At 56.1% G+C, this 139,370-nt stretch overlaps 1 protein-coding gene across 1 annotated transcript; it reads left to right on the plus strand.

Annotated features, from left to right (window-relative positions):
- Window positions 1-2,402: 2,402 nt before the first annotated feature.
- On the plus strand, window positions 2,403-117,589 carry RXRA (retinoid X receptor alpha). Its single transcript, XM_075170687.1, has 10 exons — window positions 2,403-2,716; window positions 80,100-80,365; window positions 85,343-85,493; window positions 86,413-86,592; window positions 99,539-99,708; window positions 105,394-105,523; window positions 110,013-110,145; window positions 111,278-111,369; window positions 113,034-113,139; window positions 116,869-117,589. Exons 1-10 carry the CDS (start codon window positions 2,689-2,691, stop codon window positions 117,014-117,016), a joined length of 1,404 nt encoding a protein of 467 aa, XP_075026788.1. The 5' UTR covers window positions 2,403-2,688; the 3' UTR covers window positions 117,017-117,589.
- Window positions 117,590-139,370: the final 21,781 nt, after the last annotated feature.

The raw sequence follows: 139,370 nt of genomic DNA on the forward strand, positions 1-139,370 counted from the left end.
GAAAGAGAAGGTTTGTAACATCACAGAAATATCCTTGCTACCTTCTGGCATCTTCAAGAGACTGGAAATGTGGGACTGAATCCAGCTGTCTTCTCTGGGGCAAAATTCCTTTGGCTTCTGTGGGAGGTTTTACCCAAATAAGGACTGCAGGATCAGACCTGTTATTGTCACTGCAATTAACATTTAGATCCACATCTAACACGAACTGTTAGAGGCTGGTTAGGGAGAAATTTAATTTGCTCTAAACAGCTTGATGGGAGAGGAGCGTGAAATGTCCTAGTTATGGTAATTTCATGTGTTAGAGCCTACAAAGGTGGATTTTCAGCCCTGGGTCTAATAACCCTGATATCTGCTGCAGCCATCAACCTAAGCGTGCTTTGGGATCCTGAGGTTTAGGGCCAGATCCACACCTGTGCTCAGTGGCAGGGTAAGCCATTTACACCGGCTGGCAGGCTATCTGATCACCATGGACATGCTCGAAGCCGTAAAGGCCCACACTCGGCTGATGACTCAAATGGCATTCGTGTGGTACAGGCAGGTGAGAGCCTGGGTCTGCCCGGCGAGGCACGGAGGAGCATTGCCCCCAGATGTGTTTTCCCTTATCAGACACAAGGATGAGCTTTAGTTTCTGTATCAAGAAACTGATTTCTACCTTTTTGCTGCTGGGGTTTGTACGCAGGTATCCATGAGATTTATGATTTTTGCCCTGTCGACCCACTCTTAGAGGCTTTGGACCTGCTTTTTTCTAACAACCCTCAACTTTCTTTTATATCCTTATGTATTTCCTTTTTTTCCTTTTCTCCCAGGAGTTAATGTAACTCAGCCATAAAAACTGACTTGGAGATGAAACTTGGCATTTAAGGTCCCAGCCCGGGAGCAAATGAAGTTACCAGTTATAAACACACACCAAAATCTGTTTGGACATGCTGAAATTACAGGAGCAGAGGATAAAAAGGATCCAAGACGTTTTATTTTGTTTTAACTTCTGCAGCTCTGTGTGTCAGTTTGCAGCCACTTGCCTGATGCAAGATGGGTCCTCTTGGTGTTTTTCTTCTCCTTGTTATAATTAAAGCTGATGAATTGCAATGCATCTCTCACTGTGCTGGGGAAGAGGCGGGGGTCCCGAGCTGGTCTGCACCAGGATCCTGTAGGGTTGCCAGCTGCGTACCCCTCATTTAACTGCCTGCGTGTGGGTCTGCCCAGAAGGAAAGGCAGGGTCTATGCCCTGGCAGACACGCACAGAAGAGCAGGCAAGAGTTGTAAGAGAAATCAGGTATCAGGGCCTCTCCTGTGTGGCTTTAGATATTACAGTGATAGGTGAGAGAGACCAATAAGTGCATGCAGGTGATAGACAGGGATATGGCAATGAAAGATAGATAAGAGGCTTCATTTTTATAGGAGGAGGTGCTAGATTGCCAATTAAAGAATAAATCATGGCAGATAAGAGGCTCGGAAGTGCTCCATGGCCGGATCTGCCACACAGCGAGATGAGGGTTGGTGGTGGCAGCGCACCCATGTGTGCATGTTCTAAACCGGGATGGTGACGGGTCCCCTGGCTCTGCCAGCTACCCCCTGGTTTCCCCCAACCTCACTTGCTGCAGGAGAGCTGGGCTCTGCGTTGGGAGTTACCTGTGCCAGCAGAAACCCCCAGCAGTGTCATTTCAGGCTTCCTGCGTGACCCTGTCGCTCCCCACTGCACGTGAGCAGCTGCAGCCGTGGACTGAGCCTGTTTGTTATGCATGTTATGACCATCAAGAGTGAGGGTCGATGTGATGTTTAATATGCTTCATGCATAGTAGAGTTGCTTTGGTCCATCAAGTCACTAATACACATTCTTACAAGGCTGTGTATCATTTATTAAATCTGGAGGCATGTCAGGGAGGGTGGGGACCAGGGCCCTGGCTGCCCTGGGAAGCAGCCAGCGGTGCTGGTGGGGTGGTACGCGCGGTGCTGAGGAGATGAGAGTTTGCAGATGAACCGCACAGGCACAGAGAGTTATTTGTCGTGCCTCATTTACGGGAAACGAAATAAATTGTGCTTTGAACGCCGGCCGCCGTGTGACAAACCCCGGGAACAGGGCTGAGGGTCTCCCTGGCTGCTCTGAGGCTGGGGTCAGCTGAGATTGCTCAGCATCACTCGAACAGTCACCTCCCCCCGAGGGCGCCACCGCAGCACTCCGCACCCCCCCCCTTTTTTTTTTTTTTTTTTTAAATTCCCCCCCCCCCTCCCCTTTCCCCATCACTTTAAAAAAAAAAACCCAACATTACTGTTATTCTTTCCCCCGACCCCGGCGGGGCCGGGCGCGGGGCGGCGCTGCGCGGCGGGGCGGGCGGTCGCGGCGGGGCGGTGGCGGTGGCGGTCGCGGCGCTCGCTCCCCCCTGCGCGGGCCCCGGCGCGGAGCCGATCGCGCCCAGCGGAGCCGAGCGGCGGAGTTACATTGTTGGGAGTTTGCAACAACTCCGCGGCCTCGACTGCGCGCCCGGCGCTGCGCGGGGCCGCCGGTGCGGGGCTGCAGCCTTCCCCGCCTCCTCCTCTTCCTCCGCCTCCTCCGCCCCTTGGGCTTCCCCCCCCCCTCCTCTTTCCCCCTTTCGCTTTGATTTCGCTCTCCTCCCCTCTGCGCGCCCTGTGTGTGTGTGTTTTTCGCCGCCGATCTTCACCAAGCCCCTTGGCATGAGTTAAGCACCAGCTATGGACACCAAACACTTCCTGCCACTGGGTGAGTTTTGTTCCGAAAAAGATTCTCCATTCCTACGGCGGGGCGGAGGGGGTGGTGGTGGTGGTGGTTAAATAAAATAAAATAAGCGCCCGACCTGCCCCCTTCTCCGCTTCCCCTTCCAGCTGCCGGGGAGGCAGCGGGCGGGGGATGCGCTGCGCCCCTTACCCGGGGAGGGCAGGCAGCCCGGCGGGGAGAGTTGGTGCCAGCGCCGGGGAAAGTGCCGGGCGGGCCTGCCCCGTGGCCGCCGCTCCGTCTGCCTTATTTTAGTTATTATTTTTTGGTGGGGTTTTTTTTGTGTGTGTGTGTTTTTTGTTTTTTTTTGTTTTTTTTTTTTTTTTTTTGCGAGGCGCAGCGCGGGGGGCGGCGGGCCCCGGGCGGGGAGCCCAGCTGAGCCGGGCCCAGCCGAGCCGGGCAAGCGGCCGGCGGCGCAAGCGGTATTTTCAAACGGGGCAGCGGGCACCCGGGCTCGACCGGGAGAGCCCCCTCCCTGCCCGGGGTTAGTCCTGCAGGAGGGCTTGGCAGCTCGCAGCCTTTGCTTCCCCCTCTTGCTTTTCTCTCTCGGTTTCTTTTTTTTTTTTTTTTTTCCCTTCCCTTTTCTCCCTCTCCGCCTCTCCCCGCCGGCACTGGGGCGCGCAGCCGGGCAGGGGAGGCAGGGCGCCCGCGGGGACCCCCGTCCTGCGCCCGCACCGGCCCCTCCGCTCGCATCGTCCCTCGCTGGCGGCTCTCAGAAGCCGGCACGCTTGGGACCCTCCTGCCTTTTTTTTCTTTCCTCCTTCTCTTCTTATTAGTTACGTTTTAAAACCTATTTCCAGCTGGAGTTTGCCATCGTTTCGGTGACTGAGTCAAGTCCTGGCTTGTAAGGGCGAATGCCTCCTTGCGTCTCGGTTTCAGGAGAAGTGATATTGCAGAGCTCAGTGTTCAGGGTGGGGGGAAGAAAAGTTTTAGTGAAGTAGTCCGGCGCCAAGTCCAGGCGAGGGGGAAGAGGGACGAATCCTGCCATCTCTGCCACCACTCAGCGTGGCGGCTCGTGGGCTCCCAGCCTCCGGCCGAGCAAGCCCACAGCCAGTGAGAACATCCAGTCCGGCTTCCCTGCGCTTTAAATCTGTGCTCAACCTCTGCTAGCCTGTGGTGGTGTGTTTCGTTTCTTTCTGGTTTTTTTGTTTGTTTGTTTTTGTTTAAGAATTGCAATTTTAGTTGTTCCTTTCTAAGAGCGGAATAAATATAAACACCATCACAAGGTCCCCAGCTAGCCCTGCCCCTCGGGAGGGTTTCCAGGACTGCTGTGGTCAGGGAGAGCTGGCCCCCCGGGCTGGCAGGTCTTCAGCTGGCATCTACTTTCCCCCAAAATCATGGTTTCACAGTGCCCTCGTTGATTTGGCTGTGAGGTGGGAAATGCAGCTGGGTTGACTTGCCCAGAGTTGCTGTTTGGGCTAAAAGCATCTCACCTGCAGCGTCCCCCGGGTGCGGGTCCTGCTTTCAAAGTCAAGCCCACTCCTTTTGGGTGGATGAAATGCAGGTGTCGGGGATCATCGCAAACACACCCACCGAAGCAGAAAGCGCCTATCTTTTGCCACACAAAAGTGGTTTAATCTCAGAGGTGGCCGTTTTAAGTATTTACGTTTCCTTTGATGCTCTTGTGGAAGATGGTCCAAACCTCTGTTGAGAGGGGCAGGATCTGGCCCCTATGTATATACTTGCATTTTCTTTCAGACCTGAGCTTTCCTGTTACGCTGTAGATGCTAAATAATATGTTGTGTTATTAGTCATGTTGACTTTGACGGGGGAGGAGAGGGAAGCGTGTGTCACCTTGCTGCTGGCTCGGGTAAAGATTTTCACACTGGTGCAAATGAAAAACAACTGATTTATCTGCTCATTTATAAATGTATGTGTGCGTACGGCGGGGAGAGGGTGGGTCTTTGCAACATGCTGTTCAGCACACCGGGAGCTGAAAAAGTGGAAAAACAAGGCAGCCACCCCAGGACAGCGGTGCTGGTGGGGGTCATAACTTTGCATCGCTGACTTAGGAGAAAATTCAGCTGCCTGTGGGAGCTGTTTAGGGTGCGTGGTCTGGGTTTGTGTCTGCTGCAGAAGCGACTCCTAAACTTTATCCACTGGGCTTTGGTCACCGATTACTGGAAAAATCAGCTTTGGTTGTAAGGGCAATGGGTTCTGCAGGTTTTGGAGGAGGAGATCTCAGTCCCGCTCTGAGCACTGGAGGCAGGTTGAGCCTGAAGGCGTGAGCGGTTTGTAAGAGCGAGGGGAGCCTCGAGGAGTGCGAGCAGAGAGCTTCCCAGTGAAACCAGCGCGGAGCTGGGGAGCCACGGGGCCTTGGTGCTTTTTGGAGGTGGGATGGTCCAAAACCCACCGCATCCCGACTTTGCAGAGTGCCAGGGTGTTTCGCCAACCCCATCCCATGTCATGGTTGGGAGCTGGCATTTGCAAGCTGCGGGGAAAAAAATAGCGAAGCCTGTGGAGTTTGTTTCCCTGCATACCAGTATGGGCCTGAGCTGGAGAACTGGGGGCCAAAATCAGGCTCTATTACTGTGTGGCCCCACCAAAATTTCAACTCAGTTTGGCCTAAAAAGGATAACCCAGCGGAGGTTCCTGGCCAAGTCCTGCCCATGGTTAGACTCGGATAACCCCGCTGATGTCATGGGTGGAAGCGTGGCCAGCGCTGGGCACTTCTAATAGTAGTATCTCATTTTCCTGCTCGTCTCAGGAGCTGCTGGCAGATGCCAGGCAGAGGCTCCCTGCGAGGACGGCACGTCCCTGGGCATCTCCCGGGCTGGATGCTGTCGCCCTGCGGCTCCGTCTGCTATCCGGCTCCCAGGACAACCTGCAGCCTGATGGCAGGGTCTGTGGGCAGCGGCAGCGGGGCTGCCTGCGCCTGCCCCGTGTCTGCCTGCGTGCAGCCTTCTGCATGGCGCAGGTACCACCACAGCCCTGCCTGAGGCTCATAAACACCTCGGGGTCCTGCAGATGCTGCCGAGGAAGCTGTCTGGGGCTACAGATCTCTCTTTACTAGGTTTTGAATGATCGGGGATGTCTTGCTTTTGTTCCTCTGGGGGGGGCTGTGTTGTGCCGAGTCTCCAGGAGGAGGAAAATCAAGAAAAAGCTGTCACGCAAGTGCTTGCGAGGCTGGGGGGATCCACATCTCCAGCCTGGTGGGATGCACGTGCTGAGGCCAGGCTTTGCACGGGGCCAGGTTGGGAACTGATGTGCAAACCAAGGACGGCGGTTCTTTGGGGAGCTGCTTGTTCCCAAGGCTCTGACCATTGCAATCCTTTTTATTGCTTCATTTTCTTCTTTGCTTATTCCCCTAAGAAGGTGGTAGCTCCTGGGGAGCAAAAGGGCAATGGTGAGTTTGGGGAGCCCTCCCTGGAGGCTCAGCCTTATGGGGGGAAGAAACAGTTAATGGGTGTCCGAGGCCGGTGCTTCCCTCCCGGAGGTCAGTTCACCGGGTTGCAACCTCTGCGAGTCCGTCTTCCCAGCCGCATGGCCGTGCCAGGGACGGCTGCAGCTGCTCAGGATGCGGGGTGAGAACTGGCCGTGCACGGCCCTGCCGAGGCCGGAGCGGGAACGCCTCTGAGGAAAACAGCAAAACAACCCCCCGTGTCTGGCCAGGGGGGAGCGTGGGGGCTGCTTCGGGTGGAGGAGAGCATTGGAGTGGGAACATCCATGAGACATCTTCATCCCGCATCCCCCGGCCTTGCCATCGGGCACGTGGCCGGGATGAGCCTGGATGCTGTGCAAAACCCAAGGCAGATTGGTGGAAGCCCACGTCTGGGTTGAGACCTTAGCACGATCCTCAATTCTGCTTCTTTTAGCTTCAAAAATTTACAGCTTCCTCCATAGGGAGGAAAAATTATGAAAGATGCAGAAAGTATCACAGCTTGTCTGGGCATCCCTGTGAGGAGGAGGAATCCTCTGCCCCACATCTGGAAGATGCTGGCCGGCTCCGTGGGGCTGCGGGTGCAGCACTGGAGAGGGGCCTAGGAGCAAGAGAGAAAGTCGGAGACCATGTCCTGGTCTCTCTTGCTGAAGCATAGCGTAGGGCTCGACCTCTCCCAATTGACAGATGCAAAACAAGCCGGGAAGGAATTTTTGCCTAGTTCAGAATCTGGGCTGTGACAGTTAAATAAATCCTCTGAGGGTCCCCGAGTTTACTCCACGTCGTCCTGCTGTGTTGGAGAGAGCGTTTGTGTTTCTCGTATTTAGGGCATTTTATTTATTTAAAAGAGAGCGGGGGAGAAAGCCACAGAATTTTAGTTATTCATTGCAAATATTATTACTGGCGTTTTGCTCCTGTTGAAAAAAAAATCAAGGGGGGAATCAAAACATTTCACTGGAAAATACACCCTGGCTTCGTCCCACCCACATCTTAAAGACGAAAATAAATATTTATTAAGAAACGGGTTAAAAACCTTTTTGTTGGAGTATTGTTTTCTGGGAGCGGGGTGGATTCCCATATGGCAGAGCCCTGCCACCCAGCTGAATTTTTTTTTGGGTGGTTTTTTTTTTTTTTTTTTAGGATAGTTAAGAAAACAAACAAACAGCGGAGCCGTGGGCGCCGCGGGGCAGGGGCTTGGGCTTTGGGATGTTCTTTGGTCCTGCCTTTTGCACAGAGTGCTCCTTCCTACGAGCATCCCGGTGCCTTTTGGGGGGGACCGTGTGTGAGCAGGGTATTCCCCCGAGGCTCTCAGCTGCCTGAAATCACCGAATCATTCTTGCTATAAATATCCCACGACCCTGCTGCGGGAGGCGGTGAGACAGCAAGAGGCGGTGGCCCTTGGGAAAGGGTTTAACCGAGGGTGGTGGTGATGGAGCGGGGATGCCGGGGGGGTCCCTGCCCGTGGCCGGGCTCCTCTCCGCTGAGCTGGGCTGCCGGTGGTAACCAAAGCCGGGGACACCTCAAATCACTGCCGGCGAGGTGCTGGGTATTGCAGGGACCTTCCCTGGGAGCTCGGTAACCTAATTGGGCTCTAATTAATCCTGTTCTCTGGCTCCGATCCCCAGCGCGTCTCCCCATCATCACCTCCCTTCGCGGGCGAAGGAACTGGGTCTCTCCTCCCTCCGGCCCGCGGTGCGCAGGGATGCTCGGCAGAGCCAGCACGCTGCGGGTGCAGGATCCAACCCCGCAGTTCCATAATTGCTTCCTAAAAGGCCCAGGTGGGCTCTCAAAGTCAGTATAGCTACAAAGCAATCGGGGAGGCAGCCTGGGTGGTTTTATTTTAATTGATTTTGTCAGGAGTTGCTGTATTTTATTACATTTAAAGACTAGACTCTGGAATAACTTTGAACGTTTGACACGCACACAAAAAGCAGCTTTCTGACATTTTCCTCTTTGCTTGTCTTTTATTTTATTTCTCCCCTCTCCTCCTCCTCAAAGGAAAGCGTGTGCCTGGAGGGAGGACGGAGGAGGAGGGAGGAGTGGTTGTGTCTCTCCAAAGGCTGCTCGAACATCAAGGCAGCGCAAAGCAGACGAAATAATACTGCAAATAAGGATTTAAAAAACCCTACGGAAGGATCCCCACACATGCCAGCCAGCTCAAACTGCTAGAAGATTTTCAGACAGAAGCAATTTAGCCTGGGAAAACGCTCTATTGTTGAGATGGAAACTGGCTGTGAGAACTTGCCTTTTCTGACAACGTTTTGCTTAGGCAAAGCAAAGCAAAGCAAAGTCAGGGGAACAACCTGAGTTTTGATTTAGAGAAGACGGAGCATTTCAAAATGGAGGGTGTTTTCTGAGATAAACAGGGAACAATTCCCTTGCGAGAGAGGGAAGAAAGGGTTCAAATTAAGCCCAAATGCAGCTCCCCTCCTTTGAAATTTTGTTTAACATGGAGTTAAAAAATAATCCTGTTCAAACAGACCACTCGTAAGCATAAAATGGTTGTTGGTTTGCGTTGTGTTTTTTTTTTTTTCTTTTATTGTGATCTACCATAAAAGTTTCAAGGTTGCACCTTGGGGCTGTAATTCTGATCGCAGCCCTGTTTGTGCCAGCTCCTGCCTCTGCGCATCAGAGGGGACGGATCTTGCCTTGAAAACTCATCGTCTGCCCAGATGAGACAGATACAGGGTGGGAAACTGAGGCACGCGGGTGCGTCTGAGCACCGGCGAAGCTGGGAACGGGGCCCGGAGCGAGGGCGTGGGGCGGTTGTGAAACCTCGGCTGGGTCGGTGGCTTCCAGCCCCGCAGAGCAGATCCGTCTGGGATCTGAGCTCCGCAGGGCTCCCGTGGGCTTTCGAGGGTCCCAGCTCCTGGTAGCCAAAAAAACCCCAAGCTGCTTTTTGGCCTGGGAGCAAAGAAAAGCTCGCAGATGGGGTTTGTGTGTAAGCCGGGTGCTCTCAAACCAGAGGGCAAGGAAGAAACACCCTAAATATTTGTTTTATTAAGCACCGGGGGCAGGACTTGCATCCCCTTTCTGCTCTAGTGGAAGATGGTTCCTCTCGCTGTAGGCATTGCTCCTTCTTTCAAGCCCTGGGGGATATTTTTTTTTTTTTTTTGGATTAATCTCTTGGTTTTTCTGGGCCCCGAGCAGAGGTTGGTGGTGTATTTGGGTTTGGGTCTTGTCTGAGCCGTAACTCTTTCCCTGGATTGCATCGGATGCGAGATCACTGCGGAGCGAAGAGATAAAAGGTGCAATACTGGTATTTGTGACCAATAAAATGTTAATGGGATTCCCATCTGGTTGTTACTTTTCATGGTCTCCTCTTTTGTGGAGTTTTGGCTTTCTTCGGCTTTTACAGACTTTAAAAATAAAGACAAAATAAGGGGAGAGGGAGCTGAGGGCAGCCCTGGAGCCCCCGGGGTTTACAGCCCCCTCAGCTCATGGAGCAAATCCTTTGTGCTGGGGCTGCCAGCAGCGGATTAGGGAGGGATGCCCCGTCTAGTTTCAGCTGGCTGGGCGGCGCTGGGCGCGAAGGCAAAAACATTTGATTATTGTTTTTCCATTTTTGGCCGACGAGTAAGTGCTGGAAAGTTTGGGGTTTTTTTTTCTTTTTTTTTTTTTTTGCTGTGAACTCTGTGGGCTGCTGCAAGACAATTTTGTTGTGGGCAGCGCGTCTCCTACGTGCCCATTACGGAGTCGAAATGAGGCAATGGCAGCGGTGAAGCAAGAGCGGAAGGAGAAACGCGGGAGAGGGGGTGCGCTTCCAGCCGAGATCTGCCCGGAGATGCAGAGGTGACAAAGCAGGGAGACCGGGTTAGGCTCTGCCGGCTTGGCACGGGGTGCGACGGAGGAGGCTTGCTCCGAGCGGGTGAGATGGTGAGCGATGGCAGAGGCACGAAGGGGCGTAGAGAGGAGCGGGGTCAGAGGGAGGCAGGAGCAGACCCGGGGGCGTTGCGTGGAGCTGGGGAAGCTGTTTTGGCTGCCGCTGGGGGGGCGAGGGATGGGGGAGAGCTGCTCACCAGCGCTGTGGCTTCCTTGCCCTGCACCGTGGGGAGCAGCAGGCTCTCCCTGAAGACCCATGTGCAGGTGGGGGCAGTTGCAAAAGGGGGGAAAAAAGAAAGAGGGACCCCCTTCCCCCACTGGTCATCTTGCCAGACCATGCTGGGCTCCCCTTCTGCCCCCACCTCCTCTTTTTGCCGCCCCATTTTTACGAGATGAGTGACTTTAGCAGGGCCCGGCGGCGGCAGATAACGGCGTATCGGCGGCAGGTTGTGCCGGAGATGCTTGCCCATGTCATGGTGGGGAGATGCGCGGTCCTGTGTTTCTTCGCATCGGCGCTGGGACTGTTTCTGGAGACCCCCTTGTACCCCACAGCTGCCCCGACCCACACCCGTGGGGCTGCTGCAACCCGGGGGGGGGCTTAGCAGGGGGCCAGGGGTGTGGGGTAAAAGCAGGGTCCCTACGAGGGCACCCGAACCCTGCGAGGGACCAGGCAACTTTAGCAAGTTGAAAACCTCTGTCTGGGAGCTCTGCAGCTGCATGGCCAGCCCTCCCTTTTGACCTGCACTTGTTCAAGTGTGACTTTCAATTGATCATAAAAATCCAGCGTGATTCACAGCGCTTCTGCCCTCCAGCCTGCCGGGCTCCGTCTCTCCGCACTCACTTAGCGTGAGAGCAAATTGCCCTCCAGTTCATCCTCGTTCTTAATGGGGAGCCGTTGCTTTCTGGGTCTGCTCCCCCCCATGCCCTCCTTGAATTATAATACATTAGAGATGGTGGCTTAGCATTTTAATTTAATTTTCTCTCTTTTTTTTTTTTTTTTTATTTGTTAAGAAAACCCATTTCAATGCAAGCTCCCAAACGTCAGGGTGGGGAGGGAGGGAGGTGCAGCTCCCGGCTCCATCCCAGCGCAGACCCCGTGTGCGTGCGTGTGCGTGTGGCTCACAGACAGTGAAATTGCACCCTAGAGTTATAAAGCAATTGTCTAGCTCAGCAGCAGAATGAGCATGAAATGGTGCAGAAAGCAACTAAATAAAATTGGGTAAGGCAGATGCATGAAAATAATGACATCTCTATACCGTAGTCAGGCGCGCTCGCTCTTTCTCGCACACGCAGATAAACTTTTATAACAGACTTTGCATTTATTTTCCCAAGAAACTCTTCTGAAATGGAGATGTGTGTTAGTGCGGCGTGAGCCTCCGCATCCCTTCTCCCCTGTTCCTGGGGCCGTCGTGCCGTGCATCGCTGCCCCTCTCCTCCCCTGCCGCTCTCCCTGTCACCCTTTTCCCTTTTTTTGTTTTCAGAGCAGGATTTTTATGCTCAGCCAAACACTGAAACGATAACCTTTGCAACTTCATTTCCCTTCGGCTGCGGCGGCCGTGCCGTGCCGGGGGAGCGCCGCAAGCGGGTGGCTCTCGGGCGTGACCTGCCACGTCCCGTGCAAATTGGATGAAGCGACGCTCTCCTGGCTTGCGCTCGCTTTGGGGTTTTCTCCGTTTTTTTTCCTCCCTGGATGGTGGCAGCTGTAAGGACGGGACTGTGTGGGCTGTTGCGTGGAGCTTTAGGACATGAGAGCGGGGATGCAAAAGCCGGGTCAGTGCACCGGCTGTGTCCCCGCACCTCTCCTCCCTGGTGATGGCTGGTGGCCCCGGGGCCACCTGCTCCCACCCTCTGCATTTATCCGGCTGCACAGGTTAAAAATGCCCCAAATTGGAGGCCTGGAGAATTGAACTTAACTGCCATTCTTCCCCAAACACCCACCCTGGTGCTTCCCCTGGGCTCTGTGCCGCTGTCCCTGCTGCCTTTGGCCTCCGCAGAGGCACGTTCCCCCCGTCCGCTCCTGGGAAGCCAATACATTTCCCGACACGGTCTGGTGTTTCGCTCCTCTCGCGCCAGGATCCCTGCGAGGCTGGGAACAAGCTGCTAATCTTCCCACCCAAGAGGCCCTTTAGGTGACATTAAGGCTGTGTCCCCGCCGCTCTCGTGCCCTCCTGCCTCCGAAGGCGTCACCAGGCACCGCTCCACGTGCTCGCGGTGCTGGGGATGCCCTTTCTCAATGGGGCGCTGCCTGCTGCATCCCAACCGGGATGGCTCATCCCGGGGACGGGGAGCGGGTGGCAGCAGTTGGGCTCCCCCAGCCTCCCCAGTCTGCTGCTCCCCTGTTCGGAGGGCTCAGGACTGAACTGGTCATGGATCCTTTCCCTCTCTGCAAGGAAAACTAAGTCCATCTTTGTGCTGCTGGGGTTGCTGCGCCGGAGCCGGGGGCTCGCCACCCAGTGCCTTTGCAGCAAAACCTCCATCTCTGATTTTCCTTTGCTGGGACATGTCCCAGGGGTCCCAGATTAGCTGCTCCAGTGCTTTGCCCACAGCCTTCCCATCACACGCAGACCGGCGCGGATCCCACGGGTGGCTGGGAGCTGCGTGTTGGCTGCGCAGCCCGGAAGCACAGCACGGCACCGGGCCCAGCAGCGCAGGACACGTGCATGTTCCCCTCCTCGCTGCCTCCAAAAACCTGGCTCCTCTGGAGCGAGGCAGAGGAGGAGGCTTCCCTGCAGAGATTGCTCTGGCTCTGGGCAGATGGAAGCCGAGGCCCTGCCAGCATTTTTGCTGGTGAGGAGCCACAGCACCGGAGTGGAGAGCAGGGAAGTGCACGCATGCAAAAATCGGTGTGAAGGCATAAATCAAGCCGAGAGTGAAAGGTTAAAGAAATCCAGAGGAAGCGGAGTGATGTGCGTGATAGAAAGGGGTTTCCTGTACCTACACAGGCCACCCAGGCTCCCTTCCTGTCAGGGTAAACCTGCTAAAGCCGAAACTTTCTGCACCCCTAAGCAAATCGTGGTCTGCTGGATGGGCACGTTGTGAGCAAGCCGTGCCAGTTAATACTTTGCACTTACAGTGTGCTCTTTCCGAATTTCTGCGGTGGTATTTATAGGATGCCCAGGCAGCTCCAGGGGAGCACCGCAACCGTCCGACCCCGTGGCGGGGAGCAGGAGCAGAGCTGCGGGAGGGCAGGGTGCGATGACCCGTGCTGGAAGCTGTGCTGCTGTGGTGCAGCCCTAAATCCCCATCCTCTCCACTGCCATCCTTGCTGGGCTGGTTTTCTGCAGGTGAGCGGTGCGGGCCGGCTGCCCTGTGCCTCTCATCAGGGACCGGACATCAGAGGTGGCTCTGAGAAGAGTTAAGACTCCTGGGACAATTACCTGCAGGTCCCCATTTAAGCACTTAGGAAGGCTTAGCTGTGATCCCTACCCGAGATAGCCTGGCCCCAGGCCAGCTGATACCTATTGTTTGCAAATGTCGGAGACTTTATCTAAACAGTGGTTCAGAGCCGGGGCTTGCTGGGAGCAGGAGTCCCAGATGTGCTGGGGGGGCTCTGCTGCCGGGTGGCTGACGCTGTGCAGGGACTTGCTCCTGAGATATCTTAGCGAGGCAGCACCCCAAATTACACCCTGGCAGCAGGTTTCTCTGCTGCTTATAGGGTTGGGAGACACAGATTTAGTTTGTTAGGGTTTTTGCCTGTGGTGCGAGTTGTATTTTGGTAGCGGTGCTGCCATGCCCTGCAGCTCCGGGGCTTTGCCTTGCAGCTCCGGTACAGCTCTGCCTCGGGGTTTTGCCCTCTCTGGGAGGAAAAAGCCAGCAGTTCCCTTATGGCAAGTCGTTCCCTCTTCGTGCCTCTCCTGTGGGGCAGGTTTAAGCTGTGGAAATCAGAGGCCATCGGTCACCGCGGGCTTTGTTTAGCTTGGGTGCTCGGTTTTCTCATCTTTGTTGTTTTTCCACCTGCGCTGCTATCGCCGAGGGGTGTTCGGCACCGCTCCCCGCGGGCACCCAGGCGCTCTGGTCGGCTGGGTGTTATGCCATGGGAGGCTGGGCGGGCATGGAAAACCATGTCTGACTTCTCCAGCAAGGTTTCACGGCCTCTAGGTGTGTGCAGGAAATGTTGCAGGGCAGGGATTTCTTGCAGCAAGCCCTGGGTGGCAGATAACAGCGCGGTTCCCGTCTAAGGCCCCCACCTACGCGAGTGGGGAGGCTCCACCTCTCCCTGCGCCTTCCCAAAACCCCGCGGCAGTGCAGGGGATGCGGGGCTGATCCGGGCACCCTCCCAGTTCCCTGTTTTGGAGCAGTGGCATCTGCCCCTGGACGCTACCCTGGCCGCCATGAGATGCAGCCCACCCTGGGGCTGCTGCTTGCTGTAGCTCAGCTGCATCCCGGGAGCGGCAGCCGGCATCGGGGGAGCCCAAAAGCTCTTCTCGGGGGTGCATGAGCAGGCGAGCCCCAGGATACGGCCCGGGCAGCGGTGGCGTGGAGGGTGAAGCTCATCCCGGCTCATCCCCAAGAGCAGAGGGATGCTCCCAGTCCTGCCCGAAATGTGGGGACCCCAAACCAGCCCTTTGGAAGGAGGAGAGCGCATGTCGGGGCAGAAAAGTGCCTGTGCTGGGTTGGGGTGCGGGTTGGGGTCCTCGCCGCCCATGCCGGGTGGGAAAGGGGCGAGCGTGGGGCTGGCGGTGCGTGCCGGGCGCGGGGAGGTGCCCGCGGGGCGGGAGCAGCCGGTCCTGCCAGTTCTCCCCCGTGCAGGGATGGGTGCTGGGAAGTCCCCCCAGCTGCAGTCGAGGCCGGGGTGAGGGCTGCTCCCGGGTCCCTCTCTGCCACCGGTTCCCCGGGTGGCCTTGTGCAAGTCACCCGGGGTGGGCGTCCCTCGGCTCCCAGCTGGGTGACGGGGTGACGCTCTTCCTTGGCTGGTCCTGATGGCTCCATTGCAAATCTTTGGGAGCAGAGACTCTGTGCTGGGGAAGGCACCCAGAAAGCCTGGCCCTGGCTGGGAGTAAAAGCTTGCTTTGCATGGGAAGGGAAGGCGAAGCCAGCGTGCTCCCTAATTGAATGCACCTTCACAAATTAATAAGGTAGAAGTGACTCTACCGAAAAAAGAAACCCCAGTGCATTGGCCTGTCCCTGTAATTGTCAGTGTGGGAATTGTGGGCACACGAGGACTTGCAAGCGCATGATTAAATCTGCAGCCTTGTTTCAAAAGCGGAGGGAATGAGCCTCCCAATGCTGCCCGGCCCCGCGCCGGGGCTGGGGGTTGTGGGCGACCCTTTGGCAGAGGAGCCTTTGCCAGGGCGGTCCGGCTGGCGCGGACCCCACGAGCACCAGTGGGATCAGCAGCTCGGCATTGATTTCATCGGACGGGTTCAAGATCGCGTCAGCTTAGCTAAGGACCGAGATTGACCCGCGGTGATTTGCTGACTTTATTATTAAGATGATGATGTGGCTGGGCTGGGGGAGAGGGAGCTTGTTGTTCCCGTCTCTGCATGGTGGGATGGCTTGGGGCAGGACTGACACCTTTTCCAAATTTTCACTGTATCTTATGCTGTGAAGAGGTAAAATCCTGACGGTACCTTGAAGGAGCGTTAGGAGAAGGACTCTCCATCCCAGCTCTTGGCCCTGTCAGTAGCTGCAGAAGAGGAATGTTATAAGGAGCTATTCATCATTGCAATTATTTTATTAAGAGTACACAGTGTGCTTGGGAGCTGGAAGAGATGGAGCTTTGGGATGTTTTCAGCATTATAAATACTGGTTGGTTACATCACCCAGCTTTTAAAAAATGGTATGTGTAGTCCTGGTGAAAGAGGATTTGCAGACAACCTTGGAGAGGAGAGCTGGGTGTCTGTTCCCAGCGGGGAGGGCAGCACGGCTTCTGTCCTTGCATCTCCCTCGGGACCAATGGGGAGAGAAATCTCTGGGCTCTGCCGCTGCACAAAATCCCTGGGGGGAATTTATGCCCGGGTGCCCGGTGTGGGCTGGAGATGGGTGAAACGGGCTCCTGGGGGGCAGCCGAATCATCATCACAGGCGGTGGGTTAGCTCCTCAGGCAGAAACACGGAGCCCCGTAGCGTACCACTGCTCCCCGCTCTGCAAACGCTCCAAATAACTTCATGCTACCAAAACCCAAAATGCTGCTCTGAGGCCTGTTCTGCAGTTTTCTGTCCTGTGTGGGGCCCTGCGTGTTTTGCAGGGGCTGCCCGCCTCGGTGGCACCCCATCCTGCTGCGGCAGCGGCGGGTCCCACGGCAAGCTGGCACCTCCGTGTGCGTTATCGCAGCCGTGCTCCGGGGCTAAAGTCCACGATGGGAAAGTGCCCGGTGGACTTTTAACTGGAGTCCTCAGGAGAGTCCAGCTTAGAAACCTTTAACTGTTTCGTGGCGATCTCCGCTGGAAAACAAAGAGAGAATCGGGGAGAGGGTGGGCTGCCCGCCCGGGGTCCGGTCCCTGCAGTGGGGACTCGCTGTGCCGGGGAGGCGATGGGGACCGTGCCGGCGGGCGCTGGCGTCGTCACTGCATGTGCCCACCCCTCTGCTGGCTTTGCTGTCATACCCTCAGCTCTCGGCCCGGCTGTGCCATGTAGTATGGGCCCCCCAAAACCCAGCTCTGGGCATGTAGAGGCTGCACCAGGGTCACGGGACTGTCCTGCTTAGGACACATCTCAGCGTGCGTCCCTGCCCTCCTCCCTTTGCTCTCCCTCCTGCTGCGTGGCCTGAAAAGATGAACCCTGTTTGCTGGGGAGGGGGTGGGCATTGCTCTGCAGCATCCATATCAATGGGACGCTGCATCTGAAGGTTGAAAGGAGACTTGGCTGCTGCTTTTTTTGCGGTCCCGTATGCTGGCTTTGCCTCCTGCTTCAGGCACCTGGGTGCCCGGGGGGGTTTATTCCAGCGTCTTCATCCTGATTCCTCTTGCCCTTTTCCTTGCTTTCATTTTGCATTTTGTTTTTTTCCCCTGCAAGTTGTGAGTCTTGTTTGCTCTGGGTGGGTCTGCAGGCTCCGAGCAGGTCCCCGCTGCCGGCCCAGGGCTCGAGCAGTGCCTGTGGGTGGGAAGGCTTTCCCCTTGACTCCAGCAAAACCAAACAGCCGCCCTCTCTGCGTCACAGGGTGATCGATCCGTCTGCAGCGGGGACGGGGAGAGGGCGTGCTCCCCCAAAGGGCCAGGGGCTTTGCAGGGGGGAAGATTTGTGCAAGCAGAGGCAACGCAGGATTTGTGCCCGTTGAGACCAGCTCAGCGTGGGACGGCATCGCTGGCAGTCCCCGGAGGCACAGCTTTGCAGGGGAGCGGGAAGGCTCCCCGTGTGCCACGAGCCGTGCCCTCAGTGGAAGTGATTCCCGGGTGAGAAATTCCCACTGTGGAAGCCTTTATTACCGGGCAGAGCTAGGTTTGTTTTGTTTATCATCCATTTACTTGGCTTTGGAGGCATGCCCAGATTTCTCCAATTTTGTGTGTGTGGATGTGTGATTTATTAGGATTCAGGGTTTTTTTTCTGGTTTAATTTCACTTCCTCAAACTGACAGGCCGTTTGAACAAACTTCTTTTGGATGATTTCCTCTATAGTTTTAAAGGGACGCCTGAAAATAAAGAGAAAATGTTGCAACATGGTTGACAATTAAAAAGACACCCGGTCTGCCGCTGTGACAAACCTCAGCCCTGATTTCGGTAATGGAGAAGAGCTCAGAGGGTGAAAAAACAACATGATTTCACTTTTGGGTACTTAGAGCTTTTGACAGCACTTCAGGGATCACTGGCTTTACTTGTTTTGCTGTAGAGCCGATCGTGCCGCGATCCCGTGCACACTTAGGCATATTCTTAGCTTTCTGCATGCGAGTGGTCCATTAAAATAGCTGTGCGTGTCTAAAGCTTTGCCAGCTCCAAGCTTTGGTTTCCTCTCTTTGGCTTGATCTGTTCCGCAGTAGTCAGGAAGGGAGGGGGGGGCGGGAATCCATTTAAGAAACACTGGAAAATGTAATTGCAGCCTCCAGAGAATGGGGAGCAGGTAGGCAAGGGCAGAGCACCTGTAGCTGCCGTGAGCTGGGTTTGCTGCGTTTGTTCTGCCGGGGTTTTTACAAGCTGGGATTTCGCAACGGCGACGTGGCTTTCGAAATAACTAAGACAGGGTTTTGCCTGGGCGTTCTCCGGGGTTCGGCGCCGGGCGCGTTGCTGGCGATGCAGCCCGCGGCGCCGGGAGGTGGTGGGGAGCCCCGGCGGCGTCGGGGCGATGCTCGGGTGCTGCCCGGGCGCGGGCAGGGACCTGGGGAGCCGCTCCGTCCATCGCGCTCACGGTGCCTGTCAGCAGAGAGATTGAGATGAAGGAAAACTTCCTTTCCCCCTGTCCAAGCTATAAAAGCATGAGAGAGAGAGAGAAAGATTTCCCCCAGGGATCAGCGGTGATAAAAAGCCTCTCTTTTGAAAAGCAATGAGAGAAAAGGAGTGTGTCTAATCCTCCCGGAGAAGAAAGGGAGAACATCCCTCTGCCGCGAGCCGTGCGGGGGCCGGAGGGTCGCCGGTGTGGACGCAGCGACCCGGTGCTCCTGTCCAGCCGAATCCTGCCTGGCGCTGGCTGATGCAGAGGAAGGGCCAGATCCTCTGTGCAGGAGCAGAGATGCTTTTTATTGCACAGGATCCGAGTGGGTGGGCTTGGAGGAGCTCCTGGGAGCCAGCCTGCGGGTCTCTGTAGGGCTGGGGGCTGGCTGTGCTGCGGTGCAGGGTGCAGGCAGCAGTGTGGGGCTGCTGGGGGCTGGGGAGATGCTGCTGGCTCTGTTGCCATCCCCACGTTGCTCAATCTTTGCAGAAGAGCCTCGCTGGCACCCGGCGGGGGAGAGGCATGCACAGATTTTTCTTTCCCCTTTTACCCTTTACCCGGGGCTGGAGAAGGCTGGAAAGGGGAGATGCAGCCCCGAGCGAGGAGGGACGCTTGTCCCCGGGGCGAGTATCCAAGGGACTACCACAGCTCTTGATGGTTTTTTCCCGGTGGTACGGGGGCGTGCAGCTGGCCTGGCTGGCTGTGTCTGCAGCCGTCTTTCCTCTCCTGGTACAACCATGTCACCATTTCCTCGGTGACAACCTGCAGTGTCCAGGCATGACACAAGAGCTGCTCCGTCACCCCGTCAGCCATGGGGCGGTGGCAGCTCGGCCGCTGGTCCCGTGCTCGCAAGTCTGAGCTGAGGCCGCCCGGTTGTCTTTATTGCTGTTGTGGTTGATGATTTATTTTGAGCAGCATCCACCCTGTCTCGTGATTTGATTAAAAAATAAAGCAAACAGCAGTGCAGGCGGGGGGGTCCCTTCCCTCAGCCCCCACGGGGTTCCCAGCCCGTGCCTGAGCCGTGCGGACCGGGGACAGGGTTTAGCAGAAGAACGTGCTGGGGATGGAGGGTAAAGGCAAATGGCAGTGTCACGGTGGAATGACCTGTCCGGGCAGGAGAGCGGCTTGGCTGGGGACGGAGAGGTGGGCATTGGGGCGGGAGGCCTCCGCACGCCGGGTCGCACGCACCCGAGCGGGGCAAGGGGCGACTGCCCCGCTCCTGGGGACCCACTGCCCCTCTCATCAGTGGGGTTGAGGATCCTTTCATAGAATGTAGAGATTCATCTGCTTGTGAACAATTATCTGTGTCTCCTTGAACTGAATAATGATAATCCACAGCCAGGAAAGTCCTCATTATACTGGGATTAATGAGTTTATGTTTAAAAAAAACAACCACCCAAAACCACCACCCTGCAAAGGAAGATCCTTCAGCAAGAAACGGGTGATGAGGTGGTGGTGCCATGGAGCTCTTGCCACAGCCCCGCTGCTGCTTCGGCGGCTGGGGATGAAAATAAAGCTGAGATCAGGGCTTGCGAACTGCACAGCCTGGCAGGCAGCGGCGTGGGCTGCATCCCGGGGACGCGCGCCGGGCTTCCCCAGCAGCCTCGCCTCGGGATGTGCTCGCTGTGCTTCTAGGTAAGGATTTTGGAGAGACCGTTAGCGTTTTGCTGTCGGAGAAATGTGCTTCAGCACAGAGCATCCTTTTGTGTGCTGGGAGCCTCTGAGGCATTAGATGGTGCCTGTCATGTCGTGGTGTCACCTACTGTCCGTCCGCTCGTCTTGGCAACAGCGGGAAACTGGGGCTGAGATTTTTGAAGATCATCCTCGGATGTTACAGCCAACAGCTTCGGTGCCGGGATTTTATGCCCTGGCCCTTGGGGAGGGCTTTGGCAGAGCCCACTGCCCTCTGCTTCTGTATGGAGGGAGCAAATGAGTCATGAACCCCTCGCAGAGAAAGGGGAGCAGGAAATTAGCTCATGGCTCTTGTGAAAGAGAGAAGCCGACTTGATACCTATAATTAAAGGGGGTGTCAAGGAATGAAGTGCAAATTCCGCAGTGGGCATCTCACCGGGAGGGAGAGCGGCGCCCGCCAGCTGACCCGAAAGCAGCAGCTCCTCCCCGGCCGGGGGCTGTGGAGGGGCCGGTGCCGGGTCTGCGAGGGCCAGGCGTGAGCCCCCTGCTCCCGTCCCTCCCGGCAGCAAGGAGCTGGTGCAGATGGCAAGGCCACATGTGTCCTGTCCCCATCCTGTCCCCATCCTGTCCCCATCCTGCTGCCCCAGCCAGCATGAAGGAACCGGCCGCGGGGAGCTGCGGGAACAGTGCCCAGTGGGGTCGGCGGATCTGTCCCAGGCAAAAAACTCCTGGGGAGCACGTGGGGCTTGTCAGGAAGGCGAGGGGTCCCTGGGCACGGGGAGAGGCAGCGGTAGAGCGCGAGGCGAGGCGGGGGCTCGGGGTGCCTGCTTTGGGAATTGCAGGCAACCAAGAGCAGGAGCAGGACGTGGAGGCAGCATCCGTGATGGTGCGGTGGGGTGGGATGGCCTTGAGGGGAGACCCGGGTCCTCACCGGGGTGGGAGGAGGCACTTGGGGACCCATCCTGCTGCGGTGCAGCACTGTCTCTGTGTCACCTCGAGGGCCTCGTTCCCCTAAAGTGCTTGTGTTGCCCCCCAGCACGCCTCTGAGGGGAAGGGAAACTGAGGCACGGGGGTAATGTTGTGTGTTTGTTTTGCCTGAGCGCTGAGCAGGCTCCAGGCTCTTGCACCGGTCCCTTCTTTTCCGGACGCTCCTACCTGCGAACGCTGGGCTGGTGCCAGGAGCACGCAGCGAGCGGTGGGGTCCCTCCGGCCGTCCCCCGGCTTGGTCCCCGCGGCTGCGAGCGCCTTCCCAGCAAATGTCAAATCTGCTGAGCAGACGGAAAAAAGAAAGAAAGAAAAAAAAAAACACACACAACCCAACAAACCACCCCAACCCAATAATACAAGGAAGAAATGCTGGTGTGTCCTGGGTGGATTAGTTGAGACTCCTCGGCGGATTCCTCCGAAGGGAGGTGCTCGCGCTGGAAGCCGGCCACCAGCCGGGCCTGCCGCATTTTTCCTGGATTCTCTTACCATTTGGGGACTGAACTTTTGTCTGAAAAATATGTATTTTTAACTTGGTTGTGTCTGAAGCTTGTCTCGGCTTCGGGCTGCTCGGCTTTCTGCTGGCCCAGCATGCGCTGAGGTGGATGCGCTGGGAGGTGAGGGCCAAATCCTCCATCCTGGCCCGGCCCGGGAGGAGGAGGCGAGAGAAGGAAAGGTTCGTTCTGACGCAAAAAAAATAATTTCAGAGGTTGCCTCCTGCTTGGCCCCATTGCCCGACATACACAGCAGGAGCATGGAGCAACGGCGCTGGTATGTCCGAGGACAAAAGCAGCAGTGATGGAGACATCGGTGAGAAAATCTGGTGTGAAGATAGTTAGGGGAAAAAAAGAAAAGGGGATAAATATCTCAGAAAGGCTTGTAGCCCCCAACACGCAGGACTGACGGACCCAGATACACGATTGCCTTGGAAACAGCCATTGAAGTGTGCGATATTTCTGTCTCCAGGTGCTTGTTTCCCTCCCAGCTGCGGAGCGGTCGCAGGGCACCGGCACCGCTGGCCTCTGCGTGCCGCCCGGGCGGGCTGCCCGGCCACTGGCACGGTGCTGGGCTCCCGGGGAGCCCGAGCTGCTCCTGCACCTAAGCCTGGCTCAGCGATAACGTGGCCGCTGAGGATTGCACTGAGCTCACAGCTCCTCGGGGCAGGGATGAGGCCGGCGAGGTGCGGCGGGTCCTTTGTTTATTGTAGGGTTGCCGGACGCAGCGTGGCTCTGCGGGGCTGCTAGTTTGCTTCCCCCGCTCGGGGACGGAGCTTGCCCAAGCCAGCAGGACAATCCGGGCTATGTTTTCCTAATTAAAACAAATAAAACAAACCCATACCCGGTGTTATTTACAATATGTGCTCTGGAAGAGTTGAGTTGAACACTGTTTCCTCGCCGAGTTTTTCCCTTTGTCGCTCACACACGAGTTTGTTGTTGTTGGCTGCTCCGGAGGCCGCGGTCTCGCGTGCCGGGCTGCTGCCGGCCCCGCAGTGGGCTGCCCGGGGAGCCGGCGTGGGGTGGCCGGGGCTGGGCTCTCCCTGCCGCGCTTAGTGCGGGTTTTGCTCCGTGGCACATGTGGGTTTGTTCCCGGAAAGCCGGTTAAGAAGGGCGGCTGTGCGGGGCGGTGACTGGGGTGCTTTTGCGAAGTGAAGAGATGCTGCTGCTCGTGGGACTTGCCGCTGGGACGGCAGGGATCTCTTTGGGGTGAAATAAAACGCTGGGGTTTCCTGCAGAGGGCTAGCAGGGCATGGCAGGTGACTTTCCAGCAGAGACCAGCCTCACTTGCTGGTCGTTGCCTGCAGCATTTGTCCCCGAGGGGCTGCACTGTGGTCCAGCAGCATCTCTCCTGCGCGGGGTCCGAGACCTGGAAGTGCCGCAGCATCAGGCAGGACGGGCAGGGGTTGTGGTTTCAGGTGTTGCAGCTCTGGCTCCCGGCTCCCACCCAGTGCTGGGAGCAGACATTGCCCTGAGGATGGAGAGGCGAGATCTGGTCCCAGGCCACGGCGCTGGCTGCAGGGATGCGGCTGCAGCAGTCGGGTGCTGCGGTGACCGGGCAGAGTTGGCGTGGTCTCAGGTGATGCTGGCTGCTCCCCCAGGGAGGGACATCACTTACTGGGGAGGGGGAGATGGCCGCGGGTGCATGCACACAGGGAGAGGGCATGGATGTCCGCGCTCACCGTGTTGGCAGGTTTCCATCCTGCTGCTTTCTCGCGGGCACCAGCCTGGCTGGGGACGCTGCGGGGAGGGACACGTGCTGGGCACGGGACGTCACGGGGTGCAGGCAGACACGTTCGTATGGGAAGCATATGGCAGGTAATCCAGTGCCAGATGGGTATTTGCTTCCATTTCCCCAGCTCCTGCACACGCAGGCGGGCAGCGCTCAGCGGTGTGGCCAGACCCCCACGGGGGACAGCCCCGAAGCCTCCCCCGGGAGCACGGCGCGGGAGGGCTGGGCCGGGTGCCGGTGGCACGGCTCGCCGGCCTTGTGCAGCCGTGCAGAAATGCCCTGCAGAGCGCAGGCAGCGCCGCTCGGGCACCAGTGCAGTGAGCTGTGCACGGGCTCTGCACGCACAGAGCCGGCTGAGCGCACCCGCCTCCGCCTAGCGGGGCACGGCTTAAAGCTGGGCTTAGGAGGTCAAAATCTAGCTAATGAGTTAATGGCAATTAACTCCAGGGCACTTTACAAATATTAACTAATTGTTTTGCTATGAGCAAGGTCCGTACAATTACCCCACCTTATAGACTGAGGCACTGAGGTGTAGAGGAGCCGTGCACCCACAGTTGAGGTGCATTAGCATCAGGGCTGCGACTAAAGCCGGGGGCTAATTCTGCTCCTGTTGACATGGTGAACAGTTACCCTGGGGTTTCGGGCATGGCAGGGTCAGATCCCAAAGTAGGTTCTTACCCACTTTTCTGGGGAAGCAAACTGCACCCCGTGGACTTTGGAGCCTGAGCATCTCTCTGCCTGCTCCATCCCCGTGTGCATTTTAGGGGGAGGCAGCCGTAGCCGTGATGCTCTCGGTAACCACCCCCCCCGCAGGCAATCTTGTGTCTGTTGGCTTTTTACTGTGGTCCCCAGAAGCAGCAGCATCTGAGCGGGGTCTGCGGCACGCGCAGCGCGGTGCAGGTTTTGCAGAGGGAGAGGGGCCCTCCGAGCACGCGGGGTGTGAGTAGGTGGGCAGCAGGGTTCGTGCAGGTACAGCGAATTTTAAATCCCTCTCGACGGAATGGTTTGGCCCTTGTGTGCTTACTGTTTGTTTGTTTATTTACTTTTTTTGGTGGCCTGAGAAGTTTGTAAAAGTGCTGCAAACAGCAACTTATTTTGTTGGCTGTTTGGGGAGAGAGGGGATTAAATCTCAGAGGCCCATTGTGCGAGCAGAGCTAATTTTAGACCTCTGATCTTAAAATAGAAGAAAGAAAAGAAAAAAAAAAAAAAAAGAGGCTTTTTCCCCTGGGCCAAGGGGAAACAGGCTGCCGGCGTCGGCTGACCACCTGCAAGGTGGCCCCAAGGAAGGGATGCGGCTGCCGCCGGCCAAAGTCAACACGGGAGGTGGCCAGGGCTGCTCCTGGCTGGCAGCAGCCACCACCGGGAAAGGGCACGGCAGAGAGCGGCGTGGGGACGAGGCGAGGATTAACCCCCTGGTCTAATGGCACCCGGCGGCGCTGCAGGGACAGGGGGAGGTTGCGGTGCTGGATGCGTGCTGGGGACCCACGGCCGTGCTGAGCAAGGGGCTGGTTGCAGCAACCCACCCCAATGGCTCGGGGCTGGCCCAGCTCCTGCTGGGGAGCGGTTCCTGGCCAGGCCAGGCGGGTCTCGTGTCCGCAGACCCCCGCGGCCGTGACACTGGGCACAGGAGGTGACCCGGGCTCTACCTTGGCATCCTTCCCCCCTGACATGGAAAAGGCAGCAGAGAAGTGTCCCTGCGATGGGCCGGCTCCGCAGAGGCTGGATCCCATTTTGTGGTGGGGCTCGTCATCCTGCGAGCAAATATTCTGGCTATATTAAAATGCTTGGGATTTTCTAGCGAATTGAAGCTCTCCGAGCAGTGCCAAGAACAATTCAGCAGCCTCCAAAAACAGCTTTCCCTGAGGATTATTTGTTCCTCTTGCCAGAAGGATTGATGAGAACTGGTAGATTCAGGTGACTCAGCCCAGCGTGACCTGATGGTCTCATCCCAGGCGGGCTGGCGCTTGCTCCCGCTGCCGAGCCGGGACCGTGCCGTGCCGTGCCGTGGGGTCCCCGCTCTCCGTGCAGCCCCGGGAGGAAGCTCAGCAGAGGCTGACAGCTTGCAGGGCATCTCGAAAACATCCCGTGAGCTTGTCAGCACTTTGTAATCTCCTTTCTCCCTTCTCCCCAGGAAACCTCTTGCAAAGGTGTTGACAAACTCAGAGGACGCTGCGGCCGAGCCGCTGTGCGAGGTTATGCCGAGCCGCGGCGCAGGAGCAGCGTGCGGTCGGCTCGGTCCCCCCCGAGCGCCCACCAAACCCTCCTGCTGCTGCCAGAGCCTCTTCTCGCCTGCGGGAGCCTGGCTGGCTCGGAGGGGATGGAAACCTGCTGCTAAGGACAGAGCAGGAATAATTTTGGCTGTTACCTTAATAACAAAACCAGCGAACTCTGCGAGCTGCCTTTTAAAACCGCCAGAAGTAGCAAAAATGCAAGGCATGTGTTTAGGTAGAGCTTCAGTCTCTGGGTGTTTTTGGAGGAAAAAAAAAATATACACAAGGCTGTTTTCTTTTGGTTAAAACCTCTTTTGTGATTTCCCCCCCCTTTTGGATAGCTCTCTAACTTTCAACAGCTCACGCAGTAGGTGGACGTTTGTGCTTGGAGATGTTTCTCCATATGCTTCCCATAGCTCCGCTCATAGGTTTTGCACATGGGATGCAAGAGAGAGGTAGGCTGCTTTAATATCATATGATAGTATGAAATTAGCTCCATTTTACATAAATTGAGACACCCAAGCACTCTTAGGCCTGGGTAGGGCTTGCTGGGGGTTTCTGTCCTCCTTCCCCTCTGCCCAGGGTGGGAGGCAGAGACCCCGGGGCCGGGCGGGAGCAGGAGCGCACATCTCTGCACGCACGGCTATTTTCTCCCGTAATCCTTTGCCTGCAGAGGGTGAATTCCAACCCGCGGTGGGAATTTAGGTCAAAGGTGCTTTTAGTTCAGAGGAATATGATCAAATTAGGGCCTTTTCTGTTTGCCTGTGTGGTGTGTTTTTTTTTTTTTTTTAAAAGGGACTTGCGTAGGCAGGGCTGCGAGGAGAGCTTGGCAGATAGATGGTCAGATTCTGACCATCCTTAAATCAGGACAGCGCTGCCTTTGCCTGCAGCAGGGCTGGGATTTCAGCTGGAAAGGTCAGAATTAGTCCAGAGTTGGTCTTCGGCTGGGGATGCGTTTCTGGCCCTGCCTGGAAGGGTGCAGCCGGCAGAGCCTGCGGCATCCCCTGCAAGTCCTCGCCGGGGGGGGGTGGCTCAGGGACTTCCCTGGCCTGGGGGTTGGAGGGATTAAAATCTTATCCCTTGGGAAAAGAGACGGCATCTCGCTGGTTGTGAGCTGGGAGGTTTCCACTCGATGTCCCTGCGGTCCTGGGGAACGGGGGAGCCTGTTCCTGCTCCTCCATTGCCCCAGATCCACCGGGAAGAGCTGGCAGGGTGCTCCCCCACCCAGTGTCACCCACGCTCCGAGTGGGATCCCATGGGAGCTTCCTCTGGTCCTGCTTGTGCCGTGGCTGCCCTTCGGGTCGGGGTGGGCTTGGTGAGGCGCCGGGCTCTGCAGAGGGTGCTGAGCCCTTTGCGGGATGGATGCGCCAGCCCAAAGGCACTTACTCCTGGAGCAGGAGGCGGCGGCTGGGAAGCGGAGGGAGGGATGGACGTGTGATTTGAAAACGAGCTGCTGTGCGCTCCTCTGTGCCTCTCCCAGCGAGTGTCCCTGTTTCATGACACCCCCTTGCTTTGACGTTGATCCAATGAACCAGCCATTACTGTAATTTCCAGCCAGCGTGGGCTTCTGGTCCCCTCTGCAGCTGCTCCATCGCCGCGCTTGAGGCAGCATCGCGCTGGCTGCGCTCTCGGCCGGGCAGAAACAGCCGCGAGTGGAGAGGAGGCGCAGGGAAATCCGGCCTTCCGCTAGCGGCAGGCTTGAGGAGCAGGGAGGAGGACAGTAATTAGGTTTGTGGTTAAGCGCCTCATCCGCTGGGACCTCTTTGCTGAGAGGAGATGTCCGTACTCATGCCAAAAATCAGCTGTCGCGATGCTGGGGTGTTAATCTGCTCCGGTCCGTCTCTGCAGGATGGGAGCATCCCTGCAGCCGTCGTCCTTTCTGCAGCGTGGGGGGGATGCGGGGATGCTCGAGACGTGCCAGGGCACCCGGTGCTGCAATGGCTCTGCTAGCTCGGTGCCACCCCTTTGAAAGCATCGGAGCTGAGCCGACAGAGCGGAGAGGAAAACGTCTCTCTGCTGCTCAGACCTCCGGGCCGGCTAATAATAACCTTCCCCCGGGCCGCGTTCATTCATGAATGTTTGCAAAGTGCCTGCAGGTTTTGGAGGCAGGCGCTGCGCGCGTGGGCTCGCTCCCCAGGAGCCCAGCCATCACCCGCTCGGGGAGCGTGGCCCGTGGGGATGGCACCCACTGAGTCGTGGGGGGCTGAGCCCGGTGGGGCTGCCGTGGCCGTGGGGCTGAGCCTGCCCGCTGCAGCAGCTCTGCCCGGGACCGCGCTGGATCCCGTTGCCGTCCTGCCCAAACCACGCGCAGAGCTCGCTTGTGGGCGAGAGCAGGGGAAGAAGGGGCAGGTACATGGCAGGTTCTCTCTGTAAATAGCCTAAAAAAGAAGCTTTTATGAAGAAATACATTAGTTGTCGTCTGCTGTCTTAGCCGAGCTACCGCAGCCTCTTAAAAACTGTTTGTTTTCATCCCTGACATTAATGCAAGGTCTAAAATAAGAGCTGCAATTTCCAGACACTTTTGCTATTAGTGATAGGCAGGAGTTAACCATTCAAGCTTAAATTAATTGTGCTGTGGTGTGGGTTTTTTTTTTTTATTGATGCATAATGTATGATGAGAAAAAGTGAAAAAATAATTAAAGTCTGAAGAGCGCTGCATGGATTCATTCATTATGAAATCTGGGTCAGCAGCCGGAGAAGGAAAACAAGGAGGGGGGGCTGCTGGAGTGGAAAAACAGGACTTCAGAAGCACTGCAGGCATCGGAGGAATTCACGAAAGGCCCTTTTCAGGCAGCCTGGGAAATCCGAAGTTGCATCGCAGCTGCCCCCCGAGGAGGAGCGGGGCGAGCGGGGCTCCGCACCTCGCTTGCGAGGGAATTCCCTCTCCCGTCTCTGCTTGTGGCTTCTCTTTCAGACGTAGGGGTGGGGGCAGGTGCCGCCGTGCTGAGCCAGCAGATCCGCGGGGAGGTGACCGAGGGGAGAGCCCGGAGAGGTGGAAAGGGCTGTGCTGGGTGTTTGCAAAGCTGGGGCTCAACAGCAGCGTGTTTCCAAAAGGCTCTCTGTGCCGTGACTGTCCCCGTGCTGTGACCGTCCCCGTGCTGCCAGCATCCCTGTGCCATGAGCATTCATCCCCGTGCCACGAGCTGGTGCAACCGGGAGCTTTCTGCTCCTGGTGCATTGGGCACCTGGCAGGAGGGCTCAGTGCAGGGCTCGCGAGCGGGCAGCCGGGCTCTGGGGACAGGCAGAAATGAGACTGTGGCCGTACCCGGCTCGGTGCCCGCTTTGCTCACTGGACCGTGCCGAGGGGCAGGCAGCTGGCGGGCGCCCTGCCTGCGCTAACCAGCCATGCGCGCACCCAGAAAACCTCAGGTCGATGTAGCGGTGTGCAAGACTCCAAGCAGTGGAGTTTGGAGCGCTGCAGTGATCGGTTTGCAGACAGCGGCAGGGATCGGAGGTTGGACACCGTGGAGGTGGTGGGGAGGCACGGGCTCCGCTCGCTCGCTGGGGCTGCCGCCCGCCCTCCTGCACGGCCATGGGCAAGTCGCTCGGTTCTCGGTCCTTGTCTAGGACACAGCTAATTGAATTGCAAAGAGCATGGTTGAAACTTGGAGTCTTCCCCGTTGGCAGGAAGCACAGAGGTTTCAAACTGTGCTTTTGTCCTGACTTAGGACAAAAATATAGCACTTTTGGAATTTAATCGCAAAATGGAAATTCCCCTCCTTCCTCTTGCTCCATCCACAGGAAATACGGTCCAAATTGATCGAACTTTGCAAACAGTCAGCATTCATCCTTGGGAAATACTTTCATCATAGGAGCATTCATCCTTGAGAAATAATTTTCTGACCCAGTCAGGTTAAGTGCTCTTCAGCGCAAGGACTCTCTGTCCCGGTCCCCAGCAGAACGGGGATGTGATCCCAGTGGGAGCTTTTGGGCTTTCCCTTCAAGCAAATATTAATTCTAGCAGTCATAGGAGAACCTTCCTCTTGTTTTACCCCACTAAATAGCCACATCAGCGTAGAGGTATTTACCACAAACCTAGATTCACGCACACACGCAGCTACTCCCGGGGAAGCCCTCTGGTCTCGCTGGTGCACACGCACATTTTTATCTTTCTCTGAAGATACATTTCCTGCTCTCTCGCAGATCTACTTGTATCGTGTGGAGACCATAAATAAATTGATGTTGAATTCAGATGCTTGTATTGTAGCAGCGAGGATGATATAATCTTGCACGCAGCAGACATGGCAGAATGGGATGGGTTTAAGGATGGATATAAATGAGTATTGATCGCCCGGCTGCTGCGGTGCATACGGATCTGCCTTTCCCTCCCAATGAACTTCCCGGGGCAGACCCAGCTCCGTGCGAGGGCTGTGGCGGTTGCACGAGTGGGAGGACCTGTCCTTGCAGAGAAGAGCAGCAGGTTGGAGCTGGGGGGGGGGTCCCTCCAGGGTCCGGATCAGTGGGGCTGGCTGCCTTGGTGTGTCCAGGGATGCGCCATGCCGGGGGCTGCCGCCGTTTGCCTTTGTGGTCCTCCTTCCCCGGTAGTGGCATCGCAGGCTGTCACGCCTTCTCTCGAGGTATCTGGTTTCTCTCCCCTCCTGCAAAGGCCGTCCTGATTTATTTCCAGGCTATGCAAAAGGGATGCTGTGGGGTGGGCAGTGCTGGGAAGAAACGGTTAAACCGGAGATGCCGGGATGTTTTCCCACACGGTGAATGGTGGGGGAACACAGAACACGTATTGAATCGGAGGGAAGTAATAACGCTTCTAATTTTCCTGTGTGATTTAATAAAAATGTAAATTGACTTCGGGTGGATGACTCACTATGGAGGGTGGTGTCGATCAAGATTAATTGGTGGCTGCGCGAAACCAGTTCGGCTTTGTTCCTTCTCCTCAAAGGCAACCGGAATGGCTCAGTGGTGATGGTGAGGCGGTGGCCCGGCCCCGGGACTGCCAGATACCCCTGCCAGATACCCCTGCCAGATACCCACTGAGCCCCTCAGCCTGTTTGGCCCCCGTGTTTTGGGGCAGGGCACGGGGGGGTGTCGGGCAGGCAATACCTTGTGGCTTTATCCAGTGTCGGTGGATGTCTCCCACTGGGACCGCGAGCCCCCAGAGCGGGTGCTGGTGCCAGCTGGGAGGCAGGTCTCTGCTCAGGACTCGCTGCCGCAGGAGCTTGGGGCAGGATTTGGCCCCATAGCAGGAGGGTCTTCCATCCGCTCGCTCCTGCCGGGGCGAGCGAAAGCGTGCCAGGACGCTGCACTCTGACCCCGGTTCAGCTCTGGACACTAATGGATTACAAATAACAATAATAAATTACAGGAGATGGGATAATCTACCTACTGTAATGTTGTATTACCATGACTGTTAGTTATATATTAATGTATAATTGTATTACATTAGCTACATATGCATAAACCTCATGCTTCAGGGCCTCAGCCAGCCTTTAACTCTCTGTGGTTCACAGAGAAACTTCAGCCAGGGCTGGCTATCCCACGCACCACCGCCGGCATCGGTGGTGCCCTCTGCCAAGGCATCTCCCGTGTTTTTGCAGCCCGGTGCTGCTGACGAGATGAAAGCATCGCTGCTGCCTTGCTGCCCAGCCCTCCCGGGGGTACCTACACCCCCATCTCCCCGAAACGCAGAGAGATGCGGTCCCGAGAGCAGGAGCAGGGATGCAAAGGGTGCTGGGCGTAAGGGATCTGTACGTTTTGCGACGGCAGGTCAGGGAGAAGGGGAAAATAAAGCCCCCTGCAGCCCCCTTTCATCCCTGGCCCCGTTTAGCTTCAGCTTCACACCTGAGCGGCGTGAGGGAGGGCTGCGGCGTGCGGTGCCGTGATTGCTCCCCAGCAGATACTCGGCGTGACCAAGACCCAGTTCTGTCGAAAGTAATGAAGTGCGAGCCCTTCCCTTCAGTTATTTTTAATGCGCTGAACCCTGCAACGGTTCTGCTCAGGCTCTGGTAAATCTGAGCGAGCTACCTTTTGTTTGCAGAGCCTCCCCCTGCGCTGCTGGATTGCTCCTCTCGGGGTAAATTACTCGTTAGGTTGTGAGGCTGGACGGACTCTGCTGTGTTTGTTTTGGGGCTGTCCCTGCTCTGATTAGCGTGAGTGCAGACGCTTTCCCCTGGACTGTGAATGGGATTGAGGGTCAGGGGATCCGGATCGGTGCCTGTGCCGGAGCTGATGCACGGGGCAGCCGGGGACAAGGGGCTTTGTCCCACCGGGAGGGGTTTCCTGCTGCAGAGGATGGTCTGGGGGCTCTGTCCTTGCCCTGCCAGGGGACAGCCTGGCTTTTAAGAGCTCCAGCCCCACTTGCTCTGCTTTTCCTGGGAATATTGACGTGCTCTTCACCGGTCCCATCCTCTGCCGAGCGGAGCCTGCGGGCTGCCAGCCTGCAGGATGGGCAGTGTGGCATGGGGAGGGATGGGAGATGGGAATTTCTGCCCTGCTCCCCCTCCTGTCCCGGCACAGCCCTCCCTGCCAGCCTGCCTTTAATTTTTGATCCTTCTCTCCCCTCTTCTCCTGAGAGCGCGAGAAGCAGAGGCAGGAAACGCAGCCTGCTGCCAGATGGCTAGAAATGTAGCATCTGTAATACTTCATCAGAAGAAATTACAGCCGAATCGCTCTCCCTGATTAAACAGCCTGTCCAGATCCTCTGCGAGCCAGCTGGACAGTCTCACCCTCTCACGACAGGAGGGGAAGCGACGGGAGCTGGGGACAGGGGGCGGAGGGTGGCAGGGGGATGCTTGGATGGGGAAGGGGTTGGACCGAACGCTCCTGCAGCAGGGTGTGCATCCCTTGGGCATGCTGTCACCTCCCTGGGCACGTCCTGCGTGGTGCCAGCTCCTGCCCTTCGCTTTACCGTGGGTGTCCGTGGGGTGTGGAGGTGAGCATCCCTCCCTCGGAGAGCAACGGAGAAGGAGGAGCGGAGGAGTTGATGTTTCCCCTCCCTTGTTGGTTTTCCAAATCTTTTCCCTGTTAAAAAACTAACACAGCAATGCCAACCCGCCCCGCGGGCTAATGACATTTTGCTTTTGGAAGTTGTTGTTGTGGAAAGGCAGAGTGTGAGGGACACAGCGGACACCCGCGGCTGGGTGTAGCATCACCCCCGGCCTCCCAGCTCACCCATGGCCAGGGGTGCTGTAAAAGCACCTGCAAAAAGGAGACAAGCAGCGATGTTTGGCAAGAAGGGAAACTGAGGCAGGGGGGTGGGCTGTCTCTAAGATCTGAAAGGTCATCTGAAAAGCTAGCGAGAGGCCGATCCAGAGGTTAAGGCTCTGAGCAACCTGTCCTCTGGCTCACCCTACCCTCGTGCTTGTACTGAGCGCGGTGGCCAAAGCACGGTGCTACTGGTTTCAATGGACTTGGCGTACGGACGACTTTTCTATGAGTTCACTCTGTCTGGCTGGTGAAACGCAGGCGTGGACTAATGCCACTAAATTCCACTAATGTTGGTGGAAAAAAATCTTGTGCTGGCATGAGTGGGGACTGGTTTCCCAGGCTGCTGTGTGCCGGGGGGCGAGTGGCCGTGCGGGGTGGGGGAGAAGGGGACACGCTGCCCTGCAGAGGAATTTGCATCCATGTGTACAAAGCCATTTTCTTCCCTGATTTGCTGCCCCGGTACTTGAAGTGGTGACCAGTTTTTTTCCTAAAAGAAAACCAGGAGTAATCTGTGCTCTTAAATGTGTGGAATTAGCTGTAGGCTGTAGGAGGTTTGTGTATGAAACACCTTAAATAGCGGGAGAGAGGTGTTGAGCATCTGCGTGTGAGAGGGAGAGATGCGGCGTCTGAACGTGGCCTGATACGGGGTGCTTTGGGCCGGTGCCTGAGCCGTGCCGCATCCCCGTGCCGCATCCCCGTGCCTCCCTGTCAAGCCTCCAGGGACCCAGCCAGCCAGTGCTGGCACCCACCGCGGGCACGGATGTGCTCAGCCCCAGTCACCCCTCTGCCCTCGGTAGGGAAGAAATGCCTGGCCCTAGAAAGGCACCAAAAAAGCAAGTTTTTCCACGCAAACCCAGCAGGGTTTAGCCAAAAGGATGCAGGTGGAGCAGTGACTTGAGCAGGGCTTGGGGTCGCCCGGGGCTCGGTGCGGCTCCCGGATCTCGGGAATCGTTGCGGCCATGGGATCCTGCATGGAGGAGGATGGAGAAGCAGCTTCCCTGGGTGGTGAAGCCTTCCTCCCGCAGCAACCTCGCGGGGGTCTGGGCTGGAGGAGGGGAACCGTACACCTGGAGAAACATTATCCCTTTCCTCTCCCGTAAATATTTCACAAGCAGATTAAAAATTTAAGCCAAAATGAGCCCTGCCATCGGAAGAAACCGGCTCAGTTTCAAGTTCTGTTTAAGTATTTTTCTTTATAATGTAGCTGTGTCAATTAGAAAATGACATTGCTATTTAAAATGCTGTTCCGTAGCCCTCTTTAATTAAGGCAGCGATATAATACCAATCTGCTCTCATTAATGAATTTTTAACAATCAAAATGAGAGCTGAATGACGCACAGTTGGGTTTTCAGCGCGGGTGTTTTCTCCCGGTGCCTCCGACAGCGGAGTTAAAGGAGCAGCGGCTGGCACGGGCAGTGCTGCCACGCGGGAGGAAGGCTGCTCTTCCTCGGGCGGGCTCGGCACCGGGCTGAGCGGCTGGAGAAGCATCTCAGAAGCCGTGTAGTGGGGATCGAAGGGCTTCAGCCTTCCAGGAGCATCAGAGAGCCGTAGTAGAGGGAAAAAGTGCTTCTGAGGCTGATGGGTGGCTTTGTGTGACTTGCATGGGAGCATCGTGAAAAAGCAAAGACACGTGGTAAAGTCTTGCAGGAGCCTGAGCTTGATCACAGTTTACTCCTCATCCCTCCCCGCCGGGCAGTCCCGAGCAGTAACACGGCTGAAACGAGGGATGTGAATGTGGTTGTGAGCCGAGGCCACTTCGAGGGTTGCATCCTGCCTGGTGCAGCGTGTCCTCGCTGCTCGGACTCGCCTGGCATCTTTGGAGCATCCCCTGGCCCAGTGTCCCCCGGAGATCCTGCAACGCTGCCGTTTTGCTGCGGCAGCAAAGCGTGCGATGCAGCGCCAGGGTGCATGGTTTTCCAACCCAAAATAAATACCTAATTGCAGCCTTCTTTCCCGTGAAGTGTTTCTTTTTTTGTTTTGACAAGGCAGGGCAGATTAAAAGATGCTCCCGCGCTGGCGCTCGTGCTAATTGTCTCCCATTGTTTGAGCAGGAAGCCTTTTTTCTGTGGTGGTTATTATCTGTGTTTGCTGGAGGAGCTCTCTCCCCTGGTTCTTCCTTCGAGGAGGCAAAACAAAAACAGGAATTTCTTTGAATAATAAAAAAATTAGCCAGGCGTGAAAAGCTTAAGTGCAATCATTTCCGTGGCCTGTTTTGATTTGAGTTGATATGATTTGTTTGCTCTCTTATCCTTCCTCCCCCTTTCCTCTTCGGCATCCACTCTTTGCCTTGTCCTTTCCCTGACGAACAAATGTGGTATTTTAGGAGCAGCATCCCTGGTGTACCTGCTGTTGGAGCAGGGTGGCTGCAGGCTGGAGAGCAGCGTCTGTCCCGTGCTCCAGCCCGGCGGCTGGGCGGATTCAGCCCTGGCTGGGCTGGGGTGCAGGTGCAATGGGGGTTGCTGCAAGTCCCTTCCTTCTCCCGGTGTCCCCCTGCTCGCCGGTGATGCTCCTGGGGACTGCGCAGCCTTGGACCCAGAGGAGCCACGCATGCGGCAAAGTTTGCTTTATCATAGTGCTAAAAGTTTTGCTTCAAAATAGTTTTGTATTGAGCTGAAGCGACCAGCCCGGAGGGGCTCCCCCCACCTCCCTCGCCTGCAAGAGTCGGGCGAGTGGGTTTGCGAGAGAGTCGGGCGAGTGGGTTGTGGTTTCCTGGCTGGGTTTTTGTTGCCATAGGGAAGAGAATCGAAGCCTGGAAACCATCTTGTGGGTGAAGGGAGGAAGTGTTAATGTCTAGGAAAACAGAGAGAAAATAGCAGCGGCAGCAGCACGCTGTCGTCCAAGCCCCGGCGCGAGTCGGTGCAAATCCTCCCAGCAGATGGGAAAGGCTGACGGGGTCGTGTTTGCCCTTCTTGGCATACGTGTGCCCAGGCACCGCTGGCACGCCGGGCTGCTGGCCAGCGTGGGCAGTGGCCACGGCCCCGGGGAGTGGGGCAGCCATCCCGAGAGCTCCTGCTCCGTTCCCTTCTTGCAGGGCCGGGAGGGAGAAGAATGTATTCATAGTGAAAAAAAGCAAAAAAAAAAGGAATATATTCTCTGAGGTTTTCAAGAGGAGGAGAGAGAAGCAAAGGCGGCTTTGAGCTTTTGCCCAGGAATAGCCAGAGATCTGCTTGGAGGCTTACATCCCACTGTCGATAATTTTGGAGCTGAATCATCTGCGTTTTTGCTGCTCCTGAGACAGCGTCAGGAATAAGCGTCCCCAGGGTGTCAGAGGCACATTTTTGAGTTTACAATGGACCTGATTAAGAAAAACATTCCAAATGGCATCTAATGCCGACATCCTTGAAGTCTGGACTCTTGTTGCTCATCTCCAATTCAGACACCTCCTAGAGACGTGCGTGGCCGTGGTTGTTTTTGCAGATAGAGAGATGAGTTAGATGAGCGTGTTCCTCCTCGCTCACTTGTGTGCAAACGCTCTGTGATCTCCGGGCCGGGCGAGCAGCGGCACTGACGGGCTTTGGTGCGGGGCCGTGTCCGTGAGCCGTGCAGAGCTGCGGGGTGGGGTCCCCCCTTTTGCAGGGTCTCCCCCTGCTCTGGCAGGCACAGCCAAGCTCGTGCTGCTGGGCACCGCGGGAGAACCGGCTTTTCCTGGGGCTGTGTGTGCCTCGAGCCCAAGGGTTGACTTCCATCGCCCTACATCACCCTAAATGGCAGGAGGTTTGGTTTCCACACTCCACCTTGCACCTCCCGGCACGAGGTCCCATGGGATGCAGCAGTGGGGGGGATGCGCAGCCGGAGCGGTTGGAGCCAGCCCTGGGCACGCTCTGGACCGTGGGATGATTAAAGCCCATGTGCAAATTGCTGAGGGAGGGGAGGTGGAGCAGTGGGGTGGTGCAGTCTGGGGGGGCTCTGCTTCAGCCTGTGAAGCGTCTGTGGCCCCGATGATGCTGGGGCTGTCGGGGGGCCGGGGAGGGCTCGGGTGGGTGCCGACCCAGGTTCAGCACAGTGCAGGGAGCAGGTGGAGCGTGTGGCCGGCTGTATCGCCAGCCCCTTTGGCCACCATCAGCCCTGCTCAGGTGTTCGGTCAGTTTGACCCCAAGCCAGCACGGGGAGGTCAGGCAGCGGTCGCCCGAACCGTGGCTTCGCAGGGCTGCTACCCCTGTGCCCCCCCCGCTGCCACCGCAGCAGCGAGGGGCAGGTGTGCCCAGCCGGGGCTTTCCCCGCGGCGGCCGTTTCGAAGCAGCCATCAGAGCCGGTTAACGTAAGCTTGTGCACAAGCCAGCCCGGTACTCGGGGTGCCGGGGTCCGACCTGCCCGGCGGCACCCGTCGCTGCCCGGCTGAGCACCTGCCTGGAGACGGGGCAGCACGGGGACGGCTTAACCCGTCCTTCGCTGGGCGGCGACGCCGGGCGCCGCGGCTGCTGCGTGCGTGCTTCGGGGATGGCGAAGCCCTGCGAGCGCTTCGTGACTCATTGCTTGCATAAAAGACGAAGCAGGAGGAGAGGGGGGATCGCCGTGCTGCTCCTCGGGGAGCTGAGCTGATGCAAGGCTGGCCGGCGCTGCAAAAAGCAGAGTCCTGGCTGCTCCCCAACAGGCACGGGGGAACAGATTTCTCCGAGGAAAGAAATGCCTTTTGTCACCCAGACTGGTATCAGGCATTCGCTATAGGGCCTCCTCTGTCGCATCGGGTACTTCCGAAGCGGCTCCGCAGTCTGTTATTGCTCCTGATCTGCAGCGAGGGGGTGCGGGCGGCTGCGGGGTCGGGAGCCTCTGAGCGTGCTGCTCCTGGATGTGGGGAAGGGAGTGAAAATTAAATCAGGGGGACCTGTGAGAGCGCAAATTGCTTCTTAAGGGGACCCTGGAGGAAAGCTCCCAGGGCTCTCCTGCATCACAAGGGTTCTGCAGCGCACAGCCCGTCGGCAGGGAAGCAGGACTGGTGTCCCCAAGGTGCCACCGCCGCCACCAACCCTCCTGGGTGGGCAGAAAGCTCGCTGCTTTGTCACCTGTTTGTAAGCCAGGCTGCCAGGTCATTTCCCATGTCACGGGACACGCCAGCTCATCACTGGGATTGTCACTGGGTTTGCACCAGGGCGTGGGAACTTCCTAATGCCGGGGATTTCGGGGTGGCTGCGGCTTTGCTGCAGGGACCGAGGCAGCGCTCCCCGACTGAGCCGGCGCAACACCTGCCCCATTTGTGTGCCCCACACAAACCCGTTTTCTCCTTCTCTCCCCTGTGACGGGAAGACAACTTTCCTATCTGGAAAGTCCCTTTTTTCCCTCTCACGCTTATTTACTGTCACTGCAGCTCTCGCCCTGCAAGCGGCAGCGGCACTTGGGGATCTTGGAAGGACCTTGCTCAGCCAGAGGAGCAAGGAGGAGCCGTGCCTCGTGTAGCCGGGCTCTCCTGCTGCTCCCCATCCTCCTACCCTGCCTCTGAGCCGGGCAGTCAGGCTGGCCCTCGGTGCAGCCACCCTGGCGCTCGGGCTGCCATCGTCCTACACCGGCACTCCGGCTCCCCCTCCGTCCTCTTGCACCTGCTCTCTCCCGGCCAACAAGTATAATTAACGTACTAATTAGGGTGTCTGTGCCACGTCCTTGGGAAGGCGCCTTGGCTCCTCGGTGCTAATGGAGCCGCTGTCACAACAAACGCCGCGGCACATGTGCTGCCCGTGCACCGAGCCCGGCCGGCCGCTGCAGGGCTTCAGCCGGGCAGGACCAGCACCCCCGGCCCTCTCCTGCCCGCCCCAGGGTACGGGAGCTGCTCCCAGCAGCGTCCTCTGTCCCCGTCCCCCGTGGCCCCAGGGGAACGGAGCAGGGCCAGCGCTGCCTCGCTGCGTGGTCCCGACTGCAACCCACCCAGCAGGACAGACCCACACTCCTGCCTTCACCCCTTGTCTGTGGGTAGAGCTGAGCTAAGGGGTGGATTTTAATGTATTTTATATTATTTAATATATTTTAATAGTAAATTTTCTGGTAAGTGGTGCTTTGGAAGTTCAGACACGGTTTGTGAAGTCTGGCTGGATTCAGTGAATAGTTTGATCTCCCAAAAGAGGACTGCAGTATTTTTAATACTTCTTCCTTTTCTGATCAACCTTCCCCTTCAAAATACCATTTTCCTTGTAAAAATAGACCTGCGCTGGCCAAACAGCCCCCAGATGAGAGACGGCGCTTGCTTTGAGCTCGGAAGGAGCATTGCAGCTGGACAACAAAAACATTTTTCCTGCTTCTTTGGGCTATTGGAAAACCTGGAGGTTTGGGGCTTTGCTTTAACCCCATCGTTTCCGTGTGCTCGCCTTTCCCGGCCCCTCTTCGCCGCCTGCGGAAAGCCGGGAAGCGAGGACCCACCTCCGGGTTGCCGATGCCGTACATGACGCCATTTGCCTGCACGGCGCTTTCTGTGTCTGAGCAGCACGTTCCTGTGTTGTCATCAAACAGAAGACAGGATAATTAAATTTTCCCAGCAAAATGTTACCGTCTCCACGCCGCGGCGGGCCTGGCTATGGCCCGTTGCCAGTCGCACATGCCTCGCTGCTGATGGAAGGTGTGAAAAGCACCGGGGAGGAGGCCGGGGTGGTGATTAGGGGGGGTTTATATGGATATTTGTCATCCCTCGGAAGGAGGGGCACCAGCGGGCTGTGGGAGCTGGAGGCGGCGACGGCAATGGTGCCGCGGAGGGGTCTCGAGTGCCGCCACCAGTAATTCCCATCCTTTAAGCTGCTTGAGAGCAGCAGGGGCTGCTCGAGGGCTCTGGGTGTGGATAATCGAGATATTCTTGTCATTAAGCCTCTCAAGTGTTGCAGGTCTTAAAAAGGGCCCCGGCTGTTGGGTCCATCGACTGCTGGGTCGGAGGGGGCTGGGACTGTCGGGGCATTATCGGGGCTGTTGTGACATTATTGGGGCTGGGGGCACTGGGGCTGGCTTGCCCTGGCAGCAAGAAGAGGCTCAGGAAAAAATGCCCGTGGGTATGTGGTATGGGTGGGTGCAGCTTTGGCGGCTGCTGGCACCCTCCGGCAGCGGAGCAGCTGGCAGGGAAATGCTCCCAGCGCTGGGGATCCAGCCCAGCACGGTGGCTGCGCAGCCCTTCGGGGAGCGGCGGGGCCCGTTGCCTCGTCCCATTGCTGCCTGGCTCTCCTGCCAGCCCTGGTCCCCTTCTGGGATGGCGTGATGCTCCCTCCCTGGTGCAGGACAGGGCTAATTAATGAAATGGCTGTAACAAGCTCATGGCAACCTCATGTAAAGGCAGAATGCATTTATGCTGTTTGCCACCCTTCCTCGTCTGCTTGCTTCTCTCCTCTCCTCCTCCTCCAGCCTCTGCCACCCCAGGTCCTCAGATCCATCAGTGTTATTGCTTTGCCTTCAGCTATAACCCTGCTAGTTGACTTCCAAGAGCTGGCTCTCCCCGGCCATTGTCACCCCTTCCCTCCCCTCCCCTGAAATATTAACGCCACAAATCACAAGCGACAGCCGCTCGGCTGGAGCCCCCGTCGCTCACGCGCCGGCTGGGAGGAGGTGTCAGAGGAGGGGTGGGACACGCCGTGGGTTTGTGCTTCTCCTCGGGGGCTGTGTTCACTCCCAGGTCAGAGGGGAGAGGGTGAACCCCGTGCCTAAAGATGGGGAAGCAGGGAGGCAGAGCATCAGGACCGGGGCTGATGGTGCCCAGCCCAGGGATGCGGGCTCCTTCCCGTCCCTCCTTGTGTCCCACCCTCTGTCCCTGGACATGTGGTTTTCCTCTCCCCCATCCCCCTCCTCTGCAAACCCCACGCGAGCCTCGAGTCGCGGAGCCGGGCTGGGAGGGAGCCGTGTCCCCCTCGGAGCACGCTGGTGGGCGGCGGCGGGGCACCGAGGCAGTGCATTTGCGTTACTCCTCTTGCGTTCGGTAGATGACGGGGTCGCTCACGTGAGGACGAGCTAGGAACGGCAGATGTAAAGGAGATTACGGGCGGCTTTTTTGCACGCGTGTGTGCACGCACGCAGCCAGGTGGGCAGGGTCGCGGACCGCAAGGCATGCATGGGCGTTGCACCCTCTCTTTGCAGAGTGAAGGCAGGACCAAGTGGGAAGGCAGAGGAGAGATGCGGGCACGGCGCTGGCCTGTCCGCAGCGGGTCGGGGGGGCAGCTGCAGCCGCCCAGGGGTGGGTTTTGCACTGGGGGGAAAGGGCAGTGCTGTAACGTGGGTGAGTCTTTGGCAATTGTTCAGCCCTGGTAGGATCCCTCCATGCCTCAGTTTCCCCCAGCAATGAAACAGGAATGGGATGGCTGTGGCTGGCTGGAAGGGTTGCTGCCCATGCTGGGTGCATCCCCGTGCACTGAACCATCCCGAATCACACCCCGCTGTGGCAAACAGCATCCCTGTTCCTTCCATTGCACCGGGATTGCCAGAGCCCCACGCTTTCCCTGGTGAGAGGTGGGAGAGCAGGAGCAGACGGACCTCGTTTGTTTTTCGCAGTGGAAATGACAGCAGGGAAGGGGAGAGGTGGGACCCGGCGGTACCAGCAGTGCTGTTCGGGGTAAATATAGACGTGGGTTTGCTTTTCTCTCGTGTTCCCCCAACAGTGCATTTACAGGGTTTATTTGTGCGTGGAGAGAGCTCTGCTCAAGCCGACCCCAGGACAGACTTTGGGAAGGGATGTCCCAGTGCAGGCAGGGCCGGCGGAGCGGGCATGTGGCAGTCGCTGCTGCCCGCGGGGCGGCCGGCTCCGCCGCCGGAGACGACCTTCCCTCTCCGCTGACCTTCATGCCCATCAGCATCAGCTTTGCTGCCGTTCGACATCTCGGGATGCCGGCGGTGGCAGCGGCTGGGGTGCGAGGCCGGGCTGGCGTTCCCGCGGGAGGCTGCTGGGGCACGGGGGGCTCGGCCAGCGTGAGGGGTTTTACGGGCAGAGCCGGAGGGAGGTGGGGTGGGTGCACTCGCCTGTGTAATTCAAGGACTTCGGCTCGCTAACAGAGGTTAAAAGGGGAGCGGTATGATCTGTTGGGAAAATCATTAATGGTAACCTCTGCCGCTGGCACTGCTCATTAGCCTCCCCCCCGCCCTGCCACCCCGGTGCACCCACCCGCTTCCCCAAGCAGGGGGGGGGGCAAGCGGGTGGCTGATGCTGGAGCAGCCGTTCCCCGTGGCCTGTCCCTTAAGGAAATGCAGATGTAACGGGTGTGGAAAATACGTTTGGGTTGGGCGTCCCCGGAGCAGCTGGGGAGGTCTCAGCGGTGGGTGTTGCTCGCCCCGGGGGAGGGTGCTGCTACGCCTCGCGGTGACGGGGAGCAGGCGCTGGGTCTGTGCACGGGGCAGGTTGTAGGTGTCAACGTGACGGTCCCTGGATGCATGGGGTGGGAAGCGCAGGGGTGGCCGGCAGGAGCTGCTCCCTCTTCCCAGGCTGCTTCCTGGGGGCTCCCCGCTGGCTTGGCTCCAGATCTCCAAATGGCTCCCGGGAGATGTTTTGGTATTACCGACTGTGGTGAAAGCTGCAGCCCCTGCATGGTCACCAAGGGGACATTTTGGGAGACAACAGGGGGATTTGCCTTCTTTAGCCTATTCCATCTTGACTTTCTGCCACGACGGGGGGCAGGCTGGGGGGAGTGCTGCAGAAATGCCCGTCCTCTCGGAGCACGCAGGAGACCCTCAGCCATCACCCAGGTGTCACCGGAGGAGTTTTGGACCGGAGCACCGCCAGCTGCTCGTCTGGAAGGGCCCCGAAGCATCCCTTGAGCTGAAACGTGCCCCATCCCTTGAGCCATCCCATTCCCGCAGATGCCTGGGGATTATTAGCAATGCCGTAAGGAAACGGGTGGCAAAAAAGCAATGCTGAGGTCTCCCCAGTGCTGCACCCAAGGTCTGTGCCTTCCTGCACGCTGCCTGAAGTGACACCCCCTTTTTTTTTGGAAACATTTAATACCAAGCTGCTGGACCAATGCCTCAACTCCCCATCAGCTGGATTACAAATGGGAATAGCTGTCAGCCCGTTTGGGATACCCCAATTTCTGTGGTCTGCCAACGTGGAGGCATTTGCAGGGCTCCCGGTTGAACTCATTGGTGCTTCGCTGCCGCAGTCTCTGCCCCGCGTTGGCCGTGCCTGCGCCAGCCCCGTCTCTGCCCCGTGTGCCAGCCGAGCCGAACCCCTGAGTGATGCTCCAAGAAACCCTCCCAATTCTTGGTTGTTCTTCTCTTGGGCCTGCTCCAAAGCCCATCGACGGCCCTGGAAGCTGTTCTCAGATGGCTCCGTCTGAGAAAAGAAAGTGTTGAAAAACCACAGGAAACGCTGTTTTTCCGAGATATCTGCATCGGCCAGAAATGGGAAGAAAAGCCTGATTTTGGATGAAAGGCCAGTTTTCTTGTCCTGGGCTTCAGCTCTCGGAAGTTCGTTTCACCCAGGAACCGGCCAGAGTTTGGGCACAAAATGGGTGCAAGTGGCCCGAGGGAGCGGCTCGGCATGGCCGCGGGTGCCACCGTGCCTGTGCCCTGGCAGCGGCACCCTCCTGGGGCGCGGGAGGAAAAGGGGCTGAGTTTTGTTCTGCCAGCTGAAACCTTGGCTTGGGCACCTGTGTGTCGGCTGCAGCAACCGTGGGGGTCCCCAGGTGTCACGGTGGCACAGAGAGGCAGATTTTGGCTATTGGGGACCCGGTGCACCCTGGAGCACCCCGGGGTGGCAGTCCCGGTGAACAGGGCAGCCAGCTCAGGGTGCACCGGGGGCCCCCACACTTGTTCGCTGCAGCCAGGCCAGGGCTTTGTTTTGCAAAACCGACTGTGATTTGGGTTTTTTTGCATGCGAGCGCTGATATCCTGGGGCATGGCTGACTTGGAGGCAAATTTCCTGACTTTGGCCTCATCTCTGGTTTCGGGTCCTTTTTTTCGCTCACAGCAAACATCCGTTTTAACCCGCTGCAAGTCCATTATCGCCAGCTTAACTGGACTCCCGTCAGGACCGGCTGTGCAAATACACGGGCAGCGGAGGAAGCAGCTCTGTGCTGCAGATCCCTGCCGGGAGCAGTGGCTGTGCAGGCTTCGTGCTCCTGCCCGGCGGCTTCCCAAGATTGCTGCGGTCGGGACGGCTTGGCGTGCTGGGGAGAGTTACCCCCCTTGCACAGGGCACCCTAAATAGCTCTGCGTTTTATTCTACCGAAGACGAATGTATGTCATGTTATGCAATGTGCGTGCATAGGTATAATACAGATATTTATATCCATTGCATAATAGATGCAAAACGATAGACTTTATGGTGCCAAGGGAGTCGCTGGGTGGTCTGCACCCCAGCTCGCTGGATGACAGGGTGGTGGAGGACCATAAAGGCACTGGCTGGCGTGGCCCGGTGGGCTCTGTGGTGGGCTGCCCGGCGCTGGTCCCTGCCCTGCGGTGAGGTTTGGGGTGGCCGCTGCGCTGCTGGCGGGGCTGGGGCAGCCGGAGCAGTCGGGTGGGGTGGGCTCGCTCGAGGGGCTGGGTGCGTTGTCCCAGGTTGCCCAGCGGATACGGGATGTGTGTCTGGAGGTTAGGGGTTTGCTGAAGCTGCGTACCCCATTACCCTCCGCTCCCCACCCGCCCTCTCCGGGTTCCCCCTCTGGGTGACGGTGTATGGGGATTTCTGTGGTGACCCCCCCATTGCTCCCACCCTCCCTTGTTGAAGCAGCACCCTTTCCAAAATCTGTGTTACAGTAGTACCTGCAGCTCCTCGCTGAGCAGCCCAGGGGCTGAGAGAGGCATGCACGGGGGTGCCTCCTATAGTGCCCTACACAGGGTGGTTCCTATAGCACCCTGGCACCGGGGTGCCTCCCGTAAAGCATCCTAGCCAGGGAGCTGCAGAGGGATGGGAGCAGATGGGTGCCCATCTCTGCCCGGTGTGGGGCAGGGACTTCTCCCTGCTGCTTTTGTCCTCCCCTCCTCCGTTACCAGTCGGCTTCAGCGCTGCTCGGGGAGGAAGCGTTTGCAAGGCGAGACAGGCAGCGCGGGCAGGGACAGGCAGCAGCGACCGCCCTGCCCACCACCCCGCTCGCCTGCCTGGTGCTGCGCAGGGTACCTGGCGAGGGGGCCGAGGCCTCCCCCTTCGACAAGGAGGAAAAAATAATAATCTCCAAGCCAAGAAACGCGGAGCTGCTGGAAGCGTATTTATCACGGTGAAGAAAAAGGCTCTGTTCCCTGCCTCTCCGCAGCGGCTGTTTATCACACACACAAGGGTATGGAGAAAATGTTCCATTTGTTGGGTACAGCCGTCAACCCACACAGCGTATAAATTAAGGGCTTTTACATGCAGAGTTCCCGAAATAAAACACACACACACAAAAGAGAGAGGAGTTTTGTATCGGCCCCGGCGCGCTGCCTCTCCCTGGCTGTCCCCGCGCCCCGGCCCCGGCCGGCGCTGGCTCCCGTTCAGGAATTCCACATTATCTCCGACCGTTTCCAGCTTCCTCAGCAGGGAACAGCTCTGCTTCTGTCTTCCTCCAGCCACATCTGGAAAGTGTTACGCCAGAGTGTCAGCCGTCAGAGCCGGGCGGCTGGCATGCGCTCCCCCCGGCGCGCTCCTTCCCGCCGCCCTGCCTGCCTGCTGCCCTGCCTGCTGCCCTGCCTGCTGCCCTGCCTGCTGCCCTGCCCTGCCCTGCCCTGCCCTGCCTGCTGCCCTGCCTGCTGCCCTGCCTGCTTGCCGCCCTGCCCTGCCTGCTGCCCTGCCTGCTGCCCTGCCTGCCGCCCTGCCTGCCGCCCTGCCTGCTCACCACCCTGCCTGCCTGCTGCCCTGCCTGCTTGCCACTCTGCCTGCCTGCCTGCTGCCCTGCCTGCTGCCCTGCCAATTGCCACTCTACCTGCTTGCCACTCTGCCTGCCTGCCTGCTGCCGTGCCTGCTGCCCTACCTGCTCACCACCCCACCTGCCTGCTGCCCTGCCTGCTCACCACCCCACCTGCCTGCTGCCCTGCCTGCTCACGACCCTGCCTGCCTGCACTCCGCTGCACTCAGTCTTCGAGCTGAGGGCTCGAAGGGGCTGAGTTTTATCTGCCTCCCCTTTTGGGGGAGTTTTGAGGGAGCTTTTGTAGCTGCCGTGGGGATGGTGGGGAGAGATTGCTCCAGGGACCCCCAAGGGTTGATCTCTGCAGGCAGGAGCTGCTGCGGGCAGGGATGCTCTGCTGTGGTCCTCAGCTCTGCTGCCTGCTGGGAGGCAGCGGGGAGAGATGCGATGTAAATCCTCCTCTGTGCGTGCTTTGCAGGAACTCCCTGCTGGCTCAGGGGAGTTTTTGGCTCCTCGCCCTGTTTCTGGGCTGGCAAAACCTGCATCCCTGGGCTGCAGCGCGGTAGGGATGTGGTGCTCTGTCTGCTAAATGCTGGGGGTTAAAGAGGGGAGCTCTGGGGGCTGAAACCTGTGTGATTCCCCAGTGCTGCTGGGAGGTGTTCGGAGAGGTGCCCCCTGCGCCGAGAGCCGTGGCTGTGCTTGCTTGTAATGACTGTGGGTTTATCTCACCGGGATTTCTTCATGCGTAAGGGGGTACCTGGGGCATAAAGGCATTTGGCTGTCAGCATCTCTGTCCCTCAGGGGAAATCCCTGCTGCGTGTGGGGGGCACACGGAGGTGCTCAGCTGGACAATTGCAGCAGAGGAGATGAAAATGAGAGAGCTCCCTGCAGCATCCCGGTACTTTTGGGTTCCCTCCTTGGTGCAGCGTGTTCCTTGTGTTAGCCGGGTCCCTCGCTGCAGGTGTGATGGTGACGCTGCAGAGGGAAGGAGCTTTGCAGAAAGCAGGCAGTTCGGGGACTGATGTGCCCTTCAGAGCAAAGGACATGGAGAAAGCTGGTGGCTTGTTTTTAAAACGGGTAATGACAGTGACCTGGAAGCAGGCTTGCGTGCCTTAGTGATCGGCGTGTGCAATACACGCGAGGGTCTTTAGCAGGGAGGGATGGTGGAAGTGGTTAAATGTGCCCTAACTTATCATCAGCGGGAATCAGAGAGGGTTCCCTGCAGTTGACTTTTGGCTTTTTTTCTTTTTTTTTGCTCTTGCTTTTAAACTGGCAGGCCTACCATTATGGGATTTTAAAATTAAAGGAAAAAAAAAAAAGAAAAGAAAAAGAAAACAAGCCTTGGTTTTATAAACCCTACAGATGCATCCGGCACCAAACTGATCCCAGATGCAGCTCCACTGTCAATAGTGTTACACGAGGGATCAATCCCCTTCATTGTTTTATGTGGCCTCTACAGCATCATCAGCTAATTAAAGCTAATGGGTCCCAGAGCAGCACTGACAGCATCTGATCCTATCAGCCCGCGCAGCCGTTTTAGCTTGACGGGCCACTCTGGAGCCGGATCCTGCACTCCAGACCCTGGCGAAAGCCTGTATTGACTTGGGGGATCAGGCTACAGATCAATGGGAGCTGTTGTTAAACAAACATTGCCGGATTAATGTCAGCTCCGCAGGGGGAGGAGGTCGATGGCTGCTAATTCGAAAGGGGTGGGAGGGAGGAAGGGGACGCGGTGACAGCGGTGACGAGGGATGGAGGGGGGGAGGCCAGGCTGTTAAACCGTTCCCCATGTCTGCGGCAGCATCTGAGTGTTTCCCAAGCTCGGATTTATCGTCACCCTGTATGGGGGGCTGTGCTGGAGAGGAGCTCGGCGGCGTCCCCAAGGGTCTTCGAGGTGCCTAAATCCCTTTGCTTTGTGCCTCAAGGGAGGCAAGGTGGCCTTGGGCTGTCCCCAGGGGGGACAGGGACCCCCGCGCCCTTTCTGCATGCTGACCTTGGCGTGAGCATCTCTCCACTTGCAGCAGAGCACTAAATCATCGGTTCCTGCTTTCCCTTTTCTTATGGCTCCCGTCGTCCCTTGCCTGGGGCTCGGGGATGCTCCGGGATGCGGGTTGGGAAGGTCAAACCGCCCTGCGCTGCAGCTAGTGTGTTTTGGACTCTCACCTCTTTTTCCCTCTTTTTTCCCCCCCATTTCTGTGTTGCCAGGGAGGGTGAGATGGGATGGGGAGGGCAGCTGGCAAATGCATCACTTGGTCCCGTACCACCACGGAGCAGGCAGGACGAGGAAATTCTCTTTTCAAGAGTATTTTTTAAATCTATCCTGCCATTACTCCGGGATGAACTGTCACATCAGGTGGCTCTTACTTTTGTTTGGTTGCAGAATCGGGCGTTGCATTGCTCGGCAGGCGAATGGCCTCTTCCCCGTCCTCTCCGTGAAGCGGGTCGAGCTGCCGCCTGCCCAGGCAGCCCCGGGGCTGGCTGGCTCTGTGCTCCCAGCGATGGGGGGTGCACGGCCCCCAAGAAATTGGGCAGGAAACCTGGGTCAGAAGCAGCCAGGGGACCCTGGAGTCCCAACCCTCCTACTGAATGAGGGTCCTGGTACCTTCTTGGCAAGTTAATGGGCAAATACAGCCCGAATGGGCAAATACAGCCCTGTTGGTTTAACCAGGGACCTTGGGCTCTGCCCAGAGACTCGATGAAAATAAAATGCCGTAAAATTAACTTTTTTCCTCCTGTCCCGGTGAGGCAGAGTCCAGCTGGGGGAATCCTCGAGGTGTTGCAACTTCTGGCTCCCTTTGCAGCCCCAGCCCCAACCAGTGGCACTGGGAGGCAACGACCAGCCTGGTGAAAGGGAGAACCGGGGGAGAGGCACAGGCTCCCAGCACATCCCTGCCCTGTAAAGCAAGTTGATAATTAAATCCTGCAGCTTTTATATGAATTCCAGGGCATTTTCCTTGGGCTGGAGCCATCTGCGGCGTGCACCCCGCCCTCCCTCACCTCTCCCTTTGGCTCTCTGCAGCATAATTTTTTCTTGCTTTGACATTGGGTGAATGCGACGCTTCAGGGAGCAAAGAGCTCCAGTGGCTCGTTGCAGGGGTGCAGCCCCCCTCCATGCAGCGCTCTCTTGGTCTCTGGGGCCTCATCCAGCACCAGCATCACCCTGCAGCCCCGCTCCAGGCTGCTTTCCCATCGTGCAGAGCCTGCACATGCCTGGCTGGCTCTGCACCGTCCCGGCCACTGCTGGCCGGGGCTCATCAGCAGGAAATACCGGCCAGCCGTGCCAACCTGTGCGTCCGCTCCGGCAAGGCTCTTCTCTCCTGCCTCTCACAGGTCACTGCTGGGGGAACCAGCGCCATTTGCAGCTATTCCTGGCTTCGCTTTCCCAATTCTTACAAATTTGCAGCCGTGTTGGGGCGCAGAGTTCACCCCCATATTTAAACCACAGGTGCTCTTGCAGCTCTTGGGACTTTAGGAAGGTGTTGACTGCACCTCCCCTTGTGCCTCTTGCTGCCCCATCTTCCTCCATGTCTTCCTCCACGAGGTGCACGAGTGCAGCAGTGGTCTGCCCTGGCCTGGGTCTCCTGGATGAGGTTCTCTTAGAGATGGACCCCCCGGCTTTGCACTGCGTCTCCTGAGTGCCCCCCTCGTCTCCTGTGCAGCTCTGGAGTCTGGGACCTGGGGTTGCATTTCCAAAGCCGAGAAGTCCAATGTGCTGGTGGGTTGTAGCCATTTCTTTAAGCCCCTGAGCTGGTGGAGGATACTCCAGTACTGGGAGTCTTTCCCTCTAAGGAGCTTTGCCCAGGGAATGCAGAGGACACCAAGAATCTCTGGCTTTGCTGCAAAGCAGAAAGGAGATGATGTTGCCCACAGGGTCTTTATTCCACCCCTGCAGTAGCTGGGCTGGGGAGGGTCTGTGCTTCGGGACTGGCCCTTGGCTTTGGACTTTGCATTCCCCTCTATCTGTCCAAGACTTTACAGAGAGAAAAAGCCTGAGGAAGGCTCCCTCCCACCACCGCTTTTTCATCCTTCACCCCCTGCATCTGCTTGCTCTGAGATGTCTCTTAACCAGGCTGTTCCCGCTGAGGTTAGTGGGAAGATTTCAGAAGTTATTTGAATGCCAGGCTCAAAGGAGGCGGCAGAAACGCTCCCGGAGCTGTTACCAGCTGACATCTGGGCGCTCAGCAGAGCTCTGGTGTCAGCACAGCTGAAGGCAGAGGAGGTGGGAAGCCCCAGACACCTGCAATTTGGTTAATAAATATTTATTTGGAGGTGACAAATACTCTTCTGGATAAAGCCGAGTTAGCAGAAGGATTGCGAGGGAGTGACAGGGTGTGCTTTTTTTGAGGGTTTACCGTGGGGATGTTGAAACGAGCAGCTGATGAACCGAAGGATGTCGAAATCCGCATTCATTTCCCGATGCTGGCTGCGTGACGTCAGGGGACGCAGGCCAACGTCCCCCCTTGGCGAGCGAGTGCCCGGCACGAGGCACCTCGTCCTGCGGGGACTGCGGTAATCCGGCTGGGGGCTGGGGGTTGCCCCCTCTCACGGGTAAGATGCAACGGGAGGGGACAGGAACTGGGGAGGATGCGGCAACCCCGTGGTTGGGGTCTGGTATGGATGATAAAAAGGCTAAAGTTTAATTGTTCTCTTAAAAAGGAAAAGGGAAGGGAGGGGAGCCGGCCTGGGGAGAGGGGTGTAGTGCTGATGGGTGGTGTCGCCTCGCCGTGTCTTGGGGCTCCGGTGGACGATTTCATGGTGCTTGGAGCGGGGAGGGGGCGGATGCCCCAGGCACTAACCCCCGCGAAGCTGCCCCACTCCTCCTGGGGGAATGGGAAAAGCTGCTTCCACTTCTGCCCTGGTCCCTCTGTGTGTGATTTGGGCAGGGAAACTTTCTGTATTGGCACTTTGGGGACTTTTTGGGACTTTCTATATATAAGACCGACATCCAGTAGGGTTTGTCTGGACATTGGGGCTGCTGCCTGCTGTAGGCGGTGGGGATGAGCCGATCTCCTGGGGGTCTGCTAGACCATCCCCGCTCCACGGTGGGCTCGGCTCACCCTCAGTCAGCCCTGATGCTCAGCTCTTCCACCGCTTTCTCCTTCCTCTGAGCAAGCCGACATCTAACCGCGATACCCATCGCTGTGATTAAAGCCCACTGGAGATGAGGCATGGTGTGGATTGCTGCCGGGCTGCGGGAAGCACTGCATTTACCCACACTGGGGTGGGCTGGCGGTCGCGACATCCGTCCCGCTCCTGAAGCTGCTGCTGCTGCTGGGCCCTGTATCGCAAACGTGCCCGCGGTGCCTCCATCTGCAGGGAGCAAGAGGACAAGCCGGGCAGCTCCCTGCCGGTGACTCAGTATCTTCTGGCTTCAGAGGAAGCGGCTGCTGGAGATGCTGATGTGCGTGGGCAGCAGGGCAGTGCTCAGCTCTGCCCTGCCAGGCTTGGTCACATCCTGCAGCGACTCAGCCCCACGCCACGCTGGAGCAGGAGTCCGGGATATGGCAGAGTGTGGGAGTCAAACCCGCTCGGTTCCTTGCAAGGCACAGCTGGTCTGCGAGCACTTCGGGATGCTGGGGCTGGCGTGCTGCTCCTGAGCAGCTCTAGCTTGGGCTGGACACAAGCACCAAGAGTTTTTGGTCTCGGTTTTGCTTGTGCGGGGAGGTTTTTTGCAGAGACCTTCCCTGGGGCTGGTAGCCCTGGCTTAGTGGGTAGCTGGTCTGCAGGCACCGGCCTTTTTGAGCTGAAGGCTTGACGCGAGCCCTCCTGGATGCTCCTGGCTCTGTGGGTCTTTGCATCCATGCTGCCATGGAGGGAGGAACCGCCGCTGTCCCCACTGCCACTTGCTCATCTTTGCCGGGGCTGTAGGAAATGGGTTCAGCAAAACCAAACCTCGGAAAATGCCCAGCCCCGGTGTTGGAGGTGGCTTTACCCCCCCGGGAGCAGAGTAGCGAAACCGGGGAGCGAAGCTGCCTGGCCACGTGCAAACATGTGCAGAGGGGCTGTCGAGCTGCTCCGCCGTCCCCTCTCCTCCCGTGGGGACAGGGGGTGGCGGTGGCAGAGCTGGCAGCAATGGAGAGGGAGGGAGATTAATAATAGAAACGCTGGCATCCGTTTTAGATTAGCGAGAGAAAGCTCAGTACCCATCTCGCCCAGCATGTAACTTTAATGCCAAGATAATGAGCAATGATATTTATTTGTAAAAGATCTGGAGATATCGCTGCCCAGGGAGCAGCCAGGAGCTGTCAGAGCCCGCTCCGTCCTCGCAGTGGCTGCTCCGAGCTGTAACCCAAGCGCTTTCCTCCGACCGGCTCACTTTTCACGCTCCAGGTCCGTTAACCGAGCAGGGCATGTGGTCTGACTCAGAGCCCTGGCTAAGATTTGCTGAAGCTGCTCGTGATTTGGGCCATCGCGGCGAGGAGATGTCTGTCTTGCAGGATGGGCTAGAAACATCCCCCAGCACCTGCGGGTTGAGCTGCCGGGATGAGGTTTAAACCCATCTCTGAGCCTTCCCCGCTGCTGACCCCTCTCCCAGCCGTTCAGGCGTCACGGCTGGAGCATCGGGATGTGCCCGGGGAGGGCTGGCAGAAGGATGTGGGGTGCGGGGAGGAGGTGGCACGGCATCAGCCGAGCTGGCGAGGGGAGGGGGGTGCAGAGCGCCTGCGAGCAGGCGCTTCCCTCAGCCGAGCCACTGTGCCAGCTGAGATTTTGGGGCCGTTTCAGGGAATTTGGGGGCAGACGGCTTTTCCTGGTGGCAGGGCTGGCCTCCTCCCAGCTGGGTCCGGGACAGACGTTTGGGGCAGCGATGGCTCCTGCACTGGGGAAGGAGTTGGGTCTCGTGGGCATCTGGGCTCTTTCAACCCCCCTGGTTTGGGGACAGGGCTGCTCCCGCTCCCCTTTCCCTGCCAGGGTTGGTCCGAGAGGGCTGAAGGATGCACATGCCGCCGTGCCCAGCCTTGTGTTGTGTAACTGGGCAGGAGGCAGGCTTAGGCTGTGTTTGGCAGGTGGGTGTCCCTTCCTTATTAAGCCATCCCCTGGGTAATTACTGGGTTAAGGCCTGATGAGATAATGCTTCATTATTTTTGTGCTATTGGGGGATTAGGAGCAGTGGGATTTCTCAAAGGCTTTATCTCTGCTAAGGTCCTTGGGCTGCGAGGCACGTTTGCAGGCGGGTAAGAGGACCTGGGCTCTGCCAGCCCCCCGGCACTGCTTGCCTTCCCGCGGGGGTACGTGCCGAGGGCTGGGGCTGGTGGGTGCGGGTGCAGCGGCTCCGGGTGAGGGGGAGCCCGGCATGGGAGCCTGCTCGTGCCCGGCCCCGGCAGAGGGGAGGATCTCCTTTGAATGCTGTTGCAGCCCCATTCATCACCGTGCTCCCGCGGCGGGCTGCGCGCCAGCGGGAGGGAGGAGGTGACACTTACAAATAAACAGGGAGGTGGGTGGTGCGCGCCGAGGCAGGGAGCGGAGGGCGTCCCGGGGGGCTTCTCCCGTGATTTATGGCCGAGACGATGCAGAGCTATCAGCACGGCCTTTGGAAGCTGTTTACTAATAGTGTCATCTCCTGGCTGTTACGCCGGCGTGCTCGCGGGGATTGCAAGGGAAAACGTCACCCGTGCATCGTTCCTGCGACACAACCAGCTCCGAGGCTGCTCGCACCCTTGCCGGGAGCCTGGCCAGGGACGGCCTCAGGGTGCTGATGGGACTGGTGTTCAGCCCTCTTTGAGAGTCCCAGAGATGCTCTTAGGAAGGAGTTTGGGTCACTGGAAGCAGGAATAGAGTAAAATGTGCTTAATGAAACAGGCCTGGCTCGGCGGGGGCTCCCCTCCTCCCTGCCACCCCGGCGCAGCCAGCCCTCGAGCCGGAGGGATGGAGCTGGCACCGGAGCGGGGAAGCAGGCAGGCTGGATGCGGGCCAGGCTGCGCACTTGATCCAAACACAGCTGGAGCTGATCTGATGAAGCGAGAGGTTAAGAAGAGAGCATCTGTTATCTAAAGGGGACACACAGTGGGAAACTGTAAGCTCTTTATTCCCCCCACCCCACCCCCTCTGCTCAGTGCATCATCCCTGACTTTATTTCTTTGATTTATTAAGGAAGCCTGCGCTTCCGGGGCTGTAATTAAGTGCCACTGTGTGAGCTTTTGATAGTGAGTGAATGATATAATGGCTTGCACATTCGCCGTCTGCTCAAGTGCTTTAGGATCTAGATAACACGAGGAGGGATTTCTTCTGCCCAGCAGGGAACTGCAGCGGTGCCGGGGCTGAGTCACGGCAGGGTTTAGCTGAGCGCGGCGGTGTCCGCCGGAGGAAGCTGGGAAGGACGGGGAGCCACTTAGCATTGCAGTGGAAGTACGGTTCAGGAGGGTTTCCATGACCCAGGCTGCAGTTCAGCTGAGAAGGGAGTTCACATCCTCTTGCAAAAGACATCTTTACAGGCTGCTGGAGACTAAATCGGGTGTCGACCCTCGCAGATGCCCTCGTTCCCTCCCAGCCTCGCGTGGTGCTGGAGGTGGAGAGGGGACCACAGCCCCTCAGCCGAGGCTCCCGGCTGTACCGTGGTGCCATCCCTGCACCGGGGTGTTTTTAGGGTAGAGAGGGCTCGAGCATCCATAGCCTTGAAGAACAGTCGGTGTCAGCAGCCGGCAGCATCCTGCCCGATGTGCAGGGTTCCCTCCGCTGCTGGAGGAGTTTGCTGGCAACGTGTTGGTGCGGAGCCAGGGGCTGGGGAGTGCTGGCCGGCAGCATCTCCCGCTGCCTCCGCCAGCTGCTGGAAGGGGGCCAGCGCTCGCAGCCACGCGCAGCTGGAGGTGCCACGAGGATTTTGCTGGAGCTGTGTCACCCCCTGCACCCTCCTGCAATTCTTTGCACGCCACCTCTGCCCCTGCGAGAAGGTGCTGCCCTGCATCTCCCTGCACAAGCAAAGGCTCCCAGGCAGGGGTGGCATTTCTAGGCAGACATGCAGAGTATTTTTGTGATGCTAAGGGAAAGGTCTTCTACTGGCTCTCTAAACCAGGAGCCTTGGGCAAGTGGTCCGGTTTGCATCCCCACTGGGCATCTCCATGTGCCACACTCCGGGCTGCCCGGCACCGGGGTCTCTGATGCTGCTGGCAGCCCTGTCCCTGTCCCTGTGGTGTCCCAGGCCATGGTGGGACCTGGCGGTCACTGCTGATGTCTCTGGCTTTCCCCCAGGGCTCAATCCTGCCCTTGGTTCCTGGGACGGCTGCTGAGCCTCCCTCTGTGCCCCAGCAGTGCTGCTCCAACACCCCGTTCACCCATGCCTGGATTTTAGGCAGAAATAAATTTCTTTTTACTGTAAGGACCATTTTTGATAGATAAACAGGATTATTTTAGTGGCTTGGCCAGTGGCCACAGAAGGAGGCAGCTCAGGGTCCGGAGCAGCGTTTCGGCTGTGTGCACATACTCTCTTTTGCTGCCGGCCAGTGCCGGCTCAGCAGCGGCCGATGCTGCAGCTCGCGAGCGCGCTGCCTGCAGCTGCGGGGGCGGCAGGAGGAGGAGGAGGAGGAGGAAGGAGTAAAAAAAAAAAAAAAAAACCCCTACATGTAAATAAACTTAAAAATAAAAAGTGACAGAGATTATTTGCTGCTTAATGAACTAAAATGTCCAACCTCCCACCGAGCGGCAACATTGTTTATAAACTACAGAAAGGGCTTTATTTTAATGGGCAGTAAATCTCATTCATCCCCAGCCCTGGCAGTCAGGAGCGTGTGGGATGAATAGGCTGGCGCTGAACGCAGCCTCCTCGCTCCTGCGCTCCCTCCAGCCGGCTTTTTTCCCCCCTTGCCCACATTTGCTGTTCTCCTCCCTTCCTCCTCTCCTTCCTAGTCCTCTCCGCTGTGCCGATAAGGGGGTTATCTGGCCAGGAAGAAAGGAGGAATCTGTCCCTGTGCCTCGGCATGTCACATCCGCTCCTTTTTGTTTATTCACTTGAAAAATGTCCCCCGCTCTGTCTCTGGGTGGCAGCTGGAGAGTGGCCTGAGATAATCACAGCGACTTTTTTTTTATTATTATTATTCTAAAATAAAGCCTCCTATAGCCTGCAGGCAGATTTTGTCCGGTTGCCCCCGTCCTGCTCCTGTGCTCCTTGGTCTGCAAACAGGGCGTGAGAGCGATGGTAATCGGAGCAGAACCCCGATGCTACAGGCAGATCCCCCTGAGGATCCCTCTGGCAGGGGACACGGTGGCTCCTACAAAGGGACAGTCCAGCAGTCGAGTGATTGCAGGCGCAAAATGCCTATCGATATACTGTCTCGGCAGAGAATTGCGGAAAACAAATATACGGTCTGAGCATCTGTGGAAATGAGAGCATCCGAGTGGGGGGCGAGATGCTTGGGAGAGGTTTCGGTGCTTTGGGTTGAAAGGACGATGACAAGTTGTTCTGAGCCAAAACCAGGTTTGGGAGCTGGTCAGGCCTCGCCTGACACAGGGCTGTTAGCGGGGGAGCCGTTGCTGAGGCTGAAGCTGGTGGCTCTCGGGCCGCCGGGAAGCTTTGGGAGCTGGTGCCTCCCATGGGAGAGGGACCACGGTCAGGTCCGGTGGGAATTTCGGATGTGCCTGACTTTCCCCTGGGACAAATCAGGCACCTTGAAAACTTCTGACCATAACTCATAGGGTGACATACTCCTAAGGCAAGAAAGAAAGTAGTAAGTTATCTATTCCCCTCTGAGTTTAATATCCATAATCTGCCATTAATCAAACTGGGACTATAAGATCCTTACTTAGGCCTAATCAGTGCATAATGGATTATCTACAGGAACTAATAAAAGGTAATTATCTATGCTTTGCAAGTTCCAATTACTGTACGTATATGATCAATTAATTCTTGTAACAGTTTCACAGGTGCAATTTGTGTGACAACCTTACGCTGACTCCAGGCAGAGGCTCAGTGCCTGCCTGGCAGCGTGGCTGCCGGCGGCACGGGTGCCGGCAGGGATGCGGGGGGCGGCGGGTGCCAGCAGGGATGCAGGGGGCAGGGGTTGCTGGCAGGGATGCAGGGGGCAGGGGATGCTGGCAGGGATGCGGGGGGCGGCGAGTGCCGGCAGGGATGCGGGGGGCAGGGGATGCTGGCAGGGATGCGGGGCGGTGCAGGGGGCAGCGGGGGCGGGCAGCAGGGATGCAGCCCTGCCAGCACAGCTGCCCCAGTGCATCCCGAGCTCTCCCAGGTGCTGCACCGGGAAAAACCACCTTCATGAAAGGATCTGCTGGGCAGCAAGGGGCTGGTGTTCGCAGGCTTTCAGCGGTGCATGGTGGTCCTGCCCCCAGCAAAAGCGCTTCTGCCCTGTGCTGTTTCCCTCCCCGAAGCAGGAGATGGAGCGCGGGTTCGGCAGCCGCTCGGCCCCGTCCATCGCTGCGTGTCCCAGGGGACGTTGCCCCTGTCTGAGCATCACCTCGGGCAGCCCCGCTGCTCCCTTCCCATGCCCCAGCCTGGCCAGCACGGCAAGCAAAGCCCCGTGCAAAGGCAGCTGGCTCCAGTCATCTCCTCCCGCCTGTCCTCGCGTCCTTCTCGCTGGCCTGCAGAGTCATCGGAGGGTCTTAAAGGAGGAGGAAATATTCCAGCAATGTCTGTGCAGTTTTAGGGATGGCTTAAAATTACAATAAATTTGAGACGCTTTACATGTCCACTTGGGGCCCTGCATTGTTATGGTAATTTGAAACAGATTAAGTCAACGCTTGTGGCAAATGGAAGATCTAAGGGCTCCAGTGGGACCCTGGGGATGGAGGAGGAGAGGTGGTGGGGAGCGAAGGAAAACACCATTTCTGCAATGCCGGTCGGAGCTAGGGAGCCAAACCCTCCCAGCCAGACCCTGGACACCTCTTTGCAATGGTGCAGCCCTGACTCACAACAACCTGTGGGTCTTCCTTCTCTTTTGGGGGATTTTTTTAATCTCAGTAATCCACCTTCTGGTCTCCCCAAGATTGCGCCGTGCCAGAGCATTTTTTGGGTGAAGCTGCTCACTTGGACCTAGAGTCCTCGAGTCAGGTCCTGCCGCTGAGGTGGCCTTACTAGGACATGGGGACGTGTCACCTCTTCCCTACCGCAGGGTTTGGATGGTGAACCAACCCCTCCTTACGAGGGCAAATCCACAGCCCTTGGGAGCCCAGATCCAAAGGTGTTTGAGGAAAGTATTTGATGGGTTGAATTAAGTTCTCTCAAGTTCTTCTTTGGCGCGGTGAGGTTGGATAGAGTTTTGGTAACGGGAGCCGCAGTCCTTGCCTGTGCCCTGCCTGCAAGGGCTGCGGGGTTGCAGCCCAGCGCTGCCTGCGAGCCGCCGGCTGGTTGGGTTGGTGGAGGGAGCAGAGCTGTGCCCCCAGAGAGGTCGGGGCACGCCGTCGCTCTTACCTGGCTCCTTCTCGATGCAAAAAGGGGAAAGCAAAGATGAAAGAGAACTGGGGCTGTGTGGAGGAATGGCTTTCTCCTGGGAGAGCCTGGAGCTTTGAAAACATCTCTGCGTCAGGAGCATCATGCTCCCACACAGACCAGAGGCCCAGAAAGAACCACTCGGAATATTTTGATTTGATTTCAGCCTTTGCAGAGAGTTTCATGTCACTGCAAAGGAGCAGAAACAAGAATTTGTTTCAATACAAAACTTGTTTTTTTTTTAAAAAAACTGTCGACATGGGATCTTTTGAGAATTTCCATTGTTATTTCCCCTCTTCCCCCCAAACATGAAATTAATTCATCTGTTTAAGTCCTTTTTCTGGGAACAGTCTTGGTTTCGTTGACATTTTTGGTTAACAAGGGAAAAAGCAAACCCACCAAAAAAAAAAATAGAAAAAACAACCCCCCCAAGCCCTTCTACTTAAAAAAGAAACTCCCCTCCCAGCTCTCCAGTGACCATGATACAACCACTGCTTTGTTCCCAGTGTGGTTGATGTTGTTCCCAGCTTGCTCCAAGCTTCTCCACCATCCTGGGAGTATCCCGGATGGGGCCGGGGGGGAAGGGGCTGTGTCCCCTCTGCTGTTGCATGAGTTCTGGGACACGGTGGCATCGGCCGTGCAAGAGGGGTGTTTGCTGGAGGAGAGCATCTCGGTGTGGCTCCTCTGCGTGGTGGCCACAGCTGCCTGGTTGGCGCGAGCGCTGCGTTTCGGTGGGTTCGGGCACGGCTGCAGCTTTGCTGAGTCGAGGGACGGGGAGGTGGACACGGGCAGGCGAGGCTTCATGGCTCCATCACCTGCGGGGGAAATCGAGGCATGCAGGCGACTGAAATATCAGACCTGAGGGCACAAAGTGATGCTATGGACAGGAACCAGCTCAAAGTGCAGCCCAGATGCCCCAGCACAGCCCCCTCCTCTCCCCGTCGCTGCGTGCCAGCCCCCCGGCTGCGTCCTCAGCCCCGTGCTGTCCTTCTGCGCTGATCCCCAGCGGCGTGCGCTTCCCCGCGCCCGACAGCCGCCGCTGGGCTCCTGGCCTCGTCCACCACGGCCTTTGGTTTTGTTTTCCAAGTCTTGGCCACCGTGTCCAGCCCCGCCAGCGCACGGCGGGGAGGAAGCGATCTTCGTGCTGCTGAGAGATGCTGCCACACGCAGCCCTCGCAGCGCCTGGCCACAGCACCCAGAGCTGCTTTTTTCCTTCTTTTCTTTCTTTTGTTACTGTTTCTCTTTTTTTTTTTTCCTCTTTCCGAGCAAGCCGCCGCAGGCTCCTCCAAACATTCCCCCGAAGATTATTCTCCCACTTGTCTGCAACATGTTTGCAATGCTGAAACTCCCGTTGCCCCATCCCAACCTTCTGCGCCTGCTTTTTCTTGGCTCAGCTTCTGGGTTGTAGGGACCAAGCCTGGGCACGCCGATTCCCATCCAATACATTTTCATACCTTTGATTCCACCTTTCCCCTGGCAGCCCGGGGCTGGATCCCGGAGGCCGTGCAGACGTGACTCACTGCCCTGCGGATGTGCCGGCACGGGGCACGGCTGCGAGGTTTGCCGGGTAGCAGTGGGTTTCAGAGCTTGACACCGACCCTCTGGCTGCCTCTGGCTCATTTACGCCTTTCTTGCACTCAACTCCAAAATCAGCTTGATGGCGAGGTGGCAGGGTCAGCGGGTGATGCTGGCCAGGGGGCTCAGGCTCCCAATGCGGGTCCTGGGCTCACCCCTGGGTTCCTGGGTGCGGGAGGGCAGGGACGCCGTGCGCAGCCCGGCTGTCTGACCGTGGCACCTATGGAGCTATAGGCCCCCCAAATTCACTGAGGGGTAGACGGTCGCAGTGAGTAGAGTTGGGTGCATTCGTGTCGTCAGACAATGGTTAGCGTTAATTAATCTAATATTTCAGATTGCACTAATCATAGGTCTTGTCTGATAAAAAACCCAATCAACCCTATTTGATAAGATTTGCAAAGTGTGGTCTGTGGGATCGAGGGAAAGCTGCGGGCTGCAGCGGGCGGTAGAATAAGACTGATGCAGAGCACATTTAAAAATGCCACCCCTGGTGACGTAGAACCGCTGCTTGGCAGCGGGAGAAGACCAATAACTGTTTGTCCGGATTATGAAGCGTGCGGTTTGGCAAAGCCTGGCTTAGCAAGGGTCGAATGCAGATAGACACATGTTACGGACCATCTTTGCATTTGCTTGCTCGCTTTGTTTTAATTTGAGACTCAAGCCTCTTCCCTGTGGTTAGATCCTCCCAGCTAAGCAAGTTTTAGCAGAGAGAAGTTGCTTAAGGAAGAGAAAGGATGCTGGACGCGGCGTAAAGTGAGAGCAACCGCTGTTACCGCAAACGCTTCCCGACCTCTGTTAGCAAAACCATCGGCGCTCTTTGCTCGCTTCTCTCCGTTTGGCCCCTTTTCCACTGCAGTTATTTTCTAAGCCAACATTGCAAGTTTTATTACTACTGCTTATTATTTAAATAGTGCCAGAGGTACACAGCGCTTTACAAACACAGGGGAAGAAAAAGTCCTTACTCAGAGGAGTTTTTATTACAATTTAGATGATTGTAGTAGAAGTAATTAAGGCTGAGAGTGCAGGCAGCACTGCAGAGCGGTGTCAGAGCAGCAAGGCAAAAGGACCGGCTTTGAGCGAGGTCCTCATGCAATCTTTCAGCTGGGACTAGGGATGCTGAGCTTTAGCAAGGTGGGTGATGGGAGAAGCATCGGCTCTGCCGCAGCGGGTTAAGCCGTTGCTCCCTCAGATACAGCTCTCCTGACAACGACGAGATCGCGGGGCTTCAGAAGGGAAAGGGAAAAACAATCAAGGACTTGTGCCACCCGGTAATGCACTGACCCAATTGTGCACTGCTGTGTAAGGGGAGAGAAATTCCTTTCTGACCCTTGTACTCATCAGCCCATGCCCTGAAGCATGAGATTTGATTTTCTTTATCTGGCTTTCGGTAATTGCAGATGTCGTGTTTGGTACTCCCCCTATCCCACCCCTCAGAAACAGCGTCTGCTGCATTTAACTCAATGGATCTTCTCCTCTGGGAGTTTGATCCTGACTCTTGGGAAGTGCCTGGAAGAAGGGAAGGAGGCCTGGTCCCATCAACCTCCCCAGCACTTGGGAGTTTTCCCCTGGTACGTGGTGGTTGCTGGTTGCTCAGCTGGGGAGAGCAAGTGTCCCCCACATCATGGCACATTCTCCCCATTGCTATGGACAGGCTTTATTCCAACCTGCCTGAAAGATTTGGAGTTTAATTTGTATGTAGATATGTGTGAGAGTCACTTAGGAGTTATTGTTGCTCCCTCTGTCTGCTGACCCCCACGGAGCCGAGCGTGCCAAAGCCAGGACTAAGTCCTGCTACTGGTTTTTCTTTTGATGAGAAGGCACCTGAGGGTGCATGAGCAGCTCAAGGCTTGGAGGGGGCCCCATGGTACGTGAGCAGGAGGTGCTCCTCGTGGATGCAAGTCGAAGGCTGGATGCTCACCGGCGCTGGCAGGCAAAGCCACCCTCCTCTTAGATCCGCACACTGACGGGGCAGGCTGCGTGGGGGTGCAGCTCACCTCCAAACCGGGTTTGTTTTGGCCTAAGAGTAATGGGTGGAAAGTCCATTTTTTCCCCGAGCTCTCTACTGCCAGCAGCGAGCGCCACTCAGCCCCGTCCCAGCTACCCGACCATTTGCCTTTCTGCTGCGGCCGTTTTGGGTTGAGAAAGGGACGGGAGGGTGCTGCAAAACCCAGCACAGCCCCGATCGACCCACGTTGAGCTGCTGCCTGCTCCCCAGCTCAGCCCTGCCTGCTCCCCTGCCGAACACCCCGGGGGTTCTGTCGGTGCCCTGCGAGTGGGGAGCGAGTCGGCAGAGCCCGTCCTGAAAGAGTTAAAGGCTCTCGCCCCTTCCAGCCTGGGGAAGTGGAATTAGTCACGGCCTTCAGTAGAAGTGCTGGCCAGGTTATAAAAATGACAAACGAGCACAAATCAATAATGAAGTTAGTGTTTTCTGGGAATGCCAGACACGAACGGAAAAGTACATCAACTCGGGTGATGGGCGCCGTGGTGTATAGGATGAGCTGCCCCACGCACGCATCCCTTGCACGGGTGCGTGCAAGGTGGCACCGTCCCTTTCTTCTCCCCGTCATGTTTGACTCCTGGCACCATCGCTGCTGCCGTGAGCTGGGAGGGCTCTGCATGCCGGCACCTCTCTGGGATTTTGGGTGCCTTTTGGAGCAGAGCTTGTGCGATGCCGGCTGCCGCTGGATCCTCGTTCAGCGCGAGGCACCAAGGAGGTGGCTCCGGGATATCGGAGATCAGGGATTGCAAATGGTGCCCCGGGGAAGTTGAGCGTCTGATTAATCTTCAGGACACAGGGTTGCGTTTCCACAGCACCGAGGTAGCTTTGGAGGCCACGTTTCCTTTTCCAAAGGGACTTGGGCATGTCTGGAAAGGAAACGGCCTTCTAATTAGATGGCTTGAAAATCTTTACTGTCGCTCGTTACAAATACATTAATCAGCCCATATTGAAAAAACTGCACTGCAAAAATGACATTATTATTATTATTTATTGTTTAGATATGAATGAGTTTAATCCCTTCCTAGCCTGGGCTGTGTTCAGAAAGTGAGCCAACATCCCAGTGCTGCTTCTCGGTCCCAGTGTCGCCTGGTTTCTGTGCAACCATAAACCTACCCGGGCTGTGTTGGGGATTTTCAGCAGCGCTTTAAAATGGGCAGTTTTAAAATGTATAAGAGAGGGGGAAAAAATGGCCCAGGGGTGTAAATAGGAGGAGGTGGGCGTGAGGGGGCTGAGACCTGGCAGAGGAGTGATGCAGGGGTGGAACGGCGGAGGCTGCGGAGGAGTGGGGCTGGGGGAGCTGGGTTTCGGTGTGCAGGAGGGGGCAGTGGCTTAGGAAGAGCAGGACCGTGTTTGCACAACGTTTTAGGGTTGGTGGCTTTCCCAGGGTATTAGCACATTTCTATAATTAATATAAACTTCCTTAATCGGCCTTCCAAATGTCCTGGATTCCGGTCAACCTCCGGGCGCCTGGGCTGGGCGTCCCACTCTCTCCTTTCCAGTGCGGTTTCTCTCGGAGGCAATGCCTGGTGCCCGGAGCACCGTCACCAGCCTGGCCCCATCCCCGCACCGTCCCGGGTCCCTCCCGGCCCCGGGCGCCGTGCAGAGCCTGAAGGACGGGTGTGAAAATGCGGATATCGATCCGTCTCAGTTCCTTCCCGCCTGCGGTGGTCTGGGTGATGCCAGCAGCTCACGGGAGCGCAGGAGGACCCGGACCCGTTCGCGCTGCGTCTCAGTGGGCCCAGGGATGCAGGCAGTTTTTTCACTGCCGTTAGTGTTTGCTTGGCCAGCGTGCCGTCTTTGCACGTAGGTAGACTTCAGGTGCCACCCTCGTCTTCAGAAACTTCTTAGATGTGTCAGCCACTTTCTGCCGTGGCAAGTAACTCTCCAGACCCTGAGGAGAGCTTGCTTTTGGAGAGTAAGTGCAAGGGGTTAATGGAGGCTGAGGGTGATGGATACTCGGGAAGAGCTCATCAGGGGGAATCGCATTCCTTCGTGGAAATCGATAATCTGGGATGCTTATGCTGTTCATTTTCAAGGCGTTGTCTTCATCACTTCATCACCACTTTCCAACTGGAAATAATGATGCTGGTGTGGGCAAGCTTGCTCTTCCTCCTCCCCCCTTGGTTGACCTTACGGTGTAGGTGAGGTCTTACCAAGCTTCAGGCCATCTCTATACAATGCTGCAGGGCGGTGAAGCCAGAGCACAATCCAAAATGGATCCAAACTCCCCAAGAACTCAGCAAACTAAAAAAACCCAGAGCAAACCAACCCCAACCCCCGGACTGCGTGCTTGGAAGGAATGAAGCAATACTTGGGTGGGAAGTTTTCCCAGCCCCTCTTTGCCATCAGCCAAAGTTGCCCTTCGCAGTGAACGGCGTGCGGTGCCCTGTTTGAATGAGATGGAGGTCGGGAGCACGATGGGTGCTGTCAGCAGTCTCCCTGCGGCGCGTCTCGGCGTGCTACGGCACGTCCGCGCGGCAGATGCCGGCAGAGCCGGGCTCTTGCCGTGACCGCGGCTCCATGGCTGCCGGGGCCGCGCCGGTGTGACGGTGCAAGACGATCTTCCTGCCTTGGGTCCTTGCCAGCGCCAAGAGCTCTGCCCCACGTCCCCGAGCATGCGGTGGCACGGATCCAGCCTCCATGCTAATGAGATGGCTTCAAATAAGAGTTAATCATTTGCCAGCCGAACGCTGCCGGGGTGTATCTGAATTCCTTGCTATTATAGACATGCTGTCGTGTACTAGATTGTCGTGCTCTCGCCCAAAGCTGCTACACCAAATGTTTTGCAACAAAAACCCCAAACCACATGAAAGTAGTCGAGTTTCATATTTCATTATAACCCCAAATTCAGGTTTGCCAAGAGTTTCACTAGTTTTATGAACCTTTCCCATGAACCTTCAGCAAAGGCTGTAGTTTAACCTGGTTTTGATGAAAACCCAGGTGCCACTCAGTTGCTTTTGAGCAACTTTTGAGGTTTGTGCAAATGCAAAATTCGAAGGCTTTTGAGAGGAAGGGAGAAAGGAACCCAAAAGCTGGTGACAGTGTTTGCAGGGAGCCCTGCACACATCTGGGGCCAAGCTGTAATTCCTTGGGGACCCAGGCACCCACATTGCCGGGCCGGCACGCCTGGCGCCCGGGCTCTGCGCCGGGTGATGCTCTCGGTGATGCTTTGAACCCACTTGGCAGCATCACCACCAAACCAGCCGCTACCACTCGGTCAGTGCTGGTGCTCTGAGCGTTGCGGCTCCCGGGGCCGACCCGTGGTCCCCGTGGGAGCATCTCCCAGCGTCTGCCACCGCTGGGGCTGCTTCGCTTTGGAGCGGTGGTGGGTGAGCCCGGGCTTTGCTCTCGGCGTTGCTTTAGGAATAACTCTGCGAAAGTCAGCGGTGTGCAAGAAAGCTCCCGAGCCAAAAAATAAAAGGCGGGTTCCGCGCGGGGTGGGGATGGGGCTCCTTCCGAACCACGCCTGGCTCACACCGAGTCCTGCCTCTGGATTATGTGTATTATTTTATCCACACGCGGATTGCTTTTTCGGCAGTGCCGTCTTTCCTTTCTCCAGCAATTTCCTGAAATAACGTTAGGGAAATGTGAAAATCTTGAACTTTTGAACCTCCCCGGAGGACGGCGTGCAGGGGGGTGGCGGCAGGAGGAGGGGACGCCCGCCTTCTGCCTGCCGTTTATTTTGGCTACAGGGCCCAGGGATGGGGAGGAGGGGGCTCGCCAGCCCCCCGGCCGGCGGAGGAGCCGGATCAGTGCGGCCCTTTATTAATTAATGGCTTTCTCGTTGGTGGGTCATGGAGGCGAGGAAGCCAAAGGAAGTTTTCTTTTGCTCGCAGATGCCGGGGAGAGGGGGAGTGCCCGGGCTGGGTGGCGAGGGCAGGGGGTGACACGCGGGGGTGATGGATGGGACCTCGGTTTTTCGGCCGGGCTCTGGACGTGGGCAGCTCGCGCCGGTGAGGAAGAGAGAGGGGAAGGGGGATACGCTGCGCCTGGAAAGTACTTTTCCCTCTGATGAACTTCAGAGGCGTATAAATCACTGCCAGGCTGCAGCTGCGAAGCATGTGACGCTGGCAAATTAATGGTCCTTCGGAAAACACCGGCCATCACGCTCCCCTCCTCGCCCCTTAAAGGCGCAGCCGGCAGCCAGGCCAGCCCCAGGTGTGGGAATCGGGGGGCCCGGGCAGGGATGGGGGACCCTCGTGTGCCGGCCGGCCCACGGGTAAGCTGGGGCTGGGTGTGCCTGCGGAGGGGAGCCGGCACGAGGGGCTCCTGCAGCACTCTCCAGAGTGCAAAGCTCTCCATGGTTCAAAGCTCTCTGGTGCAAAGCTTTCCATCATGCAAAGCTCTCTGGTGCAAAATTTTCCGTCGTGCAAAGCTCTCTGGTGCAAAGTTTTCCGTCGTGCCAAGCTCTCCGCAGTACAAAGCTCTCCGTGGTGCACTCTCCATGGTTGGCTCAGGCTCTGCTGCCCGTGTCCTTGTACAAACAGGACCAAGATGCTCCTGGGATGTTATTTTGTCCAAGGTGCCTTGGGTGCAGGGTGGGTGCCTGGTGGGAGCTCCTGGTCTCTGCGTAGCGGTGCCTCTGCTGCGCTCTCGCCCACCTGGGCTTTTATGCACAAGCAGTGACCAGGGGAGGATGGAGATACATGGGGGGGATCCAGGGTACGCCGAAACCTTATAATGACTGGGGTGTTGAATTTGCAGTCGAGGTGAACATCACGCCAGGGGCTGACCACCCACCCGGTGCAGTGAGTTGTCAAGCAGAGGACTGTGGGGCATCTTTCTCTTGGTGGCATCAAGAGGCCACCACATGCCAGGGCTGAGTGTCCATGCTTGTGAGGCGCAGCCATCCCGTGCAAACCTCGCAGGCAAACTGCTGCAGAGCCGGAGGGCTGTCGGAGGTCTCCCCGGCTCACCCAGGGCCACCTGGGCTACCACCCAAGTCCCAGCCCACTACCTGCCCATCCTACCATCTTGCTCCTCTTCCTCGCTCTTACAAGCAGTGGCGGAGGAGGAGGGGAATCCAGCACCGCAACTTCTGCCCAGCGCTGCTGGTATGCAGGAGGGGGAGGGAGCCAGGCTACCAGCAGAACAGTTAAAAATTACTAAATACTTCCCTAATATAATTAGGTTTCCATGCAAGCAATTGCCTTAATTGCCAGAGGGACGTGGGGCAGTGGGGAGGGGAGCCAGCCCGGGCTCTCCCTGTGCTGCTGCTCCAGCCGGGGTTTCGCAACCCAGCGCAGCGATGCTCCGCTCGGGCTGGTCCGAGGGCCTCGCGGGGGAGATGTCCCCAGTGAAGCCTGAGTAAGGATTTGGCCCATGCTGAGCAAGAAGTAAATAAAAGCGTTTTGCAAACACGGCGGGGCTGGTGGGGGGGCTCGGCGGGACCGATGTCGGCCCCCTCGGATGGGTTTGCCGGGAGATGAGCTCGGAGCTCGGACACGCTGCAATTTAAAATGCTGTTTATTTTCTAACTGCTGTTGGAGCAGGGAAAGTTAGGCAGGCAGGAAGCGAGAAAAAACCCCAAACAGAGCCCACTCTGTGATTTACATGGTAAAGGAGATAAGTGGGGATTTAAAGAGAAGGGAATATATAATTGAGACGAACGTGTAATATGAGCCCAGATCCAAACAGAGAGATCATAATCAGAAGTGTTAGGAGAAGCTGAGGTTTATTAATGAAACGTCTCATCTATTTGTCAGCTGAAGAGGAACAGCCTTTCCCCAGCAGCCGGAGGTGGAGGGGGCGGACGCGGGGATTGCACTCGGCGTTCCTGCTGCTGTCGCAGGGATCGAGGCTGCCATCTCCCTGCCCATGCTCTGACCTGAAAGCAAAGGCAGGGGTAGAGGAAAAAAGGAAATACCTGGTTTTTAGGAAGCTGGACGTTGTCATTTTCCTTGCCGTAATCTGCCATAAGTCGGGAGCTGGCAGAGCTCTGCAGCGGGGCTGATAACCGCCCGAGGAAGGGCTCGTTGGAGCCTTCCTCAACGCCCCTCTCCTCCTCTCTGCTCTTCTGCCCACCTCTCCGCTCTCGGGTGCGGTTGCTTCTGCTCCAGGAAGGCATGGCAGATACTCGGCAGCCGGCAGTAAATGCGCCTGCGGCCTCGGGAGCAATCTCAGCTGCTGGCTTCAACTGTGCATCTGGCCATGGGTCTGTGCGGGGCTTTTCCACGACTCCGACCTGCTCGTGGGGGCAAAGCGCTCCCGTCCAGCTCGTTTCTCACCCTGGCACTCACTATGTCTTCCTTGCTGCTCTCCCCGAGACCAGTGCTTGGCTGCCCTGCAGTGCTCCTGTCTGAATACAGCCAGGTCATGATGCCCAGGCACGTCTGGCAACCGCTGCTGACCCTGCGCCGGCAGCCGTGGTTGCTCCCTGAGCCGTGGTGTTAGCTTGGACAAACCCTACTGTTGTAGACCAGAGGCTGCAGTCTGGTGCAGACACATCTAAGCTGGCTTTGGAGGAGGTGTTGGTAGCTGTGTGGAGAGCATGGAGCACACAGTGCACTGCGCTAGTCTGGCTGGTTTTTCAGTAGCCGCGTGGCTGGGAATTTAGCTGTTTTGCTCTTGCTGTATGGTTTGGTGGGTCTGCTACCCGGGTGATGTATGGCGTGTGGCGTGGCTCACCAAGCACCTATTCTTAGGGTGACACCGTGAGAGATGCACACCAGAGCATGGTGGACAGTCCCCCTTTTTCATCCTCCACTTGCTCACTTTTGGCTCTGCCCCAGCGTTGCCGTTGGGGCATCTTCATCCGTTGGGGTTCCTCAGGCACGAGGACGATGCCGGCGGTGTCTGAGGGGTTAACCTGGGGCCGTATGCAGCTCCGGCGGGGAAAGGCTCTGGCTGTACATGAAGCGAACATTTTTTAAGGGTCCTTCCCCTTCCCAGGCCCTGGCAGTTATCTGCGGGCTGACAAAATGCCTGGAACGCGGAGACCCGCTGGACGTTGACCCAGCTGCGCCGAGCTCAATTAGCTGAGGCTATCTGATTGGACTTGGCGCAGCCTAATTAGCTTTGGACTTGAACCAAACTCAAACCCAAAGGCAGCTTACAGGCAGACCATCCTTTGCTGCAGCCTGCCCTGGGCTTTCCCAAGCCTCTTCTCTGCCCCGGGAAGGGGGAGCAACCCACCAACCCTGCCTGCCCATCCCTCCGGCCACACCGCTGGTGTCGAGGGGGCTTAAACCTTCCCTCCTGCCCAGGGTGTGTTACTGAACCCGGGGGGGGTCACGTAAGACCGGAGGCAGCTTCTTTCTCTTGAAAAACGTTGCGTGCCATCTAGTTTCCAGAGGGAACTTGATTTTTTTGAAGGTGACCTTGCTCTGGCAGCTGCCTTCCCTGTCTTGACAGGCACCTTCCTGGGTAGGCACCCAGTTCTCAGGCTCCTTCTCCTGGACCTCCAGCTGCGGTGCACGAAGTGGGTGGTTTGTCCCTGAGGCAACCAGCTTGCTCCAGAGCGTGCTGCAGTCATCAGTGGAGATGTGCAGAAGGGGTTGAGACAGGAAGGGATGGCGGTTTTGGGATTCCAGGATCCTTTGCCGACGTGGGTTTCCGGCTCTGTGGGCTCTGTGAGCATTAAAGCACAAAAATGCTGGTGGGAAGGGACCTCTGGGGGTCTGTTGACCAACCTACCGCCAAGCACGGGCTGGGAGGTGGGCATTTCTACAAGGAACCTTGGAAAATGGTGTTCCTGTGGGCTGCCCTTGCACAGCTCCCAGCAGCAAAGCCCTCTGGAGGGATGGCTCATCCCACTTGGATGCTCATGAGATGTCTCCTGACCAGATGACACCTCGTGCCCAAGCCAGGCTTGCTGGGACTCAACTGAGAGATTGGAAGACCCATGTGGCGTTGCTGTTGTCCAACATCCCCTGAGGAAAACTACCATAACTGGTTTTCTGGAAAACCAGTTAGCAGCATTGCCTTTTGCTGGTCATGGTGCGGCCGGTGGCAGCACAGCTTCGGGGTGTTGGGATGCCAGCTGCACGCTGGCAGCAAGCACCAACGTCAGCCACGTTGGATCAATTAAAGCCCATTATGCCAAGTGAATGACTGTAATTATCTCAAATCTGGATTAATGCGCGCGCGCAGCACCGTAATATAATCCGTCTGGCCGGTGGTTTGTAGGCCGTTGTTCCTGGAAGCCAGACGCAGAAGGGGATCCGCAGTACACGGCCGTATCCTCCCCCTCTCACCTCCTGCTGCCGTCTCAGACCCTGAGGACGGAGCTTGTCCCGTCGGACGGATCCTGCACACGTAGTGTAGGGCATTTTAAAGCGATGTGGGCTGGCGGCTGCTCTCAACGCTGACGGCAGACGGGACCAGATGAGAACTGGGAAGTGCGGAGGTGCTGTCACTCCTGCCAGCGCCTCCGGACCGTCCCCGTAATTAGCAAAACCAGGGGAGATGGAGCACTTCCCCGGCATCCGGGGCTCTGCGCCTCTAGGACCCGTCGGTGAGGGGGGAGCACGTGTTTTAGCCCACAGATCTCAAAGCCGGCGGCAGGGAGAGCCTCTGGGCTGCTCCCGCTCCTGGTCTTTAGGATTTGGCTCATCCCAGATCTCCTGGAGGGAGAACGCGGAGAGCTGCCGGGTGCCCTCCCCAGCTGCGCGCAGGGCAGGGTCTGAAGGGTTAACGCTGCGGGAAGCAGCGGGGCCATTTATTGCTGAGTCCCCTGGGCTGTGAGCCCCACGGCGGCTGTGACCCATGCACGGGCATGTCTTGCAAGGAGCGGAGCTTCTCCTCCGACAGCGTGGGTCGGCAGCCCCATTTCAGAGCCGGGAGCTCCCGTTTAGCAGAGCTCTCAGCCCTGCTTCACTGCACTCTTTTGGCTGCTTCTTTCCCTGCCTGCTTTGGAGAGGAGTATTTTAGGGCTCAAGGTCGCAGCTTGAGGAGAGGAGCCTGCTTAGCTCCAGGTCTGAGACCCATCTCCTTTCCACGTCCATCCTCCCGCCCGGAGCCCAGCGTGGGGACGGGACCCGGGTGCTGGGGGGCAGCGGGTGGGACGAGCTGGGGCCATGGTGCAGTGCGTGATCCAGGTTCACCGGTGGGCCCGGCACGTGCCACGTGTGCGGCTCGTTACCGCGAGGTCCTGGGGGAGCTTCAACGTGAGACGAAACTTCTCCTCTTTCTGCTAGAGCGAGCCTAATGCTTTCGAGCTCCCCTTGCGTCTCACTGGATCCTGCTTGGTTTTTCATAGCTCAGAGCGTAGCACCCCCTCAAGGGCAATTAGATCACTTCCAATTTGCCCGTAAGCCCATAAAACTGCAATTGAATGTAATTAAAAGGCCATAATGAGCTTCAGCAACCTGCGGGACCACTGCGCTTTTGCTCTCACCGTGCTCCTTTCGGAGAACGGGATGGAGTCAGGGAGGCTGCGAAGGTCAGTGGTTGCAGGGAGGAAGAGGAGCTCTGAGCAGAGCTCCCCGGTTCCCAGGATGGGACGGGCAGATGTGGGGAAGCACCCAGGTGCCACCACCACCATGTGCCCGCGCTGGTGATGCCCATCGGGGAAGGCTGAAGGGACCCCCGGGTGCAGCCCTCCGTCTCTGCAGAACAGAGGGAGCATCTTCCCCTCTGTTGGCATCTTTTGCTGCTGTTTTGGCTTCAGTGATGCTCTTTGGAGGCTGGAAGGGTGCCAGCAGGTACAAGTTCCCTCTCGGCATGGTCTGGTTTGCTCCTGGCTGTGTTTGGGGAAGGTTAGGGGCAAGGGACGATTGCAGTGATGGGGGCTCAGCCCTTGTGCTTTGGCAGTGAGATCTGGGTCCCCCAAACCTCCCTTTTAGGGGGTGCATGGGGACACCCCAGAAGATGGAGAGACGCAACCCCAAGCGGGGTTTGCCCGGGGGCTCCTAACACCACCATGCTTGGGGCAGAGAGCTGGGCTGGGGGCAGCTGCCCCCGTCCCACTGGCACGTGCCGGGCAGCGCCTGCGCCCCGAAAGCGCGGGGCTTGGAGGGGACAGCGAGCCCCCGCTTTGGGCTGCTTCTGACTGCAATGGCACGAGCTCAAAAGAGCCGCCGCGTTGAGTCCTTCAGCAGACGTCTCCCCGGCCCCGCTGCCAGCCCAGGAGCCCTGGCAGCGGCACTACACTGCACCTATTATTGCCTGTTCCTGCAGCGGGTTCCCAGCCAGTAAATTAGGGGCACTCGCTGAGCCGCTGACAGCAGAACAGAGCGCATTGTAAGAGCAAGGACAGCGCTGGCCCTTGAGGGATGAAATAGGAGCCTGTAATTTCTCAGGACTGTTGTGACATCTTTGCACAAGCGTGTGATTGAGTCACATTTGCTTTATCAGCAGAATCCTTGTTTGCCTGGGTGCACCCTCCCCCTCCACCCACTACTGCCAGGCTGGGGGAGAGCCGAGCTGCGCTGCCCGCTCCCCTCCCCCTGGGCTTGCCTTTGCATTTGCCTTTCCCTTCTCTCCGAGGGGCTCCTCACACTTTCCATATGTCACGCTCTCCCGCTTGCTCATGCTTCCTGCTTTTGCCTTCTCCACCCGCCGCCCCGGCTCCTGCCCAGGGGGGCTCGGAGGCTGCCCCGTGCGCTTGGGTGATGCAAAGCGAAGAAACATGGGTGGGGGTCCACCACGGGTGGGGGAGATGGTTGGAGATGGGGGTCTGCACGGGGCAGGAAGCCGGGGAGTGCCGGAGGAAGAGGCGTTCGCAAGCGTTTCCTCCGGTGACACGGTGGCTCGCGGGGAGAGCGGCTTCTGGAAAATTCCTCTTAGAGTCCTTCCCCCTTGGAGACGGGAATAGCCCCCGCAGGCTTCCGGCTCTGCCGGTGGCTCCGGGAGCGGGCTGTGCTTTTACAGGGTTCCTGAGAGGGTGGGATGGGGTTTTTAAGGCAAAAAAAAGACAAAATGAGCCCCCATGCCGGAGCTGAGCATGCTTTGTCAGCTGCAGTGTGGGGTCTGTGCCTCTCCTGCCCACACGTGTCCGCAGTGGGGCTGCTCCCCCGCCTCCATGCTAGCTCTGAAGCATCAGGCAGAAGCATCCCATTTTTTGGTGTGGGCAGAAGCATCCCATTTTTTGGTGTGGGTCCTGCAGTGGGGAGTCACCAGACCTCTGGGCATCCAGGCTCTAGCAGGTGATGGGGTGGGTTAGGGGTGAGCATCTCCCAAAGGGGACCCCATGGTCCTTTAAGGTGGGATGTCAAAAAATGGGAACACTGGTGAGCCCGTGGTCACCCATGCAGGTTGCCTCAGGAGTGGCAAACCTGGCAGAGACCCCCAAACGCCACCCAGCACTCGCCAGCCTGAGCCCACGGCTGTGACCACATGGTCGTCCTTCCCCTTGGTGCTGGGGAGGTCTCACGTTATCTGCAAAGTTCTGTCCGGAGGAGAAGATAAAATAGGATAGAGAGGGAGAACGGGTGTTGGAGCTGCAGGGACAGAGGTGTCCCAGCTCTGCCCCATGGGGTAGGGATGCTGCGGGCTCTGAGGAGCGCTGCCGCGATGTTCAGGGTGGGTTCCACTCTGGAGAGCCCGCATCCACCCTGTCCCGTGGTCCTCCCCTTCATCTTCTGGGGGGAGAGCAGAGGTTTCCCTGGGCGGTTACGGTGGGGACTCGGGCTGGAGGAAGGAGGGGTTGGCGTGCAGAGTGGCATGGAAAAGCTGCTTGTGGGCACTGTAATCTCATGCCGCGGCATGAGAAATCCTGGCCTAAGGTGAAATCCTGGCAGGAGGCAGCAGCTAATGCCTGTCCATTGCCTGCAAGGGGCCGGGCCGGCAGCACGTGGAGGGGTGCTGCCGAATTTCCTCCAGACCCCCTGGAAGGGGACCCCGACACTGGGCTCGAAGCCCCGAAACGCGCCTCTGCTCCTTGCTGGGTTTGCGGCGGCCGCGCCGAGCGGTCTTGCCGTCGGGTTTCGGCTGGCGCGGGTGGGAGGGGAGAGCTGGGCGTGAGAAGCCACGTGGCTTTGAGGTTTTAGTTTGGTCAAAGCGAAACCTGGCGGGAGGAGGAACCCACTGGGAGCAGAGAGCAGCCAAAACTGAGTTTCTCACTGTCCCCGAGCAGCTCAGACCACCGTGGGGTCGGCCGGCACTTTGTGGGGGAAAGTGCTGAGCGCGGCTGAAGAAACTCTCCCAAACCTCGGAGCAGGTTCCCGAAGAGAAACTGCACGTGGTGATTTTTAAATGCCTGCAAAAAAACCACATTTCTGTGTTCTGTCTGCGGTGCGGAGTTTGGGGGGCTCTGAGAGGGATGTTCTCGGGTTTGTCTTTGTACTCACATCCAGATATTTAAAAAGAAAAAACAATTCAAGTTACTTTTTGGTGAAATCACAGCTACTCGGGACCAATGCGCTTGATTGCACTGTGGTCCCGTGCTCCTACACCCTTTTGCCTATAGCTGTGGCAGCAATACTCAGAAGGGATGTATGGATAACATACAGCTGCATCTTCTGACGTCTTGGCGTGTCCATTCCCAGGGATGCCTCTGCCACACGCCTGGCGCCCGGGTGGTTTAAGAGGGTCGGTTGCCTCTTCTCGCTGGGCAAAGTGCTATAAATGCAGTTTAATGTGCTTGGGCCACAAGGTGATACTTGTTTCTTGGACCCATGGGTGGTTTTCTGGGATGACAGCCATGCTGCACCGTGCAGGTTGTCTCCCTGAGTTTGCCCAAGTCGGGCACTGTCAGGTCCACGGCAGCAGCCGGCATTGGAAGGGGAAGAGGCAGTTCTTGCTCCATCCACGCTTCAGTTCTCAGCTATGCTGGTGTAAATTGAGAGCAAACTTACTCAAGATTGTAGGCCAGGGGCTATTTAAATTTATCCGCTGTGAACATACTCTCTGTTCACTCGAGTTTTTGATCAGGGACAAAAGTGAGGACCTGACCTCTTGTGGTCACTATATTCCCATGGCAATTTTCACATGAAAACCACGGTCAAACCCTCGTGTCCTGCCCAGATTTGCTGCCTGCCCGTTGCTCTCAGCATCCCGCTTCGTAGGCTGGTGCAGGCTGTTTGCCACCCGTGCCTTCGTTTGCTGTGCTGGCTGCGCTGGCGAAAGGAGGGGAGGTGGAAACCTCCATCATTTGAGGTTCCTTGGATGGAAAGCACACGAGGACATTTCTGTACTACTTTTGAGGAATGAAAGCAAGTGGACAGTGAGTCTCACTTCCAAGTTTAGGGAAACACCACCCGCAGAGGCACCGAAAGAAGGAACAGGGCTCTCAGCGCTCAGTGCGCTGTATTTACATGGACATTGACGTGCATTTGGGTGTCAGAGTTTTGAACCTGGTCGACACCAAAGTGAGACTTGAGAGCAGAGGAGGAGGACATTTCTGAAAGCCTGAACTCAGCTGCTGGTCCCGATCCCCTCCAAACGTGGCCCCACAGCGCTGCAAAGCCGTAACACGGAGGGCTGACTGAAGGAAGGGAGTGGCAACCCAAATTTAGAATTTCCTGCTGGTTAATACCCAGAATTGATCTGCTTTCTGATTAAGGAGGAAAAGGTGCTGAGAGGGAAAAAAAAAAAGGGCAAAAAAAAAAAAAAAAGCGGAAGCGGGGGGGCGCGGGTGCCTTTCCAAATCTCGGCTGGCGTCAGGGCTGGGCGCGTGGGGTGCTTGCGCCGTGACGGCTCCCTGGAGCCGTGGGGTGCCTGCAGACCCCTCTGATCCCATTCAGATGGGTTGTGGGGTTCTGTCCTGGGTCTGCAACCCTCCTCGGCTGCAGAAAGCACGGCTCCGGGAGTCTGTTTGTGCCTTGAGATATGGTTTTTTTTAACTTCCCCTCTCTCAGAAGCAGACTGCCGAGCCACCGAGCTGCTGAGTAAACTCCCTGGATATGCGGGAAAAGGTTTTCCAGCAGAGCTAGGTCACTGTAGTTTTACTGGCAAAGCCTCTTAAGCATAAATGAAGATTATACTGGCGAAAGCTTATGCTGGTACAGTTTATTCTGGTACAAATGAGCTATCCTGGGAAAAAAGCACCTCTGCGCTGTTGTAATTGTTTCTGCTCTGGGACATTTAGTGGTCTAGAAATGTTAAAATCACAGCCCTTCTTGATATTGTCGTATCAGCAAAAGCTGTTATTAGCTGTCGGGCTGCTGCAGACCTACCCCGGCCAAGCAGCAACACTTGAAGAGTCCCGTGCACTGGATGATAAAATGCAACAGGAAAGTATTGCAAGGGCTGGTGGCGTGGTCGGATGCTTTCAGCAACCGCAGCTCCCAGGGGGTTTAACCTGCCCGTCGGGGCCGCATCCAGACATGGATGTTTGCTGGTCCAAACTGGAGGTTTCTGCTGTTGGCCCCAAGAATGCCAAGGGGATGGAAAATAGCAGTGAAGCTGCCCAGGGACATTTGGTACTTGTTTGCACTGGTCTGAGTGTCTGGTGCAGCTGGATGAGAATGGGGGACAAATGTTTTATAAAGATGTTTTCTTCCCTTATTGAAAATTAATAATAGTAAAAAAGTGCTGTCTGTCACGGAGCCAGGAGGGGGAAAAAAAAAATACAGGGAAGGTTGATTCAGCAGTTGGGATGCTAGCCTGGGTCTTGCAATACCCAGGATCTATTCCCAGCTTTGGCTCCGGTTTCCCGCATGACCTTGGTGAAGGTCACGTAAGCCTGTGCCCTACTTGTGCCGCCTGCGTCTGCTAGCGGGGCTGCTGCCTCGTCGGGGGCATTGCTCTCCCCGGACCTCGGTTTCCCCAGCTGTGAAGCAGGGATGATGGCATCCAAAAGAGATCTTGCAAAGACCGGTATCTGCTGAGGGTGAGGGCAGCGATGAGCACCGTGCCAGAAAAACAAGACTCAGGCTCCTTATCTTGAGGCCAGATCAAAACCCGCTGGCTCTAGTCTCCGTGCGATGGTTTCAGCTGAAGCGTGTTCCCCTGCCGCGGAGGAGAGCTGAAAGCACGCACATGGCTCCATACAGCCGCATAACTCGATCGCTTGAGATGGATCATGTGGCCCTGCCCTAAATGTCTTATTCTTTGGGAAAAATTCCCATCCAAATTTTGTGGCTCGCGGGTTCGTAGTTTAGAGAAAGAAAAAGAGCTTCATTGCAAATTCTTTAGCTGCTGAAGAGCTCTTGTTTCCGATCTCCCAACTGCCATGGGGCATCTTATAAGATATATAGAGGTCGTTGTGTTTAAACAAAGGACACACAGAGAAAATAGCTGCAATTTATGGGTGCGGCAAGAGGGGAAATGCTTTGAGAACTTTTTTTTTTTTTTTTTTTGTATTTAGAAACAGGCACAGAGTTTATTTTGGTCAAGAGATAGTCACACACAACGGCTTTAAATGGCAAAACTACGCAAGAAAAATGAATAGTCTCACACTACTTGAACTGAAAATGCGTTTGGGAAAATACGTCCCCCGTTTGCTGCAGTCCAAGCAGTATCCATCAGTTTGGGGTTTATTTGTTTCTATTAAGGATATTTCCTCAATCTAGGCTTTTTTCCTTTTTAAATTTATTTTTTTCTAGCACTCCTTTAGCATTCAAGGTCCTATAGGATGCCTGCGATGAGTGAGGAGGGCGGACTTCTCATGTCCAGCTCCAGATCCCCATCTCTCCACCTCGAGGTATTACTTTCCCCAAACGCATCTTCCCGCTGGGAGCGTTCCCCCTCGAGCCGGGGGCTGGCAGCACCTGCGCTGAGTTGCCCAAGGTGGACTCTTGATTTTGCTAAGAAAAAAGAAAACCACAAACCCTTTTCCATATTTGCCGGTCGGTCGGAGGTGAACGTTTCCCATTGCTGCCGGTCTTACAGCGGGGTTTTGGGCTGCGGAGGAGAAAGCGTTTGGATGAGCAGTGGAAACATCCCGGTGTCCAAGGGGTTGCTTTGAACCAGGCTTTGAGTTATGATGCTCTGAAGGAGTTCAGGTCTGGTTCAGATTTCAGAGCGTTTGGCCAAGGGTTTTGGGTGAAAACACACCCAAACGTGTGTCCATGCCTGCAGACACTTCTCCTCAACCGGCCCGTTCAATGTGAGGTTACTCCTCCTCTCGCCTCCTTTCCTTTTTGTTGTTGTTGCCTGAATTATTTTCTCCAGACCAGCCCTACCACACACACCCAGTTCCTTGCTGGGTGCCGGGGATCGCGTCTGCTGGGAAAGCAAAGTGTGTAAACAGGATGGGTGAGGGGAGCTGGCTCGGAGGCGCCCGGGGACGAGGAGCCGTGGTACCCAGGGGATGGGTATTTTCGGAGAGGTGCCGGCCCCGCATGTGCTTTGCTTTCTGATATGCTTGAGTAGGCACGGGCCGGTCGCCAGTAACCTGCTCGTGACCTCGCCTGCCTTAAATATTCAGGATCTTTTAAAAGGAAGGACGGTGCTTCGCTGCCTTCCCTTCGCCGGCAGGTCAAGTGCCTCTTTCCCCCGGCCAGGAGATCCAGCGCATCCTCGGGTGGTGTCCATCCATCACCTTGGCTAGCGGGTGCTTCTGGGGGTCCTTCCGAGAAGGGCTGGCCAGGACTCCGTACCCAGACACACGGCTGCTGCGGAATGAGCTCCTGCCTTTCCCCCCGGAGCTGGGACGGTGGCAGGGACGCAGCCCACATCCTGGCTCCCCGGAGCACATCGCAGCACCCGCTCCTCCTCCCAGCCGTTTAAAGACACTGAAAAGCAGAGAGCCGGGAAGCACGGTCCCGCTGTGCTAAACCCCAGGAGCAGACCCCAAAGCCTCGAGGAATTTCCTGGGGTTCCTGTTGTGCCGCCCGCACGTCACTCAGCCACGGGTGACGTGGTGGCCGGCGGTTGTTTTATATCAACATCCTGCGAGAGCCGATGCGAGGCCAGCCCCCCAGGGACAGGGGTGCTCGCCTCCGCCACGGCCACAGAGACGCCTGCCAGGGCCGGCGGTGCCGGCACACGAGCTCGTTTCGGCATTGACGGTGGCACCTGGCTGGAGCACAGGGTCTGGGCACGTGTCCCCTCTGCCTGTCCCAGACGGGACAGGACACCCATGCAGAGGGAGCTGGCAACATCCCAGCCCTGGAGCCTAATCCCCATTTTTGCATCCAAGCCCCCTCCCCTCTGCCCTCCACCCTGGGGTTCCCATTTCTGGCTCTTGTCTGGGAGTTTAAGGAATTATCCGTGCAGGGAGCGAGCCTCTCCCGTGGCGTGTGTAATCCTGTTATGCCAACAGCGGGGAAGGCACATCGGAGCGTGCTGGGGACGGCTGGGCTGCGCGGGGGGGGACACGCGCCACGGGGGGCTCCGGGCGCCAGGACAGCGCGGCTGCCCGCGGCAATGCCTCTGCGTGGGGAAGCCCTTGGGGGTCTTTGTGCCCCACCAGCACCCTCGTGAGGTGGGGCTGGGGCCGAATGCATCAAGGCTGGAAAGAAGGTGCCAGGGCAGGAGGTGTGACCACGTGGGGTGCAGTGGTGGGACTCTGGGTGCAGCGATGGGACACTGGGTGCAGCGATGGGACTCTGGGTGCAGCGGTGGGACTCTGGGTGCAGCGGTGGGACTTTGGGTGCAGCGATGGGACTCTGGGTGCAGCGGTGGGACTTTGGGTGCAGCGATGGGACACGGTGCAGCGGTGGGACTCTGGGTGCAGCGGTGAGACTCTGGGTGCAGCGGTGGGACTTTGGGTGCAGCGATGGGACACGGTGCAGCGATGGGACTCTGGGTGCAGCGGTGGGACTTTGGGTGCAGCGATGGGACACGGTGCAGCGATGGGACTCTGGGTGCAGCGGTGGGACTTTGGGTGCAGCGGTGGGACTCTGGGCGCAGCGATGGGATGCTGGGTGCAGCAGTGGGATGCTGGCTGCACGGCTTTTTGCGAGGGGAGCACTGCTGCCTTGCTGGCCCTTCACTCCCCATGCTGGGGTTTCCCCCCCCAGGATCGGTGATCTCCGGGGAAGATTGCTGGGGCTGGCCTTGCTGTGGGTTCAGCGAGCGTGTTTCCCACTGTGTAATGCTCATATGCTAATTGCTCCAAAAGCCCGAGGAGAGAGCTGACCCCATGCAGGTGACTGAAGACAATATTTCCCAGAATTTAGTTAACTTTGGGGCCTGTAGCCAAAAGCAGTGGCTCCCAAATTCGCCTGTGAACGGCCCCTGGCTAAGCAGCTGTGCCGGTGCCTCCAACTCTCCGGGCTGTGTTTGCTGGTGTGAATTGGGGGGGTCCCGGCGGGTGTCGGGGTGAGTGGTGGCGATGCCGCGGGGCCCCGTGCTGCCCATCGTCCTCCCCCGCCGCCTTCCGGCAGCTCCTCCTCGCAGCCCGCCCGGGGGCCACGAGCCAGCCCCTTCCTCGTGCGGGATTGTTTTGCAAGCAGCGTGACAGGATGAGGAGGAAATGTGCCAGGAATGGCTCCATGTCTCCTCTCGGGAGAATCGGAGTCTATTTTTAACCCCCCCTTCCCGCCCCCCCCCCCCCCTCCTCCCGCTCCCCCGGGATGGCGTTGCTGCTGGGGCGCAGGCAGACGCAGCCCGTCCGCTGCTGCCTGCAGAAAGCTGCCCCCCGCTACCCACGCAGCAGGCAGGCGCGTTCCTCCTTGCCAGCACACACAGGCTTCCCCATCGCACGCTCGTGCCCTGGACGGACACACAAACAACACGTGCAATGCGCAAACACGCTCTTGCCATCAAACCGCCCTCCCCGCTGCCGCAACGCGGGGGTGCTGCAGGGCACGCAGCCCCTCCGCGCTCCCCATGCATGGCCTGGCCCTGCGATGCTGTGATAAATCTGAATTATTCTGCAGCGTGGAGGGCATCTGTCTGCTCCCGTGGTAGGGTTTCTACCCGTGCGTCAGCCGGAGCAGCGCTGCTGCCTCTGCAGCAGAGTTTAGAGCCGGGTACTGCGGGTGAGCGAGATGGAGGCGGGCAGTGACGACTGGCTCTCGGGGTGGAAATGCTCTCGGTGCCTGTCTTAACGCCTGCGTAGGTACTCCAGCAGAAGGTGATTTTGAGAGATGGAGGATGCATTGGGAATTTCGGGGGCAGGTTGAAAAGCAGCCCCTCGGCAGGGCGAGGAGCGGGGGGCTGCTGCTCAGGGCTTGCTGCAGCGATGTGTCAGAGCCTGTTCTAGGCGGGAGACTCAGCCCCATTTCTCTCTTTCCTCTTTTACAGATTTCTCCAACCAAGTCAATTCCACGTCCCTGAACTCCCCCACGAGCCGGGGGCCCATGGCCACCCCATCCCTCCACCCGTCCATCGGGCCAGGCATCGGCTCCTCGCTGGGCTCCCCGGGCCAGCTCCACTCACCCATCAGCACCCTGAGCTCGCCCATCAATGGCATGGGACCTCCGTTCTCCGTCATCAGCTCCCCCATGGGCCCGCACTCGATGTCCGTCCCCTCCACCCCCAGCCTGGGATTCGGCACCAGCAGCCCGCAGGTAAGGGGAAGGTGACGGGGACATCGCTGCTGCCTGTTTAGCCGGGGAGAAGCCACCTCCATGGGTTCCCCATCCAGACCCGGCTCTGGTCTCCCCGCTGCAAGCCCTGGCTCGCAGGAGGCTGCGCTGGCCAGGCAAGCACAGGGAGATAAACCCCAGCGCAGGCAGGCGCCGAAGGGTGGCAAAAAGCAGAAGCCCAAGGGGCCAACTAAGCCGGAGGCGTCCTGTCCTCTGGCCAGAGCTGGGTGGCTGCAGCCGCCTTTGGGTGGGCTACGGGAGACCAGCACAGCAGGAGTACGGCCATTCTTCATCTCCCATTGCTTGTCCCCTCCAGTCCTGCTCTGTCCGTCCCTAGGCTGGGTGTGAAAGGGGAGCAGCGACTACCCCTGTGTCACCTGGGAGCCGGTGTAGCTCTGGCAGGGGCCAGAGCCACCCTAGGACTCTCTGCACCCCGTGCTTCTCGCCCGAGCAGTCCTGTCCCCTCCCCGGGAACTGGCATGTCCCCTCCGGGGCCAGCCCGCATCCCCATGGCGTGCGCCGAGGGGTCCCCTGCCCGCTGCCCCGCGCCGGCGGGGCTGCCTTCTCCTCGCAGGGGACGGACTGGCGTTCGCTGGCTGAAGATTATGTAAAAAACCCTCCAACTACAGAGAGATAAGCTCTTTTTAAAAATAGCAAGATCGGGGCGCGCTGGCCAGCCCCTGCCACCTGTTGCTGGCTGCTCACCCCGAATATGTTTAGTAAAAGGGCAGATTAAGGAATCGGCCGCCACCTGCCACTCGCCGCGGGTTTATTTATTCCAGGCTCTCTCTGGGAGTCAAGCACCTGCCGGCACCTTTATTTTTAAATATTGGCCTGATTTATTTCCAGAGATAACAGGTCTTTCTACCCGGGGCTGGGGAGGGCTGTACTGTGCTGAGTCCCGTCCCCGGGGACCCCCAGACAGCTTCCCCAGGACCCAGCATCCCTGTGCCGGATGGAGAGGCGGCAGCTTTAGTTGCCTTGTGATGAGCTTCTCCCATGCAGGATCGGGCCCGTGACCCCCATAGACGTGTGGGGACCTGCACCCCACAGCCTGGTGCCGCGGGGTCCGGCCGGTGCGGGAGATGAGGGGATGGACATGCCGCCTCCCGTCCTGTGGCCGAGGGAAGGGGAACTGAAACGGCGCCTGGGAACGGGCGTCCAGAGCAAAATTAGCAGCGAGTGCGCCAAAATGGAGGGGAAGGAGTGGGAAGGGGGGATGTGAAGCAATGCAGGGGTGAGCCACAAGCTGGGGAGGAAACGGGGAAGGGGCGACGCACCCCCGGCGTCAATTCTAAGGCGCGGTTTGCTTTAGGGATCGGCGAGCCAGGGGAACCGAAATAAAACACAGCCACAGGGCAGAAAGGGGAATTGGGAGCGTGGTCAGCTGGTGCTGGGGAGCGAGCTAGCAGCGGCGGCCCCAGCCCTCTCGGCGCGGTGCAAGCGCCCGTCCTTTGTTCAGGGACTTGTCTTAAGTGGTTTTCCTAGAGGTGACAGTTAGGAGGTCTTCAGCCTAATGGCTCCTGCCATCTGTTCCCTGTCTGGGCGCATTAGGTCCCTGTCCCCGTCCCCGTCCCTGCAGCGGGCAGAGGCGCCTACCTGGGCCGGCGGAGGAGTGCGGGAGGAGGAGGAGGAGGGTGCGGGCAGGCAGCGGGGCTGATGCTCGGAGGGGAGCGCAGCCCCCCGTGCCACTGCACCGGTCGGCAAAGCGCCGGGGGTAATGAGGCGTGCGGCCCCCGTCGCCGGGTGGGGATGGCACTGATGGAAGGTGGTTTGAATCAGATGGCAGATGCCACTTGCCATCAGGCCATGCCTCGTCACCTCTGGAAAGCCAGCAGAGCAGAAGGGCACGGGGCGTGTGAGGTGCGGTGGGTCCCGCAGGGTGGGTCCCCTCCACCCCAGCTCCTGCCGGCACCGGGGTGGGAAGGAGCTGGCAGGCTCCCGAAAGCTGGGGTGCTATCCCTCTCCCATTTGGTCCAGCGGAGGAGAGGAGCCAGCAGCCCTTGGTGCCAGCGCCGGAGGATGCTCAAAGCGCTCCCGGAGCCCTCCCTCCAGCACTGTGCCCTTTCCAGGACCTTGCACGGTTTCCAAACGCAGCCCCAAAATCAGGGCGCGAGGCAGGGTGTCCTGCCGTGGGATCCCAGCACCCAGGCAGCCCCCAGGCCCCCTCGGGAGGGGATGCTGGCACTGAGCTGGGCCGGGGGTGAGGTGTGCGGGGCAGGAGCAGGCTGAAAGCAGGGGTAGTTTGCAGTGGTGAGCAAGGTGCCAGCCGGACCTGGAGGCTAGACCCAGCAGCTCTGCTGCTTACTGGGATTTAACACGTATTTAAACCCTCTTAACTAAAAATTCTGGGAAAACAGGAAAAAAAAAGCAGGATTTTCAGTAAGAGCTGAAAGGGAGGGACTTTCCACACGGTTCACAGGGCTGCGCCGGCGCAGCCGCCCCAGGCATCGCTGGCAGCAGCTCGGGGCGCCCGGGGGTGAGTGGGGAGAGATCAGACGCGGGATTAGGCTTTTACAGAGCCGCTCTCTGCCTTTGCACAATGCTCTTTGTAAGGGTGCCTGGGGGACTGGAGAAGGGTTTTTTTTTTTTGGACAGGAGGAGGAATAAAGCTCTGCTTGCCAGGAGGGACAGGATTCGGTCCCTGGTGCAATGAACTGAACAGGGAAGGGAGAGGAGCCATGGAGTCCCGGCATCACTGGGGAAGCAGAGCACAGGTTCCTCCCTCGTCCCCGCTTGCTTGCTGAGCCGGAGCAGTCCTGCCCCGGAGCAGAAGTGCTGTGCCAAGGCGGGGGGCTGCTGCCTCCCCTTCTGCCTCCTCCCTGCCTGCACGTGCTGCTGGTTTCGCTCGGCGTCCGCCAGCGGGGAGGGGAAGGCACGGGGCAGGCGCCGGGGCGGTGTGGGAACCCCGGGGTGCACGTGGTGCCTCCGCTGAGGTTTCAGGCCGGCGCTGCGAGAGGAACCGATGACTTCCCCCACCCTGTTCCGGGGCTGACTCAGCTCCAACCGGGACGTCCTGCTGCTGCACGGGGCCACGGAGGGCGGCGGGACCCCCACCCCCCTGGGCTGGTGCAAGGGCAGGGTGCAGCGCTTGCCCCGTCTTGCTCTGCCCATCGTCCCCCCCAGATGCTCTCGGGGGGCTGCTTGGGCTGGGGGAAGTGGTGGCGAAAGACTTACCTTCAGCAGGCAGCCGATGGCCTCTGCCCTCGCTCCCATGTGGCAGCAGCGTGACATGAGCCATAGCCACCAGTTGCACCTGGGAAATGACTCCGTTTCCCAGGAAGCGCACTGGGAGGAATTGCTGGAGCTGGTGACCCCGAAGCCATGGAGGGATGTGCCGCAGCAGTGCCGGCAGCCCCTGCTCGCAGGGTAGCGCAGAGGGAGGCTCTGTGCCTGGGGACCCACAGATCCCAAAGGGAGATGCTCGTGCCTGGGACCCGCTCGTCCCTCCGCTCTCTGCCCTATCGCAGCGTAACCCAACAGCAGCTAAAGCCCAGGAGCGTATCCCTCGGTGGCACCGGGTCCCGGCTGCCTTTGATTCATCAGCTGGCACAGGCAGGCGGGAGAGGGAGGCAGATCCATCACATTTCTCCAGGGTGGGTTTACCTTGCTCTGTTCTGCGGTTATTAGTCATCTGCCTGCTAAATATTCCCCACCAGCTTGGAGACTTTAAAGCCAGAGGAACGGCTGCGCTGCTCTAATTGACAGATCACAAGCCCTGGGACTTCCCTGAATTAATTTGTGACAAGTGCAATTGCTGAGTATCTCTATTAGGGTAGCGAAACACAACAAAGCGAAGCACAAATCCTGCGTATCCAACCTGGATTTAGAAGTTGGCAGGGACGGAGGCTCCCCAGGAGGACAGCCGCAGCAGTCCCGGCCGCCGCTGCATCCCGAGCTGACCGAGCCTGGCTCCCTCGTCCCCCCCCGGACCTCCTTGAACCTGCCCTGGGCTGGGCAGGGTTGCTGTGAGCTTGTCTCCCTTTTCGAGATGGGTTGATCCTACGTTTCCATGCCTTAGTTTCTCTCTGTACATGGGGAAGTAGACCCTGCTTTGCTGCAGAGGGCGATGTGGGGATCAACTCAGGAATCCTTCACTCAATACCAGCGCCCCAGGGCCGTGCCAGCACCCAGCTTCCACCCAGTTCTCTGCTTTCTTCACTGACTGCTGGGGACCGAGCTCACTGGGGAGGGAAGGAGAGGCATGTGGACAGACTGTTGGAAGGCTGGAAGTTGCAGAGAAGTATCCCACCCAAGCCTGCTCTGGAAAGCCAGGCCCCATTGCATCTGGGATCTATTTATTTGCTGTGAAGCTTTCCTTTGGAGATATAATGCTAAAAGGATGTCTATAAATTGCAGAGCTAAAGCGCGAGTGTCCTGGCCTTCATCATCTGTGCAAGCGCTCGCTCCCAGCCAGCAGCTCTCCCACGAACCATCGCTGCAAATCATCTTCCCTGCTCTGCATCCCGAGGCGGCGTGAAGCCGGGGTGGCTTGCGGGCGCCTGGCCGTGGGGGCTGTGCCGTGGCTGTGCCGTGGGTGGGGGTCTGGCAGGGCAGGAGGAACTCGCCTTCCCCTTAAATCATGCAGGAGCATCCTGGGGCGGGCGGTGTCAGCCCTGCGTGGCTCCTCGTGGTGCACGGGGGACCGGCCGTGTCCTGCTCCTTCTGCCCCAGTGCTGGCAGCGAGACCCGGTGGCATCCTGCTGTGGCTCAGAGCCGCGCCGGCTTTTATGCCAGGGCAGCAGTTGAGCGCTTGTGCCTTTGGTCACGGGACACGTGCCCAAATCCTCCTCTTGGGTGGGTGTTCTAAGCACTACTTGTCCTCACTGGAAGCTTGTCCCTTGCTTGGCCCTCCTGCCCCATGTCTGAATGCATGGGCAAGCCCTGCTGCGGAGCTGGCTCGGCCCCGCATAGGCATGCCCCGGCTCCCCGCTGAGCACTGTGCTTCTGTCTCGGCAGCTCAACTCGCCCATGAACCCCGTCAGCAGCTCAGAAGACATAAAGCCACCCCTGGGGCTCAATGGAGTCCTCAAAGTGCCAGCACATCCCTCAGGAACGATGGCCTCCTTCACCAAGCACATATGTGCCATCTGCGGGGACAGATCTTCAGGTAAGGCTGGTGCCTGCCGCGGGAGGGGCTCGGGGCAGCGTGCTCGGATGCCCTGGGAGAGCGTGGCGAGGGTTTGCATGGCTGCCCGGCTCCCCGCAGCCCAGCGAGCGCAGGCGGGGACTCTCCATCGGGAGAGGAGCTGCCCGTGCCCTCAGAGGAGGGGATGAAAAGTCCCGTATTGACCAGCCTCCCTCAGCCCCTCTGGTCTGGGGCAGGCTCTGAGCTGAGCCGGGAGACCCCAGGTCCCTGCTTAGCAGTGGAGTTATATCCTCAGCCCTGAGCAGCCCGTCTGAAGAGGAGGCGTTAGTGAGTGTCCCTCTCTCTCCCCATCCTTTGATCCTAGTGGTATTGTCACATAGCGCCAGATAAAAAGATGTGCTTCACGTGGAGTCTCTCCACTCCTGGGAGATAAAGATGTGCTAATTCCCTTTATTCTCATGCTGTTTTAAAAGCTTTCTGCTCTAGAAGTGCTCTGGTCACCTAGTTTGGGAGGTCCTTAGGGACACCTCCTGCGCCTGTCGGGGGGCTGGAAGAGGAGGGTGGGCGCGTGGTGCAGAGCGGGCTGGGTCGTGTGTCTGGCATGGGGAGTCTGGATGGGTCGACAGGGGTACGGGGGGCCCCCCCATTTCACTGCTGCACTGCCTCGCCCCTGATGTATGGCTAAGAAATGGCGAGGGCTTTTTCTGGATACAAAGCAGGTTGTAGCCCATGGAGGGCATCCCGATTTTAAGGAAGTCAAGTCAAGGCGAAGCCACTGCTCTTTATCTCCTGCTCACGGCTCCGAGAAACCTCTGCTTCCCCCAGACACGGCTGGGAGAGGCCCTGGGAAGGGCTGATGGTCTTTGGGGTGAGGGAGAGCAAAGGGGGGAACTGGGGGTACTCAGTGCATCCTTTTAACCCGAGTCGCATCCGCCCGCAGGTAAACATTACGGGGTTTACAGCTGCGAGGGCTGCAAAGGCTTCTTCAAGCGCACGGTGCGGAAAGACCTCACCTACACTTGCCGCGACAACAAGGACTGCTTGATCGACAAGCGCCAGCGCAACCGCTGCCAGTACTGCCGCTATCAGAAGTGTCTCGCGATGGGGATGAAGCGAGAAGGTAAGGCAGAGAGAGCCTGACCCGAGCACCCATGGGTGCTGCAGACACCTTTCCTTTGTTAGGAGGCTCCAGCAGGCTCCTGCCTGTTGGCAACGTGGCAGCACCATGTGCACCAAAGCCAGCATGAGACTTGCCAAGGGCTGCCTGCGCCGGAGTGCCAAAAATGCGCGTGTCTCATTTATATTTGGTGTTTGCGCTACAGCCAGGGCCTCTTACGGGCTCCAAAACAGCGCTAGGTCCCAGAATGGTACCCAGATAACGGATGGTTGCACGTTAGTAAACGAGCCAGCACCCAGAGGCACCGAGCACAGCACCGGGGAGCAGGGGGGCAATGAAAGCAGACGGTGCTCGCAAGGTCGTTTGTTGCCCGGGAACTTGCACTCCCCGTTTCGCACCGGCTGCCACGTGGTGGGAGCAGCGATGGCAAATAGACCGAGCTCTTCCCTTTCCCTGCAGAGCCCCATCCAACAGAGGTGTGAAAGCTGTCGGGGCTGAGCGCCTGTCGGGTGACAATTGCTGCCGCCTGGCCTGGCCCTTCTTTCTCCATGCAACACGGGATGTCGCATCCTGGAGAACTGGAGGTGATTAGGGGACATTGGCAAGGTAGAGATCACGTTTAATTCGCTGGTTACTAATCACCGTGCTGCTGGGGAGGTGAGAGGCTCCTGCGCGTGTCCCAGCTGCGCGCTGTTTGTAGTGCACACCTCGCTCGGGAGGGGCGGGGAAACTCGGTGAATTATCGTCCTTCTCCTCAGAGTCCGCTGCTCGGGCACCAGTGCCGAGCCCCGGCTGCTCCAACTCAGTAGCATTCCCTAGCAGTAGCAATAGTGGATTTTTTTCTCATTGGGAAGAAGAAAGAAATTCAGTCTCGTAAAAGATCTCTCTCCCCTTACTGGAATTTAAATTCAGGATCTAAAACTCCCTGGCAGTGCCTCTTTTAAATGCTCTTTTTAAATGCTGATTGCATCTGTTTTAAACTGCTGGCAGAACAGGCTTTTACCAGACATGATGTGAAAATGACCCCGTGGTGCTGCTCAGTTCTCTGCTGCCTTCTCCCCTTACATCTTCAGAGCCACACTAGCCTCCCTGACCGGCCGATAAACCCGTCCCTCTGCCGAGTGGCTCTGGTTGCGGCAAGCAGTGCTGCAGCCCGGGTCTCTTTGAAGAGCACTTAGTCTTGTCTGGAGCATTGATTAAATAGGGCAGCGCCGGAGCTGCCCGAGTGTTGAGCAGACCCCGCCACGCTCAATTTACGGGGTTACCTAAGGACCCACAACGCGCAGAGACTTCAAATGTCAAAGCCGTCTCTGCTGGAGGTGCGGGGGGGGATTGCAGCGGGCTGGGAGGCGAGGGCACCCAGGGGACCTCCCCGGCCCTGCAGAGCTTAACCCTTCGGTGCTGGGCAATGAAGCTTTCTGGCCCAAGCAAGGGTGGGTTGCACAGGAGGCAGCGGCTCGGTCAGGTGTGGCTGTAGCAGAAATCTGGTTGGAGAGAGCACGTGGCTGGAGGGAGCAGAAGAGATGATAACGCGTTGCTTTTGATAGAAACACAATGCACAGCTGGAACCTCCAAGGAACATCACCGGGCAGAGCTTGGGGTGCTCGTGGCCCCTTCCCCACACTCACCCCAAACAATACATGTTTGATGGAGGGTTTCTCTGTGACAAAGAAAAATTGCTCCTGGGAGCCATCACCACAGAGCGATTGCAAGGTTTCCCAACTCTTCATCCTCTGCCTTCTCCTCGCTCCTGTCTTTCTTGTCCTGTTTGCATCATTTCCACCTCGGTGGGAAAGAGGAGACCTCTTAGTCTTAAAAGGAGAGATTGAGACGTTCAGAAAATGCTTCTGAATATGAGTGGTACAGTGCAGGCACGGTGCTTCGTGTGTGAGGGGCTGGCATTGCCCTGGATGCTTTACAGATGGGCAGAGCCATGGAGCGTGCTGGATCCCGCGGGAGATGTGTGGCAGAAGGAGGAAATGGAGGGAGGAAAGTCTAATCTCCAGCCCTGGGAGACTCAGGTGACTAAAAAGAAGCCAAAAAGTCTCCTGTGTGTTCAGCAGCAGCACTTGCTTCTCAGGGCAGAAATGCAGGTGTAGATAGATGTGGAGCATCCCGTTACCCTGGCATTGCCTCCGGGGCCTTGCACCGGCAGCTGGAGACCCACTTTCCTTTCAGACCCCTCGAACATCTCAGCCAACATCTGTAGGGAAGGGAACATCAGCAGTAATGCTTAAATCGGTAGCCTGCACTGACATCCTCTGATCAGGTACCTGCTTCATGCCTACCGCTAACGGTGATTGCATGGGCAGCACCACTAAAATTATAGGTCCATTAATTAATTTCTAAATGGTGGTGGAATTCCCCAGGGAGCACGTACAGTATGAGGACTCTATTAATTCATCTTGATTAACATTATCACAAGGAATACCAAATGAATTCATAACGATCAGCCAATTATTTAAAAGTGTGACAGATGGGATCTTCGTAACTCTAGAAGTGCACTCAGGCGGTGCTGGCTGATCTTCTGATGCTGGCATTGCATGAGCAGAGCTTCAGAGAAGGGCAGAAAGCTGACGCATCGGCAGTCAGTAGATGTTTGGGGTATGATCCCCATGTAGGGAAAGCTGGAATAACTCCCCTGGTGCCCGAGTAAAGCGCTCTCTTGTTATAAACCTAAAAATTCAGTGTCTCATGGCAGGTTTGGAGATGCCCTAGTGTTGTCCTAGACCTGAAAGTGAGAAGTTGGATCTCGCTAAGCTTTGGCTTTGAGCAGCTCTTGAGTTTCGTGTGTGATATCCACCTGATTTGTCAACAAAACGTCTTCTTCCCGTTGCATTCATCCCAGCTCACAGCTGCTGCCCATCCACTCTGGCAGGCAGGAACCTTGTCCTTGTCCTTGTCCTTACACCAGTCCCGCTGCCTCCACACCACCTCTGTTTTGGGGAACAGTTTTGGGCTAAATCCTGCATTGCTAATTCCTTTTGTCTAAATACTCACAGCATAGCTGGCTTTTTATCCTCTAGTGTAAACTGTTGCATCTTTTAAGTAACAGAGCCAGGGTAATGGGCCTCATTTCCCTAAAAAATATCTTGCTCTCGAGACCTAATTTATAGCTGCATAAAGGCATAGCAGATTCCTGCTGGGGAAGTCTGTCTCCTGTAGCCCAAAGGTATTTGTGTGTCATGGAAGTACGGTAAAACCTTCTAAACTAAGTACTAGAGCTCTGGTGAGGGAATAAGGCATCCTGCGTGATGGTGAGCAGTGCTGCGACCTGCAGAGTGATGCTGGGAAGAAGAGGGGTGAGGGCCATGTTCGTACCCAAAAACCTGCACCAGAAGGGTAAAAGAAAACGGCTTGCTTACGTATCTAAGAAGTTGGCTTAAAGGAGTAAAGGCACCAGGACCTCTTGGGCAGCTGATGGAGCTCTGGAAGGGTTTGATCCCAACACCTGGGAAATCTCCGGGTGAACATGCCAAGAGCAGACCTGGAGGGATGGACCTTGACCACGTGCTGGCCAGGACAGACGAGGCAATGTACCCACGGAGGAGGGAGGCAGGGGGTGGCCGCGGGGTACTGTTGGAAGGACGGGGGATTGCTTCAGGGCTACAAGGCTTTGGTTTTGCAATCAGGTCTCGGGGATCTTGGCTTAAAGGGGTGAAAGCTTGCAGAAGTGGAAGATTCCTCCTAGGGCGTGCATCTCTTCTTGCTGCTCCCTGTTAAAAACATTTAAGATAGATCCTGATGCCGTGTCCACGGTGAATGAGCCTCATGGACTCTGAGGTATTGCAGCTCTAATAAATAAGCAACCGGGAGCATTTTTCCCCTATGAATTACTGCCAGCTGTGTGAGGCTTTGGTTTTTGTACTCTGTCTCCCACTAAATACCGGATAGTCAACAAAATTAAGATTACCATCAGGGATCTTGACTAATGCAGGGATTATTATTGTGGGGGTGGCTGTTTGCATCCAGAAGCATAACTCTCTCTGCTTGATCTGTTACTCATTAGGGTCTAAGGTGTCTGTGTATCGGCAGCCTTATATTTTAAAGGGAAAAAGTGGAAACTGCTTTTGAGTTAGAGAGGCAGAGGTCTTGTGAAGAGGTGGGAGTAAACACCGAGGGTCTTGGGATAAAGGCATCTTGCATGCCATGCCGTTAGCTGGGGTTAACTTCAGAGGTGAAGGGGGTCATCAGAGACTACAACTCCACGGCCTCGCGTTGCAGCGCGTCGCTATCTCGTGTGACGAGGTCCCGGCCCCACCATTGCTGGCAACGCCGCCGGATCGCACAGCAAGCAGGAAATACCAGCGAGGAGCCCTTTCTCATGCTCCCGCCGGCCGCCCTTGGACGGCTCACAGGGAGCAGACGTTGGGAACCGGCGCAGCCCGGCCCCGCTCCGTCTCCCGCCTCTCCTTCCCCCAGCGCTGCCTCCGGACATGAGCGGCTCCTGGCGTGAGCCAGACTGTCTCCGTTGGATCTGCTGGGCTGCCCAGTTTGTTAACAGGGCTACCACTTGCCGAGCTGAAGCCTGCAGCCCGAGCGTGAGTGTTTGACGGCGGTGTTTGATGCCGACCGGGTGAAATGGATGTTGATGCATCTCCGCCAGGAAGCTTGTAGCCCATCTGGAGACCAGAAGTCTGTCCTCCCACAGCGGCTGCGGCTCAGGCTGCATAACTGACCCCCAAGATCGCTCCTAAATCCAGGCGCAGATACGTAACAGCAGTGGCCTGGGTATGGCACGGCTGCAGCTTGCCTCTATCAGCTGCCGTGACGTGATCCAGAGTCGTGCTCTGAGGATCCAGGACATCTTCTGTCCGGTTGCATGCCTGATCTCTGACTCCAAGACTTCATTAAACTTCACAGCCTGAGATAATTTTTCCTCTTCCCCTGCGTTTGTGGGTTGGTTTTTCCCCTCTCGCTTGCACTGCCATCGAGCTGAGGGATTTAACCTGGGGGGGGTTAAATGACTTGCAGCATTGCAGGGAGCGACTCTAGTCTGCAGCTCGGAGACCTCCGCCTGTCTCCAGGGAGCTGCTCAGGTAAATCCCTTAGTCCAGAGGGACCGAAGCTTCCCCGTGTTTTAACTTGGGGTGACTTGGAGCTCAGCTCCTGCACTAACACAGCAAGCGGTGAGTTGTGCCTGTTCCCCTCCATGGCTGTGCAGCCCCCCTGCACCCCCCGGAGCCATCCCGGCTCCCGGAGCATCTCTCGGGGCCCACAGAAGCAAGAGGAGACTGGGGAGAAAGAGCAGGAATTCAGGTCTCCAACTCGCTGCCCAAGTGAATGTAAAAGCAGGCAAGTGGCCATACCCCAGTGAAGGGGCAGAGGTCAAGAACACGGTTATTTTTAGTAGTAATTTTGGAATGGAAAATGTCTTTCAGCTTAATGAGCTTGTTTCTTATATCCTTTTAAAGTGCTGCTCTTTAAACCAGCTGGTTAAATGATGCTGGGTTTGTTTTTTGTTTTTAAGGATACTCTTAGGTTGAGAAAAAGGGTTTGGTTTATGATTTTCTCTCATTGCTTTAGCAATGTTGCTGTTTGCTTATACTTCGCAGTGTCCAGCTTTTGAGAGTGAAGTGAGCTAGTGATTTTTGTGTTTGTTTTCCAGAGCCGTTCCCCATGTGGATTGACTGCATGCAGAGATTTCAATCCACTTTTTAACACTCCATTTCACTGAAGTTACATTTTTTTTAACATCATGGCAGTACTTTGCCTATCTTAAAAAAATGCTGTACTCAGTTGAAAATGTTGGAGAAAACCCTACCATTTGTTTCTTGTATCTTGGCTTTTGAGGTTGTTTGCAGTAGTAGAAAGCTGCATCTTTGAAAAAAAAGGAGGCACACGAAAGCAAAGCAGAAGAAACACTGCCTGAATTAGTTTCCTCAGCTATCGTGGCATTTTCGATATAAACAGGTACCTCAGGCATAAGCGCTTCAAGATGCCGATGATACACAGCTAAGTTGTAGCTTCATAAAAAGGCAGCAGAGCCTAATAAATTCCACCGCTAGTGAAACGGAAATCCCCAATAACCCTCCACCCAGCACTTCATAAATAAAGCAGCCACCCACTTGTAGGCTCAGAGAAGACTGAGCAGGTTTGGGTCTTGGAGGCCACCGGAGCCTCTGGGCTCTCCAGGAGGAGGGTGGTGCGTCCTGGTGATGCAGGGGCATCTCCCCAAAATGCATCCAGGTTGGAGCGGTCTGGAAAGCATCATCATCCCTCTTTGCTTTGTGGATCCCTGCATCTGCCAGGGAATGGCAAGGAGCAAAAGGGATGAAGGCAGGAGAGGATCAAAGCATGCTAAGAAGAACGGGAGAGCCACGGCCAAAAAGTGCATCTTCTGTTCGCCCATGGCTTTTGCGCTGCCCGAGAGCCGGGCTGAGCATCGGTGCCTGCCGCCCGCGGTGCCGCGCTCCCCGTGCCCAGGGACGCTGGATCTGTCCCCCAGAGGAAACCCCATTCAGTCCATTTTTGGTGGGAGTGAATCATCCTTCCCCCTCCTCCCCCATGAAAAGAAACAAACCCCAGCCAGTCATCCACGCTGTTGTTCTTGGGAGGATGGATTTTCGTCTCAGAAACAAGTGCTCATCTGTATTAACGCTGGGTAAGTGGTAATTAGGAGCTGCCGTAGCCTCCACATCTCTGCCAGCAAACAAACAAGCCTGCGATGCTCCTACCCACAGGGGCTCTCAGAAATGCCTCTGCCTCGGTGGAAAATCCTGTGCCCTTTGTGCCTCTTCCTCCCCTCGTTAACATTCCTCCGGCACAGAATTGCGGTGCCCGCTGAGCGTGGCAGTGCCCGTGGCGGGTGGCTGTGCCGTGGTCTGGGGGACCCGGCTGCGAGTGCCTGCGTTGCATCTATGACCAGGCTTTAAGAACAGAGCATGCACTTGACATCTTTCTTCTTTTAAAAATCTAATTAGTCTGCAGATCACAGCATCAGGTTTCTCTCCGCAAGCCCAAGGCTTAAAAAGGAAAGAACTTTTGCCGGAGGATTGGGATTCTGGGGTGTTCACACAGCTCAAAGAGCAGGGACTTAGGGACGTTCATCACAAGGCTTGTGATGAAGTGGCAGGAGTTGGGGATGCTGCACTGGTTTCTCAGCAGTGTCCTCCAAGTCCGCCCTAGAGCCTCAGCAAGCAGCTTGTTCTTCTCCAGCAGCTGGAAAGTTCATTACTCAACCGCAGCCACCCGCTCTGGTTGGTTTGGGCACCTGAGCTAGGTTGGTCGCTCACTTTGCAATGGACTCAAACCCGCTTATTTAGCCATCAGATGCTGCACCACGAGCAAAGGCAAGGCATCCAGTGTTGATGTGCACACTGGCAAAGGATGGATCTGGCATTTTTGCACATCAGCCCTTGGACCCGGGCAGCTGAGGCTCATCTGCAGTCCATGGGACAAGGCGTTTTGGTTCTTAAAGAGAGAGAGGTCACCGAGAAGTGGTCTTGACACATGGGGCTCTGTATCTTGCTGTACCATGGCCTGGGGAAGTGCAGATGGGCTGGAGAAGCTCGAGATGAAAAATGACAGCAACCAGCCTTAGGCGAGTACAGGCCAAATCAAGCGGAATAACACGAGAGCCTCTTCATCAGGTGCCATGGAAAACACAGGCTTCTGTCCTTGGCTCGGCTGAGACATAGCTGGAGGAGGTGGGGCTGCCTCTCAGAGCTCTTTGACTACAACATCTTTTTTTTCTTCTCAAGTGGATTGCAAGGTTTAAATGCTTCCCTTATGTTAAGAAAAATCAGACTAGAAAACCTCTCAACCATATGAGTCTCCTTGAAGAAAAATAAAAGCATTGGCACAGCCATCAACACAGAAGAGAGCACGGGGAAGCTCGTCTCTGAAAACACAGCGAGGCAGACAGGGCTGGTGTAACGACAGCTTGGGACTGCTTTGCCTCGCAGGAGAGGGTTTTCTGGGTTGCAGCAAGCAATATGCCTGGCTCGCCTCCTGCCTTTAAGTTGAATAGACCCACACCGATGATCAAATGCTGTGCCACCCTCATGACCAGAAAAATCAGCATCGTTGGGAACAGCACGATCCTAAGAGTGGATCTTGTCTAACAGCTGCAGCCTGCACGGTGAGGTGGAAGGACAAGGACACGGGCTCCTCTCGATGGCTTCCCCGCATCCATCCGAGACAAGCCCCGTAGTTTGTCCAGACGAGCCCGTCTGCTGAGGCAGTAATTGAGTGCGAGGGGAGATGGGAGGGTCACGCTGGCCTTGCAGAGCCCTTGCCAGCCCTTCCCTCCTCCCTCCCAGCCCGCAGCAGCAGGGATGTGTGCTCCAGCCCTTCACCTCATTATCACCATCTTATTGCAGTAAGAGCGGGAGAGCCCAACTGAGGTTTGGAAAGGTCCTTGTAGGTCACGCTGTCAAGTGCCTTGTTATCACGGTAGTTTAATCCTCTTCCCAAGGTCCTCTTGAAGAGAAGCTGGATGTCTCCTTACCCACCCAGCTGAGCAGAAGGGCACAGTGCGGAGGGGGGCATCGATGATGAGCGAGAGAAGGGAGCTAGCAGCAGAACCAGCTCCCCTGAGTTGCCACACCGTGTCCTGGCCTTGCTAATCCTGCAAAGCATCACGTGTGAGACAGGAGGGAGAAGTATCTTGTGGCCTCTCTAGAGTTGAGAATATTTATTTTTTCTTAAATATACATTGATTGTGCCACAAGGGAGAATTTGGGTTGGAGGAGCCAGTCGCAGAACCCCTCTGTTTTTTTGTCTTTAGCCTGTGAGTTTACAACTTACTTGAAAGGAAGAGAAAAATCCAGCAGAAGGAACAAGAACCAAATGATATAATGATCTTTGTTTCTAAATTTTACTGTGTTACAGGGATGGAGCACCATCCATCCCGGCCCACAAGACCTCTGGGAAGCCGAGAAGAACAAGGTATTCCCATTTCAATATTACCAGACAAGCTGCCATGCAGCTACTACGTTTGTATTTCTCTTTTTTAAAAGATAAATAAAAAGCAAAGCCACAAAGAAACCCAGCTCCCAAACCAAATCCATTTGAAAAATGTATTTTTGTCATCTCCACCTTGGTTTATTTGACTAATCCCCAGTGGGAGTGGGGAGTGGACTCTAGACATAAGGTCCTAGGTCTTTATGGTGAGGGGTCTCCTCGCTACTGAAGATTTTCCTTCGCACAAACATCCCATACTGCATAATTTAAAAAAAAAAAAAGCTGATTTGCTTGAATACTTGCTCCTTCTTTCCTTCCCCCTACCCCACCTGCTATTTTTTCCTACATCTCGAGAAACACAGTTCCCGTTCTTTTCTGACATGGCGGTGTCCCGCAGCATCTCTGCTAAGAAGGTGCACCAGCTTGTCGGGTCCTCAGCAGGTCTGGGGAGAGACTGATCGCAGTAAATTGCAGACATCTACCACTGGGCTTATGCCAGTGGAGATCAGAGCCATGGAGGACTCTGCTAAGAAGCTGTATGACTGGCAGCTCTTAGACACTTTTGCCTGCTCCTTGCACCTTGGATGTCCTCTCGGTTCTCCTGAGCTTCTGAAGCACGGGCTGCAAGGATGGCTGCACCTGCGGGGAAGTCCAAGTCTTAGAACCCACAGAATACAAGTGTCTTGAATGCCGACTGCAAGTCCCTGCGCCTTTCAGGACAACGTGTTGGGCTTCCACCCCTGGAGCTGTATGATGCTTCAGGGTGAATCTGAAGCTGGGAAAGTGGAGACACTAAATTTGAAACTAATTCAACCTCTGGAGGAAGTGCCACCCCTGGAAGAACGAGGTGACAGTAAGATGACTATCGGAGAGGAATTCATGTGTGCACTGCCAACTGTACCCCAAGGCCAGGCACAGAGCTGTTGCTCACGTGAAGAATGAAGCTGTTCCCGCTTCATTCCTCGAGCTGCCTGTAGGGATTGAAAATAGCGTCTACAACTGAGTCAACATCTAGAGGAGTCGCTGCCTCGCAGGCATCCCCGAAAGCTACATCCAGCAGCCAGGGCTGGGCAGGTGTCCTGCATCGTTTCCAAGTGAGGAACAGGTCGGGTTCATAACGACCTGGTAACGCGGGTCCTGCGAGCAAGCAGCAACCAAACTTCACGTGGTACAGTCACCTCATCCTGCAGATGCACACCTCGGTGAAGACCTGTGCGTGAAGCAGCTTCTTAGGGGGAAGGGAGGATAACGGCGTCTCTGAGCTCAGCGTTGGGAAACAGTCACTGCTTTCCTGCAGCCCAGAGAGCCAGGGACAGGGGATGGATGGAGGTCATCCAAGCTGCGGCAGGGATGGCAAAGTGATGCCAGGCTTCTCCTGGCTTTGGAGAGGGCTGTCTGGTCTTGGAAACACAGGGGTAGCAAAGCAGGTAACGCTCTCCCTGGCAAGGGCTTGGTTTGTCTTTGGACCTGAGATGCTCGGTGAGAATACGCCATCTGCTCTGCCTGGTGTGTCATTGCTGCCGGCAGCCAGCCGGGCAGGGGCGAGTGTCAAGGGTTTTGCGTGGGGCTAAGCAGGCTGGGATGAGTCAGCTTTCCGCTGACCAGCTCCGCAGCGAGCAGCAGCACCAACTTTCTGGTGCAGCAGCTCAAAGCACAGATCAATAGAAATAACTGCTTACATGTATAATCTCTTTCCATCTGTCTCTTCCATCTATCGTTTATATCAGCTGGATTCAGCCTAATCGCTAGCAAATGCTGTTGTGATGACCTGTAAGATCCACTCTCCTATAACCCTTCAAGTGTATCTGATTCTTCACCCCCAAGAATGTGACTGTTGGTTTTGATGAGGTTGAGATTTGCAGATTTAAGGCTTTAAGTAGCCACTGTCTCCCCAAACCTCTGCAATGCTTTCCCACACATCCCAGTATCCAGCTAAGTCACTGGCGGCTGAGCAGGAGGATGTGTTTTTTGGACTAACACCCCTTCCCGGCGGAGAGGTTGATCTCAGAGCAAGGAACCACACTTTGCACCTTTATCCTTGAGACCTGCTGCGACTGTGCGTCAGGTCTTTGGCATTTAAGTCATTTTATAAAATCCCGTTTGTTGAGGGTTTGCCTTTCTCTTAGGCTTTTCTGTTATTTAGTAGGTGTTTTATCTCTTCTAATGTGCCCAAAGGAGTTTTGGTGCATCTGTGCTGTTGAAGAAGGGTTGGCATTAAGCAAAAATTTCTAGACGTTGGATGATTGAGAAAGCAGGAGTAGGAGTGGGGGGAGAAATTTAAGCCGGATTTTATGTTAGCCTGAAAAAGCGATGAGAAGAATCCGTGCCAGACAAGAGCCAGACGGACAAAAGCCACGACACAAATCTGAGCTCTGACCGCAGCAGCTTACCTGGCTCTGGCAGACCAAGCAGAAAACGTTGCCTGGGCCTTGGGAGCCTTTGCAGCCCATAAACTTAAGAGCAGTTTGCAAAAAATAACCTCTTGCTTTTTGCATAACAGCTTTCACATGGAAGGAGTCTGAACGCTGTTGATGTGCAAGCAAACAGCAATGCTGCACCGGCGGCTGCTGCAGGAGGGGAGGGCGAGCAGTGGAAATCAGCCCCAGGCCTTCGCGTGCTGGGGTGGAGCTGGGTTAATGGGATCAATGTCCATACAGGATTCTTTTAGCATGTGTCTTAATTTCCTGTTTTTTAAGAAATAAGTTTTATATTCTAGGTTTTATTTTTGCACTGGGCATAGAGCTGGTCCCCCTGATTGCCTAAAAAGCCTTCTTGTGTTACAGACAGCTCTGATTTCCCTAGAACAATACCTGTGCCCCTGCTGCTTTCTCTTAACATCACATAACCAGCTTCAAATTCAGCAGAGAGGTAAAGTGTTAGGATAATTGTCAATAAATAGCAGGCCTTTTGCGTCACTGAATGCCTCATTCAGTCCTCAGCAAAGTGCTGGGTAAGTCCAGGGAGTTGTCTTTCATGACCAGTAATGGAAACTCTGTTTCTTGGGCTGTTCCCAGCTAGACTGGGCTAAAACGTACTGTGGGAAACAAGGCGCGTGGAAAAGTGTCTGATTTAGGGTATGTGACATTGTGATTGAGAAAGAGATGGTTACCGATGTAACTGTCTGCATAAAGCTACTTTCCAGGTTTAGAGAAAGCGTGTGTGCTGGTTTCAAAGGGAGATCATTAATAATAATGTTATTAGCATCTAATAAGTGTTTTTCATCTCTGTACTGCTCAGACATTAACTCATCAGCATGTGACATGCTTCTGGCTAGATTACTCCTACCACACAGGATTTGGGACAGGTCTCTCCTGTCTGTTTAGAAATTGCCCAGAGACAAAGACAGGATGGTGGTTTGCATAGAGCGCCGGCCGGCAGATCCTGCTCCCAGCTCCTGTCCCACGGTAGCACCGTCCTGCCACGGAGCCTCGCGGCAGCCGTTAGCATCACTGCTAGACCAGGGAACTAGATGCATGACGTGACCTCCACGGAAATTCAGCACTAACAGGCTCAGAAGACGGTTGAACTCTGGACTTGTGCTTTAAACTGATCGATTTCTCTTTTCTTTAGGATCCCCTTATGCTATCACTTCACCCCTCCATTTCCCTCTCCCGCCGTGACTCATCGTGTTGCTTCCTTTGCTTTTCACCATTTGTCTTTAACCTTTTTGTTTCCAGGACTTCTCCCTCTGCAGAAAGGGGAGTTTCCCAGCAGAGGCCAGGTCTGAGCGGGAGCCTCCCTCCCGGGGGAGCACACACGGAGCAGCTCTCCCAGGCCAGGGCTGCTCAGCGTCTTCCCCAAACCTCACACCCCCCTTGGACTACCCAAGCCCGAGACCCACTGACCACCACTGAAGGTGGAAAAGTCAGGTGGGAGCACAAGACATCAGATGTCTGTGTGATCCTACAGGTCTGAGGATGCTTTAGGTTTTCATGGGTGAATAATGCCTGTAGCTCCGTGGAGCTTCGGGGTCCCAGCTCAGCCCGTGACACCATGGCCGGGAGCCCTAGACTGACACCGTCCCTTCTCTGTCCACTTCCAGCTGTCCAGGAGGAGAGGCAGCGGGGGAAGGACCGCAATGAGAACGAGGTGGAGTCGACAAGTAGCGCCAACGAGGACATGCCCGTGGAAAAGATCTTGGAAGCTGAACTCGCAGTGGAGCCAAAGACAGAGACGTACATTGAAGCAAACATGGGCTTGACGCCGAGCTCGGTAAGGCACCTCTTCCCTCGGCCCCATCCCGGGCACACGGGGCAGAAGGGATGGCTTGTGGGGCCTCAGGACTGACCTAGCAGGAACACAGCAGCGAGCCTAGGTCAGAGAGGGGTTGTCTGACGGGAAAAGAAAGAAGTAGAGCTCAGAAATGCAACTTCTGAGCTCTGCTGTAGACACCGTGTGTGAGCTTAGATGAAAGCGTGAGGAAAGCAAACCCCTCCGCCCCTGCGCAACCACCAGCACTGGTACTTGTCTGTCTCACTGCCATAGCGAAGGAGCAGATGCTCTAAGGCGTAATCAGAAGGGCTCACAGAGAAGATTTTATTTTAGTTAACAGCCCTTAGTGCTACAAGGCAGGAAGACACTCCATGCTCTGAAGAGCTCAGAGTCCAATCAAGCCAATAAACAGAGCTGTGCGGCTGAAGTGCAAAGAGGTAAGAGTTGTAAAATTGGGGTGTGACTTTTCAGATGCAGAATTATACGACTGCTTGGCTCTAAGAAGAGAAAACCTGGAGAAGGTTGCTTTCAAGTTCCTTTCCAAGCTTGCATTATAACTGGACCTGCTTGAAGCAACCAGGCTCTAAGAGGACCTTGTGTAAACAAGAGATAGCTGACAGGGAAATAGGAAAAGAGTGAGAAGCTGTGATGAGGGAAACTGTCTTGGTCCCTTTCCTAAGGGATTCCCTTATCAGCAGGTTATAGCCTTGCTTACAGAAAGCCTCCTTGCAAGCAGCTACCTCCAAATTGAGAGCCAGCCTATGCTCTGAAATTCTGTTTCTAGGATAGACCTATGCAAAGCCCTCATAAAGAGCCCTATTGCAGAGAAGGTACTTGCTGCCCAGATTAGGCAGCATTTAGGATGCATTCCCCATTCCTCAACAGCCCCTGTTCCTGTGAAAGTAATGGGAATAGAGGAATGCTTCTAAAAGGTAGGACTGCAATTGAGGCAACTCATATAGCAGTAGGGTCAGGCGTGGGGCTAATTACCCCCATCCCGGGTACACTGGGGCAGCGCTGGGATACTGAGAGACTGGGAAGTCTCAAAGCAAAGAGATGGAGGGGAAAAGGAAAATAAATAAATTGCCATGCACCATTGTGTGTGTGCTTTTGGGGCCAGGGTCAGCTGCACATGTTTAATTTCTCATTTGCCTTCTGGCCATGCCTTCTGGCAGGTACGCACCGTCCCACGGCGTGCTCTGTTCGCAGGAGGGGGCACTGCCGCTGTAAGGTGTCATCAGGGCTGCAGAGGGTATAAATTACCCCCATACCCTGCTAGCTAATGCCAGGCTGCTGGGGAGGGGAGAGGCTGGAGTGGGGAGCATCTCCTGGCTGCCTAGCAGTCCTTCAGGGGGGCACAGGGGTACAGCTGGGGCTCTGCAAGCGTGCAGGCTGGCTAACCCGGGAGAGCAGGAACACATGCTGAAATAGCCCTCTGCATTTCCTATTGCTCTGTGCTAGGTACCCGTGAGGTTGAGATGATGAAATGCAGCTATTTCTGGGAAGTGGAAGGACTCTGCAGTATTTATTTTCTGCTACAATAATACTTTATCTCTTTCTTTGTATGAGGCTTGGAGGGTTGAGCAGGGAATACCTGCTCAGGAGATCTCAGAGTCAGGCTGCTCCTTGTAGGAGTCCAAGTCCTGACTGCCTCTGTGGGATGCTTTTTTTGGCCTTTACCTACAAGGACACTTTATGGCTGGCTTGCTAAGTGAGGTTTTTCAGTGCATAAGGCTTCCTGCTAAGGACAGAGCCGATTCCTCAGTGAAACAGTCCGGAAACAGATACAGGGCCATGGTGCTTCCTTGCATTTGAGAGCCCAGTTGCACCCTGCAGGCAGCGATGCCCTCCGACCAGAGCAGCCCTGAAGCTTGCAAGGAGCTTTTTGGGAGGAGGCAGCTCAGCCGTGGTTAGCGAGGGGCTCGGAGAGGCTCTGACGGCTATCAGGATTAAAAATACTTCAGGGGAGTTGTAGCCAGCGTTGTGCTGACTTGAAAACAAACCCCAGAGAGTGAGCTGAAATAAATGGCTTCGTCTGGCATTGCATCTCCTCAGCCTCTTGTAGCAAATTGAAAGCTGGTTCCTGCATAATTCAACACGCATTGCTGTGAACAAGGATGTGTGTTGCATCTAAATAGAAGCAGGAGGCTTGTTGAAACGCCCTATTATTGTCAAGCGGCTTCTGTCGATGAGGTGGCATTTGTAGCAGGTTTAGCAGATGTATGAGATCAGCAGCTCGCAGTGACGAGGCCACCGGATGAGGCGAGGGAAGACGGAGGAGCTGCCCTCCTCCCAGCCCTCCCCAAGAGCCCATGTGACGGAAAGGCAGACAAATTCAGTCCCGAATAGACACGGGATAAACCACAAGCTGTTTCCTATTAGCCTGGGATGTTGGGTCCCTTTATTTGCGCCCCTGCACCTTAGTCCATCTGCATTGAACGCTGCTGGTGAGCTGGAGAGCTCCAGCGCTTGGAAGGACGTTTCCCCGGGGCTGTGCCAGGCTGGGACGGAGGTGGCAGGGTGCTGCAGGAGTTAACACCCTCCTCTCCCAGATGCTGTCGTGTCTGTGACTGTCACCTTGTGCCACGGAGCCCTGGCTGCTCTGAGAGCAGAGATCCCAACTCTGGTTGAGGGAGGTCCCTCTGCTTTGCCAGGCTGGCACTGGCACTGATTTCTTCCACCTGGGACAGCGTGGGACCCAACTGTGGGGCTTCAGCACAGTCCTCGGGGCTGGTAAAAGGGGAGGGCAGGGGGGCTGCAGCCCGTGAGCTGTTCCAGCAGTCTCGGTATCTAAACGCGTTGTTGCTGGTGAAGAGTGCTGCTCCGAGTACGTGACCAGGGAGGGGACCCATGGCTCTGTCCTGACACCTTGATTGACACCGGAGAGGATGGGGTACGTTCATGGTTTGAAACCCGTGATGGGGAAAGGGGAGTACAGTGGGGTGTGATCCCTGTGGGCGGCACAGACAGGATGGGGAAGGACGCTGAGCCAGGCAGAAAGCAGCCAAGACAGAGGGATGTGCCCCTGCAAATCTGTTCTCCTGCCTTGGGTGGTAGGAGAGTGCCAAGACTAGGGTTTCGATGACCATCACTAAAACACTCACTTGAAGTGAGTTGCCCCGGTGAGCCCCTGATAACAGCTCTTCAGCTGCTGCAAGTAGCTGCTAATTGTGAAGGTTTTCTGCCTTCTGACCGTGGCAAAGGGGATAAACCCTTTGGGAGGTTCCCACAAGCTGTAAGTGAGCATGGCTGCAGGATTCCTCCACACCGTGTGTCCCAGCAAGCCCCCAGACCCGCTGTGACTCCTGTCCCTCTGGAGCTGGGCACTGGCTGTATGCCCTCAGCAGGTACCTGTCCCCAGGCAGTACGACGGGGTGCGAGGATGGGTTTGCCTCTGCCCCGTGTCCCCGGCAGCTGCGAAGCTGGGCTCCTGCAGTGTAAGCACCACCTCGGATGGGCTCCTGGCCACTGAAAGGCAAAGCTTGTAACTGAGAGGTGTTATCCCCATTAGCTCTTAATTGGCCTTTGAGCAGCTGGTTTCAAGTCACCATTTTCTAGAAGATGTCTCCAAGCTCCAGTTTTCCAGAAGGATCAGGTGCCTGCGTGTCCTTTCATTCTGTCACACTGGGGCACCGTGCCCTTGCTATTTACTGCAGGAGGGGATTTGCTTACCATGCACAGGGAGGATTTCTAGCACCGCTTTGTAGATCCCCTCCTGGAGACAGGCAGGGCCCTTTCAGCCTGCAGCGATGATACTTTTAGCTGCCTCTCAAGCTCTGGTGATTAAGTTCTGCCAGGAAACACCGTGGTGGTTCCAGGAACTGGAATCTGAGGTGTAATTAAAGGCTGAGGCTTTGTATGAAGCACCGAAGGCTGGGTACAGCTTGTGCTGCCTGCAGAGCAGCGGTGATACAGCCTGGGCTGGGAGACCTGGAGCCCAGCTTGCTGCATCAGGTCGAGTCCTAGAGCCGGTGACAACCTGCCCAGAAGCAACCCCTGATAAAAGCTTTGGCAAAAACGTCTAACTTTCCTAAAATACCCCTTTCATGGGGCTGTGGAGGCACTTGTTGCTTCATGGGTCAGGTTCTGCTGGAGCATGGGGTCTCCTGTAAGTCGTGTCCCACCCTGGGGCGTGCAGGGCTCCATCCCCATCCCGCCCCGCGGGAGCCGGGATGCCTGGCTTCTCCACCTGGCTGCTCCGGCTTGCCGACCGAACTCGGATGACTTGAAGTTGGTGATGTTCCTATAGCCTGGGCCAAGGGTGTCCCTTCTCACCCTTCCTGCAATTGCCTCTGAATACTGACGTTCCCCGTGTTTCCAGTGAAACACTTCACCCTGCAAAGCTCCTCCTCACACCCAGTTTAGGGTTTTCCTGTTTTCAAAAGGATATCCCATCTTTTCTCCCTCTTCGGGGGAAGAGCCCAGTCCCTGCTCACATCTCCTTCCCCAGGGTAGAGCCCCAGCTCCCTCGGAGCGAGACTCCCCTGCCCTTGCACCCCTTGGGAGCTGCTGGAGATGGGCAGAGCAAGGAGGGGAAAATCCCTGTAACGATGCTCCCTGTTCCTCAGCTGCGCTGCTGAATGCGAGCCCATTCCCATCCATCTCTGCATGCAACAGGTGAAAATACTTCGAAGGCGGGTGCCCCTGAGCTTGCCAGATGCTGGTTATTTTAAGCCTGGAGAATGGGAGACATTGGCTACTGAGGCACAGAGTTTGTGTTTGCTGCCAGGGGACAGGGGAGGGGTCCGGGGCACGGCTCTGGGGGACAGGAGTGAGACTCAGCAGCGTGGTCCTCATCCACGCAGCCTGGGAGAGGGGCTTGCCATTCCAGCCAGCTCGTGGCGAGGAATAGCCTTGTCCTGCTGCAACCGAGACTCTTGCCAGAGGGAGAGGTTACGCTGGCGTTCGTGTCTGCGCTGCCTCGGCCGCACTGAACTCGCACCCCTTCCCCCTGCCATCCGGGGGTGAAGTAAACACTCCTCCTCCGAGTTGGAAACTGCTCTTTTAAGGACATGGAAGAAAAATAATCGTACAATCAAAGCTGCTAGATATCAGCAGGGATTACAGTGGGATATGTGGAGGGGCTCATACATCCCTGTCCAGAGAAGTAAACCCTATATACACACTTGTACTAGGGAGGTTTGCCTTCGCTGGGGTTAGACAGTCTCTTCCAGTTCCTAATCACAAGCCCACTTGAGCTGTTAGCAGTTCCTTTAAACAGGGATTTGGTGTGTTTAGGCTGACTGTCCTCCTTGAGAGCAGATGGTTTTTGTTACCGGATAATATTTCAAAGGAAAGGGTTTTTCTCTTTCTGTAATGCCCTCTCTGGTGCTGGTTTATTGAACTGGGAGATGCTGGCATGGGGAATGTGCGTGCTGCACGGGTGCGGAAGCCTGCCCATCCCTGGGCTGGAGCCAGTTTGGTTCATCAGTCAGTGTGATGGATATTGGGTCTCAACACTCCTGGTTCCTATTTTGGAGCTTGCTAAAGACTACTTAAAACCATGTGGTGGAGAAGCCAAGTCGCCTCCTTTCCCTGTGACTGATAATGTCCACTCATGGGGTGCTCCCAACTTCGGGGTCCTCCCCTGCAGCAGGGAGGCAGCAAGGCCCTTCAGCTGCTCCTCCAGCCTCTCCTCTTCTTGCTCTGCCTTCTCCCAGCCTTTCAATCTCCTTTTCTTGGCAGCCCAATGACCCGGTGACGAACATATGCCAGGCAGCAGACAAACAGCTCTTCACCCTGGTGGAGTGGGCCAAGAGGATCCCCCACTTCTCCGAGCTGCCCCTGGACGACCAGGTCATCTTGCTCAGAGCAGGTGAGTGGGAACCGTCCCCGCGCGGGCTCCGGCACGGGGCCATAGGAGTGCTACATCTCAGCGGTGACGGGTATTACGCTTAGATTTAGGTCCCGGCAACTTGAAAGCCTTTAACTGATTCTGAGTAATAGCCTCTGATAATTCAATTGCCAAATAGGATTTAAAAAGCCGCAAGGGACGTGTTGCTGAATGTGATCCAAAATGTGGCACCAGCTGCCAATCAGCTGAAAAATGTCCCGGCTTCATCTCTGATGAGCGAGGTGCTTGGAGATGTGCGCTGGGTAATTTAAACCAAGGGAGCTACGTGCTGCCTTCCTCCCGAGCTGAGACTTGAAAGACCAAGTGGGCTTGGGACTCCATGAAATTCCATCAAACTAGAATGTTTGATCATAATTAAAACCAGAAAGGGGAGAAAAATATATCAACCTCCTTCTCCCACCCACCAAGATGAAAATAAAATTCTCCGGGCTTATTTTAAATTTCCTTGTGCGGCAGGGGGTCTGCAAGAACGGAGGCTTTGGGGGGTGAAAAGCAGTTAGCTGTAAAACGTGCCTTCTCCCATCGAGTAAATTCATCGAGTAAATTCACCCAGCTCTCCGCTTGGCAATGAGAGACACCGACCTTGGCGACTCAAAGTAGTCAAGGGAATTGAAAAGGGAATGATGGAGGAGCCTGGTGCAGAGCAGAGGTGCAGCCTCAGACCCGGGCGAGCTGGTGAGCTACCTGGAGTGCACCAGCCTGGCAGCCAAACCCAAGTAAGCTGGGGACTCTGAAGTGGTTTTAAAAGTTCCTCTTGTTTCACCAAAATGCACTTTTGTGGGGAATTCAAGAGCGGAAAACCCTGCAGGGTGTGTGCTCCTCTCTCTGCGCTCTTCTGGCCTCAAATCAATGGCCTCTGTAGACAAGACACTGCTGATCCACCTTGATGGCAGCATCCCTGGCTTCTTACTGTAGAAAGTGTGTGCCCCAAAAATAAATGCCCATGAAATTGGGCAGGAAAATGCTTTAAGAACCAAGTGCAAAGTATTCACTTCAACACAAAATGCAGGAACTGCCAGAACTCCTCCGGTCCAAGTTGCTTCAGGAGAAGGTGTAAGGGCTCCAGAGTAGGAAGATGATGGGATTGGAGTTTCTGCCTTCCCACCACACAAGCACTAGCTGTCATTCTGTTGGATAAGGCTGACTGGAGCCCAAATGTGTGAATCTTAACACTTTCAGCAATTTTTAATTGACTATCAACCAATGTAACCGCGTACCTTGGTCCTACATACAAATACCCAGTCCCTCTTGCAACCTCTCTGAAATCCTTGACCTCGATGGTTCCTGGGCGATTAAGTCGCACCGTTTGCTGGTGTAGGTTTTCCACTCTTCTTATATTACTGAAAGGAGATTTTTATAGTCACATTTCATCTAGTGGTTACAGCAGTATTCTGGGAATGGAGAATTTGGGGGTTTTATTCTTGGTCTTCCCTGGATGGCTCCTGCTAGCCCTTTGGTGAAGGTGCTCCTCTGACTTTTCCGTGGGTGTTGCCAGAGCTGGCTCAGAGCCCTCTCTGGAAAATACAAAAAGTGTATTTTTGAAGAGAGTCTCTAGAGCCTCTCGTGAGAGTGGATGAGCAGGGGAAGCATCTCTATAGAAATCTTTGGGGGTTTTCTGCAAATATCGCAGGGAAGAACTGGATTCAGACAAAAAGCTGCCTTTTTCTTTTGTGAAATGGAAACAAAACCCAACAGCTACAGTTCAAAGTTTTCCTTTCTCTTTAAAAGAAGGCTAATGAAAGCTGAACTGGAGGTTTTCTGACTTGATGTTCTCTCCTTTGTGCTGGTGCTTGTCATGACCAACTCCGAGCTGGCACCCTGGAGGGGCCACTCCACGGGGCAGGAGGAGAGGGGGCTGCAGACCCCATCACACCCCAGATTCCATGGTGGCTCTAACCCCACGGCCGTGAGGTGGGCTGAGCACCTGGAGCGACTCTGATGGGCTCCCTGCTCCAAGCATCTCTGTCGGGGCCTCAGATAACCTCCCCCAAGTCTTTCAACCAGCGGCTCTATCTATTATTGAGTGGGGAGAGCGGCCTGCTGAGATCAGCTCCCATGAAATATTTAAGTATTAAAATTCAGCTAAGAGCATCAGTCAGGTTCAGTCATGCATCCTTGGAGGCAAAATTAAGTGGAGCACGCATCTTTGGAGGAGTGGTGCTGGATGGGTCAGCAGTAGCTTTCCCCTAATCCTGAATCATTTAAAAATCTTCCCTCTCTGAGCTTTTTGGAGGAGAGGGAAACCCGACTTTTTAAGCCTGTTTTCCCTGGGTTTTCTTGTTTCCAAGCTTGCTATGGCTGAGACGGGAATAACCCGATGTTTTCTGTGCATCGAGGCCAGCCTGGCAAAGGATGCTGAGCGCTACATCTCTGCAGCTGCAGTTCATTTTATAGGGCTGGTGGGGAGACTTGGTAGGGAGATGGATTAACATGATGGTCACTGCAGTGCCAGGTGCCTTTCCTACCCCAGGGGAGCTGAAGCATCCCCGGAGGCCGCAGCCACATCGTTTGATGAAAAATGAGTCACAAGAGTCAAAGAAATCTGCTCTGCTTCTCCAGAGCTTGGGCTGAAATGCAAAACTCCTTGGGTAGACTTGTTTGATTTCTAACTCAGATTTGCTGCCTGTGTTATACCTAATTTTTCAAGCTTCCCTCTTTATCTTGTCAGCTCTTGGGGGATGCTCTGGTGAACGCACCAGGTAGAAATAGGTTCCCCATTTCAGCCGAAACATCCCAGCTCTAAATGGGAATAGTTCAGCTGAAGGATGCTGATTAATCCAGCTCCTTAGCTGGAACAAGCCCAGCACAGATGTTGGTGGCACCCCGCAGCCTCATCACTTTCACATATTCCTGGCAAGCCAGAGGCTGGATTCGGCACCCTGGGGTGTTGGGTCATGGCCGAGAGTCGGGGCAGAGTTGTGAAAGCTGGTGTGGCGGAGGGATGTTGCGAACCAGCTCTGGTGTCTGTTGGAGCTGCATGGAGGGGTTGCCTGTGGAGTTGCTGTGGGTCTGCGTGTAAGGGCTGGTGGGAAGCACCCACGGCACCTTCCTGTGGGTCTGGCTCTGGGAGGTCCTCTTCAGCCACGGAGCACGGTTCCTGCAGGCTCCTGGTGCGGTCCCAGGTCTTCTCCTCCATTTCAGAGTGTTGCAATCCCTCTGTGAGTGCCAGGCCTCGCCCAGTAAATAGCCCAAAAAATGTTCCCGTGATTGGGGTGGAAACATCCTGTGGCCACTTAGGAAAGAGTGAACTTTATTCCTTGTCAACATTTCTAATGACACAACCCATCTCTGCAACAGTAGGTAAATACAGCACACGTGGACCTTGTATTTATTCCACTCAGTGAGAAAAGACATGTTTCTGTGGCAGGAGAGGAGGTGAAGGATGTTGTTGCGTTGCTTTTCCAGCCTGGGGAAAAAAAAAAAAAAAATTGAATATCCTGACATTTCTGGACCCTGCCAAGCAGCCCTGTGTGCCGGACACCAGAACCTTTTCAGGCAGGGTAAATCAGCCACGTGATGAGCGTGAGACTCCCCAGGGTTGCAGAAGACCCATCTTGTCTTATTGAAGATGCCTTTCCTGGTTCAAAGTCACCAAAATTTCCACCCTTCAAAACTTTACAGCATTTCTTCTTGTTCGGGGTTTGTTCTGGGCGTTCTTGAACTCAGCCGGTAGGAGATTTAAGAATTTGAAGACGTGTTAAATTAGGAAGGGGAGCTGGAGGTCGCATCTCCCTTCCCTTCCCCATCTGTAACTAGCCCAGACTGTGGGCTAGTGTCCGGGCTCAGAGGGTGTGTTTTCCCATCTCCTGCAGTAGCCTGTCCAGTAACTAATACGACAAAAGCTGATTTCCAAGCAGCTATGGAAAGCTGTTAGTGGGACATCGCTGTACAGCGGCAGGCGAGAGGAGAGGCAATCCCTTCCAGTATTTATGCAGCAGAAGCAACAAATCTGCAAGCAAGAGTTTTCATGGTCCCGATTTACACAGCTGAATAATGGTGAATGAACTTTTGTGCCCCATTATGGCCTGAAAATGAGCCCAATTAGCTGATATAAAGCGTTAATAGGTCTTTAACTGCTCAGAGGCACGGGAATGTAAGGTCAGAGGGGGAACGCAGGGCTGCACACCCACTTGTAGGTTCACAGTGAGAGGAGCAGGGCAGGGAGCTGTTTGCTCTGGTGCCTGCAAGGTTTATAGAGGAAACTGCTTCCCTTATTAGCGTTATATTTTTAGTGCATTTGTTCCTTAATGGTTTTTTCCTTCCCTGACATCCAAGAAAGGGTTGGCTCCCCCCTCCCTTCCCATATCCAGCCTCGTTACTCTAGCAAAGATGGTTCTTGAGCAGTTTCCTCCTCTCTTTTTAGCACCGGGGAGGTGATGTTGCTGATTCCCAAACCCGCTGAGGACCCCGTGGCTCTAACCTGCGGCCTTGGTTGTTTTCTCCTCCCCAGGGTGGAATGAGCTCCTAATCGCCTCCTTCTCTCACCGCTCCATAGCTGTGAAAGACGGGATCCTCTTAGCCACCGGGCTCCACGTGCACCGGAACAGCGCGCACAGTGCTGGCGTCGGGGCCATCTTCGACAGGTGGGCAGAGGGACGGGTGGATGGATGGATGGATGGTGGGGAACGCATCTCAGGCCACCTTGCCTAGACATCCCTGTCTCTGTCTTCGCACCGGTCTGCCTCCGTTCCCCGCATTGCAACCTGCTTGAGGGGTCGGATGGAGATGCATTGGCATGTGGGCTTGTGGTCGGAGGAGCCCAGATGAGGCGTGTCCGTCCCACGGCACGCGTGGAAACGTCGTGGTCCTTGCTGTAGGCAACAACATTAAATCCCTCCTCTGAAACCTGCAGAAACCAACAGCCCGCAATAGTCAGGGAGAAGGCTGCCCAGTGCAAATCAAAGCCTCTTTCATGGGGTCCAGATGCCTTCTAATGTTACGAGGAGGCCACTCCTTTATTTCTTTTCATCTTTAATTGGACCAAGACGTGATTTTATTTTCACAATGAAAAAGCACCAAAAATACCCAGCAGGTTCCACATGCGTATCCCGAGGGCTCTTTAATCTCCTGCTTTGGGAAAGTGTTTTAAAGCCAGACTTCCAGGGTGTTTGACCCACAGTGTGGCTCCAGACGCCGCTTAAATGGTGGCAGATTTCTCTGCCCGAGACTCATCTTGAGACGACTTAGTTGAAAGCAAATCACCTTTGCTTCTTTGCTTTGCAAGGAAATTGTTCTTTGGACCTGGGTGACATCATTTGTTTCCTGTGAGGTCATAAGTGCAAGATCATGACTTCACTGCAGGAAAAACTGGGCAATCAGTGGAAAATATTTCAAGACCGGCACCTGCAGTAAGAGCAAAGGGAGTAATAAAAATTACTGGCAGAGGAAATTGCTTTTAGATACCTGTTGGTTGGTTTTTTTTTTATATTATTATTTTTTATTTTTAGGCAGCTTTCTCAGGTGCCAAAGCTTCTCAGTGAATGTATGAAGCCAGTTTTTATGGTCCCTGTTGTATCTCACAGGAACAATTGATGTTCCTAATGAGCTATTTTTGATACAGGAGGAAAATGAGGGCATATCCTCAGCTGGTATAAGCGAGCACTGTCCCATGGCTTCATTAACCATGCACCGGAGGACCTCACTCTGGGTCTGACACCTGGGTGTTTTTTCATTTCTTTTTAATGCTGACGCCTGTGATTTCTGTGTCCTTTGCAGAGTACTGACAGAACTCGTGTCAAAAATGCGAGACATGCAGATGGACAAGACAGAGCTAGGCTGCCTGCGAGCCATTGTCCTCTTCAACCCCGGTACATGCCATTACCTTCTCCCCAGTCCGCTCTTGGCTGATGCTGGGTCCTTTTCACTCCTTTTCTTACTTATAAAGCTCCATTGCAAATAACTGCCCAACTCCCGAGGGCAGGGCAAGAAGGAAGAGAGGCCAGGATGAAAGTCAAATTAAGTGCTGCACGTGCGTCTGCCACCTTACAAGCATGTCCTCTGCAGGTCAGGGATGGATCTGGGTCCCTGCCCAGGGTTGCTCTCCAGGCCTCCCTTTCCAAGGGGTGTTTTCCTCTTCCTAGAAGGCAGCACGGTTTCACAGTCTGAAATATTCTCCGTGCAGGGCCCAGCCTTGGCTGGGACTCGGCTGTGATCATCTGAGGAGATGGCGAATGCTGCTTTTGGAGCTGACTCCTACTGATGGGCTGAGTTCTCTGCTGAGCTTGAGGGGCTTTGGTTTGATCAACGGACACAGTCTTCCTATTTTCAGTGTTTCAGCCGACTCTGTAAAAAGAAAATCCTGGCGCTTGAGGCAAAAATGAATCTAGATATACTTTAAGAGAAAAGTATGGGTTAGAGCAAAGTTAGAACATGGACCTTGTTGTCCTCTGTTTCCTGATCTCAAGATCCAAGGGGCTTTCATTAACTGCATTTCTGGAAAAGCCCTCTGCAGAGCCTGCAGAGGGTGAAAGGCATGAAACGTCCTCATAAAATACACAAGAACTTTATATTTTGTCTGCAGCTTGCTTAGTTTTACAGACTCTAAGAGGCTTCATGCTGCTCACTTTTCCCCCTTGGCCGCAGCTGCCCAAGGGAAGAAGAAGGTTCAGTGCCGGGGATTGTCTCTGGCGTTTCAGAGAGCAAAGCCCTGCTGCAGCAGGAGATGGGCTGCCAGCCTGCAGATACCTGTACAGCTCTGTTGGGGGGGTTCTCTAGATTTTGGAGCGGGTCAGTCCAGAGCAAAAGCAGATGGAGTAGATGGCTCCACATCTGTGGCCACCCCTTCCCCTCCCTGCCCTCACAGGAGTGTGGTTTGTGCCCAAGCACGGCTCTTTCTCTGGCTTTTCCCACCAAACCCAGGCCAGGGCGTTTCAGCAGGGTTTATTGCTGTTTGTCGAGTTTGGTTTTTTGCTTGACTTTTCCACCCCTCCCCCCTTGTAATCACCAGTAATTTATTGTCTTTAATTTGGGATTAGCCATATATGGTAAAAGAAGGGGAATCTGGAGAGGTTCCCGTGGTGCACGTGCTTGGGGATATCGATTGCTTGACTGTCCCTTTCACCCTACTAAAAACAGATCCTCGCCGCCTCGTGGGGGACCTGCCAGCGCGGGGGCTTCTCGTTTAGCCCTACCACAGTGCTGCGTGCTGGAGGGAGAAATCCCTCAAGCCCAGGACTTGAGGGGGACTTAAACCCTTTTCATGAGGGTCTGTGACCACTGGAACGAGCCAAAATGGTTGGGGATGGGGTATGAGGTGGAGTAAAACAGATTTGTAGGGCAAACCTTTCAGGGCTTGAACGCTCCCCGGGAGGTGTGAGGTACTGCCCCAAATTCCTGGGATTCAGACCCACGCTGTGCCCTGGTCTGGTGGTGCTGGGAGGGATGGAGGGGGCTGGGGGAGTGCGTGGGGGGGTCCTTGCCTGCCTGGAAAGCCTGGAGGTTTTTGGCTGATGGTCATTTCGTTGCCTTTTAGACTCGAAAGGTCTCTCCAACCCAGCTGAAGTGGAGGCGTTACGGGAGAAGGTGTACGCGTCGCTAGAGGCATACTGCAAACACAAATACCCCGACCAGCCCGGGAGGTGAGTTGCTGGCTGAGCCCTGTCCTCCTGCAGCCTCGCAGCCCTGCAAAGCCCCGTGCAAAGGGTGCTGCAGCCGGTGCAAAGGGTGCTGCAGCCCGGGGCAGGGTCTGAGCGCCGTCCTCGGGCTCGCTGCACCTGCAGCATGCGGGTGCTGGGTCCCTTCTGTTTAGGGCTCTCTGTTCCCACGTCTTCTGGGAGTGAACAGTTCTCTGCAGAGAAAACCACTCATTTCTATCTGCTTCAGCTGTGAACGTCTTTAGAAAATCCCCCTGTGAAGTGCAGAGAGGACTTTATTCCCGTGCCAGTAACTGCAACGCAGCCGGACAAGGTCGGGCAGTAACGGCGGTGCCAAGACCTGAGGAGCCCCGGCTCCTGCGGCCGCAGCAGTGGGATGAACACATGGGGGAAGGGGTATCATTTCCCTTTTGGCAACCACGGAGAGCAAACCACAGCGAAAATAAGACGCACACGGAGTTAATTTTCGGTGGCAGATGAGCATCATTGCTGGGAAGTGAAAGCCTCAATTGATGCTCTTTTCTCCCCTCCCCGCCTCCCCCAATCCAGCTGGGAATGGGAGGGGGAATTAGGAATGCTTTCCTGGACCGCTCAGGAGCTGAGTGGGCGCATTTTCCCAGTTACAGCCTGAAGCTGGCAACTGCCAGTTAAGTTACTGACAGTCATTTGAGAAACCAGGCAAAACACTGGAAACTGCTGCTGGTGCGTATCGCTGCTGAGGCGTGAGTATTGGGAAAAACAGCCCAAGCAACTGGGATTTGCATCTCACCTGCATTCCCGGTCTTGCGTGTCTGGATGGTTAAATAAAAGAGAGGATGCTTTTACAGCAATGAATGCAGTGGGCAGATCACACCCTCAGAAGTAATATTGGATTTATTTTTCCCTCTCTTTGGGTACCAATGTGCTGGCAGATGAAAAGAGATGCATTGTTAAGGGGCTTCTTGGATGTTCATGGTTGGCTTGTGGCAGGGAGAGGTAGGATGAAGGTACCACTGGGTGTGTTTGACTTCGCGGTGAGGAGGGGGCGTGAGGGATGAGCACAGCACAGAGCAGGGGCGATTACCGCTCCTCTCCCGGGTGGTTTATGTGGACCTCAGGCCAACTCTCAAGCTGACTCCTCTTCCAAAAAGCATTATTACATTGCAATTCCTAAGCAAATCCAGACCCAGACCCTGGACTTCGGCTGTTCTGGCGTTTCAGAAGAGCTCTGCTCCCCTTGGGGCTCACAACGAGCAGCCAGCCGTACCTGGCACAAGGAGAGCTGCTTTGGGAATTGTGGCCAGCAGCTCTCCTGGATTATTCCCCCGGTGGGATGAACTCTTTGCTTCTCACAGGCGTCCAGCGTCCGCAGCCGAGTCGTGCTGCTCTTGCACGCCGCTGCTCGCTGCTGCAGGCTGGGGTGGGGCTGGGCAGGGGGCTGGCATGGGGACAGCCCTGCTCTTCATCGACCAAATGGCCACGAAGCCGCTGTGCATGACTGAGCAAAGTCAAAATCAGTTCCCCAGGGCTCTACCTCAATGATCAGTGATGTGTAAGGGAGCGTTTTAAGTCCGGTAGCTGCACCACGGGCTCTGGAGTTTGATCTCTCACTGGCTTTGAATGACCTTGGGCTGGGGACCTCCTTGTGTGATGCTCACACCCTTCTTTGGAGACCTTAAAGGTTTTTGCACGCTTAGGGCTGTCCTGAGAGCCGTGACTGGGCATTGCTGACTTACTGCATCTCTTGTACGATTCAATGGTGGAATAAGCCCAGGTGGCTCGGGAGAGTTAACTTGTGGGCTGGGAGTGCAGAGTTGCACAAGAGCTAAACGAAGCTCTCAGGAGCTCTCTCCATCCTCCTGGTCTCATGGCACAATGTGATCACCATCTGGGGCTGGAAACAAGTTCTTCCTGTGGTTGAGCAAACGCCTGGTCGAGCCCGTGGCGGGCGCCCTCCCCTGCTCCACGCCGCGGCGAGCGCTTGGCTTCCCCACCTCTTCAGCTGCCCTTTGGTGCGTGACTTCAGCCTAGTCCCCGGCCATCGAGAGCTTGCGAGCACCATGTAAACACCAAAAGGGAACTTCTCTGCAGCAGTGAGGCGGTGGGAAGCATTCCTCGGAAAAACCGAGCTGCGTTCCCCTTGCGCCAGCCCCTGCTCCTCTGCAGGGAGGGCACGGTGCGTACGTGACACCGAGCAGCCGCAGGGAATCGGGGCTATTTTCTCCCCTCCCGGCCGCAGCCCTGGCACGTTGTACTGCGGGTTGGTTATCTCACAGTTAAACGTATCCGAGGGCTGGAGCCATCATCTGGTTTGGTTTAAAGTGAAACTTCCTGAATGGGATGGTAGGACTGATTTGTTTTTCCTGGCTCTGCTCCCACTGTTCTCGCCAGCTCAGCAAAAAAAAAAAAAAAAAAATAGGGAGAGAGAAGTGTGCATGCATGTATAATATCTGTATGTTTATGCGTGTCTCTCTATGTGTGTGTTTTCTAGAAGGTCCCCTTCTCCCCGGGCTGGTTCCGGCCTTTGCTTATGTTCAAGCCCTGATTGTGTGGCAGTAAAAACAAATAAATGCGCTCCCAGCCATTAAAGGGCCTTTTCCCCGTTTTGAGAGCGGGGAGGCGACGTCCTGCAGCGCCTGGGGTTGCTGCCTGCACCCCCGGGGCACAGGCAGGCAGGACGGGGAGAGCCCCAGGCGGCACCGCGGGGTGCTCCGGAGCACCCTTGCAGGAGCCGGTGGCTTTCTCCCGGCTCCGCAGCCTCCTGCCGCCCTCGGAGCCCAACGCTCAGTGGCCTTTCTCCGGCATGGCCGGCTGGCCCTCGGGCTCGTCTCCTTCCCCCCGGCCGGCTCCTGCAGCGCTGTCGGCTCTCCCCAGCCCCCCTGGCTCTCCCCTGCCCTGCTGCGCAGCCCTCCTGCCTGTCTCTTGTCGGCATCGCTGGTGCGACCTGACAAGCGTCTCCGCCGGGCAGGCTGGGGAGAAAGGGCTTTTGTTCGGCTGGGGCTCAGCAGAGCCCCGCGCCGGGAAGGGAGAAGGGGAGCACCCGGCTGGTTTGCAGCACTCCTTCCAGTTTTTGCGTCAAATGTCTCCTTGCATTGGCTTCATCGCCGAGGTACCTCCAGCCCGGCCACCAGCCGGGTTTCTGCCGCGCCAGCAGCCCCCAGGGCTCGGCAGCAAGCAGCCCTAGTGATGGCTGGCGGAGCTGCCGGGGAGGTGCCCGCTGCCTGCAGGAAAGGGGCATCGCCGAGCCAAGTACCAGCTAACCCCACTCAGCATCTCCTCCATCCCCTCCCCGGCTGCTTGCCCTTTTCCCTGACCAAAGATCGAGCTGCTGAAGCTGCTTGCACCACTGCCTGCGACGAGGCTGGCCCCATGGTGCCTCCTCCCTGGTGTGGGGACCCCACGAGCCTCTCGGGGTGCTCACTGAACGGTAATGCGCAAGCCAGCGATGCACCCCAGTCCAGGGATGGCCTTTCATTTCTTATTTTACTCTTCGGCTCAGCTATCAGCACGTTTGTTGTGACTATCCGCTGTGGGTGCCTGATCTTCAAGGCTGGGGACATAATTAATGATTTCTCTGCACAGCTCTGGGTGTAACCCCATGAGTTTGGTAGCAAAAGAGGTTGAGTCTGACTCCCAGCCCTTCTGAGCAGGAGCGGCCACAGAAGCTCTGGGGGGTCGGGGCAGAAGCGGGGCTGCCGGTGGGATGTCTGACCATGTTGTGTCTCCTGCCCCCAGGTTCGCAAAGCTCTTACTCCGTCTCCCAGCCCTCCGGTCCATCGGCCTGAAATGCCTGGAGCACCTCTTCTTCTTCAAGCTAATAGGCGACACGCCGATCGACACCTTCTTGATGGAAATGCTGGAAGCGCCCCATCAAATGACTTAGAGAACTGCTGCTGGGTCAGTCCCTCGCCCGGCCGGGGTCTCACGGGGCCCCTTCCTCTGCTTTCCTCCGCCGCCGCCCCAGCCCGTCCCTCCCTCCTCTCCCCAGCGCTGGAGGCACCGTCTGATCCGGGGAGACCCCCTGCCGTCCTCGCCTCCTCGTCGCCTTCACCCTTGTCCGTTTGCTGTCACTGCTGCATCTCAAGACCTGCTCGCTGGTTCCCTGCGCTAGATGTAGAGAAGTGGGAGCGGAGAGAGCTTGCCACCCGCCGCCCCGCCTCGCACCCCTGCCCTGGCCCCCGCCGTGCCATGAGTTTCGGGGCGAGCCGCTGGCCGGGCTTGGCATCACCCCACGTGCGTGCCGCGGCCGGCGGTGCTTTCCCCGGGGCAGGAGCGGGGACGGGGACGGGGATGGTCCCAGCCCTTGGGACAGTGGGGTTTGGACAAGCCGAGGGGAGTGGCTGAACTTGCCGGATTGCAGCTGGCTATTTTGAGAGGATGGAGTTTTTGAAAAAGAGAAGGAAAAAAAAAAAAAAAAAAGAATTCTATTTTTGGTTTCTAACTATTATTAGTAGTCTCGGTAGTTACTTCGTGGAGGGAGAGGCGGGCTGGAGAGGCGGCCCGGCCCGTGCCCCGTGAATGAGTCACCCGTGGCTGCACAGAGCCTTCTCCTTTCAATTAAAAGCAGAGGATTTGGGCTTGAGCTGAATCCCCCCCCAGATAACAAGGCTCTGGTGGCACAGGGAGCCAGGGCACCCTCTCACCCTCTGCGCAGAGGGTCCTGTGGGCAGCAGCACCTGAAAAATCCCCTTTTGCCATCCCAGAGAGCAGCCAGGCATCGCTGCTCTTCCCAAAGATGCCTCTGTGCTCGGTGTGGAGCTGCCCACGCGGACACGAGCCGGCTGGAGCACTTGCTTTAAGGCTGCCAGGGACTCAACATCGCCTTTCCCCAGCTCGTGGGGTCTTGCCGGGACCCCTGCCCTCAGCACTGCACCCAGCATCCCGGCACGGCCCCACTCGCGAGGCTCGGTCCTGCCAGACCCACGCTTTATTTCAAGGGCTGCTGCCTTGGAGCAGCAGGAGCTGGTGCATCGGCAATGGCTCCTTCTTGGTTTTTTTGGTCCTGACCTGGTTCAGTGAGGTTGGAGGAGCATTTCCAGCTGATGGAGGGGGCTCAGCAAAATGTCCCCTCGGTGCCCACGTCGCGGGTATGCAGCAGCCCCGGGTACCGGCAGGCGTTTCCCCTGGGCCAGCAGCGCCCGAGCCCTCGCCTCGCACGGGGGTTTCGGCTCGCCCAGGAGGCTGCTCCTGTTGATTCAGCAGCTGCGGTGCAAAACACTGCAAGGCAACAATTAGTGGGAGTGCTTGGCCAGGCTGGTAATTGTGGCTGTTAATTAGTGGTGAAACAAGAACAGGGCTCCCCCTCCCCTGAATCTCCCCCGTTGGGCAGGGACGTGGGGGCTGAGAGATCCCGGCTGGGTGGGGGATGCGGCAGCAGCCCCTGCCCGCGTGGGCAGCGCGCCCATCCCCGGCCCGTCCGGGATGCCGAGAGCACCAAAAGCACTTTAGCTTTTGCACGGTCCTTTCCTTGAATCTTTGCATGGAAGCAGGGAGATGGACAGGTTTTTGGGGATTAGGGACATGGTCCCAGGAACATACCCACATCCCGCAGGACAGGATCCCCCAGCCAGGGAGCGTTTCCCCTTCACATCCCCATTTCGCCTTCATCAGGTGTCTCCGGAGCCCCACCAAAAAAATGAGTTAGAGAAAAAAAAAAAAGCAGAGCAAGCGGTGAGGGATGTTGGGGAGGGTTTTTCCCCCCTTGGCAGGACGGACTATCCCCAACGCACCGTGGGGCGGCTGCTCGGAGCCAAGAACGAGGTGCCTGCGGTTGGCCTCAGGCCAAGGGCTTCTCCACCACTTTCGTGTCTTCTGTGCTTTAAAACGACAAAGCGTTAGGTCCCCAAGGTAATTCCTTCTCTTCTTTCTACCTGTGGGTCGTAGCTGGCTTTTCAAACATCTCCTTTGTGCCCGGAGGGGGATGGAGCAGTGCCCACCAGCTCCCACCTCTGTTTTTGAGGGGACACAGTTGTCACCCGCCTGTTGTCATCCCGCCCGGCAGCTCGAGTCCCCGGCTCCATCCCCTGCAGTTAACCAGGCCATCTCATTGCTAAATAAATACTCAGGATTTCAGGTCATAACTTTCCCTTAGGCTGGCCTGAAGTGGCAAATCCACAGAGGCAGGGAAAGTGTTTTGGCTGTGTTTCTCCAGCAGCCTGCATGCCGCCGAAAATATTATTAAACAGCTTCACCCTGCAAGAATTTGCCAAGAAAACTAGGCAAGAGAAATGAAATATGTAAAGGGTGCCAGTAAACATGAGCAGGCTGTTCCTTGCCAGCGTAAGGCTGGCGCAGCCCCGCGGGGGGCTTGCAGGGAGGTGTCAGCTCCCAGCCAGCCGGCGCGGAGCTCAGCCCGGAGCCAAACCAGCCCCCGGCACCCCCCGGCCCGGCTCTTGCCGGCCGGTGGACGTTGCACTAGAACAAGCCCGCTGTCCTTCTCCGTTGGGTGGAACCACTTTTTTCCTGATTGATGTCTTGGACGGGGCTGTTTGGTGCTGAGCTGTGGTGGCTTGCAAGGCTGCTGTCTGGCCGGCTGCAGCTCTGGGCACCGCCGGGCTGCAGAGCAGGAGCTCTCATGCTCCTGCTCCATCCCATGCTCCTGCTCCATCCCATCCCATCCCACCCCATCCCATCCCACCCCAGTTAGCATTTGACCCTATAAAAATAAAATGCCATGAGCAAGGAGGTGTCCTCAGCAAGTAGCGTGGTGCAAAGGGGAAGGCTCTGCAGGCCAGGGGCTCTCAGGCAGGACGCGTGTCTCTGTGCCTCAGTTTCCCTGCTGGAGCAGTGCACGGCCTCGATTCCCGCCCCGGGCTGAGGAGGGTTTTGGGGAAAGGCTGAGCGTTGTCCTGGGCTTTCTGTTTTCAGCAGGTGTGGAGGGAGCCCCCCCATTGCGGTAACTCTGCACGACTCTGTTGCTTTCAGCAGAGCTCTTGCGATTCCCCCCGGCAGCCGCACCGGGCATTTTGGGTTGCCAGGGGGTCCTGAACGTGTGTGATGAACCCCCAGAGCCTGGACCCCAGCCCACCCCAGCGCCTCCCCCTCCAGCATCACCAGCCCAGCCCTCCCCGTCAGAAGGAAAAGCTTTTGTGCGTCCGGTAACATCTGCCACAGCAGCCTTAAAGCAACGTGCTTGTGCATGGGTTTGAGTCTTTCATTTGTATTTTTTTTCACTTTTGGCTTTTTTTTTTTTTTTTGTCCTCATCATAATAATTATAAATATACTACAAGCTTGTTTGAAGAGGTGATACATGGGTAAAAGAAAAAAAAGGCACATTATTCACTAGAGAGGTAGGACTTTCATTTAACCAGATCTCAGTACTCTTGCAAAAATCTGGTTTGATTAGGGTGATCTCTTTTTTAATTTTTTTTTTTTAATTCCTTTTTGTTGGTGGGACAATCTTTAATTTTCTAAAGATAGCACAAACATCAGCTTTTCAGCCACCCACCTGCCACCCTGGACGTTCCTCGCTGCCTTCTTGCGTGTGCCCGTTTCAACCCAGCCCTAACCCAAACCCAGCCGAATCCAGCGTGCCCCGGGCCACCCCTGAGGGTGCTGAAGCTTCCTGAGCACCCACCAGCATCGAAGGGGCCGAGCACCGCTGCTGGGTGGGACCCGAGGAGTGGAGTTACAGGCAAAGGACCTTCATCTCCCCAGCACCCGTGGGTGTAGGAAGCCCACACCGACCCCCCCAAAGCTCGCTGGCAGCTTCTCTGCACTTTGGACCCGGCGGCCCCCCGTCCTCACCGCCCACCCTGCCCCGCAGCCCCCGGGGAGGAGAGCCCTTGCGGGGCTGGCTGGGCTGGGCTCCTGGTCCTAAAAAGGGTTGAAGATGGCGGGACCGTGGCTCAAGAGCTGATGCTGTCCCCATCAGCCACGAGCGTGCATGATCCAGTTTAAGTTGATACATATGTGCGTGTGTATACATGTATGTACTGTAGATATATACACTGTATAAATATCCTCACTCACATATACATATATTATAACCGTAGCAATTACAGACTTTTTGTGGGTTTTTTTTTGTTTTAAGTCGATTCTTTTTTCCTATTTTTTTTCTTGCTTTTTTTTTTTTTTTGCTTCATGTAAGCGAGTACATTGTATCTGAAGCCCTTTCTGAATTGGCAGATGCCAAATGTGGATCTTTATTCCTCGAGACAAAGGAAATGCATCTATTTTAAGATGCCGTTTTGTTTTTTTGTTTGTTTTTTTTTTGTTTTTCTTCTGAGCAGCAGGTGGTTTTGAGTAAAAATAGCTTTAGCAATTCCCAATACTTAGTGATGGATGCCTTGGCTATGGGATGCATAGCTAAAAAAATAAAATACATTAAAATTTAGAATGACAAAAAAAAAAGAGAAAAGATAAGGAAAAATATCTAAAGCATCAATAAAGTTAAAATCTATTTTTGTACAAATGTAATTTTATCCCTTACGTATTCTTGGATATTTTCTTTCTGGATCGTTTTGTTTCTTCTACAGAGATTGTTATAAACTCTCTCTATTTTTCTCTCTTTCTCTCTCTCTCCCTTTTCCTCTGTAAATGTTCAACCACAGGGACAGGGATCTGGAGAAGAGGGAGAAACTTTTGACCGTGTTTTAAAGGCTTTATATGAAATCTCTTTTGAAATAATTTTTTTGAATGAACTTTTTATTTTTTCCCCCACTTCCAAAATCTTTTTCGGGGAGGGGGGGAGGGAGGGGGCGGGCTGGTCTGGGGGTGTCTTTTGTCACGTATATCCGGCGTTCCCGCAGGTCTGTTTTACTGTGAAATCACTACCGTATATTATTATTCACTTAAAAAAAAAAAAAAAAGAAAAAAAAAGAATTGCTGCTGGAAACGCCAGTATTTTGATGAACAATTGTATTAGAATTGTGAAAAAAAAAAAAGAAAAAGAAAAAAAAGAAAAAGAAAAAAGGAGAAAAAAAAAAAGAAAATATATGAGCATTTTAAAATATAACCCAGTCCAAGTCCTCTTTTGTTCTTTACCCGTGTGTCTTGAGTTATTCCTTCAGGTTCCCCCATGGGGGTGCTGTCCCCACTGGGGGGTCCCCATCGCCCCAGACGGTGCCCATCCCCGGGGACCGTCCCCCTGCTCGCCGCGGGGCCGCGTCAGAGTAAATCCAGCCTGGCTGTAAGTACGGAGCAACAGCAGAACCGTGGGGGAACCCCCAGACTCAGCAAAGGAGATTTTTTTCCTTCCCCTCAGGAATTTCCCTTGAATAAATTTCAGATCCCTTTGACATCTCCAGCTGCACCCTGCTAGGGACCCCCTCGCTGCCCCCCGGCGCGTCCCCCTCCTCCTTGCCTTGGCACGGGACAAGTGGCCGATGTGGCGGCTGGGGTGCCCCGCATGGCCGGACCCCCGGGGGGACGTCCTGACCAGGCACCTGCGGGTCACCCTGGCCTTCCCCTGCGTGGGTGGCAGTGGGGTGACCGAGGCCACCCTGGGCACGTCACAGGGCTGTGGGCAGGGACGGTCCCCGTGCCATTGCGGCACCCGGCAAAGCCCTCCCAGCTCTGGGGGGCTCGGCTTCGGGGGGAGCCTCTGACCCAGGAGCACGTCCTGAGAGCACGGGACCGTGGAGGCTGGGCAGCACCCCCAGCCTGGTGACAAGGGTGTATTGACGAGCTCCGGTGGATGCCTGGGGACAGCCGGGCTGTTTTCCAGCCGCCATCCCTCCTGGAGTCACATCAGTGCCTGCGGAGCGGGAGCGTTGCTGCCCCGGTGCAGCGTGTGCGTGAACAGGAGCCGTTAGCGCTGGCCTTAGCTTAACCTGGATTTGTTGCCAGGTACAAACAAGATTGAACTTGCTCTTGGGTTTACAGCGGAGATAAATCCTCCCCCGACGGCTGCAGAGCCGGTCAAATAGAGACGGAAAATAATCGTTTCAATTTGGTTAGTGACGATCCGTGTGTTTCTAACTTGGCTGCAATATTTTTTCATTTGGGAAGCCCTGGGAGGTGACTTGCGGAGGGCAGGGGAATTATCCACCTTGGCAGCAACCTGCTGCTCCCCAGCGCGGGGCCGCTGCCCGCTCCCACGCCCCTGCCCCGCCTGGGGAGACCCCAGGGACTGGGGAGCACCCAGCCGGCCACACTCACACATCTGATGGCTCCTGTTGCAGAGCGTGGTTATGTGTCTTGTTAACCCCCAAGCAGCAGTTTGTGTTTAGAGAGTAAATATTTACCTCCCTTCCTGAGGGTTTTTTTCCCCCATCTCCCGGGGTGGAGCAAGCCGGGATCCGTGGGGCAGCGCTCTCGCCGGGATGCTCGCCCTCGGGCCGCGGGCTGGCCGGGCTACTGCTGCCCGCTGGCTCGAAAACCACACTTTGCTTTGAAAATTAGGTTTGCTTCTATATTTAAAGATGCTAATAACAGAAAGAAAAGCAAAGCCAAGCTGACCACTGATTTTTATTATTTTTTTTTCTTGTGGGTGATTGCTGCTGTGTTTGCTGTTGCTCCCCCAGGAAGGCGGGGGGCTTTCCCAGGCCCCCAAGCCCGGCTCTGGGAAAGGCCCTGCTCCCCCTCCTCTGCTGCTGGGGAGGGAGGAGGAGGTTTGTACCTTGGCCAACTCGTAGCTATTTCTCCAGCTGCTGCAGGGATCAAAGTGCTTGTTTTGACTCCCCTCCTGATTCCTTGATAACAGAAGATGGTTGTAATGCAATTAAACATTTCTCACATGCAATGGCTTGGGGCTTTTGTTGTGTCTCGGGGCTGGGTGTGCGCAGGATTCGCCCTTGCCCTGTGAGCGGCATGGAGACATGGAGCTCAGGGATGGCACACACAAAGGGGTCCAGAGCTCCCTGGTTTATCAGGAACCCCCTAATACTGGATTGCCTTAAATTCTGAGCTTTTGGAGGTGTGGGATCGGGAAGGGACTTCAGCTTCCTCTGCAAAACACCATCCTGGCCTTCCGGGTACATGAGGGGGTGTGGAGTGGAAGATGCTGTGTCAGCAGGGGGGGCAGAGCATGCTCAGGGTGCTTGCTCTTGGAAATGCATCTTGCTTGGTGGCACCAGGCTGGCCACTTAATTTCTGCGCATCCCCAGTGCTGACAGAGATGGAGTGAGGTGTCAGCAGACTGTTTTGAAATCCTTAAGAGAAGGGCCGTGATCCCGGTCCTCTCCATGCCCTAGTTTTGCAGCAAGAGGGGCTCTACAAATAAATACAGACAGATGAGCTCTTTCACTGGTAATTTGTCACTTTGTAATTGCCAAAGAAAAGCAGGTTAGTTTTCTCCTCCTGACCTCTGTCAAGTAGTCTTTTCACCCCAGCTGGCCCCCGGGGCCGGGGTCGGGGTCCTGCCATGCCCCCACGGGGCAGCCTTCCCCCCGTGCCGGGGCTGCAAAGGGCACCTTGGCCTTCTGCATCACATTTTCCAAGTGACATTTCCACAGATCTCCCCACGGCATTACCAAGCAGTACAGACACCCACCTCCAGGCGTGCCTCCGGGTGCCTCTGCCGCCTCGCCCTTGTGTGGGTGAAAATGGGACCTGATGGGAGCACTGGGAGATCAGTGCAGAGCCAGCTTGGAGGACCTGGGTTTCAGGGTCAGTTCCTGGTACAAGCAAAATTTGGGGCTCCAATCAGTGGGGACACACCTGAGGACCCAGCTGATCACCCTCCCTTGCCCCAGCGCTCCCCGCTCCATCCCCGGCTCCCCAGGGCAGTGCGGGACCTGCGCTCCAGGTGTTTTTCCCTGGTGGGACTTTGGGCTGGAGACCCCGGGGTGGTTCGTCTGCTGGGAGCGAGCGTGGATGACTGTACGCGCAGGGCAGGAGGCTGAAGCACAGAGGCTGAATTTAGAGAGGGCTGCGGGCCCCCCTGGGGGGGGGCAGTGCCTCGGGCAGCCCCTGGGGTCCGGCGTGGCCCGTCCGAGCAAAGAGCAAAGTGCTGCTGCCACCTCCCGACCGGAGCGAGCCCTGCCCGTGCGGGAGGAGCGGAGCGGCTGCCCGGGATGCCCGCTCCCCTGCCCGGGATGCCCGCTCCCCTGCCCGGGGCTCCGCTCCCCTGCCCGGGATGCCCGCTCCCCTGCCCGAGATGCCCGCTCCCCTGCCCGGGGCTCCGCTCCCCTGCCCGGAGCTCCGCTCCCCCTGCCCGGGGCTCCGCTCCCCCTGCCCGGGCTCCGCTCCCCCCGCCCGGGCTCCGCTCCCCTGCCCGGGATGCCCGCTCCCCTGCCCGAGATGCCCGCTCCCCTGCCCGGGGCTCCGCTCCCCTGCCCGGAGCTCCGCTCCCCCTGCCCGGGGCTCCGCTCCCCCTGCCCGGGCTCCGCTCCCCCCGCCCGGGCTCCGCTCCCCCTGCCCGGGCTCCACTCCCCCTGCCCGGGTCTCCCGCTCCCCCTGCCCGGGGCTCCCGCTCCCCCCGCCCGGGCTCCCGCTCCCCTTGCCCGGGCTCTGCTCCCCCTGCCCGGGGCAGCCCCGGAGCCGGAGCGGAACAACCCACAGAAAAATCCTGGTATTTTGGTTTGTCACTCGCTTTTGACAACGTCCTGGAAGGCTGCAAAATTCGTGAAGCGAAACACTGCCTCCCGTTCATGCTCCCTGGTGCCACGCATGGACCTCAGGCCTTTCTGAGCCCGTCTGCTGAGCAACTTTCCATCCCTGAAACATGCTTCACTGTCGGTCACCTCCATTTCCTTCTCTCCTCCTTGCCCTGACTCTGAAATTTCTTGCTGCAGCAAGTTGTGCAGATCGACAGCCCACTGCCTAAAACACTGTATCTTAAGTATTATAATTCATTTTTCCTTCAAAGAATACAAGCGCCTGCTTTTTCCTTGCAGTATGACAAAGGGTTAACAAAATGCTTAAAGTAAAGCATTGCCTAAAATGAGTATCTTTCATTTCCAAAGAGCCTGAGATCCCAAGGCACAGGCGAGAAATACTAGCCGCAAAAATTTTGCATCTCTCTCCCTTACAACACTGGCAGTGAAACCTTGTTTGGTTTTATATGCAAGATTTTCCATACCGTGCTCCAACGCAACTCAATTCCACTAAGCCCACATCTTGTTTTTCTACTGACAAAGTGAGGTATGATTCTTGGCTCAGTGATTTTCTGCTGTGGAAGACTAAATGAAAAGATGCTTTTAAAGCTCATTCACTCAACACTCAACCCAAAACCCAGGGGGAGGGTCAAATGGAAATTCGCTAAAGTTATCAGACGGGCTTTTTGCTGTATTTCTTTTATGGTGGGTATTAGGCTGAAGAAAATTAAATGAAGACACAAGTGTTTGCTAGGATACTGTTAAAGGTACAACAGACCAATGAGTAAAACAGCCAAGTCATTTAATTTATTTTCTTATAAAAAGCTTGTGTTTGAGTCACTGTGATTTCTGAGGACACAGCTCTTGGTGTTCATTTTGTCTGGACCTTTTAATTTATAACATAAAAGCACCCTACCCAGTAATAAGTGCAGCCACATCCTTCGCCGTGGCAGGGGCTACCTTGTATGAGCTCACCGAGGAGCTGGAGCGAGCTGGGGAGGGAGGCGAGAGGAGGGAGGGGGAATCGCATGGCTCAAGGTCGGCCGGCGGCGAGGAGCAGAGCGGGGAGGGTGCTCCCACCCAGCCCTGTCCGCCCACCGCAGCCTCCCACCACCCTCCTGCTTTGCTGCTTGTGAACTTTGCAGGCTTCCTGGGGCTCCCTGCCCCTTCCTCCCCACGCAGGCTGTTGTTTTCCACTTGTCCTGGTTGTGGGGGGAAAGGAGCAGGGGTATGGCACTGCCACCATCACAGGAGGGTGGTGGGGCCCTAAGGACGCTGTGCCACCAGGAGAGGCTGGAGGAGCTGGAGGGCTTCAGCTCGATGGCAGAGAAGGGGGCCTCCAATGTCCTGGTAGAGCCTGGGAGGGGGGTTACGCCATACGCTGCAGACAGAGGAAACCTTTGCCCCTGAGGGAAAAGCCCTTCCTCACCCCTGGACTGGCAATCAATGGACTCTGACCACGATGTCCCACAGGACAAGCGGAGAGGGGGTGGCACTGTCCCCCTGCGTCTTTTGCCCCCCATCAGTCAGTAGCCAGGGCCCATCATCCCTGCCCCATCCCTGCCCCATCCCTGCCCACGCTGCCGGCAAGCGAGGAGGCAGAGCAGGGCCAGGTTGGGAGCGCTGCTCCTGTGTGTCCATGGCCATCAACATCTGCCTCCCCTCCCAGCTCGCTGCCTGAGCAGACACATCAGGACGTGGGTTCCTGGGCGATCCGAAGACATTACCTAATCCTCTGAAACCGGATCCTCCCGTCAGACTCCGGTTGGATGAGAAAAGCTTGCTCTGGCCTGTCTGTTCCTGCTCCAAAAATGTTTCCCTCCTTATGGCAAAGAACGTGCTGTGCACAATTTCCTGCTATCTGGAGGGTGGAGGTGGGTCCCCAAAGACCCCATGGATTAACCCCTGCCTGGAAGGATCTGATCTTCACGTGCTGATAGATCTTGTTTCTTTTTAGGGAACCACTGTCTCTGCCATCTTTCTCTGCTGGAAATTCCCACCTCTTCTGCCCCAAGCTCTCTGCCTTGCCCCTTGGAGGAGGCTCATTGACAGGAGATTCCTTCAAGCACATCAGAAGTGCTCACCATGAGCTTCAGGCTCTGCATCACAAAGCCAGTACGGCTCAGGTCAGCCAGTTTTTAGCCCTGACCCTACACAGCACCGTGTCCCCAAGCACAACAGAAGTTCTGGTGGCAGCAGAGGGAGTGGGGTGGGTCTCAGGGGCTGATTTGTGGTAGCGAGCAAGGGATGAGCCACAAGAAACATTCCCCACGTGTAGAGCCATTTGCACCATCCAGCTAGCTGTGGATTCACTGGTGTCTAATATGGAATGCTCTCACACAAGGAAAACTTGTAGTGGTGTAAGTGAGGGGATGAAATGGGACCAACTGTCCCCTGCTTCCTTTGGTGTAGTCCCCTCCTGTGGCACTTGGTCCCTGCAGGGACTGTGGCAGAAGAGGGGAGGGAAGAGAGCAGGGGGTGTCCAGGGCTGGGTGGGGTTTAGGAAGCCCCCCCGGGTGGCTTGGTAGGGTGCTCACAGCCCATTTCAGCATCCTTGCTGTGTGTGGGGGCTCTCCGAGCATCTCAGCCTGCTGACAAGCGGGAGGAAGGCTGGCAGGAGAGACAATTTGTGGCTAGCTATTTGCTGTTGTCACTCCAACCATTTTACCTTAAGAGGCAATAAAGATGAAAGCCAATAATAAGCAGCCAGCCATCATTTGGGGGGGAAAGGCTATAATTTACTCGGCCAGGGCTGCAGGGAGTCCATCTGAGGCTGGTGTTATTGACAGGAAGTCTATATGGTTTGTTTCTTACAGTACTTATGTGCGCTCAGAGCAGTTGAGGGTGACATTTTTAAAATCTAAAAATATACAGCCGGTAGCAAACTTCCAGCAGCATGGAAGACAGAAGGATTTATGCCCAGAACGTTTTGAACTTTAAGAAAAGTACGTTTGTAGAAAAGGTTTTAAAGGGCTGGCAGGAGGGGAGCAGTCCCTGGGCTGCTGCTGGCTGGGGGTGTCGCTGGGGCTGTTGCATTTCGACCACTGGTGCTTTGCTGAGGGACCTTGTCCAGGGTGAGACTGTCATATCTTCACGGGGATGTAAATCAGGAACAACACTGTTGAAGTCAGGGAAGTTACAGACAGATCAAACAAAGGAACCGGGTGCTTTTGTGCAGCCCCGGGTTGTAACCACTAAACCAGGCTGCCCATCTACGGAGAGCCCTGGGTGGGGTTTGTGTGCTGTTGAGGAGGATCATCCTCCAGGCAGATGCCATCGCTGCCTGCGAGCAGAGCACACAGCTAATCCTGCTCCGCAGCTCTCGCCTGCCACAGTTCTGTAGCGTTTGCCGGACCAGGTCAATCTGCGGCCGAGGGCGAACCCAGCTCCTGTGAGAGCAGACACGTTCCCTTTGATCTGGTCCAGAGGACAGGGCTACTGTACAGTCTCTGTGTCATCCCAGTAAACACAGTAGAAATGAGTTTTTTAACCTTAACGGAAGATGCTTTGGATTCTCATTTTATTCTGCTCAGAATAACAGCAGTAACCTTGCTGTTGGCAGCACTTTCCCCGGGAGTGTGAGGTCTTGATCCTATGAATCTGGGGAACTCAATGATTAAGACCTGTCATAGCCTTTTTCACAAGGAGTTTCAAATCCTTCCTTCTTTTCAATACATTGTTTTGTGGGGGAGGGAGGAGGTGGCTTCAGGAAATACAGCGAATGACTAATCTCTCTCCTGCCTCTGCCAAGGGAGAACAACCAGCCGCACGAGCATCCCTGCTGCTTGCGAGAGCTCTGGGATGTCAGCGGGATTATGATTTATGGCAATCAATCCATCTACCTTATTTATAGCAGCACATCTCTCCATGTGAGATTTCACACATGAAGATTGGCTTGTTCTATGGCCTCGCTCCTGCCAAAATTGTCCTGGGCCTCCCGACCTTCCCGGGGGGGCTTTGCCATGCCCCTGCCATGCCCGCGTGGGGAGGAGCCATTCCTACCCCCACTTGCCTCTTTTTCTCTCCTTGTTGCCTGTATCTTTAGAGCACTTCCTCACAGCCAGAGTTTTTTCAGGCCAGTGGAAAGAGGACAAGGACTGCTGGGATGGGAGGGGAGGTGGTTGCTTCTGCCCTGCAGCACTGGGCAGAAACAGAGGGCTCTTCTTCCCAGCAAGAGTGCGAGCTGCATGTTTCTTTATTAAAAATGTGATCTTTACCTCTGTGAAATGTCCATCTTGACCATTCAAAATACTTTCTCGCTTGCCAACTGTTGTTGTTTGGGTCCCTTTCCATCCTGCCGGTATTTTGCTTGTTTGTCCTGGTGCTCCTGGATGTCTCCGAGTCCGCCGCTCCATGTGGGCTGTTGTTGGTTTCCAGGACCCCGGGATCTCCCAGTCATCTGGGAAACTCTGTTTTCCTCTGGGGGCTTCTAATCCGCTTTGCAGTAGAAGACTTGAAAACTACGACTCAGATACAGTCCTGAAGGGTCAGAAAACATATGGCAAATAAAAGAAATGAGCATATAGGAACGAGCCTATAAAACCCCTGATCCTGTGACAGCAGAAGGGAGCGGGGGTCTTGCAGTCACCTGGGGATCGCAATTATGTTTTCTCTCTGATTAGCTGGGAGTTGGCACCCTGGAAACCATTTTTCCTGTTGTAATACATGGTGACAGTGAGAGAAAGTGTTGCAGCCTCTGTTTAAACCTGAACCTGCTCCCAGTGGTTCGCCCAGCCCCGTTTCTGTGCCGTGATGAATGGAGCCCTGGGACGTGATGCCTGTAACAGCCAAATCACTTACCTTGAAAATGCAAACCTTATGGAAAGCGAATCAATAATTTCTGGAGCCTGGGTTTTGCTGACACGCGGCCCGAGCCCGCAGGAAATAAACCCTTTGTTAATCTTTCTCAAGAGGCATGCAGTCTCCTATAAAAAGCTTCTGAAGTAAGTAACTAATTACAGCCTGCACGAGGCTCCAGTCTGTCACCTCTGACAGCTCTGTGGGAGAAGGGGCTGCGGCGCTGCTGGCCAGGATGATGGACGAGTGTGCACGAGCTCTTGGCTTCGCTCTGAAAGAGGAAGAATTAATGGGCAAATAAATTACAAATCAATTATTAAACCTTAGCAGCGTACAGGGCCCTGTTCAGACTGGGTATCAAATATACATTTCTAATTAACTCAACAACTCTTGTCTAATGTGCTCTGGATGCTACCTACTGCTAGAAATATGAATTTTTGTCACGCACTCTATTTAGAGTCTTTTATTTCTCTCTTCTTGCCTACTGAGACAGTTCAGGCCGCAGGTCTGTAAGGAACACTTTTTATGCGTAGACAGCACTGAGAGACCCCCAACTTCATGCTGAGACTCAGGACGGCCCCGGGCAAGCTGCGTGAGCTGCAACACAGTGGGGAACGAATCCAACACGTACTAAGTGCTCCATGTGCCATGGGCTCTTGTTCGCTTTCCCTGAGCCCCAAATCCCTCATTAAGAGGGAAGCCACGGTACTTTCCTCCCCTCCCTGCTTGCCTGGGACTGTCTGTCGGCACTTGGAGGTATTGCCACGAGAATAACTGCTGCCTGATACCTGCCTGCAGTGTCTAGACAGATCCCAGGCCAGAAGTTCTTCCTGGAGCGCTAAGAAAATAAAAGGGCTTGGCAGATGGACGGCTGCACTTACATGCCTACCTCTGCTATCCTGGGATGAATCATGTCCTCGAGTTATCAGCATGCTTCCAGATTCAGCACCACTGCTCCCGTGTGACAGGGGTGAGAAGCCCCTCAGGGAATTGGCTGCCACTGGGGTATGGATGGAGGGTGATTTTACAGGGTTCGGGTTGGAATGAGCACCAGAGTCACTGTAGTGCCAGGCCCCTTGAAGGAGCTAAACCTTTGAGGTATTCATGCTCCGTACCACGGCAACGTTTCTGCCGCTCACTAATCAATTATAATTCTTAGACAAGCTCCCATATGGTGCCTTTATAAATCACTCTCTCCAGTTATCAAGCCTGTCTTATTTGCCTGACATGAGCTATAAGGAGGGTAGTTTTTAGGCTAATGTTGACTCAAGCGCACAGAATGTGATTTATTTATAGAGTTTTATAAAAGTGTTTTAGGAGTCATAATCCCGGTCCTAAGGAGCTAAACAAAAGGCTGAAGACTAATTCTGCAGCCTCAGCCTGAGCATCTCCATAATAAGCCCTGGTTCAGAGAGCTGGCCCATAAATACCTGTCCTCTGTCACAGCACAGGGAGGTCTGTGGGGCTCAGGAGCAGACCCTGCTCAAGGGACTTCAGTCTCCATCGCAGCGCTTGACCCGCAGGGCAGAGAGACCCTGGGGACAGGCAGGGCACTTGGGCAGTGACCTGAAGGTTGAGGACTTGGCAGAGGAGCTGGGCAGAGAGCCAGGGCAAAGGGTCTGAGGAGAAAATGGAGTAAAGAGAGGAGCTCTTCGCTTCCCCACCTGAGTAGAACAGAGCACAAAGTTTTTGGAGCACTGGGTTGCTCTGACCCTGAGCACAGAGGAGAAAACCAGGGATACAGCAAAGCCATGCGCCCTTGTCATGGGCAAGACAGAGTAAAGGACAGCCCGGCATGGATCTGGGTGCTGGGGTTTATCTGTCAGCGACACCTGAGCTTTTCCCCGACTCGGCTCCCTCACACTGACTCACTTGCTCCCCCCAGTGCTGCGTTCACCCGGCTCGGCCGGGCGGCCGAGCTCCCCGAGCATCCCCTGCCTTTGCCTCCACGCATCTCCCTGATCTCCAGGATCTTACCAATCCCAGGATGTTTCCTTCAGCCATGAGGAAATTCCTTTCTTTCCAGGCCCCTTAATTCTCTCTAAAAACACTTCTTCAGTTCGGGAACCCTTCTTTGTGGCCTCGTCTTCTTTCCAGAAATGTAAGTCCCCATTTTTCCTGATCTCAATAGCCCATGTGCAGGAGCACAATGTGTGATCCACCTCCTAATCAGTGGGTCTGTCTCTTGTCTCTTTATTAGTTGCAGGATTCGGGATATTCCACTTTCTTTTATTAAAATAGATGATCAGCCCGCACTGGTTGCAGATTGTGCGTAGCAGGCTTCTGGTTGAGAGCTCAAAACTTCAATTTTGCCGTTCCCCTCCCTATAGATATACATCCAGTTAGCTCCCACCTGTAAGATTTCACAATTTAAGCTGTGGGGTTTTGCCTACAACAGCTCTGAACTACACTAATGCTCTCTACTCTGCTGAGGGGCCAAAAGTTTTGGTGACTGGTGCTGTAGAGTTTAGCCCCTCTCCCACAGAGCTTTGGTTCTAGCACCTGTAATGCCAGGACTGTGTGTCCGGGGGCCTATTTCCACTCCTGACAGTGCTGCATAAACAGCATTTTTCTTTTTCCCACGGGAAAAATTCAACCTGAAAGGAAAATCCAGCGTATCAGCTTGGTGTCATAAGGGTAGGGAACCTCCCTGGGCCTGTTGTGTTTACATGATTTGCATGATCTGAAGAGGATAAGAGTATGGAAACCAGTGTTAGGAACCAGAATAAGAAGCCAGTGCTATGGACAGGTTTCTTGGGAAGTCTGGGGAAGCCATCATTGACCAGCTTGTTTCCTAGTATGAACAAGTTAGAGCTTGCACCCATTGCAAAGCAGTTTTGGGGAGGACCAGAGGAAGCCTGTGGCTTGCTAATATGAAGGCAAGTTTATGCAAGGAAGCAAAGCTTTTAAACTTGGGACCTTAGGTTCCCACTGGATTTATCACAATGAAAGAAGACAAAAGAACTCCCTTAACCCTTGTGCTCTGCTCCGGCATTGCGTGGTGAAACCAGTTGCGATGAAACTTTAGCTTGCAAACTGGTGGGGCTCGGGATTACCGGGGAGGCCTCATCCTGCGCCCCTGGGTGAGCCCCCGGGGTTTCGGCTCGGTTGGCGGGGCCGGGCCGGGCCGCGGGCGGTGCCCGGGTCCATCCCACGGGCGCGCTCCGGCGCTGCCGGTGCCGCGCCCCGTCGCGCCCACCAGGTGGCGCCCTAGCACCGCGCATCTACCGCCGCGCCCTCCGATTGGCTGCCCCGGCGCGTCGCCATGGCAACGCGCTGGCAGCTGGTCCTGCGCCCCCCTCATCCCTCCATCTTCCCATCGCTTGGGTCTCCCACAAACTCTCTCTTTCCCCTTCTCTGCTCTCCCCGGTTTCCGCCCCGGGGGATCAGCAGCGGCGGGGAGGCACCCACGCGTGTCTGCGTGAAAGTGCAGCCTGAGGAGAAGGACAGCGGGGGGAAACCGGGGTGAAACTGCTGCCAAAACCCAGCCACGCTGTAATACAGGGAGGGTTGTGCAAGGCTGAACGCTTTGCTAATGTTGCCTCTGCAACTCTGCTGCTCCCAGACCTGAACACCAAACATGTTCTCGCTTTCTTTCTTTCTCTCTCTGACACTTCTTCTTTCCTTTTTCACTGTTTGAACTCCCCAGCTCCTGTGCTGGTTGGTGTTGCATGGTGTGTGGACTGAGATGCCCATTTCGGGGTCAGTCATGCTGAATTCTGCTGAATTCTCCAGGGAAGAACACAGTGGCTCTATTGAATGCGGATGGTGGTGCAGACAGGCAGGCCTTGGTGTGGAGCTGGGCAGTGGCCTGTGATTGTAATGTCTGGTTGGCATAGGCTGAGAAGCAGAAGTACAGACTATCTAGAAACTCACGACAATCTTTTAGAGGCCAAATTTCCTTTTCTTACTCCGACTCCTCCAGTCGGGTCCCATTCTTGCCCTGGGTGGAGCTAGATTTCTATTCCACTGGGAATGGTAAACTGTGCTGAGGGTAGAGAAGGCCCTTCAAACACCGCCTGTGGGATGAAGCACAAGCCCTCCCAGTCCTTGGCTCTGTACAAATGAAATGTGTTCCCATGCAGATTACATTTAACCCTTTTGTGCCTGCCCTGGGGATACACAAAACAAGAATCTTGCACAACTTAACAACCCTGCAGCCTACTACCTGTTCTGAGCAGGGAGATGGGATGCATTGCACTCACTGTTGTTTCTAAAACAGCTCAGGAATAGGCCCAGGGGGCTGCAGCTATGGTTCCTCCCTCCTCTCCAGCAAGGGCAGAACATCTGGAATGGGTTTGGATGAGCTGTATTTGCATTCCCAACAGGAGGCTGGAAACCACCCCCTCGCTATTAGGAGTTTGATGCTATGAAGACACTGGATATGACTTAATTTTGAGATCTTTAAGTTGATTCAGAGATACGTTTGACCCAGACTCTCAACAATTCTTGGCTGGCTGCATCCCTTCCCACCCCCTCATACTACTAGTTCGGAGGGCTCTCTAGTCCCTAGGAAGTGCTTGATTCATTTCTGGTAAACTGTACCTGCCTCGTTTCTTAACAACTGTGCTGGGCCCACTGGTCAAGTGGTTTCATCGTGGTGGTCTCCTGGGACTGCAGCCCTCCCGTGTGCTGTGGGGGAATGGTGCTGAGACCGCTGCTGCATCCTTTGCTCTGTCAGCTCAAAGGGAAGGCCATTCCCGCAGCACGAGGCCACCCTCACTTTCTTACAGCCGCTACAAAACTGCAGGAAAGCACTGCAGACGGGATTTCTCTGCGGGTTGGGGAGGGAGGCAAGGCTGGTCTGACTACTGCAGGCAGTGCTCCCTGCCGTCCCCTCCTCCGAGTCTGAGCTCACCCCTCGCCGCCTCCTCCTGTGGGCAGCGTGGCTTCTCCTCCCATCGCAGGGCAGGGAGAGGCACGAGGTGGGGTTAGCACAGCCTGCCCCACTGATGGGGCTTATCCCTGATCCTCTGGGACCACAGCTTTTCTGGTCCCAGCACAGCAGGGGTTGTGCAGGAAGAAAGAGGCATTTTCAGCAGGGTGTGACTCCTTCTTCTTTTTCCCCAAGGAAAGGGAGCTCGGTGGAGAGAAGGCAGGGTTTCAGGCACCTCCTTTGGAGTTTGCATTACCCTCTTCCAAGCTAGCTCAGTAAATTACAGCCCTAATTGAAACCATGCCTAGGCTGTGCTTTCCTAAATCACGGGGTGAGCATTTCTGCTTGTAGTGAGGCTGTTTGCAGGGACAGAGGAGCTCCTCCGGTGTCAGCGTGCGGGGCTCTGTCTCTACCAGGACATTTGCACTCCAGCACTGTCATAAATTTTTACCCTCAATCATACCTGAGGGTTAGTGGGGCTTGAATGCCTCCAATGCTTGGGGGTCTTTAAAAACTGATGCAAGTGCCTCATGTGAGGGTCTCTAGGTGCAAACTCATCCCCTAAGCCCAAGGTCTACGGGTGGGTGAAAGTGCCTCCACAAAGGCATTGGCAACCCATAGAAATGGTGATTTATCAAAGTCCTGAAAGTGCTCGGAGCTCAGGAAGGGGCTGGCGAAGGCTCTGTTTGGAGTCACCCCTTTGATATGGGATGACAGGCAGGTGAGGAGCCTGGTCTGAGTTGTAGGGCTGCAAGAAGTCCTATACGGCTCTGGGATTTCCCCGAATGTGGAGGCTGACTGTGTCCAGGGCATATGTTGATGCTCAGCACCCCTTGCTCAACTCAGGACCTTTACGGGGTTTTCAGCCTGGACCGTGGGGTGATGGAGAGGCTGGGCCAGCTCCCGGTGGGATTGGGATGGGATGGGATGGGATGGGATGGGATGGGATGGGATGGGATGGGATGGGAAGGAAGAGCATGGTCCAGCATCAGGCCCACAGGCAGCAAGGTCGCTGTGCCCCAGCAGCCGGGGAGCCGCCGGGCTGCTCTGAACGAAGGCTGCAGCTTTCGCCGCTCCCCTCCTTTGGCTGGGGAGCTCTCGCTGCCACGTGGCCTTTTCCACTACAGCAGCCTCCTCTCCGCCTTGCTTTGCTTCTTGCTTTTTTTCTTTTTTCCTCAGGAAACATCTGGAAGCTGAGTGAGAAACATTAAAGGGGGGGGGGGGGGGGAGAAAAGAAAAGGAAAAAAGCAAGGGGGAGGGGATCTTGGGAACACCATATGATTTCACTTTCCTAAGACAACTGCAATTATGCCTTTGAGGCTTTACCAGTCACTGTAGATTCAAACCATGTTGGATGATGTAAGTGGGAAAATATGAAGGGCCTACTGGCTGCTTAAAAAAAAAAAAGAGATCCGTTTCTGGCATTTTATTTTACATTATGGATCAGAAGAAGGGCGCCGTCCAGATGGGCTTTTTCTTTATTGCTTTCCTAGCCTTGGTTGTGCCTTGCTGGTCCCTTAGGAGAGGGGAAATGCCTCCTGTATCTATCCAGATGAACCTCCTCTGTCCTGCAGCAGTCTGCTTCTGCCGTGAGCCCCGAAATCCCCATGGACAGAGCTGGGGCTGGATTGCTCCCAGCCGAGACACGTCCCAGGCTGGGCTCTTCTTGCTTGCACTGAAAAGGGACTATTTACTTTTTGGAAGCCCAACTGGTGAATGGGGTAAGCAGGAGCTCTTGGTCCCAGTTTAGCAACCATGAGGACTCCTGTTTTCGGGCAACTTCTAGCTCTCCTTGCCTATTTGATGCTGGCTCTTGGGTCAGTTCTGGGAGGTTTGGATATGGTGTCTCTGTGCAGAGCCTGGAGCCCAGCACTGGGACAGAGCCACTTGAAGGGATAAAGATGTTGCTGTCAGATTTAATGGACTTTCCATTGGGAAAAGCAGGAGGCTACAGGAGAGCTGGGCTTTCAGCTGACAGGGGTTAAACTGTCATAAAATAGGATTGGGAATAATGGAAAAATTTCCCCCATCCCCAGTTCCCACGGGAAGAAATCAGGTGTGCAAATGGGGAGAGGAAATCCCGTGCCAAAAGAAGTTGCCCAGAGCCACCGTTGCTGGGGAGCCGGCGACTGAGTGCAGGTATTAGAAAAATGTGCGAGTCGCTCCTTGGCTGCAGATAAAGAAGCATTTTGGGTTTCTCGTGTTTTCCATTTTTGTTTTAATGAACAGATCTGGGTCGCAGCGTGTCTGATTAAGCAGCTGATGTGAGGACATGGCAGCGACTCGCTTTCATTAACGAAAGCTTGAGTGATTGGGGTTTCCTGGAGCAGTAGCTTTGGAGAAAGCCAACGCCGGGCATCGCTCGCAGGGCAGGACCAGGGCGGTCACCCCGGTGCAAGGTGCCCGTCAGCCTCTGGGGCGGTGCTGGGGTCCCTTCTCCCCGCGGGGCAGGAGACGGTGGCGGGGAAGGGACACGACCCAGGTGGACATCTCTGCATTTAACCCCGAGGAGGAAACAGGCGCTGCTGGAGCTTCTATGTAAAAGTCTCTTTTTAAAGGAGGGGGGTGTGTGTGTGTTTGCTCATCAGACATGGGGCAGAGGAGATTCTCCAGGAGTTTTGGTTGAAAAAAAGGATTATTCCCTAATCTTTTGGCTGCTGAAACCCAGAAAATGTTGCTGCTCAGCTGGAATTTCTCAGCTCACCGTCGCTGAAGACACAGGCCCTGATTATTTCAGTATAAACCCAGGATTGTTTGAAGGAAAATGCCCAACGCAAAAACTTGGGTTTCATCAGTTTATCAGGAAAAATAAAAAACCCCTAAAATCAAATGCAGGGGAAGCCCTGCCCTGCCCAGGTGGAAATATCGAAGTGAACGAACTCCTGGTTGCATGAGTGGGAGAGAGCGTGGCCTTGTGGGCACAGAACAGGGCAGTGGGTGGCTGTGGTGGCCCCAGAGATGGTCCCCAGCATCCCTGTGTCCCAGTCAGGCCTGGCACAGGGGCTTTTGGAGGAGCCCTGAGCAGGGCAGGAGTGATGGGGGGTGCTCTACAGCCTCCCTTTACCACAGATCTCCCATGCTGAAGGCTGCGTGGTGGTGAAACTCCCTGCCTGCGTTGTCTTTCCTTCTCCTTCCCATCGCTGAAAGGATGGAAAAATTCATCCAACTTGAGTAAAACCTCCCCATAGATCTGCCTTGTCTGAAACCTGCCTGGTGCCTGCCTGTCCTGCCCAGGGACCCCCACCCTGCGGTGCCTGGGGGCTCCTTGCCAACCTGGTGCTCTGGGCTGGAGTCAGAAACAGCCCATCAGCTCACATACGGGGAGGTTTTGCCACAGATCAGCCCTCCTGGGGCTTTCCTGGCATCTCTCCATCAGCTTGTAACCTTTTTTTGCTTTGCAATTTAAAACAACAGAGAAATCCTGGCAGAGCTTCGGCTGTGCAGAGGGAATTGGTGACAAATCCAGGGAGTTCATAAAACCCCGGGACTGGAGGGAGCCCCGGGGGCCACAGCCCAGCCATGGATTGGCAGCCCTCCTCCCCAGCTCCATCCCCAAAATTCCCGGCCATCCAACCCAGAGGCCAGTTCTTTCCCACCTTGATGTAGCCCTGAGCACATGGGGGGGTGGCAGCCCCCGAGGGACCGTGTGCTGCGGAGCCTGCTCCTTCCTGCGGGTCCTGGGCATCCCCAGGGGCACTGGGGGGCCATGAGTGGGTTTCCGCTGTGGCCAGGAGGGCTGATGGCAAACATCAGCCTGCCCTTACCAGCACAGCCACAGGCACACAGGTCTTGATCTCACATCGCCCGAGCCATCCCATAAAGAGCTTATGGTCTAAATGGACAGGAAGAAGGAAGTGTTATTATCTTAGTTTTTTTGGATAGAGAATGAAAGTGGAAGAATTAAGTGACTTGCCCAAGGTCAGTCAGGGAAGCTGTCAGCGATTCTGGGAAAGGGGTCAGATTTTCTGAGCTTCTCGGTGCTCGAGATGTGCTGGAGGCTGCAGGGCACCTCCTGGGTGCTGGGAGCAGTGAGGCTCGGGGCTGGGCTTCTCTCACTCTCCTTGTGGAGGGGAGACCCTGAGGA

Source organism: Calonectris borealis, chromosome 21 (assembly GCF_964195595.1).
Source record: "Calonectris borealis chromosome 21, bCalBor7.hap1.2, whole genome shotgun sequence".
Classification (NCBI taxonomy): domain Eukaryota; kingdom Metazoa; phylum Chordata; class Aves; order Procellariiformes; family Procellariidae; genus Calonectris; species Calonectris borealis.

Excerpts from the sequence above, each read along its gene's own strand:
- RXRA (XM_075170687.1), top strand. The coding sequence starts at position 2,689 with ATGGACACCAAACACTTCCTGCCACTGG. Across the intron at positions 85,494-86,412 it reads CTGCGGGGACAGATCTTCAG|GTAAACATTACGGGGTTTAC; the intron begins GTAAGGCTGGTG and ends ATCCGCCCGCAG. Across the intron at positions 105,524-110,012 it reads GGTCATCTTGCTCAGAGCAG|GGTGGAATGAGCTCCTAATC; the intron begins GTGAGTGGGAAC and ends TCTCCTCCCCAG.